This window comes from Schistocerca piceifrons, chromosome 2 (assembly GCF_021461385.2).
Source record: "Schistocerca piceifrons isolate TAMUIC-IGC-003096 chromosome 2, iqSchPice1.1, whole genome shotgun sequence".
NCBI lineage: Eukaryota > Metazoa > Arthropoda > Insecta > Orthoptera > Acrididae > Schistocerca > Schistocerca piceifrons.
In genome coordinates, this window is record NC_060139.1 from 709,431,020 (window position 1) to 709,575,198 (window position 144,179).

Consider the following 144,179-nt stretch of genomic DNA (forward strand, 5'->3'; position numbering starts at 1 on the left):
ACCGTGGTTATAACAGTAGTAACAAAACGTTAAGTACAAACACTTTAAAGAACAGAATGCTATAACGTTTGCAATAATAATAGGTCGGTACATAGGTAAAAATGTACATGCAATAGTTCTGGAAGATATAAATGGGAACAGTATAATGTTAGCCACTGCAAAGTGAGTCTTTTAATAACAAAAGAAAACAAAAGAAGTGGCTAATTCTCACTGTCTGATTTCTTCTGCCCGGCTGACTGCTGCTGCTGGCAGCATTACATGCTGGACAAAGTACAGACGGGAAAATGTTGAGGCACACACAATTATAGAAACTAATGTAGCTCGAAGGATTGGAGGGCTCTAGTTTGCACTTCACTGGCAGACAGAACGATGATGTCGACGAGCGGCGGCGAGGTGTGGGCAGAGTGGTGGCGTGGGCGTGGTGCGCTGGATTGGGATGCCTTCATAGGACAGCGACGCAACCATGTCAGACTTTCTGGAGCAATGATGTCATGGCCTTGGTGCAATAGTCTGGACACATTGATGTCAGAAGTCCATGAACGCTTGAGCGGAATATAACCAGCCCAAATGCCTGAGCACCTGAGGTGGTGATGTCAGAATTCCTGGTATATGAACTAGAACATGTAGTGAAGTATATCTCCCTTATTGCAGAAAAATGATTCGTGCAATGTAAATTATAAGCGGCCTGAAGTTAAGTATAGGTCTTCGGCCAAAAGCGCTCAAGAAAGAGCTAATCACAATGTGGCATGCTCTCAAAGATTCAGAACTACGTGAGTTGCGACTGTGGGTTACCGAGTGTGTATGGTAGGGTATTTGTTCGACATAATATTTCTATCACACAGCTTGCATGTTTGCTGTCCTTTCACACATGTATTTCTGTCGAGTCAGTGATTGCTAAAAGTGTTGACTGGGTATTTTTGCACGCCCCAGCTTGACAGGATGAATATTCTGTCTAACGGAGTGCATGCAAACCAGAAACTGTGCCACAACGCGTTAGCTACCGCTCTACGGCTGTAATTATTTAACGAGGAAATCCAGACACAGTTGTGTCACGTCTCATACTATATAGTGGCTCCATAATTGTGTGTTAAGCTTCTCGACTCAACACTACAGAATTTACCCAACGTAAACAAGGAATGAGATGTTGTACTACACCACTGCAGGCGCATCGAAAATGACGTTGGTATCTCCACATGTTGCCCTTGTCAACTGTGATAAGCCATAGAAAATGGCTTGTAGGCACAAAAATATTGGTACAATTAGCTGCCTTGTGTTAATATTACACGCCACCTTTCTGAGTGATTGCATATCTGCATTTAACACGATTAGAGGAAATGCCTCCACTGTACAGAAAGTAAACATTTTACTGTCCACCATTGAGTCGATGTGTTGTCAATAAGCATTACAGTGCATGACCACCACCTGTCTTTTACACCCTTGTAAAATGAAGCAATACGTATAGCAAAAAGAAGTTTCGTCTAATTGCAGTGAAATTCCCAAGATCAGGTGACACCCACAATACATACAAGGATGCATGTCGTCGACATCAAGACCACCCCACTAGTCAAAATTACTAGCTGAGCTATCAAATGTAGAGGACCCCGACATGGATAAGAAAAATATCTTTTCTTGTCTCAGGATTCTGGAGTAATCCACATCCTACATCCATACATTTGACAGCACCACATTTTAATACATGACTATATATTAACATAGAGCGTGAGACTATCGCACTAAGATGCCAAGTGGATAGTCATCCAGCTCTATACTGGATGTATTTCGCAAGTCACCGCATTCCTCTGCGTGTCTCCCCAACTTGCCAGCTACACTGCATGCTATCAGAGATATCACTAGCCTTGAAGATGCATATCAGAAACCACCTCAGGCCGATACGAATCTTGATGCAGAGATTTCTGTTTCCAATTTAATGATACAGAAGTCATATGAGCTGGCAGAATCAGAACATTTATATGAGAACTAAAATCGATTGCTCGGATTGGAAACCTTTCGATATGCATGCAAAGTGCTGTGCCAAGTGCAATAAGTATTTGAAAATTATTGCTATGAATAACTGCGATTGAAATCCTCCCTTCACATGATAAATAGTACATAAAACCCCTGGGGATCTTTCGGTTATGAAAAGCCTCCAACAAATATTTTAGACTTTTCAACCAGTAAAAATCCAATTGTCTGTGGAATGTCTGGAACACGGCCCATGTTACAGCAAGCATTTTTCCACATGAAAACCGTCAGATCAGCGTGTCAGCCTCCAATAGATGTCAGGATCGGTGATGTACAGAAATTCTAACTACAGGAGAGAAAGAGAGAACTGTGCAGCAACAGACCTCTAATTGGCAGCTTGCGGCAAATAATAAAGAGCAATTAATTTATGTCATTGGTTTGCAAAGCTATTAACGAAGCAGCGGAGAAACTGTTGCATTATGTTCCAATTATAATAACTTTATCACCCTGCTCTGTAAAATTAAGACACTCGACAACTAATACACGCCACACCCTATCTCTGCTCTGGAAGTGTCACACGACATGTCGATGCAGTTGGCCAGTGCTGCACTCAGCACTCAGTTTTTCTATTTGAGATCGACACAGGCACACACACACACACACACACACACACACATACACAAAGTTTGCACCTACAGTCACCAGCGGAGACGTTGGCCGTCGGGAGTTAACCAACCAGCGCCTGCACAATGCACTCGCGATGTATGAAGAGACGACGCGGCAATTTTCTTTTTCTTTTCGCTGTAGTAATTGTTTCTAGGAAAGCAGCCAGCCATCAGATATCATAGATATAACATGGACGTATAGTTTGTAGAAGGGACGAAGCTGCAACATATTTTTCGCGGTATTTCAGCGTCCGTCCACCAACGAACACGTCAAGTCTGCTCCACCTGCCAAGTATGCCATACAGACAGTCAGTAAAATAAAATAGCACACCCACTTCTCATTGCAATGCCAATAGAACACAATATTAACTACTAAAACAAATACTGCGTAGAACCTTATGTGCTCATTTTAGCGTGGGAAAGTGGTAAGGTGTTTCACGTATAGTTGTGAGTGCATAATCACTAATACTTCTAGTAATAATAATAATAATAATAATAATAATAATAATAATGTTACACATGTTCTTGATTCTACAGCAGTGTCGAACCACAGTAACTTAACTGACAAAATCGATTTCCACCCCTTTCGGCAACTAATAAATGATCCATTAAAAATACATTAAACATGTCACATGCTGATTTAGAAATGACGAATAGAGAAAAAACCATGTCAGTTTCGCTGTTTGGCAGTTCGTTGTGTAAGAAGACATCAGTCCTAATTGGCAGGATGATGCTGGTTTCCACCCCATATGAGTCTGTTTTGGCATTTTTGTAACTGGAAGACCAGCTACATTAAATCACTGCACAGTAAAGCAAAAAGTAATCTATTTCCAACATAGTGTCCATGATCCAGAATTAGAGATGTGTAAGCATTAGAGTCTAACATCTATTTTTATGCACACTGCTATTCTATAACACTTAACACCCAATTAGGTGTTTAGCTGCTTGTTTGACCGCTGGAACTTGCATGTCCCTGCACCTACCCTCAGCCAGTAAGGGAACCCCAACTATTTATCAGCACCAATTTCGTCAAAATTTATGGTACATGAGTGGCTTGTTCTAAAGTGAAAGTGTCTGTAGGGGGAGCTCCAGATAAGCAGGGATCAAGCGAGACACTGGCCATTTATGTTAGTGTAGCTTCCACGTGGCGGATGGTTCAGCGCAAAGAGTAGGGAACGGTAATCTGAGTATTGTGTGGTCGAGTTGTGTCACAGGATCTCTGTTTCTATTTTCCGTTCTGACGTTGTTTGCATTAAAAAAAGCCTAAATAATGCAGAATATACTGTATCGGTCGATATTTTCATAAAAGACATGAAAAGCAAAGGAAAAGAATCTTTGTAACAAAAAATTAATTACCAGGACCTGGTTGTAAAACACACACGACAAATCTGTATATAAAGCTGGACATTTTCATTGTCTTACATTTGATGATTTATACACGCAAGGGCGATTTTCTCCGTAAAAACAGGAGAAGCAGTAGTTTCCTCGGCATCTTCATGTTATAAATGCCACATTTTTACAGTGACATAATTGTTTTAAGGTTTCTTTAGAAAAACAATGCTTTTAAATAACATTCTCGAAAAATTCACGTTACTCCGTCGAGAGCTAGAAAACAAATCGTCTGCACAGCCATAGACACCGTTGTCCCCAATGGCCAATTGACCATTTCAAGCCTTTTCCATTAGAGGGTTTAAGGAAATACATTGCATTACAAATCAAAATAAGTTAAGAGTAAAATCAGAGTTCACTTCTTTTCACTGTAGACTTGCTATCAATATTTGTTTGCTAATATCGATCGCAGGATTGTCGCAGTCGTTCGCCTTACTGAACTCAAGCACTATCACCTTTACACAAGGTCCATGATAGCGTATAGTTCAACAAAAGAAAATGCGGAAACCAGCTACTTCAGAGTCTAGTCCTATAATACTGTGGTTGCCAAATTTTCCGCGCTATACAACAGATAGAAAAATTACGTAATGCCAAGCATTGTTTTTAGTTTCTTCTGCCATTTGGGAATTGCGAATTTCTTTTCACGTCTTTCGACCCCACAGTATTCGTGAAGCACGTTATTTTGTAAATATTGTTTAAAATTAAAACAGACTAAGGTTTTACTTTTATAACGAATTTTAAGCTGCTTAGCTCAACTTTGATATAAAAGGAAAGTGAACAAGGAAAAAATGTCATACCTATAGCACAAAGCACAATTTTTTTTTTAATAATGCACCAGGTTTCGATTTCTTAAAAGTTTTGAGTTGTAACAAAAATCTACTCAGTCACAGGAGGCGATGAAAGCTAAATTCGCTAAAATGTATTGTATATTTATTTTATTTTGCTGCAGTTAAATACCCTTAATAAAACCAAATACTTTTTATACCCACTTCATCATAACGTTACCTATCTTTCTTGTATTAAGTTTCCAGCGATAAAAAGTGCCATTTAACTAAGCAGCAGATGGAGCGTTACGTAAGGTAAATGAAGAATGGTAAACAAACTTGAAACAAATGCTTTTAAGGAGGACACCTGGAGAATCCACAAAAAGAACCGATCCTTCGATGATTTGTGTCATAGTCTAATGGCAGCAACCATCGCTTTTAGAAAACAAAAAAAATAAATACCATTTTCAAATGTTTTCTTGAGAGGTAATGCCAATCAGTCTGTTCCAGCAGAGTCAACGTTACATAAAAATTATGTGCATTCATCTTACACTGACGCACTGCACAGAATGCACAGATATTGGAGAACCTTGCGTAGGGATTTCTGTTGCTGACACTACTGACAGTCTTGGCCGGTACACTGCATGTCTGGTTGTTGGCAAGTTGGACCCAGATGCACCATCCATGGCTTACTTGATTTCTTCAAAACAACTCCAAAAGACCAGACAGCACACGACTGCACACTTTGTTATCAATGGTTGCTACATCCAAATGGTACAAATGATAACAAGGTGCTTCTGACCTTCACTGATGCCACCGCCCACATGGTTACAGCATTTCGAGTGGTTCAAGTGTTCTTCTCTTTTATATGCTACATTGTAACATGTGTAGTACATAGCGTCAACCGTATGGCAGAGCAAGTAAGGCTAGAACTCGATAAGTAAATAAATTTATATCCACACGAAAGAAAACTTTTGTTAAGGCACAATCAAGCATCCAGGCATTCAGGGAATAACTTCCAGACGTCGCTTTGTCACCCAAACCAGTTGTTATCTGGTGGGGCTCTTCGTTAGCAGCAGCGTAGTTCTACAGCTAGCATCTTACAACGTTCAAGAAGGTAACTGAGCCTATGTAACTTCAACTCGAAGGTAATGAAAGATCCCTCAATCCAATACGACTTTGCTTGTGTTACAGCCAACTACACATTTATGTCAAGAATCTTTTCTGAATTATAAGCGTCAAGGAGACCTATCTACGAGAACATTTCTTTATTGGAGGGGGTCAGAAGGAAAAGTAATGAAGTGCAAAGTGAAGTGGAAGAAAAACACAGGGAAACATATAAAAAGTTTTACAGAAGTATTCCTGTCTGAACGACTAGTGCACAGCAACATACATACTTAGCAGACAAGCCAACTTCTCTGATTGCAGCATTCCTGTCCCACATGTGCCGAAATCGAAGTATACGGCTGTCGCATCCGATGATGTAGAACGTTGTGAGAATACCCAAAAAGATTTTGGTTATGTGAAGCCAACCATGTTCTGAATTTTTGAAACCAGTAGTTTATCCAGCATTTATTAAATTAAATATGAGACATATTTCAACAAAAAAATGGTTCTGAGCACTATGGGACTTAACAGCTGTGGTCATCAGTCCCCTAGAACATAGAACTACTTAAACCTAACTAACCTAAGGACATCACACACATCCATGCCCGAGGCAGGATTCGAACCTGCGACCGTAGCAGTCGCGCGGTTCCGGACTGAGCATATTTCAACACATAGTTAGATGTGTTTTATTGTGTACTTATATCGTGGGAAAAATAAAGCGGTCTGGGATCAGTTTCAGCACTAAAGCAGTGTAATTCTTGCTGTGTTGTGCAATTTGGCACATTTTCTTTTTCCTTGTTGTTAGCGAATGATGATATGTTCATATACTAACACTATGTATTTTATATTATGTTCCATTATCTGCATAATACATTTTAGGACCTATTTTAGGTTATATATAGCCTAAATGAGGCAGTGAAGCAGACTGTTTTAGGCGTCTAAAATCCACTTTTTACCACCTAAATTTCGATGCTCTATTAATTTCATTTGTTTCTATTTAGTATTACTTTAAATTGCTCATTAGTCTTCTGATTGGTCAAGTGATTTTCACACTTGTATTGTGTACTAATCAATTGTGACTGTATATTATGTGCAATATACCTGAATATAGATCAACTGATTATCTTACATTACATACATACTGGAATTCTAATTTAAACTAGTGCAGTTAGATCATTATTCAGGTGTTTCAAATAGATAATTGTAGTATACCATAAAACTCACTTATTCACTTAACAAATGTAAAAAATATAGAAACATTTATCATCATTGTATGTACTTTTCCAAATCTTTGTTAGTGAAGGTATAATCCTTTAACGTAATTTGATTCAGGGAAAGCCAGTAACTCCCTTTATTTGGTATTCTAACTATCTCAGATGGTCCATAACACAGGAGTCCCACTTCCAATTTTTGGATGTGTCCTTATAAGTGTTTTTTCACCTGTCTGGAATGTTTTCGTTTCGGTCAGCCTTGTATCAATGTAAATCTCTCTCAGATCAGCATTTTCTGTTAGTGAAACCATAGTTTCTGTATGTTTTCTTCCCAGCCCTCATTTCTCGAAATACTAGAAAGTGGATTTATACATTCATTTCTTTCTTTCTCTGTAAACATGATTTGAACTGGTGTATCTGAGGTAGAAAGATGTGGTAGATCAGTTATTGTCTGTTAGAAACGTCCTATGTATTCAACCCACTTAGTGCTATGATCAGGAGCATAGGTGTGAATAAATATGTTAAATTCTCTGGGTGAAATTTTGTGATAAAAATATGTTTAATTTGTTCTTCATTACAGAATGACTTTCTGTTTGCACTAGTGACTTAGATGCACTAACTGAGAACATAGTATTAGGCTTACCAAGACTCAGTAGGTAGTCACTGGCGATTCTCTTGATCACATTGACTGTTGTGACTGTTTCTCTTGTATATAATCTGATACATTTTGAGCAGATGTCATATAATGCTACTAAATACTTCACTCCACCATGGGCTTAAGATATGGAGCCAATGTCGTCTGAGGGGGTCAATGTGTAGTATTCTGATTGGTAGGACTAAGTGACAGAATGTATTTAATGGTTTGGCTTTCTGACAAATTACACAAGTTCTCAAAAGTTGGTTTACATGTCATTGCATCTTTAGAATATACCAAAGGAGACCAAATTTACTTGAATATTTTGTAATACCTAAATGGGGCAATGCAGATTAGTTTGAAAAAGCGAAAGGAATACATACACACCAGGTATCGGATTGTGCGTTATGACTATATAACAAGACCTTTACATGTATTGTAATGCTGTAATAGTTTATCAGAAGGGCTTTGCAACAACAACTGTTTAACATTACGCTGTCTCCAATTATAATCCTGTATGGTTTCCATACTTCTGCAGATACTTAAGTAATAAAGTAAGGTCTTATCAGTAGAACTTAGAAATCTGATGTTTGCTCAGTTAATTCAGATTATTCAGGTAGTCCTTAACGAAGGCAAGATATGGCATCTGCAAGTATGTTGTCTTTTCCATTAATATGAATTATTTCGTAGTTTTATAATGATGGAGAGCAATGTGTGAGGAGTGCATGCACTGATTTTCAACTTAAGAGAGGGCTCAGAGATCGATGGTTGCAGAACATTTTAACATGGTTACCATAGACATAGTAATGAAATTTCTTAAATGCCCATACTACTGTAGAAGCTTCCAGCTTAGTGCCAGAGTACTGCCTTTTGCATTCAGCTAGAGTGTGGTTAGAAAATCCTATTGATTTTCTGCCAGTTTCATCAATTTTGAACAGAGAAAAGCCTAAACCTCTACATGAACTCTCTATTCCAGTGCACAAGTTTTTATACATATCTGGACGATGTAAGATTTTAGAAGTTACTGAAGCATGTTTCATAGTATCAAATGTGGTCTTGGTGGCCGAGCGGTTCTAGGCGCTTCAGTCTGGAACCGCGTGACTGCTACAGTTGCTGGTTCGAATCATGCCTCAGGCATGGATGTGTGTGATGTCCTTAGGTTAGTTAGGTTTAATTAGTTCCAAGTTCTAGGGGCTGATGACCTCAGATGCTAAGTCCCATAGTGCTCAGAGCCATTTGAACCATAGTGTCAAAGTCTACTTGGCAATGAATTCCACAAAACCAAGGAGGGTTCTTCCTCAACAACCTTAAAAGTGCTTTACTGTATAATAACGTACTTGGCACCAATCGCCAAAAAATGAGCCAGAAATGCATGAAGTTGTTCTTTATTGTACTAGATGGATGATAATCCTTTATTGACTCATGTTCTCATGACCTCATAGTATCTTGTCGATGAGATTACAAGACCTATAAATTTAATTCTGTCTTTGTCAAATTTTGATTTCTGGGTAACTGCAGTTACTCTTGCCTCCAGAAATATTTTTCAGTCCTTTCTCTATTAAATTAAGTAGCTCTTCCCATGAAGATATTAATATACGCAATTCATAAACATATAGAGTAACCTTGTGTATTAGTTTGGGTCCTAGGACTGTGCCTAGGACTTTTGTGGAAGCATTTACACTTATATGTAACCCAAATGGAATCAGCCAATAGGAGGCCTTAAAATTAGTGCTAGTTAGAAATTTCACTTCACAGAACAGCTGTTTCTATGCATCTAGGTTTTATGATCTTGTGTGAACAGTAATGATGATTTCATTGCTTGCTCAGGTATTGAGCACAAGATGAACACTGCTGCTGGGCCTGGCTGCTACCAGTAAGAGACTAATATGTGGTGACAATGACAATTCAGTCATGTTCCACAGCACACCTTGGGGTTTATTTTGTGACTGCCCCTCTTTTCGACCACAGGTCAGCGTAAATGGTACAACAATAAGTTAAGTGAGGAAATATCTCCATTGATATACATATACTCTGAATATTACTGGTTTTTCAGCTAATACATCTGTGTACTTTGATAGTAAATCAATTAGTTCTGCTTGATGATTTAAGTTAAGATACAAAGATTGAGAAACCTCCTCTTTGATATGAGCCTCATTAGGTGGCTTATCATTATAATGATTATGATTCATCACTACTGAATGAGATGAAGGAGTGCTAATATCAGCACATACGTTCCAATAGCCATTTCTTTTAACTTTTGACATAACTTACCATGCTTGGCCTCTGTTCTTATCAAATCTAGCTAAAATTCTCCACATTTGCTACAAGAGAAGTCAATTTTAGCGGTCTTTTCATGTAAAAATTCAACGCTGGGAATGCATTTCATCTTTAAGCTTTTTGCTATAAAAATGTGTAACAAAACCTCGATTCGTACATTTACATTAACTTATGCTTGCACCCTGACATTTTCTGACTTGTTATGAATAGCATCTATAATTTGTCAATTTTGAATTACCAAGGTTGGTATTTTGGAAATCTCATTAATTTTTTAAAATAAATCAATGGAAATGGCATTCAAAGTAGCTCCAGTATATAACAGCATTACCTGGAATGTTTCCTACCACAGAATTAACTGCAGCTGGAACTAAGTCTCCATACTGTCCCTTATACATAGTAGGATCAGCATATAACTATTCTCTGCTATCCACACCATCATTATACCACAACAAGTTGATTAGTTCATTTTTGTTCTCCCTTCTCTGGCCTGGAACCAACTATTGAGGGTGAAATGAGATTGCACTTAGTTTGCGATTTCGACATGACTGGTTGACCACACTATCCCGCTTCAACTACTCTACTCCTGGGTTTTGTGCGTACCTATTTCATTTGTTTGTACAATATTATGTTATTAGATTATCATGGTTAACTATAGTCACATATGGTTGTGTGGAATTTCATAAATTAATGTTCGGTTGGTTGTGATGGTACCCAGGATAGTATCTGGTGTTCTGTCGCCTCCGATTATCAAAGTAGGATGAACTGTGGTCGTTTTGTGGACACCTATCAAGGTTTCTACCAGTGGCAGCACACAGCTTACACAGCTTACACAACGGTCATTATTTCTGTTGTGACAGCTACCTGATTGAGCAGGCTGGCTGATATCATTGCCCTTACGTTCGAGTCTTCAAGTATCAATTCAACACAATCTAAATTTCATATAAAAGTTCGAAATTAGTTTCCGTGATATGCACTAGCTTTTTACTAACGTCAAGAGGTAGCTTAGCTTTAAGAATTATTGACACACCTCACTACGAGTTTGGCTCGTCCCAAGACATTTTTTTTGTTTTCTTTGGATATCGTTCAAAATTTTTACACAAACTGCCCATTTTACTAATGTCTATTGAAGGTTTAAAATATCCTTTCGATGACCAGTATTTTGACCAGAAAGCCCTTTCGAATTGTCCGTACGATTTACAACACTCCGCGATGTCGACTGCCCATAGTGCCGCATTTCGTTCTATGTACGCTGCAGTGGATTTTATATTCTGTAAATCAATACATACTTTAGGCAATACTCCCTTGCAGGGCTTTATGGAAACTACAGGCTATGTTGTCTCTGTCTGGCGAAAAAACCTGTAATTGCCTGTGTTTTAATAATGTTTCTTGTAAAAGAACTGACGACAAGGTCAGACCTTCTGCTATCACGTATCAGTACTATAACATAGTTTCAATCATAGTTACTTGGGTACAGGTAAGCCATCCATCCTGTCAAGATTATTATTAACTATGTTCTACTGCATATAGCATTATTGAGCTTCGCTGACTGCAACAAATAAGACACAGAAGTGCTGTATTAAAACAGGAAAACCATTTTTCTCCTTAATCCACCGTTAAAGTAGTATTAGTACCCACAAAAATTGTTACTACAGCGATGCTACGTTTCACAAGTATATAATTTCTTGTCCCACCATCTTGACATGTCCAAAGAAGTCGGAGCTTGTGAAAGTGATTAGTCAGATCATGTTCAGTGACTAAGCGGATATCTGTGTTTGTGTTTCTCAGATTTGGCTGAGAATAGCAAAAGTGCTTAGTGTAGATTTATGCTGCCTAAGCGACAAATATTCTACAAATTCAAAGTATGAACGCAAACAACACAATGTGTCCATCGGTCAACGTCATATATAAACTGCCTGGAGCACTATCATTACTTTACATTATTTTTCAGAATTTATTATTGCCTTACATACACACACAGTAATGTCGAAGTATCATAATTTAATATTAGCCTTCATTTTGCAGAATATGTCTACATATTGCGATGTCACAGTGTCTTACTTTAATGTTAATTACCAGTTTTTAAGTGCGCTGTTAATGGTGTTCTCACCACAACGTACAAACCTCAATGTACAATTGCAAAAATAAAAATTAATTAGTTAATTAGTACTGGCACACTGTAGCAGAGGTCAGTCGGTACTAACTGAGGGCAGGAGCAGGGAGACAAATGTATCAGAGGTCAAGCCTGCGGCGAAGTTGCCCTCTACACCGACGGACATTGTGGTAGATAAGAAGTGTGGATACAAATAAATGCTGGTCACATATGCTTTAAGATCTCTGACTGCAGATCAAGGACATTGAAATTTCTGGAAATAGATTAAGCTTTCCTTACTGGACAATGACGTAATATAGGTGAGGCTTCCAGTTACACAAACACTAAGACAGAATCACATGCGGGCGATTTCAGCACCTTCCAGGGAATAAGGATTGATAATTCTTTATATAAATTTCAAACAGTGATTCAGGCATGGCTGGGTCTTTATTCGTCATTTCTAAACCAGCACGTGATGTATTGAATGTATTTTTACTGGAGCCTTTATTAAAGGTGAGAGAAGGCAGAAATCGTTATACAGGGGTTACTAAATAGGACACTGCTGCAGATTCAAAGACTATGTGTAACAGGTTTATTACTATCATCAATGTTATTTTTGGTGGTAGCGATTACGCACTTGACACTATGCTTAACAAAGACACCACTTGATTATAGTAAAATTAGAGCACACACCGAATTTACACAATAAGTGTGGGATTTGGCAGTTAGTATTGTGTTGGAATTACATTACAACAGGCAGTGGGTGGGCTCTTTTAGTTTATCAGCTGTCTATATGACACACATGGCAAATGCACACCAATGCGACATGTTCTTTGCTGAATGAGATTTTCACTCTGCAGTGGAGTGTACGCTGAACCAGTGCGACATGTTCTTTGCTGAATGAGATTTTCACTCTGCAGTGGAGTGTACGCTGATATGAAACTTGCTGGCAGATTAAAACTGTGTGCCGGACCGAGACTCGAACTCGGGACCTTTGCCTTTCGCGGGCTCTACTTGCACTTGCCCACGAAAAGCACAGGTCCCGAGTTCGAGTCTCGGTCCGACACACAGTTTTAATCTGCTAGCAAGTTTCAGGTTCTTTGCTGTCCAAATGCTGCGAAAAATATGTTGCAGCTGTGTTCCTTCCACAAATTGTATATATACTCTGTATACCCCAATTTAGAGATATACAGGGTGAGTCACCTAACATTACCGCTGGATATATTTCGTAAACCACATCAAATACTGACGAACCGATTCCACAGACCGAACGTGAGGAGAGGGGCTAGTGTAATTGTTTAATACAAACCATACAAAAATGCACGGAAGTATGTTTTTTAACACAAACGTACGTTTTTTTAAATGGAACCACGTTAGTTTTGTTAGCACATCTGAACATATAAACAAATACGTAATCAGTGCCGTTTGTTGCGTTGTAAAATGTTAATTACATCCGGAGATATTGTAACCTAAAGTTGACGCTTGAAACCTCCGACGTTCAGTTGCCTGTTGTAACAAACACGGGCCACGGTCGGCGAGCAGCATCTGCAGGGACATGTTTACGATGACGACCGTGTTCACGAGTGTGGCTGTAGTGCACTGTTGTGGTTTGCTCTAGCTGTCGCAGTGTCCGCATGGAGCGCTTGCTGCTGTTGTTATTCTGCATTCGTCTCCGCACGTAGACTGTAAGTAGGCTGTTTATGTTTTCTTGTAGGCAACGTTACGTAGCGCTCTGTATGAAAATCACTGGCTGTGCTGTGTGCAGTCTGTGGCTAGTTTGCATTGTTGTCTGCCATTGTAGTGTTGGGCAGCGGCAGCTGGATGTGAACAGCGCGTAGCGTTGCGCAGTTGGAGGTGAGCCGCCAGCAGTGGTGGATGTGGGGAGAGAAATGGCGGAGTTTTGATATTTGTAAGAATGGATGTTATGAACTCCTATATATATTATGACTTTTGATGAATATTAAGGTAAATACATTGTTTGTTCTCTATCAAAATCTTTCATTTGCTAACTATGCCTATCAGTAGTTAGTCCATTCCGTAGTTTGAATCTTTTATTTAGCTGGCAGTAGTGGCGCTCGCTGAATTGCAGTAGTTCGAGTAACGATGATTTTTGGTGAGGTAAGTGATTTGTGGAAGGTATAGGTTAATGCTAGTCAGGGCCATTCTTTTGTAGGGATTTTTGAAAGTCAGATTGCGTTGCGCTAAAAATATTGTGTGTCAGGGTTAAGAACAGTCCTGTATAATTTTTCTAAGGGGACGTTTCAAGACCAACTGTAGTACACCGTAATACCAGACGTCTGTGATAGTGTAGTGTTGTAGGAACTGTGACCATGGTGTATTCGAACTCCGAAAAGGCGGAGATGATACTCACCTATGGCGAGTGTCGACGAAATGCAGATGAAGCCTGCAGGGTGTATGCAGAACGGTACCCGGACAGAGAGCATCCAACGTGCCGCACATTGCAAAACATCTACAGCCAACTGTATGCAACAGGTATGGTCGTAGCACGCAAATGGGTCCGTCGCAGGAGAAGCGGGTGCAGTTGGTGTGTTAGCTGCTGTTGCCATGAACCCACACATGAGTACACCGGACATTGCGAGAGCCGGTGGACTGAGTCAAAGTAGTGTCATGCGCATACTGCATCGTCACCGCTTTCACCCGTTTCATGTGTCGCTACATCAACAATTACATGGTGATGACTTTAATCATCGAGGGCAATTCTGTCAATGGGCATTAACAGAGAATGCGTTGCAGTTCTACCTGTTTACCGATGAAGCGGGTTTCACAAATCACGGGGCAGTGAATCTACGGAACATGCATTACTGGTCCGTGGACAATCCTCGCTGGCTCAGACAGGTAGAGCGACAGCGACCGTGAACTGTAAATGTATGGTGCGCAATCATTGGCGACCACCTCATTGGTCCTCACCTCATTGCAGGTGCCCAAACAGCTGCAACATACATCGCGTTTCTACAGAATGATCTGCCAACGTTGCTCGAAAACGTCCCACTGGAAACGCGTCGACGTATGTGGTATCAGCATGATGGTGCACCTGCACATTCCGCAATTAACACTAGGCTGACCATTGACAGGATGTTCGACGGGCGTTTCATAGGACGTGGAGGACACATAAATTGGCCAGCCCGTTCTCCTGATCTTATAACCTCTGGACTTCTTTCTGTGTGGTACGTTAAAGGAGAATGTGTACCGTGATGTGCCTACAACGCCAGAGGATATGAAACAACGCATTGTGGCAGCCTGCGGCGACATTACACCAGATGTACTGCGGCGTGTACGACATTCATTACGCCAGGGATTGCAATTGTGTGCAACAAATGATGGCCACCACATTGAACATCTATTGGCCTGACATGTCGGGACACACTCTATTCCACTCCGTAATTGAAAACGGAAGCCACGAGTGTACGTGTACCTCACCCCTCATGGTAATGTACATGTGCGTCAGTGAAAAAGACCAATAAAAAGATGTTAGCATGTGGACGTAATGTGCCGTTCCAGTCTCTTCTGTACCTAAGGTCCATCACCGTTCCCTTTGGATCCCTACGTAATTCGGTGCTCTCCGATACACACGATCGAACAGCGGAGGAGTGGTACTCAAGCGTCAACTTTAGGTTACAATATCTCCGGATGTAATTAACATTTTACAATGCAACAAACGGCAGTGATTACGTATTTGTTTATATGTTCAGATGTGCGAACAAAACTAATGGGGTTCCATTTAAAAAAACGTAGGTTTGTGCTAAAAAACATACTTCCGTGCATTTTTGTATGGTTTGTATTAACCAGTTATACTAGCCCCTCTCCTCACGCTCGGTCTGTGGAATTGATTCGTCAGTATTTGATGTGGTTTACGAAATATATCCAGCGGTAATGTTAGGTGACTCACCCTGTATAAAAGCACGCCATTTCCATAACATCACATTCTAGTGGTGGTAGCATGAAATCTGATGGTTGTTCTTTCCCAACAACGATAAAAATGTATAGTGACTGAATCAGAATGCTTTTCATACGCTACCAGCAAAATATCTCACAATGGCGGCAAGATACTACAGTTCAACCGGCCCTACACGTGGTTAGTGGTATGTTAAACTCACAGCGAGTCTGTTCCTACAAAAAGCCTCCAATCAATATGTTGGATATTTCATCAGTCAAGAGCCATATGTCTATCGCGTGTCTGAAATATGGTCTGTGTTACAGTAAGCACGTTAGTATATGAACATAATGTGATGTGTGTGTCAGCCCATAAATAGACATTATAGGCAGAATCGTCAGTCTACAGAAATTGTACAGCACCAGAACCTTAACTGCAGCGTCAGACACTTAATACAGTGCAATAAATTGCAATATGTTCCAATAATAATATTACTTTTATAATGAAGGCCTGTGAAATCAAGATATGCAACTGGCCATATACATGATGCCTTCTCTTTGATTCGACCTCTCCACTCAGCACTTTGTCTTCCAGTTTCCAGTTGTCACATAAAAACAGACATGCCACACGCCTCGCGCCTGTGTGGATGCAGGCTGCAGCGAGTCAGCCAGGCGTCTCTTGCGTAATGCTCTTGGAATATATTGCGACACGAAACAGCAAATTTTGTTTCATGGTACTAATAATTAGTACCACTTACTGGGACGCACCACAGCAATTTTTTGTCATGGTACTAATAATTAGTACCATGAAAAAAATTGCTGTCGCTTGTCTCAATACATTACAAGAGCATTACGCTAGAGGCGTCTGGCTGACTCGCTGCAACCTGCATCCACACAGGTGGGAGGTGTGTGCTATATCTGGTAACAAAAAAGTGACTTGCCAGTAGTTTGATAGGATGCCAGATGTGGAAATTGTTAGGAAATTGATACTTTGATGCGACACAACATCTGGAAATTCATGTAACACCAAAAAATAACTAACACAGAGCAAGGGAGTTTCCGAAATACATTTGTCTAGGTAACATATTTCAGTGATTAACATTGCAAGGCCTCAGGTCAATGTAAGTACAAGATTAGACGTTGCAAATGTGAGATGCTGGCACTTTAATAAGAGGAGTAACTGGCAGAATGTTGAATGCAAGCATATAAAAGTGCATGCATGGCGATGTACAGGTGGCTGATGCCAGTCTTTGGGAAGGACTTCGATGCCTGTTCCACTGGGTTGGTCAATACAGGTATGGTTATTGCTGTTTGTGGATGACGCTGGAGTTGACGTCCACTTATGGTCCATACATGTTCGATTGGAGACAGATGTGGTGATTGAGTAGGCCAAGGAAATACATTGACACTCTGTAGAGCATGGGGGAGTTACTAGAGCGGTGTGTGGACGAGCGTTATCCTGTTGGAAAACATCCCCTGGGATTCTGTTCAAGGATGACAGCACGACAGGTCGAATCACAATACTGACATAAAATTTGCAGTCAGGGCGCATGGGATAACCACAAGAGTACTTCCTGCGTCACATGAACTTGCACTACAGATCATAACTCCAGATATAGGTCCAGTGTGTATAGCATGCAGACAGGTTCACTGGCACTGGCACTGAGGCAGAACCAGCTTTCATTGGAAAACACAACAGTTGATTGTGTCACTGTGGTGCCAATTACTGCTCAAGCTGCTGCTGCCTTCGCAGTACTATGTGTGAGAGCCGTAAGTTGAACTTGATGGTCTTCCATCTCACCAGTGTTATTTGTCCGCCTGGAGCCCATTGTACTTGATACTGTACATTCTCGTAACCACTGCTGCCAGCAATCATATACAGTGGCTACATTCCAATTAAGACCTTGTGAGGTGTTGATAATGGCATCTTTTTCACCTTGAAGGCATTCCTGACTAAAATCAACTTAACCTTGTCGATTCGTAGGTAACTAACGCTCAAGACAGTTACAGTGTCTATTTCAAGGAAACCTGATTTGCATTCTCATAGTTGTGATACTAGCACCACTATCATGCGACTGGAGCAAAACTGTAATAGATGATGTACCCTCTTTCAGATGTAGAAACGTGGCTACTAACTTTCGTTTACGTCGCTCGTCTCCTTGTTGGTGTTGCGACTTTCTTTTTGCCGTCAGTGTAGCGTACAAATATATAGTTCTCGCAAACTCCGTCTGGCTATTACTTATTTCCTCTTCTTTGCACGGCCAGCCACGCACATTCACGGCATTCGGTCGTCAGGTGCTCATGCATCCTACATATGACCCACACCGCACCCCCCTCTCAGTACACATTGTTGGCACTCCAAGGCACGATGGGTGTCCATGTTATATAGTGTGCATCATACCGATCGCAGGCCACCGTCCACCTCTCTCATATTGCCTCTACATTCTATAAGCAATTGTGACTTTACCACCACTGCAACTGCGGTGTAACCATAACAACAAAGCTGAAGTTTAAGCATATTAAATAAGGGAATATCAGAACGTTGTTAATTTATGAAAGTAGGTCAGTAAAAATACAATAGCTCTCCCCGACCTGTGTGGAAGCAGTATAACTTTAGATACTGTCCTCAAGCAAATTCACTTTGTTAATAACAAACAAGAGATAAAAAATACACACTGTCAGACTTCTTTGCCCGGTTAACTGCTGCTGTTGCAGGCGGCGTTTCTTGCTGGACGAAGTACACGCATGGTCAAATTATAAAAATTAATATTGCTCGAAAGGGGAGGGGGGGGGGTGGCCGAGCTTCCGCGCCATTGGCAGGCAGGACGATGAAATCGCCTAGCTGTGGCGTGGCTGCACTGGGTGGTAAAGGGAGTGTGAGGGGGTGGGGGGGGGGGTGCAGCGCAAGATGTTGGAGAGGAGAGTGGCGGGGAGAGTGTGGCTCTCACTCACAAGACAGTGACGCTATGATATCGGAGTTTGTATAGCGGTGATGTCATGGCCTTTGTGCAGTTGTCCACACGCTAGTAGGCCGGGACTTCAGCAATGCCTCTGTGAAATATAATAAGCCCAGTTGCCTGAGCACCACTTGCGATGTTGCCAGAACGAAACGTGACTTTTTATTGAGGAATAAACTTCTACAATCATAACGCCAAGCACTTACTTCCTACAAATTTTGCCAGTACTTTCTATACTAAGTTACAAATTGTAAATAACGTAACACACTGTGTTGTAAGTCTTTCAGCGCAAATTACCCCGCACTGTTGGTTAACTTCCATCATTATTCATTTTTTGGAGGTGGATGTTGGAACTGAGAGACATGCATTCCACAAACATAAGTCGACTGCTTCTCAGCGATTATACCTGCAGTACAATAATATTAAGGCATAGCAACTAGTTTAATTACTGCATTTCAAATTATTCCGATGGGAAGAGAGTAGCATGTGACAAGGGAGCTAAGACTAATGGGTATTAACTGATTTTATTTCCGAGTATAGTATCCACAAGTAACTAAGAAAATCATTCGCGCACCATGGGTAAAAACACGGTTGCCGAGTGTAATAGAACCACCAATCTTCTTTAGAAGATGTCGTAATTACGATTGTCTGCAGATGATATTTGGCTAAGATGTGCACAAGTGCTCAAGACCTGGTGCTTCCGCGGCAAATTTCATCCTGGTGTAGACCATTTCCATGTGATCAATCCGCAACTACTTCGTGAAACTAATGGTAAGATAAATTTCACTCGACAAAAAAGGGCGCCAGGTGGGAGAAGGCCTCATTCTGAAATTCGATCTTGAAAGCCTGATGTTTTTGGTCATTGTACTCTTAAAGTGATTACTGTTTTTCCATGTATCCCAAAGAATTTTTTACCTTTTTTGTCCTTCTTGCCTCGTCTACGTTCTCGGGAGAATTTCGTTTCGTACATTTGTATTGTAAAAGTTCATTTTATTACGAACGTATAAACTTTTTCTACATATATAGCTGTAGAGTCTCAAATTGTTTAGCGCAATTTCCAAGTTTCATTAATGTAATACTCTGATGTTCTGGTACACAGATTTAAGAATATAAGGGTAGCTCCCATACATTGATAAATCGTTTCAACGTGAGATTAGTCTGTCAGCAATTGAAAATGCTTCGCGGGAAGCCTTGGGTTGTGCAACCGAGTCGTTAATTATGTTATGAAATGGAATCGACGACTCCAGTGAATATACGAGAGCATACAATCGCCCCGAGAAAAAGTAAGAGATAGCAATAACAACGGGTCTGTTCGACTCACATTGACTCGTCGCTGAAGCGCGAATAATTACTCGTCGTACTTACCTGTATACCGACGTAAATTTACACTGAAGTGCCAAAGAACCTGGTACACATGCCTAATATCATGTAGAGCCTCGCCGCAACATGACGTGGTTAGGACTCGACTGATGTCTGAAGTAGTTCTGGAGGGAATTGACACTATGAATCATGCAGGGCTGTCCATAAATCCCTAAGAGTACCAGGAGATGGAGATCTCTTCTCAACAGCACGTTGCATGGCATCCAGCACGTTGCATGGCATCCCAGATATGCTCTATAAAGTTCATGCGTGGTGAGTTTGGTCGTCAGTGGAATTGTTTACACTCAGAAGAGTGTCCCTGGAGCCACTCTGTAACAATTCTGGACGATTAGTGTGTCGTATTGTCCTGCTGGAATTGCACAAGTCCGCCGGAATGCAAACTGGACATGAATGGATGCAGGTGATCAGACGGGATGCTTACGTACATGGCACCTGTCTCAGTCGTATCTAGACTGATTCCCATATCGTTTCAGCTGTAGAAGCCCCACACCAACACAGAGCCTCCACCAGTTTGAACAAACTTCTGCTGACATTCAGGGTCCTTGATTTCGTAAAGTTGTCTCCATACCGGTACGTCCATCCACTCGATACAATTTGAAACTAGACTCGTCTGCTAGGAAACGTGCTTCCAGTCAACAACTGTCCAATGTCGGTGTTGATGGGCTCAGGCGAGGTGTAAAGCATTGTGTCCTGCAGTCATCAAGGGTACACGAGTGGGCCTTTAGCTCCGAAAGCCCATATCGAATGTTTCGTTGAATGGTTCACAAGCTGACATTTGTTGATAAGCCAGCATGAAAATCTGCAGCAACCTGCAGAAGGGCTGTGTTTCAGTCACATTGAATGATTCTCTTCAGTAGTCGTTGGTTCAGTTGTTGCAGGATCTTTTTCCGGCTGCAGCGATGTTGGAGATTTGATGTTTTGCCGGATTCCTGTTATTCACTGTACACTCGTGAACTGGTCGTAAGGGGGAATCCCACTTTTTTGCTACGTTGGAGATCCTGTATCCCAGCACTCTTGTACCGACCGTAACACAACGTCGAAACTCACTGAAATCTTGATAACCTGCCATTGTAGCAGCAGTAACCCATCTAGGAATTGCGTCAGAGACTAGTGATCTTATATAGGCGCTGCCGACCGCAGCGCCGTATTTTGCCTGTTGTAATTGAATCCGAATGCCTGTACCAGTTTCTTGGGTGCATCGCTGTATTTTTAGTAAGCTCCTTTCCAGCATGTCGAAGCGGGAATACTACTCACCATTGTCTCTCGACCCACGCCTGCTCCCTCGATCCACTATTTTTCCCCATCTATTATGACGACACTGTAGTTGTCATACTAGACTTGCTTCCATTTGAGAGTATCCAGGGTCTAGTCTACTTCCCTTTTGACCATCCGTTTCTGATATACAATGTTTTCCCCAAAATCACTTACGACGAACTAGAGGTTGGTCCCCTGAAGAGGGTAAGGTTCAGTTGCTTATTGTCTATCTTTATCGGATACGTGCTGATATTTTCGTAAGTATTTCCTTTTTGTTAACTAGTGTAGTAATTATCTGTTTCCATAAGATTAAAAAAAAATTTATTTCTAAAACTCTTAAAATCAATATCGTCGCTTAATTACTGAAATTTAAATATTACTTCATAAGCGCTTTAATCTGTTATTTTATTTTATATTTTTAATCCTTAGAAACGTATATTCGGCGATGCACCTCGTCTGCTCACCACACTTGCTATTAACTTTACCTTCTTCACTCCGTGGAAGTTTCCACAGGTGTATAATAATGTGATAACTTACGAACTGGTTGCCACGGCAAGTGAGCGATGTTCTTAAGATATAAAATAAGTTGCCAGGTGCCCAAATGTCGCACAGATTCCCAGAGTCACAGTAAGAGGAGAGCAACACAAGTCCGCTATGCAGCTTATCACAGTACTTGAGTTAACCGGTTTACTCCATCTCTCTCTATGACTGGGTTACCTGTTGGTAAGTCTGTTAACAAGCCTAGCAAGTGTTTCTATTCGTAGCGTAACTTAAATATTTGTCAGCAATAATTGTACAGAAACGGTTCTGATGTCACGGGAAAACATGCAATAGATGAGCTTAGACGTCAGTAGCGACAACTGGCAACGTAGCGATATTTTGTTTGTAGCACTCTTTGTTGAGTCAGCCTCCTACGTTCAAAGCTGTTGGCCCATTTTCCTTAAAACTATCCAGTTTAGATTGTACAGTTCAACCAAAGGTTCAGATGGATGTAGATGATTTATTTTTAGTCAGTAAGGCATAATATGAAAACGTAATACATAGTACTGTCAATGAAAAGAGAAGACGAAATTCAAACACCGAAGTGTTAACGCAAGTAGAATAATAATAACAGTAGTAGTTGTAGTAAAATAAGAATCCCAACTAAACGTAGCCTTACCTCACTGAGTTCGCATTAGTCTGAAAAGTGCCTCGCACTGCCCTTGCGTTCATTACTTGCTAAAGTCAAGCATGTACGTTAATAGTAGCCGGTGGTACAGAGCCTCTATCACCCAGTTTGAGGCTGCATCCTATTATACCGCTATAATAACCTACTTCCCATTATTACTACTATAGTAACTTAAGTGGTTCACCAGTAAATACGTACTTATTTGACGGAAGTCCGTATTACTATCTGCGGTAACTGATGTTACACATAATTCCACAAACAGATTCACAATGTGAGTAGTTTGCGAAATTAGTTCCGCACCTTCTCTTGGGGTTCCATTTCGATAGCTGGTGCTTCCAAATTAACTTCTGTGAGGAAAGTAAATTCGCTGCCATCGGCTTTTGAATAGCGATGACTATGTTCAAGAGATTCCATGCTTACGACCTGGCCTATTTTTACCTTACATCAAATGGTTAACGTTATTCTACTATATTTACTGAGGGCATTTCAACACGATAATAAGTACACAGTATGAACTCATTGAATGAATTTACAACAAGAAGTGCACAGTCTGGACAAACAAACTGACAGCATAGCTCCATATCACACATGTGAAACAGCAATTCAGCCACTTAGTTGTAAGTTATATGATGTACCACTTGACTATTTAACACAATTTAAACGTGAAATCTGAGATATGTCATGCAATATGAACCATCTATCAATATGCATTAAAATTTTGGAAAATGGAAAGATAGGTGCACAAACAATTGTATGCTTACTTTCAGTACTATAACATAGTTTCAATCATAGTAACTTGGTTAGTGCAATATGGTTTCAGTTAACAAAGTATTAAAAAATAACTTCACTGGAATATTCCAGTTTCCCTGACTTGATTTTAGCAGTATATGGTTTGTTAGTTCATTTCCATTTTTTCAATTCACCTTGTCCAGTGGTTTACTTTGATTCCTGAACGCGAGGTACCACAACTTACCCTCACAAAATACAAAATTTTCCACATACATATAACTTAACGATGTTACAAAAAGGATGCGTCCTGGAAACTGGTTTGCATTTGATGTTTTTCCTTCTGAGCTACAAGTTAGTTTCTAATGTCCTTATTAATTTTAAAGCACACAACAAAAGGATTCACTTGAACATTGATGAAACACAAATTCTTTATATTTGGAATTCAATGAGCCTTTTAAATAATTTACTTTCTTAAATGTTCTAATAAGGTGTTTTTAATATTTTAGTTTAAAAAATACAAACCAAAGTTTGATGTTGGTCATCATTGTGCTTGGTAACATGTAACAGCGAAAGGAAGCTAATATTCTCACACACATAAAACATTTTATAGAAAAATATCGAACTTCGTAGTGAAAATGCAAGTTCACACTTAGTAAATGAATAGCTAACGATAAAGTGCTAATGGCCCTTAATCATGGCAACAAACAAATCGCCTTGAACTCATTTAAAATGGTCGAAAAGCACTTCCATTATTGGATTAATATGAGTGGAACAAAAGGTTGCTTAGTTACCGAAATAATAATGGGTTGAGGTTAAATATAACATTATTATTCACAAAAGTGGCAAAGTACATTGAACTTGCAACCACGTTAATCAGTGTCCAGGAGGGGAAGAAGGATAATTAAAAAACAAACTAACAAGGTTTCTCTGTTACAAAGATAATTTTCACTTGGAAGGACAACTGATACAACGTCGCTCTATTATATATACTTTGGATTGATAAAACAGCGTTACACTGTGCGTACTATGTACCACTTGCATTGCACAGTAGCTCACAGACAACGCTTTATAGAGTAATATTGTCCGACAGTGCATCAGTCTTCGTTGTGAGGCGGATTATGACGAAGAAATGCTAAACAGTTTCCATCAGAAGTTCTAGAAAGTTACCTAGGTGGAGTGTAATGTTCACTTGCAGCTGACATCACGCATAAGGGCTTATACCTTACGATAAGACAGGATTTACTGTTTAACATGGATGATATCCAGTTGTATGAAATATAAAATCAAGATACATGTCAAATTGCAAGTCCAAAAGTGAACAATGTTATGAGTAGGCATGTGTTTGAATCTGTCCTCGAACCTACATGTGTTTTAAATGTGAACTGGCGGTGTTTACAATGTATTTACGTATGGTGTCAGTTAATACATAACTTATGGAACAGCTGCTGTATGGGTTTTACCAACACGCTTCATTTGTCTACTGGTGTACAGGTAAGCCATCCATCCTGTCAAGATTATTATTAACTATGTTCTACTGCATATAGCATTATTGAGCTTCGCTGACTGCAACAAATAAGACACATAAGTGCTGTATTAAAGCAGGAAAACCATTGTTCTCCTTAACACACCGTTAAATTAGGATTGGTACCCATAAAAAATGTTACTACAGCGGGAAGCCTTGGGTTGTGCAACCGAGTCGTTAATTATGTTATGAAATGGAATCGACGACTCCAGTGAATATACGAGAGCATACAATCGCCCCGAGAAAAAGTAAGAGATAGCAATAACAATGGGTCTGTTCGACTCACATGCACTCGTTGTTGAAGTGCGGATAGTTACTCCTCGTACTTACCTTTATACCCATGTAAATTTACACTGAAGAGCCAAAGAAACTTGTACAGATGCCTTATATCGTGTAGAGACGTGCCGCAACGCGACGTGGCATGGGCTCGACTAATGTCTGAATTAGTGCTGGAGGGAATTGACACCATGAATCCTGCAGGGCTGTCCATAAATCCCTAAGGGTACGAGGGGATGGAGATCTCTTCTTAACAGCACGTTGCAAGGCATTCCAGATATGCTCAATAATGTTCATGTGTGGGGAGTTTGGTTGTCAGTAGAAGTGTTTAAACTCAGAAGAGTGTTCCTGGAGCGACTCTGTAGCAATTCTGGAAGTGTGGCGTATTGTATTGTCCTGCTGGAATTGTTCAAGTCCGTCTGAATGCAAACTGGACATGAATGGATGCAGGTGATCAGACGGGATGCTTACCTACGTGGCACCTGTCAGAGTCGTATCTAGACGTATGAGGAGTCCCTTATCGTTTCAGCTGCACAAACCTCATATCATTACAGAGCCTCCACCAGCTTGAACAGTCTTCTGCTGACATGCAGGGTCCTTGATTTCGGGATGTTGTCTCCATACCCGTTCGTCCATCCACTCGATACAATCTGAAACGAGACTCGTCCGACTAGGAAACATGTTTCCAATCAAAAACAGTCCAATGTCGTTGTTGACGGGCGCAGGCGAGGCGTAAACCTTAGTGTCATGCAGTCATCAAAGGCACACGAGTGGGCCTTCGGCTCCGAAAGCCCATATCGATGGTGTTTCGTTGAATGGTTCGCACGCTGACACTTGTTGATGACCCAGCATGGAAATCTGCAGCAATCTGCGGAAGGGTTGCACTTCCGTCACGTTGAATGATTCTATTCAGTAGTCGTTGGTTTCGTTGTTGCAGGAGCTTTTTCCGGCCGCATCGATGTCGGAGATTTGGTGTTTTACCGGATTCCCGATATTCAGTGTACACTCGTGAACTGGCCGTACGGGGCAATCCCTCTTCTTCGCTACCTCGGAGATGCTGTATCCCATCACTCTTGCGCCGACGGTAACACCACGTTGAAACTCACTTATATCTTGATAACCTGCCGTTGTAGCAGCAGTAACCCATCTAGCAACTGCGTGATAGACTAGTTGTGTTATATAGGCATTGCCGACCGCAGCGCCGTAATGTGCCTGTTTACGTATCTTTGTAATTGAATCCGAATGGCTATACAAGTTTCTTTGGCGCTTCACTGTGTTTTCAGTAAGCTCCTTTGCAGTATGTCGAAGCGGGTATACTCCTCACCATTGTCTTTCGACCCACGCCTGCTCCCTCGATCCACTATTTTTTCCCTATCTATTATGACGACACGGTAGTTGTCATACTAGATTTGCTTCCATTTGAGAGTATCCAGGGTCTAGTCTACTTCCCTATTGACCATCCATTTCTGGTATACAATGTTTTCCCCAAAGTCACTTACGACGAATTACAGGATGGTTCCCCTGAAGAGGACAAGGTTCAGTTGCTTACAGTCTATTTTTATCGGATATGTACTGATATTTTCGTAAGTATGACGTTCATGTTAACAAGTGCAGTAGTTATCTGTTTCCATTAGTTTCAAAACATTTATTTCTAAAACACGGTTTTATATTTTGTATTTTTTATTTTTTTAATCCTTAGGACGTATATTCGGCTATGCACCTCGTCTGCTCAGCTAAATTTCTATTAACTTCACCTTCTTCATTCCGTGGAAGTTTCCGCAGGTGTATCACAGTGAGATAACTTATCAACTGGCTGCCACAGCAATTGGGCGATGTTCTTAAGATATAAAAAACGTGGACAGGTGCCCAAATGTCGGACGGATTCCCACAGTCACCCTAAGTGGAGAGCAACACCAGTCCGCTATGCAGCTTATCGCAGTACTTGAGTTAACCGGTTTACTCCACCTCTCTCTATCACTGGGTTACCTGTTGGTAAGTCTGTTAACAAGCCTGGCAAGTGCTTCTATTCGTAGCGTAAATTAAATATTTGTCAGCAATAATTGTACAGAAACGGGTCTGATGTCACGGGAAAACGTGCAATAGATGAACTTAGACGTCAGTAGCGACAACTGGCAACATAGCGATGTTTTGTTTGTAGCACTCTTTGTTGAGTCAGCCTCCTACTTTCAAAACTGTTGGCCCATTTTCCTTAAAACTATCCAGTTTAGATTGTACAGTTCAACCAAAGGTTCAGATGGCTGTAGATGATTTATTTTTAGTCAGTAAGGCATAATTTGAAAACGTAATACATAGTACTGTCAATGAAAACGAGGACGAAATTCAAACACCGAAGTATTAATGCAAGTAGAATAACAATAACAGTAGTATTTTTAGTAAAATAAGAATTCTAACTAAACCAAGACTTACGTCACTGAGTCAGCATTAGTCTGAAAAGTGCCTCGCGCTGCCCTTGCGTTCATTACTTGCTGAAGTCAACTATGTACGTTAATAGTAGCCGGTGGTACAGTGCCTGTATCGCCGAGTTTTGAGGCCACATCCTCGTATGCCTTTATAATAACCTACTTCCCATTATTACTGCTATAGCAACTTAAGCGGTTCACGAGTAAATACGTACTTATTTGACGGAAGTCCGTATTATTATCTGTGGTAACTGCTGTTATATTGTCTGTATTCCTTGTAACAGTTTCTGCGGATGCTGTCCTAGTAGCTAACAGGTAATCGGAACTTGCTCACTGCTGCTTTAAGGCCGCAGATGCAGCAGTGCATCTCCACTATGCTGTCGTTGGCGTAGTTGTGTCTTATGAACCTGTAGACACAAAAACACTCCACTGCAGCGATACAGCCCTTAAGGTACTTCATCAACAAGCTCCGTCATCGCATCGAAAGCATAATAGTGTGATAGTACTCCTCTACCTGTCTCTATCCGGTATCAATAATGCGAATATGTACTGAATGAAATACTGTGGACAGGTTAAAGCAACTCAACGATTCCTCTGCAAGAGTAATTGTTTCGATTGAAAGGGCGTCGGCTCAGTCCTACTTGTAGGATTGGACCGAAATATTGTGAACATGGGCCGTATCCTGAGCTGTAAAATTATGAACAATAGGATAGCACAATCCGTGATTGGGCTCGCCTAGCAAAACCATATATGAACAAAGGAATCCTAGTGAAAACTGGTAAACGACTTTCAGTATGCAGTCTGTAACGAGAGGAATGTGTAGAAATCCGTTGATGATGGGAGAAAGCAGAGGACCGACTGCACCAGGGTTTTTCTAGCACAGATAGGCTTGCTCCATACTGTAATGTGGTTTACCGTGGCGAGCTCACTAGCGCACGGATCAACCGTCGCAAGTAAGCAGAGGTTCATCATTCACAGAGACGGTCACTCGACACGTCTATGCAGCTATGTGTGCCCAGAACTCCTCTCTTGTTAAAACTCGAAAACCATTGGCCTTTATTTGGCTGTTGGCTTCAGAGACTCTCCTACACTGGCTCTTCGCGTCTTACACAGCTTACTGGGGGTATTGATAATCCCCGCAAGTTCAAAGAAACTAATTTTTTCAGGAGGTACAAAAAGCACACCACGTGTTAATATTATGTTGAAATTTCGCTTGTCTTCTCATTTTTCGTTAAAATGAACGTAGACTGGAGAATGACAATGCACTCCAGACAATCATGGCACATTTTCGTGAAGCTAACCAAAAATTTATATAGTGAAAGTGTGGGCTTTCTCAATGTTTTGTAACAAATAAGCATAGATGATTGCCTGAGTCATACATTACTGGATCAAAATCAGACAAATTATTCCGATTTTCCATTCTCTTTAGCATGTGTTTCATTCTTTGACATATATTGGTCAATTGTGTAGGTCAGAGTAGAAATTCTGGATGATTACTTTTGTTAGTGGGAATGGTAGACTTCGTCTTAGGTCATTCATTTTCATCTAATTTATAGGCCCATGATCTTGATAAGCCTGTACGTACAGGTCTTGGTGGAATTACGGATGGATCATCCAGTTATAATGTGTGCTTTTCTGCTCCATCAATGAAGGGCCTAACTTTAACAACATTAAGACTTTCATTTCAATAGGAGAACTTCATTAACTGTGTTACATGAAAGTATTCTTTGTTGTTTCTTTGTGTACCTGTTCCTTGAGTTTTAACTATAATGTTGTCATTTTGGCAGAAGTACAGCTATCATTGATAAAAATTTAGCATCTCGTATCATTTTGGTATTTTTACTTCAAAATTCATCTCTTTGCTGAACTCTTATTAATTTTGCATACTCTTTCAGCAAATACATTCTATCCGCTTTCCTAATTTTCCTTGTGTTGAAATCTCTGTTACGTAGAAGCTAGGTATGGTCTCTTAATGGAATGTAATGGATGATGAATTGAAATCTTCCCTGTGCCACAAGCATTAAAAAAAATCTTAACATTGCATAGTTTTTATTGTTGCCTCTACAAGAGCCAGAGAACAAATAAAGGCGTCCAGCTTGTTTTCCAATATTTTCATGTATATAATCAAGAACAAATGAACACATTTCATCAATGCTTTTTCGTGCTATTTCTTCACGATAGAGGTAAAACTAGTTCTTCCATTCTGTAAGTTATGTACATTAAAGGCATTTACTGAAAGCTGAAACAAGTAAAATATGTCTTGCACTGGCATCTGAGACATTTGCAGGTACTGCTTAAAATCAGACAAGAGGCCTCCAATGACATTTTACCACAAATAACAACAGTAATCGATTAAACCAAAATGTAAGAAAAAATATCTATTATTCTCTCCGTTTATAACAGTGTTCACAACTTAAAATTTTGAGAAAAAACGTATGTTTTGTGTATGCAGGGTTTCTCTTCAGTAAATGTGATACAGTGGCTACATAAAAACGCAGAAAACGTCAAAACATAGAGATTTTCACTATATCGCGATCGACTTATATTTTTAACGTTCAAAATCACAGATAACTCAGTTTTTTAACTAAATGGACGTGTGGGGTTTCTCAGTATTCCCATTCAGTTGGTGTTGACTGCATCAGATTTTCGTAGTAACTGTCCGTTTTGAGAATCACACAGACATGCAAACAAGGGCAATATGTCACCAAATGTGAACCATCTTTTTCCTTCGCCACCTACCTCGCTCAATCATCTGACAAATTTAGTATATAGGTAAACATATTATAAAGAGCGAGCGAGCGAGCGAGAGAGAGAGAGAGAGAGAGAGTGAGTGAAAAAGGGTGAAAGGGAGGGGGAGGTCCCAAAAACCGGCCCTCCATTTTGTTTCTAATTTTGAAAAGATAGATAATAATAATAAATTATGTTCTAAAGGGACGTAATATTTGCACTATAACTTAGTGCACCATTCTCATTTTACTCTTATAAACTATTATTAAAAGGTATAAAGCGAAACAAAAATAAAAAACATTATTCACAGTGAGTTTGAGAAATAGTCACCAAAATCGGAGCACTTATAAAAATAATGAAAATAGCACTAAAGATTCGTAAAATTAGAAACAGGTTTCAAAGCAAAGGAAAAATAATATAGTTTCGAAGTACGTATAGGATATCATCTTCCCAAAGGCTACAGAATATCTCGGCGTGTCCTTTGCTACAGATTGTTTCTGAAGCCTTTCTTTCTAACGGTTTGCTCTTGTCACGCTTAAGAAAAATACTAGTCCGCCTTTCCGAGCAGTTCGCCTTTGAAAGTGTGTTCAATTATACTTCCGTTTTTCAAAACTCATTACGAGTAAGCTCAAAGGGAGAACCTTCCATAGTAAGACAATACTAAATCAGCTCTTCTTCAAGATGTTAACCCAAAATATACAAAGTGAAATGATGCAGGACAATTCAAACCATCATGCTGTTGACTGTGTAAGAACAAGCCGCTAAATCCAGAACAACTCTATTCGACTTGTAGAAAAATTGGTCCCAGCATCACTTTAGGTCAGTGAACTTTGTATGAATGTCAGAGAAGCACCGGTAGCCACTATTTCTGGAATCAACAAAATACTAGCTAGGTCTTTGTGTGGAGAACTGTACAGTCCCAGTGGACAAGAGGAAAGATCACATGTCGCCGTCATGCACTGTAACTTATGAAATATGCACAGACGAGCAGCCAGTATTGATTACACGGCGAGCACTGCACAAATTATAACGAACGTTGCGCGTAATTACGACCATCAGTAACTATCCTCCAGTAGCTAGTGAGCATGGGAAGCGCTTTGAAAATTTCGTCTCGCAATGCGTCACCACACAATAAAACTCCGATGGTCTAGCAAAAGTAATGTATGATGACGAGAGCTGAACTTGCCCCTGCGTTAGTGGTAGTTAATTGTGAGTGCAGGGGCGAGCAGAAAACTACCCGTTACGTCGAGCAGCTCCGCACAGGACTGAAGCTGAACATCACAGAGTAGGGAGCAACAGTGTTCAGTGAGTCTTCACATACGTTGCTTGCTGGGGGGACAGTGAATGTTAACAGCTTTGTCTTCCTGTCAACTGGCGTTCCTCCCGTAAGGTAACCTCCCTGTACACAACCCATATTTTCCACAACGTTTTCTCCAGAAAGTTCGTCATTTGCACTGAATAGCACTGTGACCAGACCGGCTTTCCATTCAGGTTTTGTAGAACGTGTCTAGCTTAGTCTACAACACTATAACATTCCGTGACCAGTTCTGAGAACAACTGAAACGAATCAAAGATTCTCCTTCGCATCTACGTATACTTCTGTACTCCGCAAGGCGCCCTATGTTGTGTAGCAGAGGATACCTCGTGTATCACTCTCACTTTCGTCTTTTTCCTGGTCCAGTCGCGGATATTTCGTAGGATGAACTACTGTTGGCAGGTTTCCACGTATGCTAGGATCTCTTATATTTTTCCCTTCACGGTTTTTTCATATTTGTTGGAGCATGCAGCATGTTTGTTGACTCTTCTAGGTACGTACGCCCTTGGAAAGTTAAAGGTTGATGCACAAAGCCTCTCATATAGCATCGGCCGCTGGAGTTGGATGAGCTCCTCTGTGACGCTTTTGGTACTTTCTAAACGAAACCATAATGAAACGTGCTGCTTTTCTTGGGATCTCTTCTATTTCACGTGTCTGTCCTATCTGTTAACGATCCCAGACGGAGAAGCAATACTTTAGTATACAGGGTTACCCAAGATGAATGACCAATATACAAAGATATGACACGAACCATCATTTGAAGCAAAGAGTTCTAAAATGCATACCTCTACAGCTATGAGCTCCCTTCATCTACGGTATCGTAAAAATAATCTCTTCGTCTGCTAGGTCTTTGCTTTCAATGATATGGAATGAGCTAGTAAGGACCAAAACAATTAAGAATAATCTAGTAAACATCGGCCCTAGAATGCATACATAAATCATTGTGAGCAGTTCTTCGGTAGAATATTTATGTTACACAGTAGCAGATATGAACAAGTGCCCAAAAGCTCTTAGGGTGTACAAATTAGAGCTCACGTATACCGAACGCCTTTTTTCTTGTTTTAGCCCACACTGTCATTTCTCAAAATGCAGAAAACAAAAGCTTGCATTAGAAGAGATTTGTTTCACAGCATCGAAGATGAGGTGGTGTTCATAGCACTTAAGGATACAGGGTACTTTTCCGACTCAATATTATGTAAAAATCGACACCTACTTTTTTCAGCCACTGTTTACAGTGTATATGTTTTATAGGTTTCTTGTTGATATCAGGTAACGTAGCACACTTTCTAAACAAATTAGAAGTATTTTGAAAATTTTTTAACCTGCTTAGAGTTATTAAAAAATTACAAACAAATTGATGCACTTTTTTTTTCCAATATGCTTCCTCAAATGAGGTACCATTTAATCCAGTGTTATACTTTTGAAGGAGATCAAATTTTTGCCAGATATGCGTGACATGATGGCTGAGGTTCCATACCTATTTAATTCCACCCATTATGTACATTATAAGGATAAAAAATATCACATATTACATTTTAATTTTTATAATTTTTTTCCTAATAAAAATGTTATTTTTTCTATTATTTAGTTGATTCTGCAATAAAGCTTAGGTCTACTACATAAGAATGGACAATTGCAAATTACATAAAAAATTTGAGCAATGCTTTATAAACTTTAGGAAATATTTGCACCTGAATCCTTAAACATACAACTTGTGGTAAATTGCGAATAAAGATATGAGTCCAATTAAACTGTACCTCAGAACGTTCCTGAAGCATAGTCTTCATCCTGCAGCATTTCTTCATCTTCAAGCTACCTCTTGGCATTCCGTTTAGCACTTCCTGTTTCTTTGGTAACTTGAAGAGCGAATCTTTCAGCTTCATGCACCCATTGTCTATCACATGCAAGCAATTGGTCTTCCATATTCGAACCACATTTTATGCCTAAATTTCTCATGACTTCCAACCTTCCTATCACTCCATCATTGAAACATATCACTGCATCTAGTGCAGCAATGTATTTAGTCCTACAAAAACATTCTTGGGTAATCTTTCCCATATGCAATGGTTCAAAATTTCATTTGTATTCTGAGTGCCCCAATGAAGACATTTACTAAGCTAAACAGGATCACTCAGCTCTCTAAAAATTCGTTTCATTTCATTCATAGCAGGCTTAGGAAGAGAATGCTTATGATGGTATATTTGACCACTTTATTTTGCTTTTTGGTAATCACACCAAGAATCTGCTCCTTTAGGGCACAGTCTGCAAACAGGGTGATCATCTGTGGACAAATTATGAAGGTAGGTGGCCCATACAGTTTTTCTCATTGCTGTAACATCATTCAGAGATGCAGTTCGTCTAATGGTCAGTCAGTAAGAACTCTGAAGATTGTCTGTTTCAGTTTCTGCCTCGGAAAGACAGAGATTTTCCATCAGATAGCAACTTCCCTTTCATTTCTCTTCGTAGCTTCCTCAATCTAGCACCCATCCTCTTTTGCACATGTCCAAAACACTCTAGTTTTGTTACCAAGGCATCACCATAAGCACTGAACTCATTAATTTTATTGAAAACTTTAGAATCCCCATCGCCAAGGTACTTCGTATATCTAACGTCGTAAACGGGCACCGATCTCTGAATTATTTTTAGAGCTCCCTCACACTCAGTATATCTACTGTAACACTGACGTTCAATATGTCCTTGAGTGTTACGATGGCAGGTGTGGCAGTACTTAGATACACACTCAACATCAACTACTTTTCCATTCTCCAGTGAAGTAGCACACCATTCAAGGAACGATGTCCTCGACGTTGCCATGTCCCATCAAGTGCAACAGAAATGTCCCTCGTTCCACTAATATTTACAGTTTCTTCTACTGCACGTTTCATAGATGCTTTAGACAATACCATCAAGGCTCCTAAAAGTATTTTTATGAACTTTCTGAACCTAGTGGTAGGAGGAGGAAGGTCCATCAAACCACAAAACGTTCGAGCAGGCTTTTTTCCTTTTCCTATTGCACGCATTGCATATACTAACTTCAAATTCACATCATACAAATAATGCCCAATGTTTGAAGTCATATTCGAGGTCGATTTATTGCAGGATATACACAGAACGACTAATTTTGACGCTAATCCCTTCCCGCTACTTTGCTGTTCAGTTATTTCCAGGCAGCCTACACCATCACATTGTTTACATTTCGCCACTTTCTTTAGCAAAGAAGATAAGATGCCAACATCAACAACAATAAATCCACTACAAACGGCGTCATTGTTAACACAAAAATTTTAATCACCAGGAGGCATCCCATGTGGGAGATTCTTCCCTCATGAAAATATACATAGGTTACTTTCAACAGTGTGGCTCTCTTTGTTTGTGAACTGGTTACCATGGAATAGTTCGTATTTACTGCACGAAGGCCAGCGCCGAACCCAGTAAGGAACGGCGTAACGTTTGCCACGGTCGCACGCCCTGGCGGGACGGCACAGGCTGCGGAACTTCAGCGCCCTACACACACACGTGAAACAACCGCTGCAACAGCCACACAACAACCACAGGCAACACCTGAAACCCAGCAAGCATCGGTACCAACACCTATGCCCCCAAACAACACGACCCCACTCCCGGAAATCACGCGCTGCGAAGAAACGCATCGTATACAAGAAAACACACCCACACAAGAACCCCCTGAACCCCAAGCCCAGAGGAGGAATAGACGCACACGCAAACACAGGGCGGGGAACACGAAACCACCACAACAGGCCACACAGCAACAACGGAACAGCAACACACAGGAAAACAGTCAACAAGACACCGAGACTGTAACTCACACTACCATCCCCCTCACCACAGAAGTAACACAGGCGCCACAACCTCTGCCACAATGCACAAATGCCGCTCCTAACAACACACCAATACCCGCACAAGCGGCCGCTAACTCCACAACAGCACCTCAGGTTGCCACACCCAACACCAGCACACCACCTGGGGGAATACTGGAAACACTATTCCCCCGACACACGACCGTTCAAATCCTTACCAAGGTGCTAACGGCCGTCACTACACTCATCACCCAGCTCATGAGCGCCGAACCCGGGCAATACTGGGCTGTCATACACACTGCCATCACAACACTCTTTCACACTCTTACATGAATAATACACCACACCCGGCCCATAACGCAGACCCGCATACACTATCACGGATCCTGTTCTGGAATGCAGACTCGATCCACAACAAAAGGGCAGAATTTGCCGCGTTCATGGAGCGCAAGGGAATCCTTGTCGCGCTACTGAGCGAGACTAAACTTAAACCGCACAAACAATTAAACTTTCCTGGCTATTGTGTCTATCGTACCGACCGACCGGGCGACGCCGTGGCAGGTGGAACTGCAATCGTCATACACAAAGACATTGAGCACACAAACATAGAGCTCCCTGAACTGGAAAAAATCGAGGCTACGGCCGTCAGAGTCAAGTTCAACGGAGCCTACACCACGCTGATATCGGTATACAACAGCCCTGTAGGCATCTCAACACGCGATATCAGCACATTACTCAACATTTCACCGCGAGTAATAGTCGCTGGAGATCTGAACGCAAAACACCCAGAATGGAACTCACGCATACGAAATCCCAACGGCAAAAAACTGTACGAACATTCGCTAGGTAGAAACTACATTACACTAGCGCCGGCTGAACCGACGCACATTCCCTATCAGAGGGGACACAGGCCAGACGTGATAGACATGGCCCTCATCAAGGGCATTACAGCGACACTCAACGTTGCCGTTGAAAACGATCTGCCCTCAAACCACCAACCTGTAATACTATACATCGAGGAAACACTGCAGCACACAGAACAACGCAAGATGTTGGACTACGGGCGTGCGAATTGGACATTGTTCAAGCAAACGCTTGATAGCCACATCCCACCTATACACGAAATTAACGAAACAGGACAAATTGACGAGGCAGTGGAAACCCTCACTAACGCCGTCCGGGACGCAATGGCAGGCACCATACCTGATCGCACCTCACAACAACGCAGTGCGGCCCTGCCCCAGGAAATCCTGGGCCTAATCTCAATGAGGAATCGCCTCAGGAGACAATGGCAGCGCACCAGGCGTCCGTACTTCAAACGGCACATTAACAGACTACAGGGCATCATACACGATAAAATACAAACACATAGAACACAACAGTGGAATCAAAAACTCGAAGGGCTGGACACCGCACGACCTGGCGTATGGCAGCTAGCCCGACATTTCACCAAGGAGAAAATATACACCCCAACGCTTCAAGGGCCTGACGGACCTGCATACTCAGCGGAAGAGAAAGCAGAACTAATGGCTCGAACACTCGCAGCGTCATTCACACCGAACCTGGTACCATCAGATCCAGTGTTCACACTTGCTACTGACCAAGAGGTTACACGCATTCTAGCCCAACCACCGCGCGACGACATTCGACATGCTAGCACAGCCGAAGTCTCCTGGGCTATAATGCATTCCGCTGCTAGGAAAGCCCCTGGTCATGATGGCATTCAAAACCGTGTCCTCCAGGAGTTCACGGATAAAGCAACTGAGTACCTAACACACATAACGAATGCCATACTAAAACACCAACACTTCCCCGCCTTTTGGAAGACGGCCAAGGTCCTGATGTTCAGGAAGCCGGGGAAAGACCACAGCCTCCCACAAAATTACCGACCCATCAGCCTTCTGAGTTCGCTCAGTAAGATTGTTGAGAAGGTGATTCTCAAACGCATCACTAGGCACTGCATAACAAATAACATCCTGAGACCGGAGCAATTCGGCTTCAGGAATCACCACTCCACAACACAACAACTCCTACGGGTCGTTGAACATATAACACATGGCTTCAACATAAACAAAGCTACAGGGGCAGTGTTCCTGGACATCGAAAAGGCTTTCGACCGTCTATGGCACAACGGCCTCATCCGCAAACTCAGCGACGCGGGATTCCCTGACGGGCTGCTGCGTCTAATACACTCATACCTCACAGACAGGAGTTTCAACACTGACGTGCAGGGAAAACAATCAACACAACACGGTATACACGCGGGAGTACCCCAGGGAAGCATCCTAGGGCCCCTGCTGTTTAACCTCTACATAAACGATCTTCCAACCACACACAACACAATGATGGCAATCTACGCGGATGACACAGCCATCCTTGCGCAAGATTGGAAACCATCAAACATTACGTCACGCCTACAGACTGCACTCAGAGTGGCCGAGCCTTGGTTGGAGAAATGGCGTGTTAGAGTAAACGTCGACAAGTGCGAAGCCGTTCTGTTCACTAGAAGACCGAAGCAACTGCGCAAACACCGCTACTGCAGACCAATAACTCTACATGCACGCCCAATACGTTTCCGCGAGAAAGTCAAATACCTCGGTGTCTGGCTGGACCGGAAGTTACTCTGGGGGGACCACATACAACACATGACCAACCGAGCTAGCGCGAGGCTCAAACAGCTCTATCCTATGCTCAACAGGCGTAGCACACTGAACAGAAGGGTGTCGAGGTCCATGTACATGACACTTATCCGACCCCTGATGACGTACGCAGCTCCTGTCTGGGGATACGCTGCGCCTACACGTCTGCGCCGTCTGCAGCTCATACAAAACAAAGTACTCAAAATCATAAGCAATGCTCCACGATACACACGCATCGCGGACCTTCACCGGGAATACCGACTTGAGACTCTCACGGAGGTAATCCACAAACTCACCACAAGACTATACAGAAACTCCAGACATTCGCAGAACCCGTTTATTCTGAATCTGGGGAACTACGACCACAACCATAGATGGAAACATAAAAGACCAAAAGACATACTTGTAAGGACATAACATCTATGGCCAAGCATACGCAAACATAACGGCACAGGCGAGCCCCTGTTTATCAGACCCATTACTGGATATCCAGCTGGATTGGAGAACACTGCCGAATAACTGGCACCACACAGGGAAGCCGTACCGTACACTGCATGCAAACAAGCTCCACACATCCCCCACACAGTGAGATGATCTATGGCCGATCTCCCACTACTGTATAACGATCTTGATTGTTCCAGGAATGCAGCAGCAGCAACAACTGGGACACATCGCCATCGCTTGTCATGGTAATGATGCATGATACCTATACTAACAAATCCAACCTTGCATGAACTATCGCAGCTAGTAAGCCACTACTGCTCTTACTACCCATCCCACTGTCGCAGAGGTTTTTTTCCCACGGCACGAGCCATGGCACTTTTTTTCCTCTGCTCTTCAAATCGCTACCCTCACTCGCGTTTCGTCCACTATCTATCACCTGATGGACCGTGTTAATGCGTAGCCTTACCCAGACGCACGGACAACGTCACAGCCCAGCATCCTGTGATCCACATACTAGACAACTAACATGTTTACGGAGGTGACAGTAGAACTTTTGGTTTGGTCACCACGTTGGTGCGGGCGTGGAGGGGCCCCATCTCTATTTAAACACTGCAGGATATCTACTTCCACAAATCTATATAGCACTTCGGTAACAAAAATTCAGTAACACGTGAACAGACTGCTTCAGCGAAATAAAAGAAAATATATAGTAATGATAATCATTTACAGACACTAGAAACCTGCACTGTTACCAACATATACAATGTATTATACATACAGTTGCTGGAAACAGAAAGTTCACAGTTCTTTCCAAAATAATACTGGTTTCTGTATCAGAAATAAGGGGGCGCTTGGCGGCATACATGACTGTAGCTTTAAAATTTGGTATTTGTAGGTCATTTTTCGCTTGAAACCCTATAATGTATATAGCAATCTAATCAGGAATCAGGAAATGGTATAGAATTTAATGAAGTCATAAAAATTCGATTTCTTCATCGTTTATAAGTACCCTGTATCCTTAAGGTACGCTATTGAGAGCCCATGTTTATTGGACTTTCTTGCATCGAATTATCGTTCGTGTCGTATCGCTGGTTTTGACTTTCTTCAATGGGCCAAGACTACTGAATAACGATATAGACTTTGTCTTATGGGACATGACTTTTGAATCACCCTTTGTATACAGATCTCTAAAAGTAGCTAATGCTCTCTCAGTGTGACATGTGAAATTGAGTCTTATCTGCTGACGATTCAAGGTAGTCTTATCTCGACTGACTGTACTATGCATGACACAGTTAGGATTGCTAGAGGTTGCCGATACTGTGATTTGTCAGAGGCATTTGGCTGCGTAAATCACAACATCTAGTTAAGCAAATTAGAATGCTGTGAGTTCACTGGCAGTGCTGAAATATTCCAGTGCCTTGCTAACTAGATACAAATGGTGTCCCTGCCGGGACCAGTAAATTAAGCTATCGCTAATCATCACGCTGGGACATAGTTAGAAGTGGTGTCCCACAAGAACCACGGTTTCTCTTTTTACATTAATGACTTATCATCAGGTAGTAATTCAGGTTTCAGTACTTTACTTTCACATTTATAATCCATTATTTTATCCTTTTTTACAGTTTCAGGTATCCATTCTGATATCTTAAGAGAAGGTATTTTACAGTACTGACTTTCTGTAATTTTTGTACAGGACCCTCTCTTGTTAAACACATAGCATCGCTTTCACAACCCGCGCCCCTCTTAACGTAACTTACTTACTTTGACTACTCTAAATGATTCGCTCCATTCTACAGTTTCAACATTTTATGCCGTTTACATTTTACGTAACTGTTATTCTACATTATTAGTATTTCAACGAGAATTTTTACGTTACTGTATGTTCTATGATTTTAGCTCGACGTCTCTTATTAAAGTCATCACATCCCTATAATCTCCTTCCTGCTTGCTTTGCCCTTCCAAAATCATCCTCACTCCATTTCTCCTTACTCTCTCCACCCACCACCGACGTATACACTAATTTAGCTCGACTTTGTATTAGATCTAAAGATCATCCAGAGTGATCGAAATATGTAATTTAATTAACAATGTTCAACTGAGTCAGAACAATAAACGAGAATTATCTTAATTATCTGAACAATTGCTCGAGCTCACAAGACGATTATGTCGACTATAACGAGAGATTATTTTATTTGCAGATGAGTGCTGCAATTATTAGCAGGTCAAGCATAGTTTTAGATAGGGCTACTACTAACAGTTTCATAGACATTAATAAATGGCTTACAGCCAGCTTATTTTCGTTAAACCTCGGAAAGGACATGTGCTGTTCAGAACATGTAAGAGGTTCCCAACCAGCACAAGCACAAAGAGCGGAGAAGTGGAGATAGAAGAGGCTGACAGTGTTAAATTGGTGTGGTAGAAACATGATACTAAATTCAGTTTGGAGGAACATTCCACAAAACTGCTCAGCTTATTTTCGTTAAACTTCGGAAAGGACATGTGCTGTTCAGAACATGTAAGAGGTTCCCAACCAGCACAAGCATAAAGAGCGGAGAAGTGGAGATAGAAGAGGCTGACAGTGTTAAATTGGTGTGGTAGAAACATGATACTAAATTCAGTTTGGAGGAACATTCCACAAAACTGCTCAGCTTATTTTGGTTAAACCTCGGAAAGGACATGTGCTGTTCAGAACATGTAAGAGGTTCCCAACCAGCACAAGCATAAAGAGCGGAGAAGTGGAGATAGAAGAGGCTGACAGTGTTAAATTGGTGTGGTAGAAACATGATACTAAATTCAGTTTGGAGGAACATTTCAGAAAACTGCTCAGCTTATTTTGGTTAAACCTCGGAAAGGACATGTGCTGTTCAGAACATGTAAGAGGTTCCCAACCAGCACAAGCATAAAGAACGAAGAAGTGGAGATAGATGAGGCTGACAGTGTTAAATTGGTGTGGTAGAAACATTATACTAAATTCAGTTTGGAGGAACATTTCACAAAACTGCTCAGCTTATTTTGGTTAAACCTCGGAAAGGACATGTGCTGTTCAGAACATGTAAGAGGTTCCCAACCAGCACAAGCATAAAGAGCGAAGAAGTGGAGATAGAAGAGGCTGACAGTGTTAAATTGGTGTGGTAGAAACATGATACTAAATTCAGTTTGGAGGAACATTCCACAAAACTGCTCAGCTTATTTTGGTTAAACCTCGGAAAGGACATGTGCTGTTCAGAACATGTAAGAGGTTCCCAACCAGCACAAGCATAAAGAGCGGAGAAGTGGAGATAGAAGAGGCTGAAAGTGTTAAATTGGTGTGGTAGAAACATTATACTAAATTCAGTTTGGAGGAACATTCCACAAAACTGTTCAGCTTATTTTCGTTAAACCTCAGAAAGGACATGTGCTGTTCAGAACATGTAAGAGGTTCCCAACCAGCACAAGCATAAAGTAAGAAGAAGTGGAGATAGAAGAGGCTGACAGTGTTAAATTGGTGTGGTAGAAACGTGATACTAAATTCAGTTTGGAGGAACATTTCACAAAACTGCTCAGCTTATTTTCGTTAAACCTCGGAAAGGACATGTGCTGTTCAGAACATGTAAGAGGTTCCCAACCAGCACAAGCATAAAGTAAGAAGAAGTGGAGATAGAAGAGGCTGACAGTGTTAAATTGGTGTGGTAGAAACATTATACTAAATTCAGTTTGGAGGAACATTTCACAAAACTGCTCAGCTTATTTTCGTTAAACCTCGGAAAGGACATGTGCTGTTCAGAACATGTAAGAGGTTCCCAACCAGCACAAGCATAAAGTAAGAAGAAGTGGAGATAGAAGAGGCTGACAGTGTTAAATTGGTGTGGTAGAAACATGATACTAAATTCAGTTTGGAGGAACATTCCACAAAACTGCTGAGATGTCCAAACAAATCGTTGTTTCCAAGGCGAAAGTTATCAGACATCCCATTATCTCTTCACTTATCGCATTCTGAAATAACTTTTCTCGTAAATCAAAGTTTTCAGTGTTAAAAAGCGTGTAATACACATTATTCATGGTGTGAATTATTGTAGACCATACGTTAGTACCCTTAGGTTCTATTCATTGCCCAGGAAATACATACAGGGGCATCTCAAATACAGATAGCTGCTGTATTGGAGAGAAAAATGCTGCAGTCGACATGATGAGTGGGGTTGCTTCAGAAACTGCTCTGACCATCGTAGTAACAGCAGAGCGTATGATACCAGGACACTTGATGAGGGTCAGATTTTGGGCATTCAATGCGCTGGAGACTCCACCTCCTATGGAGTGCAGCAACTACGATTTTCCCCATATGACCATGACGGTAGGCGCTGGGGGGGAGGGGGGGAGGGGGGAAGTATGGGGGGCATAGTTTCTCTATTGGAGGTAAACTCGTGACCGCCACAGCTACCGTCAGTAACAACGATTTGCTAACAGGGTAACCGTCGGTATCCGCTTATTAGAGAACAAACAGAACACAGCACATAAAATCAGAGTACGACAGGAAACCAAGCGGCAGTACAATTAGCATTTTGCCGTGGGGTATAAAAGTCTACATCACAAGTGAGGAACTCTCTATTTTGTCCAAATGGACATGATGTCATTAATGCTTCTAACTATATCTCGTCTCCCACTGAGTAGTCTCAGTAATAAAGAGCTGAATTTTGGACATGAAAGCATAATGTAACGGCTTGTCGATTTTTCCCACAGCCTCCAGAGTATCTATCATTCCCATCACCATTGAACCACCTATGTACGAATTACTGCATATCAGATGTATAGAAAGGAAATGTTATCATACATCAGGAGGTGGAACAACATAAAAGCATTGATGTTTCCAAGTACTGAAGTGGGTCAATGTTTTGAAGCATTTACTATGAAAGTAGTAGTCATGGCAGACAAACTACAGACCAAGAGAATTGGCGCTAAAGCATTGAACTCGATATTTTCAAATTTCGGTTTAATCATCCAGAGTTAAGTTTCTCGTGATTTACATATACAAATAAAAGTGACCCGGACAAGTGGATACGAGTGGACATTAATGTATACATATAACCATGCCTCGTTGTGTGCGCAGCACGAGTACGCCCATCACATGATCCACACTGGCTCAGAGCATAGTATGGGCAGTGTCAGTGTGAGTGGAACGGTGCAAATGAGGCGATGGTACTCACAATGAATCAGTGATTGTTCGTTGTGGAAAGTTATTTGACATAAAAGTCGTGGGAATGGTGTGGTCAGTTGTTCGCTGAGAAGTTTGACGCTTAGTCCGAAAAGGGCGTCACACTGAATCTGTTTTGAACAAGTCAAAAAAGTGTTCTAAACCAAGGCCGGAAAGTGCCCCAAGAGATGACTGGTAGTCACTTTCAAATTAGTCTGTAGTCAGGTTAGTATTGTATTTCCTTTCCTCTGCTGTGTTTCTCTTTACCCTGGAACTCTGTTCCCCAGACCACTTTTATTTGTCCCAGATTGTATCTCTTAAGGCGAATTGCAGGATGGTTCTTCCCAAAGCCGAAGTTCGCTTTCCTTACCGATCCCTCTCCAACATGAGGTTATGGCCTGTCTCTAATGAAATTGTTGTCGACGAGAATTTAAAATCTAATCTTCCTTTCTTGCGACAGTTAGCGCTGTTTGTGAAGCAGCGTGATGATTTATTAAGCAATGTATGCACTTAAAGTCTAAATAGAATGAGTTAATGTTAATCAGGAGTTCATCATTAGTTTTCTAAAACATATTTTAAAATACATTTATTTCGGAACTGTGGTTCAATTCTTTGTTACTGCATGCAACCTAAAGGCCATCGCATAAACTGAACCATCACATAAGGTGTAATTACACTTATGGAAATCAGCTCTCTGAAACTGGTAACATATTGAGACATACCCTCACAGCCTATTTATAGTGTAGACTATATAGTTACTGTTCCCTCAGGCAATGATGGTTAACAACTGATATTTAATGTATCAGTACATCATACCATTATGAAATGCAGCAGTAAAACTTAGATCGGTTCTAACATCGAGGTCTAAGAGGTCGATACAGTGCATTTATCGAGAATAAAAGTAGCTTATTACAGGAATAAGAAAACCTGCACACGATACATCATGCAATACCTTATTTCATTACCAGTAGCACGTTAGTCATATCAAAATTAATTAACTTGTCACATGGGAATTTAGTGGAATGGGGTTGTGCAGAAGTGGGGCATATTGAATAATATTATTTTATTTAACAAGAAAATTTCAACAGAACATTAAAGCCCTCGTAATAAAACAAATATACATTTTTTAGGCCAAAAGAATTTCAAGTATGGCTAAAATAACTAACAAAACAATTAAATATTCAGCGTTAACACAAAAATCTCAAACGTAAACCAAATTCAGTCTTGCACTCTTGTGAGCAACTGGCCAAAAACACAACAAATTGCAATGACAATTGAAAAGCTTGCAGTGTGAATGGCTACTTTGTATTATTTTGGATCAGTTCGATGACCTCTATACAGACCTAGATCTACTATTGTTACTATCTCCAGACAACTAAGAAACTAAATACCAACAACACTGCCAAGCTACCAATGCTTATGGCTAAATAACTTTTCATACAATTGATACGTGAGAGATGATTCATATAATAACAGAGTAAAATCCTAATACACAGGATTGAACCAATGGTTCAATCAAATTAACTCAATAACACAACTATTACATCCACTTGAGAAAGAACTGATTCATGCTAATAGCGAAAAACGAAACTTGTGGTTCATATATTTATTCCGCCCCTGGTAGATACAAAAATAGTTATGCTTGCCCTGTCTGGCAAAACACACTGCCACACCTCTCATATGCCATAGATACAAACAACTCTATAGTCTAGACTCATAGTCTCCCAAGCTGTGTACAAGTGGCTGCATTCAGTGCACATTTGCATCTAATGTGGTGCAGTGCCTTGTTCATAAACCTAACAGGCTACCACCGTCAGCTGCGAAAGCCCCCAGGTTGTGCTCCTTATGACCAGCAGAGCGCACTCTTCGACTCCTCTTAAAATTCTGTGTGTCAGTACAGGTAAAGGCAGTTACCATTCCGCTTCGTTGGCGCCATCACTGCCTTCTAAACACTACAATGATCGCTGACTATGCACCACAGGTTCTGGCCACAGACAGGGCACTGGCGCTGCCGCAGTTCTCCATACGCCACAGTGACTACTGACAACAGTCCACAGATTTCACGTGTGAACACAGTGACATTATGTTTGCTTCTTTGAGATCTGTGTTTGAAGGGGAACAGGTCAATGCCGTTCTCACTACTTGCGCTGTCCACCATACCTTAAGCCGTCACCATCAGCGCGGCAAACGTGGATCACAGCGCTTTTTGCTGATTTTTTAGTACTAGAGCAACGCTGATGTGTCTGGCTGGGTAGGGTGGGAAATTAGGAATGCTATGAACTATAGATTCATGGCAATACTTGGTTGTTTTGTATGATCCCATGAATCCACAAGTTAAAAATGTCACCTTTTGAGAAAATATTAGGTGTAGCTAAAAATAAAATCCAACTTTGACAATTCTTTTTCATTTTAATTTTTTTACTGTTACCAATACCTATTCTAACAAAACAATCAGTACATAATATTACTAATATTAGAAGTCAAATCAATGTTTACAAAGGATTAATGCTTGTGGTAAAAGGGGATGAAATACGTGGTTTCACATTTTATCAACAATTTTCCAAAGCATATCACTAGTGTTATGAAGAATATTTTAAGTTTGAGAGTGAATTTATGAACCCTGTGTTTTCCAGTTACTTGAACTCCAACGAAAGGTATACGCACAGGGCATATAAAACTTAAAACTCATACGAGATTTACTGAACATCTGTAACAATATTTTTCCTGACAGCTGCAGCTATAATATTCTATAACATTTTAATTATCAGATGCATTCTACATAAAATTCATTTCTTTGACTTCTTCATATACCCCAGAGACATCACTGACTATACTCTAAGGGATTGTGGTATAAAATAGAATGTAATGTTCGCTAGATTAAGACACTATATGAAAAACAGAACTTTGAAGATAAACTTAGAAAGAGACTTTATAGGAAATTTCACTTTTTTTATTTTGTGACACATTAATTTTTATCTTCTGGTCGGCAATGGGTTGTTGGGTAATTGATACATTTGATACATAATCTTGCTTCATTACCTTATTTCTGTGAGAGGTTGATTAATTTTGTGTAACAGGTCTAAATTATGCAGTCCATTTGTCATACCTTAAAGTACTTCTTCCACTTTTCAAATGTTCACAACTCATCTGTTACTTCATTTTTTTAAATTTTCTTTACATTTGTTACAGGCTCAAGAGTATGTAACAGTGGAAATACAAGAGGGCACCCTGAGGGGTCAGATGCCGAAAACATGGACAGACATTCCCATGTTCATGTTTCAAGGTATTCCATATGCTGAACCACCAGTGGGAGATCTTCGCTTCCAGGCAAGTATATATGTTTCTTTTTCCTATGTCGTATGTACAAGTAATGGTACTGAGTACATTCTGGTACTGTCTCCATTGCTGCTAGATTTACAATGGCATCATCCTTCCGAATTGTCAAATTTCTCCCTTCCCATCTGTCAAGCCATCCCCTCTCCACCAATCCATCCCTCACCCCTATGATGTCATAGTGGCCACAGACCAAATGCTCTACGTGGAAACCACAAGAAATTCAAAAACTGATGGGAAATTAAAAACACTGTGTTCTTCTCAACCTTCTAATGTCACAGATCAATTGTCCTAAATATAACATTTCGGGAAGTTCAAAATTCAAAGATGGACAGTTATCCCACAGGTGTAAAATGAAAAAATATCCGATTTGGCGACCCAGCATGGCTGACCTACCGACACAGGTGGAGCCACAATGATTGACAGGTTTTCCGTCAGATCTGTCACATCTAAATATTAGATGATTGACCTGAGGATACTGCCTTGGTCTTATGACATCAGAATCCGTGATGGTGGATCTGAGAAGGCTTGTGCAGCTTGCTTGGTTGTCAGATTTTCCAGCTGAATAGCGCATCCTGCACGCTTGCCAGGCCACATGGACTAAGCTTAGAATCTGGCGTAAGTTTAAAATAGTGTGATATTCAAAAAATCATTGGTTTTCTCTCTCCTCTCATGTCCCAAATTTAAAACTCACTCAACTTTCATGTTTAAACAATTTCGACCCTGATTTTGCAACCCAGGAGCTGACTTGCCCTAACTTTAAGACTAGTTGTACTATGCTCATATTTAATATTGAAACATGTAGAGTAAGATTGGAACAACTAAATCCTTATTTAAAGAAAAAAATGCAAAGGGAGTCACTACAAAGACTCCAGCCACTACACAGCTCTGCATCACACTCTCTAGCAGCCAATCACTTGTGAAGCACTGTGCCATGTCATCCACTGTGAGTCATCAGTCACTGTGACAACCACAGCAGTCTACTGTGTGCAAGCTGACACTTTGGCAGTGCTGCTGCCTCTTCCTACCTCTGCCCAGACCATGTGATGTTAGAATGCCAGCTTCCCATCCCACCCCACTGTATGCAGTTGGTTGGCACCTGGCACTGTCTGACATGCCCCAATGGCTGCGACAGGGCACAACAGCTACGTAGTGGCGTTTAATCCACTGCTTTTTGCCCTGCCGAATTAAGAGTTGTGTGACATACCAAATGCATGAGTCTGTCAGTGTGCTGATGCCTATGAGATCACAGTCATAGTCCAGTCATAATATCCAGAGAATTTGTGATTTTATATGTCTAATGTAAACATTATTTTTCTCATAGACAAATTGAAACCTGTAGCACATTCCAACTAGAAAACGCACTGAGACATGCTACATCTGTTCTACAGTTAGTAACTTGGAGGGATGCCAGCTCTTTATATCTGACCTGTTTTCCAGAACAAGAAAATCCACTTAGTAGGTGCAAACACGTTTTTCTCCTCCAGGTAGAAACCTGTAATTCACTCACCAGTAGTTGTACATAAGAAAGCCCTTAGACATGCTGTTTCAGACTTACAACCTGCAACACTACTTATAGCAGATACACGAAACTTCTCTCATCAGGAATGTGAAGCACTACTGTCAAGTGCACTCCTCACAAACAACGGACGAATTTGGATACAATGAACACAAGACAATTCGAAAAATAATAAATGGAGGTTGGAAACATTCCATTGAGGTAACTAACGAATACTTTGCTTAGAAACTTGTGAAATTCAATGAGTGAATAAAGAAATCTGGAAATAATAATCGTACATTAACAGCTCTCTTCTTAAACCATGGCCCACCTAACAATTCATAAAGATGTGATGCAGCTGACATATTTGTAGTTGTAGATTCATTCTACAGTTTCAAAGAGTAGGAACCACATAGATTTGTGGTAGTAGATTCAATCCAAAGATTTCAACTGTATATCCCCAAAGTTACCTGAAACACATCAGCCACACCAATTTTTTTCTACAAAGTTACCGACATTGTACTGTCAAAATATTACTTTATCAGCTTTCTAGGAGTTCAGGCCAAAGACTAATTTGTTGATACAGTCTCCACAGTAGTCTATTCTACGCAACCTCTACTGCAAACTATGTCCATTTGAACCTGCTTACGTATTCATGCCCAAAACTCCCTCTACAACTGTTCGGCTCCTCATGTCCCTCCATTACTAAACCTATTACTCCGTGATGCCTTAGGATATTTCCTGTCAACTGGTCCCTTCTTTTAGTCAAGTTGACCACAAACAGCATGTCTCCTCAACTCTGTTTAATACGTTCTTATTACTTATTCTATCTACTATTAGCATTCTTGCACATATATAAAATCACATTTTAAAAGCTTGTTTGAAGTTTGAACTGCTTATTGTCCACGTTTCACTTCCACACAAGGGGACAATCCATATAAATACTCTCAGAGAATCCTTCCTAATAATTAAATTTATATTACATGTTAAAAAATTCTTTTTTTCAGAAATGATTTCCTTGCTGTCCCCAATATGTGTTCTGTATCCTTTCTGTTTTGGCCATAATTAATTACTTTGCTGTCCAGTTACCTAAACTCTTCTACTACTTTTAGTGTCTCATCTGCTAATTTAATTTCCTGATCATCGCCTGATTTAATTCCTCTACGTTCCACTAACCTTGTTTTACTTTTATGACTATTCATTGCATTCAACTGCTCTTCCAGTTCCTTTGGTGTCTCTGTCAGAATTACAATGTCATCGGCAAACCACAAAATTTAGATTCCTTCTCCGTCAACGTTAATTCACTTCCTTTTCTTTTACTGCATTATCTGCAAGGATTTCATTTATTTTGTTCAGTGAGCATAATATTATGTCATCAGCAAAGAGAAAATTTTCTTCATGACTGACACTATTTGAAAATTCATTAATGAATGAACCAGAACTCCACCTACAAACTTTCAGAGGCTCTTCAGGTAAGACCCACAGTCTTCGAGGGTTGTTACAGATTTCCGTTCCTTGCCCCAGTTAACTTTGTACGAGCGTCTGCTTCGCACTGAAATCAGTGCACAACAGTGCAAATGTCAACCGTATGCGTTGAGTGTCTCGTTTACATTCGTTCACAGTACCTGCTATTGCCAACAGTGACGCCCTCTTTAACTCGTTGCCCTCAAGTGTGTATTCAGTATTGCTCTGTTCTGTCTAGGACTTTGTTTTTCCGCAATGTTAGTTGTGGTTTGACAGTGATAGAGAGCAGTGCTATGTCTAGGCTTACTGATGAAGAGCTGACAGATATGGGCTTCATTTATGGGCTCATTAAGTACAATTGCAGAGTGGCATAACGGTTGTATGCTGAGCTGTTCCCGAACCGACGGCAACGTTACAGTACTTTTGCATCTCCTGAAGACTGAAGCATTGCATTTTGTTATGTGTTGTCGGTATTGGTGATCGAATATTACAGATCCTTTTAAGATTGTGAAGTTATTTTAACAGAAACAAGCGTGACTGCGGTAGCAAACCAATTAAATAATAATTACATTATTACCCCGCAACGAACTGCCGGAGACCGTAGGTCCGTTATACCTGAATGCTTAGAAGGGTTCCCTGAACAATCTCTGACACTTTGTCGATGGAGTTCCGGTTCAAGCTGTATGCTTACTGTTTGTACCGTATCTGCTGTCCGCCTGCTTAGCTGAGTGGTAACGTGCTTGTCTCCCAAGCACTGGGCCCGGATACGATTCCCGATCGCGTCGGAGATTTTCTCCGCTCGGGGGTTGGGTATTGTGTAGTCCTCATCATCATTTCTTCCTCATCATCGGCCGCAAGTCGCCCAACGTGGCATCTACTGAAATAAGACTTGCACTTGGCGGCCGAAACCGAATGGGACTTCCCGGCCAACAATGCCATTTCATTTACCTAGTCTGCTAATTGTGACTTAAAGTAGTTGTCAGCTACAACTCTGTTGCATAGTGATTCTAGCTTATTAAGTAGAATATTATGGTCAGTACTATAATCATCCTTGGAGGGATCTAAGATTTTATCTGTGACTTACTCAACCTTGTCAAGAGTATCCAGTGTCACTTTTGTCAATTCTACTACGATTGACTCTGCTGCTTCTACCACTTCTGAACCCAAGCTGCGACTCACTTATAGGGTTCTATTTACTCAAGCAATTTGTCAGCCTGTTTATCGGATACATTCTTCCATTTTTCACTACCAAGACAGGAAGAAAATAGGCCCCTAGTTTTCTATGTCTACTCTAAAGCAAACCACACCTTCGAACAGCTTCGTTTAACAACGTTATTATAACACTGAGGTGGTTAAAGTTATGAGATAGCGACACTGACTCTGTCTGTATCGCATGCAAAAGGTATGAAAGGGCGGAGCACTGGCAGAACTGTCGTTTGCACTCAGGTAATTCACGTGAAAAGGTTTCCGACGTGATTATGCCGCACGACGGATATAACAAGACTTTGAACGCGGAATGAAGGTTGAAGCTAGGCGCATAGGACATTCCATTTGGGATATCGTCGGAGAATTCAATTTCCGCGATCCACAGCGTCAAGAGTGTCCCGGGGATACCACATTTCAATTATCACCTCTCACCGCGGACAACACAGTGGCCGATGGCCTTCACTTAATTACGGAGAACAGTGCCGTTTGCGTAGAGTTGTCAGTGCTAACAGACAAGTAATACTGCGTGAAATAACCGTAGAAATCAACGTGGGACCTACAACGAACTTATCTGTTACGATAGTGCGGCGAAATTTGGCGTTAACGGGGTATGATAGCAGGTGACCGATGCGAGCGCTGCCTTTGCTAAAAGCACGACATCAACCTGCAGCGCCTCTCCTGGGCTCGTGAACAAATCGGTTGATCCCAGACGACTGGTAGACAGTGGCCTCGTCAGACAAATCCTGTTACCAGTTGATAAGAGCTGATGGTAGTGTTCGAATGTGACGCAGAGCCCACTTAGCCATGGACCCTAATTGTTAATAAGGGACTCTGCAATCTGGTGGTGGCTCCATAATGCTGTGGGCTATGTGTATATGGAATGGAATGGGTCCTCTTGGATGTTCGACTACTTGGAGACCATTGTGGCCATACATGGGCGTCGTTTCCCAAACAACCAAGGATTTTTTATGGATGACAATGTGCCATTTTATTGGGCCACAGTTGTTCGTGACTGATTTGAAGAACATTTTTGACAGCAAATGGTTTGGCTGCTTAGATTACCCGACTTGAATCTCATCGAATATCTATGGGACATAAATGAGAGATTAGATGGTGCACAAAATCCTGCACCGACAAGACTTTCGCATTTATGAACGACTATCCCATCGAACATTTGTGGGGCATAATCGAGAGGTCAGGTCACACAAAAAAATCCTGCAGCAGTAACACTATCACAGCTATAGATGGCTATAGATGTACAATGGCTCAAGGTTTCCGCAGTGGACTTCCAACGACTAGCTGAGTCCATGCCATGTCGAGTTGCTACACTACGGCGGGCAAGAGGAGATACGACACGATATTAGGAGGTGTCCATGGCTTCTGACACTTCAGTGGATGTTCGTTAATTCACTGTTGTTGTTAGCTATATGTTCGTTATGCTTCTTAAGATTTGCTCTAAGCTCAAACAGATATTTACGTATAATGAAACTTTCGCTTTTCTCTAGCCACCAGTGAGTAAAGCTGCTTGGTCTGGCGTTAGAGATGCACTGGCGGTAGGATCGATGTGTCCTCAACTTGACAACAATGCAGCGTCTGGGGACGAGGACTGCCTCTACCTGAATGTCTTTGGTCCAGAGGTAGGCATTATTAAATAAAAAACGGCTACTGCATAAATTACTAATGTGATGAAAAACCGATTGAGACTTTAAGAGCCGGCCGAAGTGGCCGTGCGGTTAAAGGCGCTGCAGTCTGGAACCGCAAGACCGCTACGGTCGCAGGTTCGAATCCTGCCTCGGGCATGGATGTTTGTGATGTCCTTAGGTTAGTTAGGTTTAACTTGTTCTACGTTCTTGGGGACTAATGACCTCAGCAGTTGAGTCCCATAGTGCTCAGAGCCATTTTGAGACTTTAAGAATAATAACTAAACAAAGTTATGTCAAAGAATTCCTTATAAGGTTTTTGTTTCTCCTCTAACACGACTCACTACGATGATTTTCTACATTTATGCAGACAGCCCTGCAGAAAGAAGAACTTAAACCTGTAATGGTATGGATCCACGGTGGATGTTTCACATCAGGCTTTGGTCAGGGCGCGACACCTAATTACTATGTGGACCAAGACGTCATCCTCGTCAGCATAAACTATCGTCTCGGACTCTTGGGTAACAAATATTTTTATTGACGTTACCTCTTACATGAAGGATAAACATATTACGAAATGATGTTTAGTTACACGTCTAGGTCAATGGACAACAGAGTTCTCCGTTTGTCATTAATGATTTATTTTGTATTTTGTGATAAGCAGTGTTTGTGAAGGTCTTAATTAGTATTTATATACAAAATGTCTTCTGTGTGTGACTTTTTTTTTGTGAAATGCTTGGTTCCACCTTACATCTAAGACTGGTATTATTTACCACACATCATAGAAGTAATACTATTCTGGTACATACACTTATTCTTAGCTGTAGAAAGCACTAATATTGAAATTGCTGCAAAAGTGATCTGAGCTACCTCTTTTAGCAATTTCACTATTCTCATTGTGTTCATTACCTCACTAAATATCGTTATGTTATATATCGCATCCTGTGTTTCTAAATACATCACAGACAAAAGAAGAAAAATTTCGTAGGTTTCCTAAGCACAGGGGACGAAGTCGTCCCAGGAAACATGGGCCTTAAAGACCAGACAGAAGCACTACGCTGGGTACAGAGGAACATAGCAGCGTTTGGTGGTGCCCCACAAAAAGTAACCATTTTCGGCCAAAGCGCTGGAGGAGCATCGATTCATTATCACGTCGTATCTCCGCTGAGCACGGGCAAGTAAAACTTTTCGAATACTCTACTAATTTAATCTCTTAACTGATCGAGGTTTTCAAAAATTATGCCTTTGTGTTAACTACTACGTAGTCATTAAAATTATATTTATTAATCACATCGAATTTTGGGGCCGTAGTTTCCTCTCCGACTAAAAATCGTCCATGTTATCTCGCAAGCATAGCTTTCACGAACGCAGCACGGCAACGTAGTCTAAAACATCAATTAAAACTTCCGAGCAAAGACGCCGTGGTAGATATATAAAAGTATTCCTTGACTTTTCCTCTCCGACTGCGCAAGACATCTCACCGTTTTATCTCCGATGATATCTCCCACAGTCGGAGACGGAAGTCAGGAAATACGTTCGTATATGGACCACGGCCTCTTAGCCCCGAAGTTTTAACTCAAGTGAATACCAACCTAAAAGTCTGTATCGTATGAATAATCTCAAACTATTTAAATTTTCATTAGAAGATGTACTATTAGATCGATTTATTACAGAAATGTGCTGGTTTCCAAGAATAGCTCCTCAAAGCCTTACACGTTAGTCCCATACTGGCTGTAAATTAATCCTGCTACTCTCTGTAACAGTAGTAAAAAACTATTGGGTGACAGTAACAAGTATCAAAGACGATAAAACGTTTCATCAAATTTTAGTATCTATCATTACCGTATAGCGCAGTGACTATAGTTCTTACGTATTCTACTGTAACATACCATGAATACACCTAGAGTCACAACGTAAGTGTATTGTGTCACGTAGCACGTAAAAGCGTCTGACATGGAACTTAAGTAATTAAATTAATATCATTTTAATTATCTTTCATGATAAATTACTGTTGTAATTTACATTAGTGTAGGTACTAAAACAGTAGATTAAGCATCTACAACAAGTTCCTTTTCGGTTAAGGCCAATTCATGTACTGGCTACATCCTGTGCACGAAGTTCTTGGAAGGGATTGCTCTCACTGAAGTACGCTATTGTTTCTGTGCACTAAATTTTCGTTTGGAATATAATTATATTGTACTTTACAGTGGCTTCAGATTTCAATTGCGTCCTAGTTCCAGGCCTTTCGGCTGCATGTAGAAAGGGAAGTTTATCGTCTAAGGTTTCTATTACACGTCGATTATAAGAGGTAGGATGCAACTCGTGACGTGTTGGCTAAGTTGCTTCGGCCAAGTGTTCGTTACGTCTAATGCTAAATCCCTTTCACCCCCCCCCCCCCCACCCGCCGCATGTTTACTCAGTGTGAAAGCCGTCCACAACTACTTTGAACTGAGAACTTCAGTTCCACACAAGATATATGAAAAAGAAGTTAATGACCCTTATGTTACTTAGTTGTGAAGCTGTTGCTCTACGAAAGATACTCCACAAAAACTGATTTTTGCCTGGCACAGCCGGTAAGTCTGCTCAGTCACTGTGTCGTACAGCGATTTTAGCTACTTGAGATATTAATGCAATATTTTCCCGCTGACCACATGTAAAACCGTTTATCGGTATCAGGTCTGGAGAACGGAATTATCCAGCACGTCGCACACTGCAGTGTTTCGAATAAGTTTTGAGTTCTCAGGCGAAAGGTAGTCACGTTTGGTTTTCGAATTTAGCAGGAAGGAATCTACCTTCATTTCCTTTAATGTCCAGTAGATAACTCATAGTTAGTATTAGCCCGGGCTACTAATACTAGTTCATTTATATTATTCGTTTCAAGGCGAATAAGAACTGTATGAACTGCTTAAAATAGAATACAAATTTGAAAGACGAGAACTTATCTTTCTTCGAGAGATTCTGTCAGTATTACACTGCCGGCTGTGACGTCCACGTTCGTAGGGTGTTTTGTCCTGTCACCAAACTCATTTCTCCTTTTGTTGCCAAAGATGTGATCTCGGGGAACATAACCAGTTGATTAGGCACTTACGGGGGTGGGAAGGACTGGGATCTTACGTCCTTGCGACAACGAACTAAATAGTGTTGTCTTAAGAGATCTGGTAGGATATAAAATTGATTGTGTCTTATTCATGAAACCGTCATGTCTTTCTCCTTTTACGATCTGTACCAGCGGAAATAGAAGCTAAACTTTAATCAGTGGTGCTGCTGGTCAAGCCGCTGCATTATCATGTAATCTGCCTCTGATGAATTATCAAACAAGGGACGAATGCCGCAAAGCTGTCTTTGGTGGTGAGGTCAACGATGGTTGTATAAGCGTGTAACATCGAGCAGATGGGTAGGTAGCGACACAGAATATCAATTTTGCTCTTATGGTCTCGTAAGAAATAAGCCTCCAGTCATTGATGGTAGGCAGTGGAAGACATATCATTTATATCACACCGTGGTCGTACTTATAATGACAGGGAGAATGCCCTCTTATCAGACCAACACCCACGCTCATAATTTTCACATTACACAAATCTCTCTCCAAGGTAGCACTCACTGCAAGAACTGACCCCATAGAAAATTGGCGCACATGGTGGTATGGAGCAGGACAAGGTTTTCATTTTCAGCAGGTGCTATTGCTCTCTAGTATTAGCACTTGGTAGGACTGTGGAGCACTATCTATCGGGATCATGTATGATCGTAGGTATGAACTACAGCAGAATCAATTTGTAGCTAGAAGTCGTTGTGCAAGATGCCGAAAGCATTCTGCAAGAAAAATTGGTCTGAGCTGTGTTGTTATCGTACAACGTCTTACGAACCACTACAGTTAGTAAATACCATATAAAGAGGGAACTTTCCTGCTGTAATGCCTAGATCTTGTCCAATTATACTGCTGGGAAAGCCGTCCGGGGTGGCCGAGCGGTTCTAGGCGCTACAGTCTGGAACCGCGCCACCGCTACGGTTGCAGGTTCGAATCCTGCCTCGGGCATGGATGTGTGTGATGTCCTTATGTTAGTTAGGTTTAAGTAGTTGTAAGTTCTAGGGGACTGATGACCTCAGAAGTTAAGTCCCATAGTGCTCAGAGCCATTTGAATTTTGAACTGCTGGGAAAATATGCTAAATAAGACACTAAAACAGCTTCAGTTTTGCTATCTATCAGTTCCACTGCATAGTACTGCATCCCATTTCTTATGTTGAAACTGCAGCAGTGCACGTTACATCTGTGAAACTTGCTGCAGAGGGTTTCGAAACACATACTTCACTGGAAATGGGTGTCTGGTTTTTGTGTTAGCATTGTGTGCGATTACAGCAACTCATTGGAAAATTTTGTCCCTCACCAGGTTTGTTCAAGAACGCAATTTCGATGAGTGGATCATCGTTAAACCCGTGGGCGTTTTCCAGAAATGCAACAGACAGAGCAATTCGATTTGCTCAACATTTGGGATACACAGGGAAAACTTCAAGTGATCTTGTAAACTTTCTGAAAAATGTGGATCCCTCAACGCTAATAATGGATCAAAAGGTGGCTCTTTCGGAAGAGGTATGTATATGACTTGAATTGCACTGTTTCACTCAATAAGATAGCTTCTGATATCATCGTTGATTATTTTAGGCACAGATAAAAGGGGGGAGTGCAGAACAATGAAGAGACCAAATATCTTAACAAACAGTCATACACACTGCATAACATATAATAAATAATTCATTAATAAACTTAACTTGATTGTCATGATTTTCGTTGCTACCGTAGTGAATAAAGAGTAATAAAACTTATAATTGCAAGTTATAGTGGTAATGCAAGGCCTAACCTAGATTTAATTACTGTCATGTTCATGTCAAACAAATCCGTCAGAGTTGCAAAGTGCTTTCATTGCTCGAAGTCTTATATGGATGACGTCACTATACACTTCCACCGTTTCGAGGTCAGCCTCATCATGAAGTGTTTCTGAAATACAAAGTAAGACAATATTTGTAACCTACTCCCTTAAATAATTAAAGTATTTAAGAAACAAAAATTAGAGTCTAAATAATCAGATCAAATGATAAAATTAGCCTACCTAGCAATAGTAGGACGTCATGTCCATGACCAAGCAAAAAGCAGATAAACATTTAGCGTTTGTGAACCGTCGTAACCCGACATAACTGCTTCACTTAGAGGGATGTTGAAGAACTATAAGCAATGTGTCCCTCTCCGGCCAATTTTTAATTCTATAGGACGTCCAGGTCATGAATTGACTAGATACCTTAACACCGTCCTCAGCCATCATTATTATTACTCGCAGCGTCATTTGGTTAGGAATCGGAAAGAAATTATACAGCTCTTGCGAGCAACTAGGGTTGTTCAGGAAGCTACGTTTACTTCTTTCGATGCTGAGAGCATGTATACTAATATCCCCACACATGAGGTTCTGGACTTACAGACAATAATTAAGTAATTAGTAATTAAGACGAAGAATATATTAAAGAGCGTTGGAAGAAACTCACACTGCTGTTGAAATATAACGATTTGAAGTTTGGAAAAGAAGAAGGGCAGCGGAATGTAGGTTTGCCAATGGGCTCTCCGTTAGACACTACATTAGCCAACGTTTAACGTCACACTTAGATGGGAGATATTATTTGATAAACACCCCTCAGTACAAAGACATAATTGTGCAATGTAGGAGGTATATCAATGACGTTATTGTCGTTTTTGATCGATTACAGGGACCAGCCTTTAGATCTGCATAAGGTCCTAAATAATCAAGTACATAACACAGATTTACTATGGAGTTCTCACGAGATGGTACTTTCTTGTATTTCGATTTGTTACTTACTTTCCATAATGAGAGGATTATGTTTAACATTTATTGGAAACCAGCCACCACGGATACGTTGATACATAGCTCCTCCATGCCTGCTAGAGTACATAACGCCGCGGCCTTCGTATCTATGCTTCACAAGTTACATGAAGTCCCACTAAATAAGGATGTCTCTATGGTGGGGCTAAGACCCAGAAACCGAGGTACTGTTAAGACTTAGGTCAGTAAAACAGTATGCCTCGAGATGACTGGGTGTTTATGTTGTCCTCATCATTTCATCATCATTCATGAAAGTGGCGAAATTGGGCTGAGCAAATGTTGGGAAATTTTACGGGCGCTGATAACCGCGCTGTTGAGCGCCCCACAAACCAACCATCATCATCATCATCATCATCATCAGTAAAACAGTAACAGAATTTTACACCTGTGGCGGATTTGTTGACCATGTACATGTTGCTGAACAGTTGTGGATGTCCCACAACCAAAATTTATGCAATTTAATTATTTCGTCTAAAAAACTACTTGGAAAGCTTCCATCTAAGTCATTCACCGTCTCTTAAAGTCTCATTAAGTCATTCATCTCACAAATTTCCATTAAACCTATCTAGCAAATTATAGTCAGTCACCAAATTTACGTAAATTCTATTAAGCATTCCATTTATTTATTTCATTTTGTGGCAAGGCAAGATGCATCAGTTCCTCTCTTACATCAAACATGGTTTCTAAGCATTTTAAATCAGTTCGTTATGACACACACTTTATAAGAAGTCCTACATATGCTAATCTTGAACATGACTGTTAACAGCAACTGTAACTTTCCAATTTATGAATTACACAGCCATTCAGCTTCCAAAATTTATTTTATTTTAGAACTCAGCCACGTTTCGATAGAGCTAAGGATATCTTCATTACACAATTTTTTTGACAGTAAAAATTGATATCTACCTCTCACCTATGAATACAAAGTTTTAAAATAAAAACTGTTTTTTATTCGGATTATTTTTGGTATAACCTTACGTGCATCAACATTACATCCATCACATGTTGAGGAACTCAAGTCAAATACAGACAATGTGAATAAAATATTCGTTAAAACTGAAAGAATTAAGAACTGGTGTAGCTACTGAACAGACAACCGTCGAACTAAGCACATAGCAACTAGCTGCAGCGCTTACTTAGACTGTAATTTTCTATTATTATGAAGTAGTAGAACAATAATGGAAAGAAAACCTAAGATTAAAAGGAATTAAAAGATACCATATAATTTTAAATAGGACTAGCTACCATATTTTTGACAGTATAAAAGCAATTAAAATCTGTGTTAACATGAAGAAGTACGTAGAATGTTATTCAAAAGCAGAGAAAAATTTTTAATCTTGGAAAACGACGTTAAGGAAGTAAATAACAGTATCCTCTGGCGATAAATTAGTTCATCATAGAACTAATGCACACTCATGAAATTGAATAAAAGTATTACGAAAAGTGCCTGAGGTAAATAACTCTTCCGAATAGGAGGTGTCTAAAAACCTTTGTTCCCTCCGATGTATCCGCCACTTTCTTTTTTTTAATGCAAAATCTCATTTTCTTCTACTCTTTTCGGATTATGGCCTGACGTTCAGGAGTGCTCTGTTTCAAAATTAAAATGCACATGACACACTTTCTTTCATTCCAAAAGGATATGACAAGCCTTTTCACTAAGGCTGTCTTTCTTTATGAATAGTTGACATATTCTCTGTATGCCCATCTTTTCAGAAATGGTTGCGGGACCCGGCCGTTCTGCACAGAATGTCAAATCAAACACCTTTCAGTCGTAAAGTTTCCAAACTGTTATTTTACTGGGCTACCAGTTTCGGCGATATATTGTGCCATCCTCAGGCTCCCTGGTCGAAATTCCAAACTCGGTTCCGCTCAAATTAGGGGCCAGCATTTCGGCAGATAATGTTTCAAGTAATAGCTGTATCAAGCAGAAATCTACAGTTATCAGTCTTTGAGTGATGGTCCATAATTGGACCGGAACCCAGATTGGAATCTTCCCACATGTCGGTCAGGGGGCCTGAGAATGGCTTAACATATCGCCGAAATTGGTAGCCATATAAAATAACATTCTCAAAATTTGACGGCTGAAAACTGTTTGATTTGACATCCAGTACACATTCTCTGAGATTATTTGCTGAACCAGTTGTTCGGAAGTGTTAGGGTATTTCACCCACTGTTTAACATTTTAATAAGGTTTTATGTGGTTCGGTAGTAGACCCATTTATTCAAAAGGTCTATTGGAACACCACTTGTCAGAATGACGTCAATTTGCAACGAAATATTATCGGAGAAGAAAAAATTAGTGTGAAAATTGATCAATAGATGGTGCTGTATGTGTCAGAATATATAAATGAAATCGCCTGTCATGCGCACGACCCACTGAAGTTGGTATAAACACGCCGGGTACACGGCTCTTCCTTCGTACGCCATGACTGTATCAATGGAGGATCGCACTCTGTAAAGCTGTGTTAGAAGAATGATGTCTGTGCACACGTCGGTCTGAAGTTCCGGACACTGAAGGATTTGAAAAAAAAGGCTCTGGTCCGATAACTGCCGTGGGTCTGGAGAAAATGAATCGGAAATTCTAAAAGACGGGTTCTTTTGGTGTGCAACTTGGTAGAGGGAGGAAACGAGTTGATTGGACGTCAGTGCAAGCAGTGGCCACAGCAATGCAGCAGGAGACGAGTGGTGGTGCGCAAACGTGTAGTGCACGGAGAATTGCCCAAACATTGGACATATCCGTGAGCACGGTGCGTAAAATCCTATGAAACATCCTTCTTAGCTATCCATTAAAAATTACCCATGTGCACGAGCTGCTTCCTGTTGGCCTGCCAGCGAGAGAGACCTTTGTTTAGAATTTCTTGCTCGCGTGGAAGTGGACAATCATTGGCTGTGGAAGATTTTGTGGACAGACGAAGCCCACTTACATCTGACAGTATATGTCAATAGCCAGAATAGTCGAATATGGGCAACGGAAAATCCACATGCACATCAACCAGTAACACTTCATTCTGAAAAGGTCACTGAGTGGTGCGGGTTTACGGCATCATTTATCATGAGGCCATACTTTTTCGGTCCTGTTACCTGTACTGTCACTAGTAAGCACTATGAGTGCCTTTTGCGAAACCACGACATTCCAGCTCTCCAACAGCGTGGAAGTTTGGATGGGATCACTTTAATGCAAGATAGGTCACGTCCGCACATTGAAAATGTGACGTCACTTGTGCGTGTCCGTACCGTACCCATGATGTCACAAGCCGTATGCATGGTACCAAAATGCCGATTCAGAATATTATGCCAGAGAAAATTGCTAAATATGGCATAAAGGTCATATGTCTCATAGATGCACATTCACCATATTTATATAATGCTTATTTTTATACGAGGAAAGACAGCGATGGAGCAACACTATGGAAAGAAGAGAAAACGTTTCAAAAGCCGACACAGTCTGTGATTCGTCTTTCCAAATGTATACATAGAACAAACAGGAATAGCACAGCAGGCAATTGGTTTTTCTCGCTGAATCGTGTAAGAAACTGTTTAAAACAAGTATACATATGTTGAAACTCTAGAATCCAACGATAGAGAAGTTCTGAAAGAGTTTCTTCCCGACACAAAGACAGAAGTTGGCTCAGCTGTTTGTGGTCCCAATAAAGAAGTTACACTATAGTCTTCCGTTCAAAAACAAAAGTCTAATTCATTTACAATTCTTTCTTCAATGAACCACTCTGCATATGCCGATAAAAAAAAAGAGAAAAAACAGAAATAATTAATATCTATAATGTCAAGAAATCTGGTGTAGACGCTTTCGACATGAAGTGTAGCATGCTCAGCCAACTACTGAAAGAGGAGGTGTCCACTGGCAGTAGTTTACTTTCTAAAATCAGTGAGCTCAGCAAACGCCTACGGTATGTATTTACGTTAAGTGTACAACGTCAACATTTGAGTTCATGAAGAGCATAGGAATGAGCTTAATCAGAAGGCATGAACAGAGCAGGCTATAGGTTCCAAAAGTACCTGTTGGAATTAGGAAAGCAATTTCAAATACTTTGGGGGATCGAAAAACAGAGAAAAATAACAAGCTAGAAAATAGAAAAAACTGTCGTTGCTGTCTCTACACTCAACAGAATGACGGCATACAAGTGCGTGAAACGTGATAAACCCAACTGCTTACAGTGCTACATGAAAATATGTAAAATACGAGCAGAAAGTTTGCAATTTTTTTCTTTTGTATGTATTGTATTGCATGTTAACTGGGGACCTAGAAACGACGGGGAGGCTCCGTCCCAACCGCAGCCGCAGTGGTCCACAACCCCACGACGACTACCGCAGTCCACTTCACCCCTTCGCCGCCCCACACCGAACCCAGGGTTATTGTGCGGTTCGGTCCCCGGTGGACCCCCCAGGGAACGTCTCACACCAGACGAGTGTAAACTCTATGTTTGCGAGGTAGAGTAATGGTGGTGTACGCGTACGTGGAGAACTTGATAGCGCAGCAATCGCCGATATAGTGTAGCTGAGGCGTAATAAGAGGAACCAGCCCGCATTCGCCGAGGCAGATGGAAAACCGCCTAAAAATTATCCGCAGACTGGCCGGCTCACCGGACCTCGACCCAAGTCCGCCGGGCGGCTTCGTACCAGGGACCACAAGCTCCTTCCCACTCCGGAAAGCAGTGGGTTAGACCGCTTGGCTAACCTGGCGGGAAATTTTTTTCTTTACTTCCCTATGTATCAAACTATTTGAGAAAACACGTCAACCTAACAAACTTATTTCAGAGGAAATACTGAAAGTTGTTCAGTTTTACAAAAGTATAATCGAGTTTATAAACTAATTCATGAAGAAAATATTTGCAATTGTTGGATACTGTAGGGCAAACCATGATTTAAACATGATAAAAATACCAGTATCAATATTTCATCAGTCCTTGAAACTGCTATTCACTTTCGATGTTCACTAAAACGGAAATAAATTGCAAAAGTTCGTAATCTTAGTCTCCCAGACTGATGTTACCGTTAGCGCACATTTTTACATGTTACCAACTTAGGGTTAAATCGTAATGTTTTTGATCCACCGTATCCTCAGATTGTCCTCAAATTGACTGGAATTTTGCTCAGCATCTATGGCATGTTATTTTGGAGAAAATGTTCAAAGTTAAGTAGTTGGTAACTGTTAGAGAAGGTGTTTCAGTCATTAATGTCGAACTTCTTTGGAACTGCATCGGAAGAGGGCACAGTATCTGATGCTCCCAGTCTGTCACAAAGTCCTGAACAACCAGTACGTGTTACCTGCAGCTCCGATTGTTCTTGAGAAGTGACATAACGGCGTCCGATATTTATGAGGAAGCAACATAACAGCAACAACATGTAGTCGTGAGCTAGACCTCCTGATTATGTGTGATATGCTCCATTTATTGGGAGGTCACATAAACAACAGGAACCGGGCTATCGCATGTTCAGCGGAATTACTGTTATTTAACTCGTCTAGTAGATTACGAAATGAGACATCGAATGTAATAGATGACAAGGAAAGCGTTTCAGAAGAACTGAAATTTGTTAACATCGCATATAAATTTAAGTGTAGCAAAGTGTTTTCTAATAGTATTCGTCTAGAGTGTAGCCTTGTACGGAAGTGAAACACAGACAATCAATAGTTCAGAATAGAAGCTTTTGAAATACGATGCTACAGAATAATGGTGAAGATTAGGTGGGCGTATCGTGTAACAGATAAGGAGATACTGATCAAACTGAGGAAAAAAGAAATTTATGTCACATCTAGACTGAAAACAAGATCGGTTGGCAACACGCGTTTTAAGGCAACGTGAAAGCATCGGTTTAGTATTAAAGGGAGTTGGGAGGGGAGCAGGGGAGGCGTATAGAGACCAAGGGTTGAAAACAGTAAGCAGGTTCGTATGGATGTATAGGTTGCAGTAGTTCTTCGGAGATGTAGATGGTTGCACAGGATAGCGTAGAATAGATAGCTGCACCAGACCTGTATTTGCACTGAAGGTCACAACAACATTCAAAGTTAATGACTTAACGAAACAGTAATGTGTGGTTTACATGTCGTTATGATTAAAGGTACTCTGTAGCAAATTAAATGGTTAATAACGTACCAAAATTATCTGTGACAGGACAGCAAAACATTGTTCACCTGTGTTTGGGTGCCCAGTGCAGAGCCGGTAAATGATGGGGCTTTTCTCACGGAAGAGCCGTGGACAGCTTTGTCGGAAGGGCGCTACAATCTGGTTCCCTTCATGGCTGGCAACACTGACCTAGAGCGTGTTGGACACACTCAGCGTGAGTAAAATAAACCTCTCTCATAATTTTATTAGATACATAGTTCATTCCAAAAACTGATATTTGTTAACGTGGAGCATAATTTTAACTTTATTATGTCTTTCCCAAAGATATTAATTTCAAATGTAGCCTTGTACAGAAGCAAATGATGGGTGATAAGAAGTTCTCATCAGAGGAAAAAGAGGAGGTTCTGAAACGTTGTTCTACAAAGGAATGCTGAAGATAATTATAATTGAGTGTAGGTGGCCGAGTACGAGTTTCGCAACTGGACGACATGTCGGTGACTTGCATGTTCCTACACAGCCCGTTATTGAGTAGGGGAAATAGTACCTAAAGTTTAACGTGGAATCCGAATCAATTGTCGGTCCTCGCGACACCCCACATCGTGGAGAGGCGAAAGTTAAATTAAATACAAACTGAATACTTCCGTGGTCCGAAAGCGACCTCTCAGTTCTTAGGCACATACATTACCACTAGGCCACCAGACCCAACAATGATGAATATTTGGTGGGTTGATCAAATGACTAATGAAGAGATATTATTATGATACAATTTAAATAAAAAAAGAGATGGTTCATGAGACACATCCTACGGCATCAGCCAACCCTCCACCTCATTATCGTGTGAACTGTATAAGCATTTGGTAGGAGGGGGGCTAAACACTGAAGGAGATCAAGACTGAACTAGAATAAGATCGTTAAATTATATGTTTGTTGCAGCTGAGCTAAAATTTATATTGCATTTTATCTGTTGAAAACTTTATAAAACTTGAAACATCCACTTAGAAAAATTTGTAAAATTACTGTGCTGGTAAACTTCTACGTTATTTGATTTTCAAACAGCTGAGCAAAACTGAAAGTACTCAGACATTTCACTCTTTACTTATTCTGATCCTGACACACAATTTTTTTTAGCACAACGCAATATGACTTTAAATAATCCCTACAAAAGAATGGCCTGACTAACAATAACCTATACCTTTCATGAATCACTTACCTCACAAAAATCTTCGTTACTCAAACTACTGCAATACAGCGTGCGCCAATACTGCCAGCTAAATAAAAGATTCTAACAAATGAAGGCACTAACTACTGATAGGCATATTTAGCAAAGAAAGATTTTGATAGAGAACAAACAATGTATTTACCTTAATAGTGTTCAAAAGTCATAATATATATATATATATATATATATATATATATATATATATATATATATATATATATATATATATATATATATCAGTTCATGGCATCCAGTTTTACAACTTTCGTTTTCTGACGGACACACGTACAGATCGCTCTCAAAACTCTGCCAGCTCTCTCCCCACATCCACCACTGCTAGCGGCTCACCTTCAACTGCGCAACACTACGCGCTGTTCACATCCAACTGCCCAACACTACAATAGAAAATATTCCAACAATGCAGATCAGCCACAGACTGCACACAACACAGTCAGTGATTTTCATACAGAGCGCTACGTGGCGTTACCGACATAAAAACCTGAACAGCCTACTTACAAACTAAGTCAGATTCTATATTTCTATTAGGGAGGTGGTAAAAAGTTAGTATGCACTAATACGTGTCTTGTAATTTAACATAATTTTTGTGTTGGAAGTTTTCGGTACATGAGCTCTATTCAGTTATCCTGTACAGTGGAAAATTCTTACGCCGACATATGATCTGAACATCATTTTAGAAAGAATTATGAATTTCGTTATATTATGGCGATTGCAAAATAACTTCTTAATGTTCGAGGGGGTAGGAAACTTTTCCTAGCCCTTTACATGGCACAATAATTTTTTTTAATCATTTACTCGAAGGTAACTATGCTATTTCACATGCCATTTAAGTCTTTAGATACAATATCGAAGATTCTGTCATCAGCATTATTGTTTCTGACCGAGACACTAAGGTAGCGAAGAGCGATGAACTTATATTCTTCAATATATCTTTTTCATGTTTAATAATTATGGACATCATTATTCTCTCCGAAACTTAGTCGACTGTTGACAACAAATTTCGTGAGCTAGTACATGAAACGTGATGCTGTACTTCGAAAACCTAATATTTATGCATTAGTCTACAATATGATCTGGGTTGTGGGGGGTGGGGGCGTGGCGGGGGTGGGGGGTGGGGGGTGGAATACCAAATATTACTTTTCTTGGTCGCTTTTGTGCTGTAGAAACTTGCTTCCTTAAAGATGAGCTACTTGATAGTGTAATTATACAACACATTAATCAAAAATGAATCTTAACTTACAGATTTCTTTCCTCTATGGGACTTCCAAATAGCGTGAGATGTAAAAATGTCTTAAAAGATTTATTTAGCAAACTATAGATTGAGGAGTTTTATGATTATGTGCACCAGTCATTTTAAACACTCTCCCTTAATATTTACTTTTTGGCTGACAGCGGCGGATTTAAAAATTTTGCGCCCCTAGGCACACCATATTATATGCGCCCCCTTCCCCCCCCCCCCCAAAAAAATACACGTTTTAAATAATAACTATTACCTGATCACTTCACAATTGCCGTTTTGGGTGGGAGCGCTGTGACCTGTTTCCGTACTCTGCTATTCATTGCTCTCAAGGACGCTTCAGCAGTCTAGTCACGATCAGTCAAAATATAATATGGTTCCTGAACTGTACTTGGTATACGGCAGCGGATAAAACTTAAAACTGCATTTTGTAAACACATTATTCTGGCGAAAGACAACAGAAACGAACACAAGGAAAATAACTTTTCCTTTATGGCCTAAAAATTCAGCATAGCGTGTAGGATACAATCGATTTTTGTTATACATTTACTTTTAATATGTTCTTTTACACGAAACCGTTGAAAATGAAAATAAAAAACTTGTGTTACAATCCTAAAGTTGAAGCGAACATTTCATACATTAGAAATTAATACGTACTTTTACAGGGATGCTTTCAAAATTAAAACTAAACTGTCGTTTCACGATCTAATAACTAGAATGTGTAGTAGATAAAAAAAACACGTTCGCTTTTAATACATGAATCTATAGGAAAGCGTAAGAAATGAATAAGAAACAGAGATTTCGGTGCACGAACTAATAGTTAAATACAGACGAACAAACACAGAACTGTATTTGCAATTACATAATTTTACAGACTAGTGTGGAAAAATCAAATTTGTTTTATAATCTAATAGTTAATGTGTAAAGCATTAGGGTCTGTGTAGAAAGATGCTGAATAATAAGTGTACACAATACCTTTAATCCATGTAAGGGCTGAACAGGTTTGTGCTGCAGCTAATGCTCTCACCATAGCTTTTTCTAACGGTATTAGCAGAGGTTTTACTTATTTATCGACAGAAGTGAACTACGTTATTTATTAACACTTTCTCATCTGAGCGTACTCTCCGATAACGTATACTTCCGCCATAACTATACATTTCAGCAGGCGCCAAGAATACGAATCAGTTGTAATATGCTACAGTATCAGTGTGACTTGACTGTACTGTGCAGAGCGGCCTGGGTCATTCGGGTATTGTTTAGTGTTGTCGGGGGCCTTCGGTCACGTCTGCAGTTAAACGAGATAAACAGGTGCTTTAATGAACGTGCTCTACTTTGTAATAAAAATAAATTAGTAATCTTAAATTTTTAAAACTAATATGAATAAACAAACAATCTCACCAGTCATCAAAGTTTGCGTCTGTCTTTGACAACAGAAAACTCGTTGATCATATCTTTTTAGTTCACACCGTTATCAGTTAGGAGGTCGGCTTCGATGTGAAGAATGGACAAGGCGTTCAGTCTCTCCTCAGACAACGTAGAATGTAGGTACGACTTCAGTCTATTAACAGCCGAAAACGAGCGTTCTGCTGAACAATTTGTAAGTGCCATACATAGAAATATTCTAAGAGCAATGTCAACATCTGGAAACACGCCCTGTAACTTCTCTTTTCGTAAAAATTTACTCATTTCGACTGGTATATCACTAAACTCAACCGATTTCAAAAGTTCCGCGAAATATACACATTCACTAGGGAAGGAAGGCTCTAAATCTGAGTCATATGATGCTTGGAGCTTTGCTGTACGTTCAGCAATATCGTCAGGTGAACAGTACTTAAGATAACTGAAAACTGTGAAGGAGTCCAACAGTGTTCTATAGCTTTCCTTCCTCTTCACTAATTCGGCGTACTTATCGAGTACTGGGAGAAATGCTTCGACTCTAAATTTTTCCCTTCGTTGTAGCTTTGTTTTTTACAAAGATATGAACAGCGGTATGACTTTTTTAAACGGCAGCCCGTATTTCTTATTCGGTAATTCATTTCCTCTCCTAAAGACGTATTCAAAAATGTGTCACTGTGTACCCTTCACTGAAACAGAACGTTATTAATTACACAACACAACATTGACTTTGAGCCCCGGATCACAAACTCATCCACTTGCTGGAGTTGTCAGAAAACAAATGTAAACCAAGTCAAAACATAACACAAAATTGACTTTGACTCTCCTGTACCATTGCCCACGAGTAGAACATTCAAAGGTGCTCAATGGTGACCCCGGACACAGATACACTGTTGAACTCATTGAATGAAAGAATTATTTACTGCTTCCAGTGTTGCCTGCTGAAGAGAATTGCAAGCAAGCACCATACGTTCCTGCATGTCCTCTGGAGTTGTTGGAATATCGCGAAAGACAATGTCTTTAATGCATCCTCAAAGAAAAAATTCCAGACTGTTTTAAATCAGGAGACCTAGCAGGCCAAGTAACTGTTCCTCCTCGACCAATTCATCTGGCAGAATACCTTCGGTTCAGAACACGACCTGCACGCAAGGCATTATGTGCTGGACGTCCATCGTACTGACACCACATAAGCATTCTGGTTCTTAGCGGCACTTCATCCAGAAGAGGAGGGAAATTCGTCTGTGGAAGTTGGCATACACTGTTCCATTCAGACTACCATTTATGAAATAAGGGCCAATAATTGTAGTACCAAGCATCCCACACCAGACGTGAACTCTCCACTGAGGCTCATGTTCCACCTGTGTAAGCCATCGTGGGCTGTCGCTGGATCAATAATGCATGTTCCTTGTATTAACCTGTCCTTTGTTTGAGAAGGAACATTCATCGGTAAACAGAACACTGGAGAAGAATTTCTGGTTGGCGAGGATTTGCTGCTGTGCCCACGGACAGAACTGTACACGATTTTGGAAATCATTCACAAGCAATTCTTGATGTAGTTGTACTTGGTAAGGATGGAACCGGTGACGTGTAAGAATTTTATGTACATTGGTTTTAGGAATGCCAGTCTCGTGTCAAAGCTGTCGTGTGCTCACGTGTAGATTCATAGCAACGGAGGCGAGAACAGTAAATTCGGCAGCTTCGTATGTGGGAGTGATACGAAGATTGCGTTGTCGTGGGTTGAAACTTCCCCCTTCCTGAGGCGTCTCAACAAGAGAAGAAAACACCCGTCGGGAAGGTGGGTTCTTGTCCGGGTATCGCTCTCTGTACAGTTCCGCTACCTGTGTAGCATTTCGCCTACCTTCAACAACAACAACAACAATAACAATAAAAGAAACGTTATGTCGATGCAGTTTGTAGGAAGGACAGCCTTCACTGCATGTCTACTCTACACAAAAGTATTTAAAAGGACTAAACTACTATAATAAATGTACCCGTACATAAGAAAACATCATTGCAATTACTGTTATATTAACTTACATTCCCAACAGATAAGTAGCATTTCTACCTTCTCTTCGTTGGTGTACATTCTACTCACAAAACTCTTCAACTGACGATGGTAGACGGAATCACTGGTGTGCATTCTATTTATGTTTATATTTGTCCCCTGTCAACGTCAGCTCATGGATGTGTTCCATTACCCCCAGTACACCTGCATTAGGCGCTGGGAGCGTCAACGCCAATGTTGCGTTAGTAATTCATAACGTTGTGTTTCAGTGAATTGTTCACTGTGATACATTTCTGGATAGGTCTTTAGGAGAGGAAATGTATTACCGAATAAAAATTACCGGGTGTTATTTTAAAAAAGTCATACCGCTGTTCATATCTTAGCAAGAAACAAAGCTACAACGAAGGCAATCATCGGGTAAAGAACATTTGCTTGAAACATTTTGTAATTTGCATCTGGATAAACAGTTATTTAGGGTGCTCAAGATAAATGGGATACCCTGTACACACTTGGAATTTCAGATTTACACTATTAAATCTCTGGAATATATCCTTCCAAACTGTCATCACGAATATCGTTTCTAGTCAGCTGAGTTGATTCAATGAAGCTGAAGCCACATTTCGCACAAGTGGTTTTCAAGCATTTTATTGGCTGTATGTGAGTGCATTGATACTGCCCTCCCAGTTTCCATACAGACTTACACTCACTTTCTCTCTTGCTGAACATCGTGTTTTTGACAAACTTTTTACCGTTTTGCTTCCTCCTTTCATGAAAGAAAGAAGTTTATCCCAGCGCTGTGTATAAGGAGAGAAAAAATTATAAAGGTCTTGCACTGCACTGAAAAATGAACATGCTTCCCGACAAGAGCTTGCAGCACTAGTGCCAACTAAATTCAAAGATTGTGCTGCACAAGGCACATAATGCGCTTTCGGATTTCGTTCTTTAATGCGTGCCTATTAACCAGTGAAGGTTCCTGACATATTGCTTGCGTTGTCATATGACTGGCCTCTACGGCCAGTAATATCAATGAAATTTGTAGACACGACTTTTAGTACGGCCTCAGCTAAGTTTTCGGACCTGTGTCCCGGGTTTGGTAAAAACATTCTCGTTCACATATCTCAATATGAAAGATAATTTGTCAATATATGAAATGTCAGTAGTGGAATATGCTATTATATAGAAACATTTGCCCTGTTTTATTTCACTTATGATAATTCTTGTTATTCGCTCAGAAAGTATCCAGACATCCCCAAAAAAATACGTTTTTCACATTAGGTGCAACGTGCTGCCACCGACTGCCAGGTACAACATATCAGCGACCACAGTATTCATTAAACATCGTTGTTGTTGTGGTCTTCAGTCCTGAGACTGGTTTGATGCAGCTCTCCATGCTACTCTATCCTGTGCAAGCTTTTTCATCTCCCAGTACCTACTGCAACCTACATCCTTCTGAATCTGCTTAGTGTATTCATCTCTTGGTCTCCCTCTACGATTTTTACCCTCCACGCTGCCCTCCAATACTAAATTGGTGATCCCTTCATGCCTCAGAACATGTCCTACCAACCGATCCCTTCTTCTGGTCAAGTTGTGCCCCAAACTTCTCTTCTCCCCAATCCTATTCAATACTTCCTCATTAGTTATGTGATCTACCCATCTAATCTTCAGCATTCTTCTGTAGCACCACATTTCGAAAGCTTCTATTCTCTTCTTGTCCAAACTATTTATCGTCCATGTTTCACTTCCATACATGGCTACACTCCATACGAATACTTTCAGAAATGACTTCCTGACACTTAAATCTATACTCGATGTTAACAAATTTCTCTTCTTCAGAAACGCTTTCCTTGCCATTGCCAGCCTACATTTTATATCCTCTCTACTTCGACCATCATCAGTTATTTTGCTCCCCAAATAGCAAAACTCCTTTACTACTTTAAGTGTCTCATTTCCTAATCTAATTCCCTCAGCATCACCCGACTTAATTAGACTACATTCCATTATCCTTGTTTTGCTTTTGTTGATGTTCATCTTATATCCTCCTTTCAAGACACTGTCCATTCCATTCAACTGCTCTTCCAAGTCCTTTGCTGTCTCTGACAGAATTACAATGTCATCGGCGAACCTCAAAGTTTTTATTTCTTCTCCATGAATTTTAATACCTACTCCGAATTTTTCTTTTGTTTCCTTTACTGCTTGCTCAATATACAGATTGAACAACATCGGGGAGAGGCTACAACCCTGTCTTACTCCCTTCCCAACCACTGCTTCCCTTTCATGCCCCCCGACTCTTATAACTGCCATCTGGTTTCTGTACAAATTGTAAATAGCCTTTCGCTCCCTGTATTTTACCCCTGCCACCTTTAGAATTTGAAAGAGAGTATTCCAGTCAACATTGTCAAAAGCTTTCTCTAAGTCTACAAATGCTAGAAACGTAGGTTTGCCTTTCCTTAATCTTTCTTCTAAGATAAGTCGTAAGGTCAGCATAATGTGGCTCTCCGCGGAACTCACGGGCTTCGACGGTGGTCCGGTGATTGGGTGTCACTTGTGCCATACGTCTATACGCGAGATTTCCACGCTCCTAAACATCTCTAGGTCCACTGTTTCCGATGTGATAGTGAAGTGGAAACGTGAAGGGACATTTACTGCACAAAAGCGTACAGACCGACCTGGTCTGTTCACTGACAAGAGACCGCCGACAGTTGAAGAGGGTCGTAATGTGCAATAGGCAGTCATCTATCCAGACCATCAAACAGGTATACCAAACCGTATCAGGATCCTCTGCAAGTACTATGACAGTTAGGCGGGAGGTGAGAAAAACTCGGATTTCATGGTCGAGCGGCTGCTCATAAGCCACGCATCACGCCGGTAAATGCCAAACGACGCCTCGCTTGGTGAAGCAGCGTAAACATTGGACAACTGAACGGTGGAAAAACGTTGTGTGGAGTGACGAATCACAGTACACAATGTGGCGATCCTAAGGAAACGTGTGGGTATGGCGAATGCTCGGTGAACGTAATCTACCAGCGTGTGTAGTGCCAACAGTAAAATTCGGAGGCGGTACTGTTATAGTGTGGTCGTGTTTTTCATGGAGAGGGTTTGTTTTGCGTAGCACTATCACAGCACAGGCCTACACTGACATTTTAAGCACCTTGTTTCCCACTGTTGAAGAGCAGTTTGGGGATGGCGATTGCTTCTTTCAACACGATTGAGCACCTGTTCATAACGCGCGGACTGTGGCGGAGTGGTTACTCGACAATAACATCCCGGTAATGGACTGGCCTGCATAGTCCTGACCTGAATCCCATAGAACACCTTTGGGATGCTTTGGAACACCGACTTCGTGCCAGGCCTCACCGACCAACATCGATATTTCTCCTCAGTGCAGCACTCCGTGAAGAATGGGCTTCCATTCCCCAAGAAACTTTCCAGCACCTGATTTAACGTATGCCTGCGAGAGTGGGAGTTGTCATAAAGACCGCGACTTTTCTTCGTGAAGCTCGAAATCAGTAACAATTTGCTTCTCTTCATTTTTAACTTTTGTTTCGTCCGCATTTACTTCTTTTACAACAGCTGCAGTGCCAGAAATATCATCCGTATTACTTGAACATGAAGTCGAACCAGCAAGGTTTTTGGAAAAAATTTATCTACTCTGCCAAGCCTTTTTAGAACAATGGCTTGTCGTTCTTGTCTTTCCTTCGATAATTTCCGAAATGCCGTCCAATTTAATTTTGCACGTTTGTTCTTTTCACTGTTATTCATGTTAAGGCATTTACAGGATTGTCAACCAACAGTAAAAAAGAAAAAAAGAAAAAAAATTGTAAAAGGAAAAAAAGAAAGACTGTATCCAGTTCCAATCGTACTACACCGCACATGAGCACAAAGCTTTTTTCTTTAAACACGGCATACGATCACAAATATTGTTCCTTTGAACACGGAGCGATGAACTGACCAACTCGGATTACCCAACGTAACTTTGCTATGAAAGAACGACAATGCACAATAGTTTAATTTCATTGTAGCCTGCCAGCAGGAATTTGTCTCTTAAAGAAAACAGGACAGTCCCTTTTTTGGTTCTGTTTCCCGCGTCGCCGGAATTTTTACTGGGACGCAGATACAGGGTGTTTCAAAAATGACCGGTATATTTGAAACGGCAATAAAAACTAAACGAGCAGCGATAGAAATACACCGTTTGTTGCAATATGCTTGGGACAACAGTACATTTTCAGGCAGACAAACTTTCGAAATTACAGTAGTTACAATTTTCAACAACAGATGGCGCTGCGGTCTGGGAAACACTATAGTACGATATTTTCCACATATCCACCATGCGTAGCAATAATATGGCGTAGTCTCTGAATGAAATTACCCGAAACCTTTGACAACGTGTCTGGCGGAATGGCTTCACATGCAGATGAGATGTACTGCTTCATCTGTTCAATTGTTTCTGGATTCTGGCGGTACACCTGGTCTTTCAAGTGTCCCCACAGAAAGAAGTCACAGGGGTTCATGTCTGGCGAATAGGGAGGCCAATCCACGCCGCCTCCTGTATGTTTCGGATAGCCCAAAGCAATCACACGATCATCGAAGTATTCATTCAGGAAATTAAAGACGTCGGCCGTGCGATGTGGCCGGGCACCATCTTGCATAAACCACGAGGTGTTCGCAGTGTCGTCTAAGGCAGTATGTACCGCCACAAATTCACGAAGAATGTCCAGATAGCGTGATGCAGTAATCGTTTCGGATCTGAAAAATGGGCCAATGATTCCTTTGGAAGAAATGGCGGCCCAGACCAGTATTTTTTGAGGATGCAGGGACGATGGGACTGCAATATGGGGCTTTTCGGTTCCCCATATGCGCCAGTTCTGTTTATTGACGAAGCCGTCCTGGTAAAAATAAGCTTCGTCAGTAAACCAAATGACGACGTACAGAATGGCCACCCACAGACTGCGTTGTCTTCTATATCTTTCACATCACTTGCAGCGCCGTCTGTTGTTGAAAATTGTAACTACTGTAATTTCGAAAGTTTGTCCGCCTGAAAATGTACTGTTGTCCCAAGCATATTGCAACAAACGGTGTATTTCTATCGCTGCTCGTTTAGTTTTTATATCCGTTTCAAATATACCGGTCATTTTTGAAACACCCTGTACGTTCTAAATATTCTGGACATTGTCTTTTTAATTTAAAAAGCAAATAATTTTGGCAATTTCTTGCATTGAGGTGTGCTGAATCGACTCTTATCCCACTTTTTCATATAACATTTTAGCGGTTTCTGTGGGCAGACTACGAAGTTTAAGTAGTCTTGTAGGAAGTTGATGTGGTGTGTTGTCATTTGTGTGAACACTGATGTTATGTTTATACGCAAATGAACCTTTTATTCCAACATAAAATATAAATAACATTTCTTCGAAGAAAAAAAGCTTGGTTAAGGAGTTTAATATGAAATTTGCAATGTCTCGTACTATTTGATTGCACGAAGTGGAAACTTTGATATCATGCAGGCTGCAACATAATAAATGAGACAAACGAAAGTTGATTTCTTATTCTTTTTTCTCCAAAAATAGTAACTAAATAAAAAAATAAATAAAATATCTAAACTGTTGTGGGGCGTATTTCACACATTATTAGATATTCTGCTTGTGTTATTTTCGTATAAACATGTGTTTAAAAATGTAAAACATTCCAAGTATCAACATGTTTTGTTAAACGGGTGTCATTAAATCAGATCTCAGATATTGAAGACCACAGAGCTTTCACATTACAGTAATGGAGGGTTGACTTGATACTTAATCGTAATTTATACAAGAAATTTAAGTACAGTCGGGTTTTACATACTGAGGCCCATTCATGTTACAGTATTTAAGAAACTGCTGATTAGTTTATCACAGCTTTTGAGGGGTCTCGGTATTTTCACATGGAAAATATGGTAGGGTTAAGTAGATGCCGACAACATTCTCGGGACAGTAACGTTTCAAACATTGGATTGTAGATTGCCATCCTGACAGCTTATTTCAAAATATTTTGAACAAACATGAGGATGATACCCGACAGAAACCCAATGCTAAATTTCCGTTCAGTCACCAAGTAAACTATGTATATTTCCAAGCTTGTACTGTCGAATTTCATTCTTAAGGCTTATTTAAACTAGCAAGTCGTTTAACAATGTTAAGAATTTTTGTCCTTTGTAAGTGCAGTTATTTTAAAACGTAAAGGATTAAAATGAGTACAGAGCAAAACAGGCCGCCCCCCTTAAGGGAGGGCCATAGGTCCGTGCCTAGTGGGCCCGTATGCAAATCCGCCACTGTGGCTGAGTAGTAATTTTGTGAGTACTGTTATACCATTTAATACGCGAACCTGTACAACATGTGCCGAAAGTAAAGAACAATACGAAGACTGTTTTGAACAATACAGTGGTTTAGTGGAAACGGTCCTGCTGGAGATGGTATGCCTTGGAACTGACCTCCCGGCCAGTTGGAGGACGCCTTACAGTTTAACGTGGATTCCGAAGTACGGTACAAATCAGCATTTTTCGCATCAACATACATTGCCAGAGATGAAGGGAGTAATAAGCGTCGCATAAGATTGACAGTGGATCGAACCTAAGACCATCGGACTAGAAGTATGGCACTTAGCCATTCAGCACACAATATGTGTTTGCCTTTGCGTAGCTTTCTTTAAGTGAGAATGTGATCACTTAAGAAAGCTAAACAACATTTACTTCAAACAGACTGTTTACAATTTATTTTGTTGCTGTAAATTTACTTGAATTTTTGGAAAATACGTCTCACAAACAAAGATAACTTTTTACTTATTGTGTGTAGGTTCCACAGATACAATTGTCGTTCTTTCTGTTGTTGTGTGTCGATGGATTACATGTTTTAATCGGTATTTTGAGTGATCGTTCTCATTTGTACTTGTCAGCGATTGAAGTTAGTGTTTACCAGTGTATTCAGGCTGTTCAGATCATAAACATTGTCGTGAATTAATCGTTTACTTTACTACTTGGTAAAGAATTTACAATCGTGGTCCCAATGGTCTCTTAATTATGTAAGGGTAATATAAAGGAACAGGAAGCCAAAACACTAAAACTTACAGTAGAAGTAGCGTAACCAAAACTCGATTCTAAGCAGAGGGGAGTTTCTTAAAGAACGATTAGTTGTAATTTCAAGATGATAATTCGCACAAACAAGTGGCTGAAAATACCCAAGATCGGTAAGAACGTGAATGAAATAACAGCGCTCAAATGACTACTACAGTCGACAGATTTGATACATCCACTTATTCCGACATATACAGGAAGAACTGAATTTTTGCTTCTTGAAAACCATGGCAATGAAATGGAACAGTTGCTTTTTCGTGGAGGGGTATAATAACTAATGGGTGATCATGATCAAAGTGATCCATTGACATTAACTGACGGATTTTAGTGTGCTCTATACTCTTCTACACCTTACCGCTTTAGAAAAAAATACTTCTTCTTTCTGCTTGTTTTCTAATGAAACGAACCAATTTCGGTCTTCCTGAGGTCATGCTATCCAGTTCCATTAATCTTTCATTTGCATACTTATATCTCTCCGGACTTCCACTTCATCTTCATTGCGGTCATAATTACGTCTTTCATTCCAGCCTGTTTCCTTATCCCTTTCTATAATTAGTATACATGTCCCTTTTGTCAGCTTAATAGTTCTCATTCTGCAACTGGTATTCATGTTAAAAGACTGTGTCTCAATTTCATGAATGAAAACGTATACTAATCAGCGAGTGAAACTTTTAGATTTCGGATATGTAGGTAGTAGAATTATGAAAACAAAATGGTTAAAATGGCTCTGAGGACTATGGGACTTAACATCTGAGGTCATCAGTCGCCTTGAACTTAGAGTTACTTAAACCTAACTAACCTAAGGACATCACACACATCCATGCCCGAGGCGGGAATCTAACCTGCGATCGTAGCTGTCGCGCGGTTCCAGATTGAAGCACCTAGAACCTCTCGGCCACAACGGCCGGCAATTGCGAAAACAATATTTACTTGTTGTTTACCAAAAGCACTGCAAACCAATTCTATTCTGCTCTTTATATCTCTTATTGTCCTTCCTGGCACTTTTTCGAATGCGCTAAATAAGAAAGCTGAACTGGTAATACCACTACATTGTTCCTTTTCAGTATTTTCTTTAAGATTTGGTTATACCTCATTTTTGCATAATAGTTATTTATTTTCAAACCTCGGCTGGTTTCAGATTTGCTCCATTAAACCCTACTATTCGTTATTCAAGTGTATCTGCTCCAGAGGCAAGCGGTTTAACGTTATCAGCAAAGCGAAGGTGACCATAAACTCAGTAAAAGCACACAAACTGCCTAACTAGCACTAAAGGATCACAAAAGACAGCGAAAAAATCGTTACATATCATGTAACGCTTTCTTATCGGCTACAGAAGATTTTAACAGGTAAGATTAAAAAATGTGCTGCTCTGTACATAAAAACCCTGTGTTTTTTGTTGATAGCTGGTGGTTCATTATCCACGGAGGCCAAAATAGAGAACCTGAACGAGAACTTTGGCGAAATTGTGGGCTGTGATCTACGACTTCCAACAAAGGAAGAGCGTGTGGAAGGGGCAGAGTCCATCAAAAAATTCTACTACAACGGCAGCGACATCACACTCAAGGACAACTACACCACCGCTCTGGTAAGCCACAGCAACTTACATGTGAGTAGGCGCTCGAACATTTTTAACTGTGCCGATCTTCACTACATATTTCTTGAATCGCACTGGACTGGATCTCATTTATGAGTTGAATGTATCGACATCACTAACTTACCGATATTCCTGTCTGTCTCCAGAAGAATTCGCCATTTTCACATGCCCCTTCTGGATGATTTAAATAATTCTATTTGATAAAACAAGTTCTCCACTCTTTGTAGTTACTTTATTTCAAGTGTCCTAGAAACGTGATCAAAACTCTTGGGAACTGAAAAGATGTGATGTATCTGTTACGGGAAGAGGAGAGCAAACCCCATTATGTTAATGACGTTACATATATCTGCTAAAAAATGAAGCAAAATGCGGAAAGGCCTGCTGAAGAAAGGCGCTGGAAACAGATATTGGCAGGTGACATACTACATGAAGAAATGTATCGTATTGCGAATAACTAGACGAGAAGACACGCTATTGTTTGATTACGCGACTGCCGAACAATCGATGAAAACAACTCCAATACCTGGATAAATGTACACGAAAAGACTTAGTAGGAACGACCACATAAAACTAACAGTAGGAAAGGCACATGCCAGACTGAGGTTCATTGGATGCAGTTTCAGGGAATGTAGTTCATAGATGTTCAGCACATCATACAGGGCGTCCCAAGAGGAATGATTAATATTCAGGGACAAGACAGGAACGATCATTCGAAGTAAAGATGGGCTTTAAAATGCATAACTTAAGACCTGTGAGCACTTCTTCATCTTATACAATGAAAGAAATCTCTTCTGCTACAAGCTTTTTGTTTTCCATACTTTGGGAGGAGGTAGTATGGACATAAACAGCAAAATCACGTCAAGTAGACTTCGTCTCTAATGTGCACTTAGTCATCCTCGCTATACTCCGCAAATCACATTCAAGTGCCTGGAAGAGGGTTCATCGAACCACCTTCCCAATAACTAGGCGTTTAGTTGAATTTACACCATTTAGATTAGACTGATTTATCGTGTAACTGAAGTTTAACGAGTTCCTTTTAGCACCCATGTGGATAACCTCACACTTCTCGTTATTTAGGGTCAACTGCCACTTTTCGCACCATTCAGATATCTTTTTTATATCGTTTTGCAGTTTGTTTTGATCTTCTGATGACTTTATTAGTCGATAAACGACAGCGTCATCTGCAAACAACCGAAGACGATTGCTCAGATTGTCTCCAAAATCGCTTATATAGATAAATAACAAAAAAGGGCCTATAACACTATCTTGGGAACGCCATAAATCACTTCTGTTGTACTCGATGACTTTCCGTCAATTACTACGAACTTGACCTCTCTGACAGGAAATCACAAATCCAGTCACATAACTGAGACGATATTCCATAAGCACGCAATTTCACTACGTGCCGCTTGTGTGGTACAGTGTCAAAAGCCTTCCGGAAACCCAGAAATACGGAGTCCATCTGAAATCCCTTGTCAGTAGCACTCAACACTTTATGTGAATAAAGAGCTAGTTGTGTTTCACAGGAACGATGTTTTCTAAACCCATGTTGACTGTGTGTCAATAGACAATTTTCTTCGAGGTAATTCATAATGTTCAAACACAATATATGTTCTAAAATGCTGCTGCATATCGACGTTAACGATATGGATCTGTAGTTTAGTGGATTACTCCTACTACCTTTCTTGAATATTGGTGTGACCTGCGCAACTTTCCAGTCTTTGGGTACAGATCTATCGTCGAGCGAAAGGCTGTATATGATTGTTAAGTATGGAACTAATGCATCAGCATACTCCGAAAGGAACCTAATTGGTACACAGTCTGGATCAGAAGACTTGCTTTCATTATTTGATTTAAGTTGCTTCACTACTCTGAGGGTATTTACTTTACGTTACTCATGTTGGCAGCTGTCCTCGATTCGAATTCTGGAATATTTACTTCGTCTTCTTTTGTGAAGGCATTTTGGAAGGCTGTGTTTAGTAGCTCTGCTTTGGCAGCACTGTCTTCGATAGTATCTCTATTGCTATTGCGCAAAGAGGGCATTGATTGTTTCTTGCCACTAACATACTTCACATACGACCAGGATCTCTTTGGATTTTCTGTCAGGTTTCGAGACAAAGTTTCGTTGTGGAAATAGTTATTGGCATCTCGCATTGAAGTCCGCGGTAAATTTCGAGCTTCTGTAAAAGATAGCCTATTTTGGGGATTTTGCGTCTGTTTAAACTTGGCATGTTTGTTTCGTTGTTTTTGCAACAGTGTTCTAACCCGTTTTGTGTACCAAGGAGAATCAGCTCCGTCGTTTGATAATTGATTTCGTATAAATCTCTCTATTGCTGCCGATACTATTTCCACCAAAATATGGAAGGCAAAGAGCTTCCTGTAGAAGAGATTTGTTACACAGTATCAATGATGATATGCTCATAACTCTTAACGTATGCAGTTTAGAGCCCATGTTTACTAGACATTTTGGCTGCGAATGATCATTCCTGTCATATCTCCCAGTATTGTCCATTCACGTTGGGAAACCCTGTGTACTTGCTGTTGCTTGGTCTCGAACCGTTAACAATTAGAACTGATACAAGAAATGGAGGAGGTCCGAAGAATAGCGGCGTGTTTCTTTATGGGGTCGTTTAGAAAAAACAAATGCGTAACAGAGGTTCAGATCCAGATGCCATAAGAGAGTCTTTGTGCATGAAACTTCAGATTTCCAACAGTGTACATACCTAGAACAGTCAACAAACATATTACTTACTTCAACATACATATTATGAATGAACCATGAAGATAACAGTATAGAGATACGAGATCGCGTGGAATCTTGCCGACAGTCGTTCGAGCTATGCTTCATTCGCGATTGGAAAGGGAAAAGGGCAAAGTGAGACTGATACTCGAAGTATCCTCTGCTACACAACTCAGGGTGACTTGGGGCGTACAGATGTAAATGTGGGTGTAAGGGTGAAAGACAAGGCTTTAGCCTTTCGCCCCTACTCTTCAGTCTGTACATCGAGGAAGCAATGATGGAAATAAAAGAAAGGTTCAGGAGTGTAATTAAAATACAAGGTGAAAGGATATCAATGATACGATTCGCTGATGACATTGCTATCCTGAGTGAAAGTGAAGAAGAATTAAATGATCTGCTGAACGGAATGAACAGTCTAATGAGTACACAGTATGGTTTGAGAGTAAATCGGAGAAATACGAAGGTAATGAGAAGTAGTAGAAATGAGAACAGCGAGAAACTTAACATCAGGCTTGATGGTCACGAAGTCAATGAAGTTAAGGAATTCTGCTACCTAGGCAGTAAAATATCCAATGACGGGCGGAGCAAGGAGGACATCAAAAGCCGACTCGCTATGGCCAAGAGAAGTCTACTAATATCAAATACCGGCCATAATTTGAGGAAGAAATTTCTGAGGATGTACGTCTGGAGTACAGCATTGTATGGTAGTGAAACATGGACTGTGGGAAAACCGGAACAGAAGAGAATCGAAGCATTTGAGATGTGGTGCTATAGACGAATGTTGAAAATTAGGTGGACTGATAAGGTAAGGAATGAGGAGGTTCTACGCAGAATCGGAGAGGAAGGGAATATGTGGAAAACACCGATAAGGAGAAGGGACAGGACGATAGGACATCTGCTAAGACTTGAGGGAATGACTTCCATGGTACTAGAGGGAGCTGTAGAGGGCAAAAACTGTAGAGGAAGACAGAGATTGGAATACGTCAAGCAAATAATTGAGGACGTAGGTTGCAAGTGCTACTCTGAGATGAAGAGGTTAGCACAGGAAAGGAATTCGTGGCGGGCCGCATCAAACCAAAAAAAAAAAAAAAAAAAGGGAGAATCTTTGACTACTTCCATTTATTCTCAGTGTTGATCACGGAATGTTGTGGTGATGTAGACTGGCCTCATCATCTTTTAGACAATCTCAGTGGGAGAGTGATCTGGTCATCGTGCTAATCAGTGTAAATAACGAACGCCCTGGAGATAACCTCGTGGAAAGTGTGGTGTGTGTACAGTGCTTTACCCTGCTGTAGGAACACCAGTTGAATGAACTGGTTAACATTCATGATATACCTTGCAACATTCACTGTTCCCTCAACAAGCATCATATGTGCACAACCGTTGTGCGAAGTGGCTCCCTACTCTCTGATCTTCAGCTTTGGTCCTATCTGGAGCTGTTCGATATCTCCAGTAATGGGTTGTTTTCTGGTCGACGTTGCACTCACAAGTGACTATCGCCAACGCATGGGCAAGTTCAGCCCTCGTCACTAAATATTACTTTACGTCTTTCACTACACCATCGAAGATTTGCTACGCGATGATGCGTTGCGAAAGGCAATTTTCATTGAGGTTCTCATGTTCATAGTACATATGTAAGTGAGTAGTTACTCATCATCGTAACTGGGAGCAAAGTTCGTCGCAATTTGTGCTGCGTTAATCGTTTAATCAATCGGCTGTTCGTATGTGCGACATCCCGCAAGTGATTGCGTATGATGACGAAACGTGCTCTTTCTTTTTGTCCACCTGAACTGTACAGCTGTCCACACTAACGCGTCGCTGTTATTCTGTTGAATCCACCAACTGTGGCTGTCGGCGTTTTTCTTATACTTCTACGAAGTTCGCAAACCCGAACTGATACTAGAACCAGTCTTTCTACAAGTCGAATATAGTTTTTGCGAGCTCATATTTATCAGGAGATCGCTGGTTTGGTTCCTGATAACGACTTTTTTTACGATGGAATGGTATGGAAGAGGCTTCCCCAGCATTGAAAGTGAATCTAACAAGCTCCTAATCAAAACGAGCAGTGATATTGATTCACAAGTCGCCGAAGTTAAATTTCACACTGTGTATTTGGCTTTATACCATTGTGTATTTGTTTAACGCATTACCGAGGTTACGGGTATAGTTCATAAGTGATAATGATAATGATTACATGCCAGAAAATCAAATGGCTCCAACCACTACGCGACTTAACATCTGAGGTCATCAGTCCCCTAGACTTAGAACTACTTAAAGTTAACTAACCTAAGGACATCACACACATCCATGCCCAAGCTGCGACCGTAGCAGCTGCGGGGGTCCGACCTGAAGCGCCTAGAACTCCTCGGTCAAAAAGGCCGGCCGTACATACCTGATATACACTGCAGTTTCGATCTCTGGTTTCCTATTTTAAGTGCCTAAATGCGCAAGCCAAAGATAATCGAATGGGAGTTACTCGATGCAAAAGCCGATGATGGAGAAATGTCAATGCCGTATAAGAGGAGGAGAAGTAACAGCAAACAGCCCTCATTACAAATCCTTCCTTAAGCCCCAAACGATAGCGCAATTTTGAGGCCGATTTATACGACGTGACATTGTAACATAATCAAGGGATATGACCGATTTGATAGTTATCAGTGCGGAAACTGACATCTCGAGTAGCGGCGGTTCTCTTATCAATGAGTACTGAGATGACTGGATTTTACTAACAACTGTCCCAATCTCTCGTTCGGGAGCACTTCATGAATAGCAAATTCTGGTTGAGGGAATAGTCTATACAACAGGGGCCTGACACACAAAATATCCGATCATGCGCTACGGATGTGGCCCTAAATGAGCATCTGACTGCCTGCATACATACAGTTCGTCCAATGATTACAGTTCAATGTAGACGAGTAAAAAACACCAAAGAGTAAAATAATTCTCTCAACTATGTAACATTCATTAAATGACTGGAAAAGCTTCACTGCACTGTGAAATGGTAAATTAATGACCACATAATATCATTTACACGTCCATCCTTCCAAAAAATAAAAGACCTTTCTTGAAACTAAACTTATTGAACATATTCTGAATGAAGATTTACACTCAATGTGGCTTGTGTAGACTGACTGTAATGTATATATTAAGATCATCTCAATGTTCAAAAATCTGACCTGGCACAATAAGGAATCAGAGCAGGTCCAAAAGAAAAAAAATATATGAAAAAATGCATTACAATATAACTAATGTCTTCTTCTTCGCTATCTCTCTCTCTCTCTCTCTCTCTCTCTCTCTATTCTCCGGATTCTCCGGATGCGTACGACCACAGACGTTTCCCCGTCAGGTTGACATTCTACGTGGGGGCCTGTGCTTGCATGAAACATTTTTCAAAAATTGTCATGCCCACTCGCTGCTTTAATTCTGTAACTTAGAAAACGCTTTTGCAACAACGCCTAGCATTATCACCTTGTAGGAGAAAATAGAAAGAGGCATGTACTGCCGATGCGATCGGGTCGTTACACTGTTTTTGACTGACGACGGGAGTAGCGGAGGCGGTATAAAATTCTCGACAACCAGCCTCTGTGCGTATACCAAACCTCTCAGCTGTGAGTTATGGAGTAAAGAGAAGCAACAGTTTTGGATTACAGTACAGCTGTTGGTTTCAATTATCATTATTCAAGGACACCCAAAGGGGTCTTGCTACGAAACCAAATGGCACCGAAAACAATTACTCTGCTGTCGGACCGTATGGCGGTTGACAGTCAAGTTGGTATACCACCGCCCTCTGGAGCGTCTCTACACACGTCTACGCTGGGCTTCGGGGCTCAGTACGAAGTGGCAGATTCGAGGGGCTTGCTGCTGTACAATGGTCAATGGTAGTTGGGGCAATGGGCGCCATGATCCCAGCCCCCTTTCGTCGAGCAGCTTATTAATGGTCCATGTGGTCACTGAAACACCAGTTGCACGTCGGATCGATGATAAGATGAATCCTGGGATCTAGTGCCTCTCTGATTATTGCTCTTCCTAACGTTCTGCTGTCTGTCTTGGTTGACACCGTCTTCGGCTATGTCTCACCCATTGCTGCCAACATCGTCGAACAGTGTCATTGCTTCTGTTCAAACGTCGAGCGATTCACTTATTTATCCAAACGGCCTGTTTGGGCCCAACTACACGTCCTCTCTCAAATGATGACGCCTACGTGTATTGTTCACGCACCTTTCTGCGAGGCATAGTTACTGTCCAACTGAGTACACGGAATGAAATTCAGAACGACTTTATGGCCTTAGCATAGAATCGTCCCCTCTTTAGTGTTTGCTATCATTTCCAGCTGTGCGGGTGGAATTGCACTACAAAGTCACACTATCACGCATCGTGCACCAAAGCTTCTTTTTTAAAAAGAAAAAAAAAAGATGTGGGGCATGTATTGCACGTAAATTCACTTGGTTCCCTAGTCAATTTCGTTCTACAGTTTCCATGAAACTCGAAGTTTATGAAGTAGTATCTTCTGTACCTATCGTACTCTGAAATAATTTTGCCGGTAAATTCAGTGATATATGCAGATACTGTTTGCGAAATCAGTTGCGAAGAGAGTTAGTAACACAGAGTTAATAAATGATAACCAGATTTTTTCATACGTCTCAGTGCTTATGACCCCATATTTTATGAACTATATTTCGTACATTAATATACCTTGGCAGGTACAGGCAGTGGTGTATGTGAGTAGTGCGTGAAAAATGTATAGCGAGTGGTGTTAGAAGTAACGAAGTAATAAATTAAAATGTCAGGCCTGGTGCGGCAGTTTTAGTGCATGAACAGCGAATGTGTAAAAAACGATAAACTTTTTTCCTTTCACCAATTTGTGGGGGCTTTCAGCGAGAAGAAATCTCGCAAAGACTTGGAATTATGTGAAAAGTTGGTTTCAACTCACGAAGTGCTCCCATTCTCAAATGGGGGGTTGAGTAAAGTCTGGTTATCTGACCATCTGAGCTACACTCAGTTTTTACCCCCACATTCATTCCGTTGAGAGGTACGTGGATCTTACACGCACACTGATTGTTCCCAAATAGTGAATTACTTTGAAATCGATCCAGTGTTTCAGGAAGAGATGTGCAACATGCAGACATATATCCATTTTTATAATACGTATGAATTAATGTTAACAGTGGCTTTTAATCGTTTTCGGTGATCACTGAAAAGACGTTTATTTATTTTTACTGTGCTAAATTCTTGAAATATCGACACTAAATTTATCTTTCAATTATGTCCATTTTCTCTACATCTTCCGAGTAATTATAATCGAATAAGAAGACTGCATGTGTATTTATTGGCTTCTGACTACACTACAATATTTATGATGCTTTAATTACATTTTGCAGTTCGACTCGCACCTTTTCTTCGTGGAGGGACTGGAGGCCGCCATCAGGAGCATGTCCCAGTTAACCTCGCAGCCTGTCTACTACTACCAGTTTTCGTTCGTCGGTCCTCTCAGCGCGTATCCTGGCGGCCCAGGTATTCAAATAAAATAATTAGAAATTTCTCTCACTTATTATCATATTTAGTAATGTAAGGTGATTCATCACAAGAAAGTAACTGCCATTCTGATAATTTTCCTAATACGTTCTGAGAATAATACCATGGAAAAGACAAAAAACACAAAAGTATTTTTCTTTTCGTATCGACTAATCTTCACTGACAACAATGCAGTTCTCGCAAGTTTAGACAGTTGCTTGAAATTTTCGGCGAAAGCTTCTTTTCCCAAAACGAATCCCTGTGGTTACATGTTTGAAATGCCCCTCAAAATGTGATGCAGACAACAGTGATCTGAAGTTTTGTTAGCGACTTCATAGAAGTGGTAGTAACTACAAAAAAAAATGGTTCAAATGGCTCTGAGCACTATGGGACTTAACATCTATGGATCTATGGTCATCAGTCCTATAGAACTTAGAACTATTTAAATCTAACATAAGGACATCACAGAACACCCAGTCGTCACGGGTAGTAACTACTTGGTAATTTATAGAAAAAGAAGGATCACAGGTGAAATTCCCATCAACCAATCTATTAATAGATATTTACGGATAATGCGGTTAAAAATGACGTTTCTGATACTCGATTCCTTCAACATCACTATTAACCGTAGGACGCCTAAGGGGGGGGGGGGGGTTCGTTGAACCCACAATTTTTTTAAGTCCCCTGAATTTGCCAATTACATTTTGCAGTTCGACTCGCACCTTTTCTTCGTGGAGGGACTGGACGCCGCCATAAGGAGCATGTCCCGGTTAACCTCACAGCCTGTCTACTACTACCAGTTTTCGTTCGTCGGTCCTCTCAGCGCGTATCCTGGCGTATACTACATATTCCCTTTGAGTTATTGTTTGTCGGCTATTTTATGAAATGTTAGTATCAATATACTTTATAGAAAATTCCTGCTTTGAAAGAAAAAATAAATAAACTTATTATGGGTCGAACAAAGACCCCCGCCCCCCCTCCCCCTTGGGCTTCCATGCTATAGAAAATTTCCCTTAGTAGGATTTCGTATTTCTCATCTCTACAACAATGCAAGTTAGTTCCTTGTTGGTTGGTATTCTTCATATTCACAACAATTTGTTTACTTTCAGAGGAAGTGATTTTTGATGTCAGTCAGCTGTTATTTAGCTTGTAAACTTGCAGTGAGTTAGTGCAGTTCGCTACCGTTCACACCCAGACTTAGAAATGACTAAAAGAATACGTGACTCGTCTTTAGAGAGAGTTCTGAATGAAATTTTAGATGAAGATTCTGACTCGGGGAGTGAAAGTGAATATGAGGATGGTGTTTTGGAGTATGATTCAGATCGGGAAAGTGATGTGGATGTTAAAGAAGATGAAGATAGCGCAGCTTCAGGCAGTGACCATCAGGATGTTATTGTGGCCAAGTCTGGAAGAAGGTAAGTAACTACACAGCCTAGAATTCCTCGGAGGTCTGTTGCTAATATAGTAAGCGAGCAGGCAGGAGTAACTCCAGCTCGTGTTTGCCATTCACCTGGAGAAGCCTTGAAGTTACTTCTTACGCCTGACATCATGGATGTTATAGTAAAACATTCAAATGAAGAGGCAGTTAGGCGAAATGTTACTTTGACTAATGAGAAAGAATTGTATGCCTTTATAGGAATCCTGATACTTATGGGGGCAAATAAGGACAATTCTGTCAGTGTACACGATCTTTGGTCAGACCTGATGGGTCGGCCAGTTTACAAGGGAATTACGGCAAGAGAACGTTTCAAGCAACTTAATTGCACTCATAAGGTTTGATGACAAGAGTACTCGCCAGCTAGGAAGGGAAGCAGACAGGTTCACAACAAACCGTGATGTTTTCAACAAAGTGAATGATAGGTTTCCACTATTGTATAAACCAGGGGTCCACCTCACCATTGATGAGATGCTCAGCTTGTTTAGAGGGCGCTGCCCCTTCAAAGTATTTATGAAGGATAAACCGGGCAAGTATGGAATCCTTATACGCATGATGTCCGATGCAGTTGACCGATACGTCTTGAACATGGAACCCTATGCAGGCAATGTTCAGAATTTGCCGAAAGAAGAACGGGGTTCAGCAGCAGTCGTCAAACGTCTGGTAGCACATGTGAAAAATACTGGTCGAAATATTATTACAGACCGATACTACACATCGGTGGATTTGGCGGAAGAGTTATACCAAGATTACAACGTTACTACAGCAGGAACTCTCCAGTCAAACAGGAAGCATATTCCAGACATAATGAAGGAAACGTCAAATCGAGAGCTATATTCATCAATGTTCTTGTTCACAGACCCATCAACAGGTAGGCCTCCAGTAACTTTGGTGTCCTACATAGCAAAAACGAAACCAAGAAAAAGCTTACTGATGTTGTCTACAATGCACCAAGATAAAGGCACTGTTGGAGGAGAGAAAAATAAAACCGAAATAAATGCATATTATAATTCCACTAAAGGTGGAATTGATACCATTGATCAAATGGCGCGTATGTACACCTGCAAGAGGGGAACAAAGAGATGGCCTCTATCTGTATTTTACTCTCTCATCGACATTTGCGCTATCAATGCAACCACCATATTCATCCAGCAACATCCAAGATGGAATGAAAAGAAACACAACAAACGGAAACTTTATGTTCTGCAAGCTGGGATGGAACTAGTGAAATTGCAGGTAAAAGAGAGAAGTGCCAATGCAAGAGGGTTATCTAACCAAATTGTTCAATCAATGGAGACTATTCTACAAAATAAAATCAAAGAAGTGACAACAGAAGCACGTCAGCCTCCTGCAGGGAAAGGTTGGTGCCATATTTGTGTAAGAGAAGCTAAAACAAAGAAGCAGAAGTACAACAATCTAAGTAAACCAAAACAGTATTGTGGACAGTGTCATAAACATGTGTGTAACACACATTCAGAAAAAATTGTGAAGTATGTCCCTTGCCTTGAAGTTGAGGACTCAGAGTAGTCTATTGTATATGAACACATCTGTATTTTGCATTGTAGTATGTCAATTTTTTATTCACTCAATCCAATATTTATAACAATTAACAACATTTATAAACCGATCCCTTAGTTAAAATACATAAACCATTTTGAAAGTTGTAATTTTTCGTCAGTAAACTTATTTAATACCTGTGGGCTCGCCGAACCATCCCCTTAGGCATCCAAGTTAGCAAAAACGCTTGGGCGTCCTGGGGTGAAAGGACTTTTTTCCATCAACTGTAACGCTTGGTCGACGTTAATCTGTCATTATGTTTGTTGGCGTTTGATTCAAACGAGGCTCATCAGCAACAATATTCAGACCATTCTGAGGTGTTTGAGCCAGCCACAGAAATATTTTTTCCTCAGGAATATGTTTCGCATGCTTCATCATCACTTCCTTCGTCTTCGCGACAGTTTTCCCATTCTGGAAAGATACATGGTGTTCATCAATTTTCCCAGTGAACTAAAAAACCACGCTTCACACTCATTGCAAGTACTCGCACATTCGACTGCCAGCAGCAAGCAACTCCAGCCCGGTATATTCAACGCTATCGGGTTTTCCGGATACATTTTTTGCATATTGTGGTAAAAATTTTGTAGCTCCACTATGGGAAGCTATTTTATGTGGTGATTTTTCGTGAGACAGCTTTAGGAATTTCATTTGTGTACCAACGTTGATCGATATGTTACGTTACCCAGCTAAAGGAGCTGTTTCATATTTACTACATTTCTCATGTACAAATAGAGTACTTAAAGACAGCAAATTGTAGCCAGACTGATAAAAGTAAATCGTTTCAGCGCAAAACTTTCACTCAATAAATTAATTTTGTTTACTGCAATCGCTGCAGGATTTTATTTAATAAACACCAAAACAACACTTAGTTGATACAAACTGTGTATTCTAACCATTGATGAATTTATGATAGTTCACAAAATCGGAGTTGTTCAAACCAAAACAACTAGTATCTTCCTATAAAAACAAAAATTTGTAAACAATATAATGTCGATTCCATTAAAGGTGGTAAAGGGTCATATCCCCGGGTGTTACTTATCATGACTTTGGGACAAAATGAACATGGCTTTCATGCAGTATCCGGCAGACCGTAGTATGTACAGGTGTATGTGGAATACCTGTAGCCATACCAAACAGGACCAGATATCTAACACCAATTATTCTCATTATCATCATTTATGGTGACTACCATCATCCACAACGGTCATTCAGTTCAAGCTAAAACATCACACGTCAGGTGCAGCGGAAAAATGATCAACAGCAGGAGTGCATAAAATTCTTGCATTCTGCAGAAATTTGTCCTTTGTATGCATTTGCATTAGATGTCTATATCAAGTTTAGAGTCCTGCAAATCGTAAAATGTGCTAGCAATTTTCATTGGACTTGAGCAAAGCACTCTTAACCCTCGTGAAAAAGTGCACACGTTTAGAAAAATGTTCCTTCTGGAAGTACTCCAGTGTATAGCTTGTTTTTCCATTTCACTCCCAAGATCTGCCAGTTCCGTATCTCTTTTGAACCTGGTGCTTGTAGCCCTTAGAGCAGTGGTTCCCAACCTGGGGTAATTACCCCCTGAGGAGTAAAATGAAATTTTCTGAGGAGTAAAAACTAAACGATTCGATACGGATTCAGTCACGAAACTAAGTTATTTTCAAAATATCATTACCATTATCACAATTTTATAAGACTCTAATTTTGATTTTATGAATCATCAGTAATTACTGTCTCTTAATTAGTAGCATTAATCAGTCAAGGTCACAGGTTCTTCACACTGCACATCCGCTAATACATATGTTCGGCTTTGTCACATACATTACTGACGATAAAAGTGGGGCAGAGCGGTTCTAGGTGCAACAGTCTGGAACCGCGCGACCGCTACGGTCGCAGGTTCGAATCCTACCTCGGGCATGGATGTGTGTGATGTCCTTAGGTTAGTTAGGTTTAAGTAATTGTAAGTTCTATGGGACTGATGACCTCAGAAGTTAAGTCCCATAATGGTCAGAGCCATTTTGATTTGATAAAAGTAGTTTGATGAACCCTCTGCCAGGCACTCAAGCGTAAATTGCAGAATAGTCATGTAGGTGTAGATTTAACAGATGAATAAGAAATTTAATTTTTCGGTAATTGCTTTTGAGTGGAGCTTCATTACAAATTTTAGTTTCCTATTTAGATGTGCCTAAAGAGAAGAGCATGAAGGCAAGTAAGAATGGATCTCACAGAAAAATATTGCACCAGATGTTCCACTAAAGCTATTCTAATGGTGCTGACATTTCTTTAACCTTGTCGAAAATTCAGCGACCATTGTGCATAGCGAACCGGACGGAGATCTCTCACTAGAGCAGTGGTTCCCAACCTTTCTTAGACCATTACCCCTGAGTGCATTCACACGTTTAGCTGTACCCCTGGCTACCCCCTGCCATCTGTTACCCTCCTCCCCCACATTATCACCAGCTTTAGCACCTGACTAAACTGTAGAACGAAACACTTTTCTTGGAACACTTTTATTTTTAAAATGATACCGTTCCACTCTCGTATAGTGCACGGGAAAAATGAACACAAATCTTTCCATGAGAGTTTTGATTTCTTTTATTTTACACTACTGCCTATTAAAATTCCTACACCACGAAGATGACGTGCTACAGACGCGAAATTTAACCAACAGGAAGAAGATGCTGTGATAAGCAAATGATTAGCTTTGCAGAGCATTCACACAAGGTTCGCGCCGATGGTGACACCTACAACGTGCTGACATGAGGAAAGTTTCCATCCGATTTCCCATACACAAACAGCAGTTGACCGGCGTCGGATGGTGAAACGTTGTTGTGATGCCTCGTGTAAGGAGGAGAAATGCGTACCATCACGTTTCCGACTTTGATAAAGGTCGGATTGTAGCCTATCGCGATTGCGGTTTATCGTATCGCGACATTGATGCTCGCGTTGGTTGAGATCCAATGACTGTTAGCAGAATATGGAATCGGTGGGTTCAAGAGGGTAATACGAAAAACCGTGCTGGATCCCAACGGCCTTGTATCACTAGCAGTCGAGATGACAGGCATCTTATCCGCATGGCTGTAACGGATCGTGTAGCCACGTCTCGATCCCTGAGTCAACAGATGGGGACGTTTGCAAAGCAGTAACCATCTGCACGAACAGTTCGACGACGTTTGCAGCAGCATAGACTATCAGCTCGGTGACCATGGCTACGGTTGGCCTTGATGCTCCATCACAGACAGGAGCACCTGCGATGGTATACTCAACGACGAACCTGGGTGCACGAATGGCAAAACGTCATTTCTTTGACGAATCCAGGTTGTGTTTAAAACATCATGATGGTCGCATCCGTGTTTGGCGACATCGCGGTGAACGCACATTGGAAGCGTGTATTCGTCACCACCATACTGGCGTATCACCCAGCGTGATGGGATGGGTTGCCATTGGTTACACATCTCGGTCACCTCTTGTTCGCATTGACGGCACATTGAACAGTGTACGTTACATTTCAGATGTGTTACGACCCGTGGCTCTACCCTTCATTTGATCCCTGCGAAACCCTACTTTTCAGCAGGATAGTGCACGACCGCATGTTGTAGGACCTGTACGGGCCTTTCTGGATACAGAAAATGTTCGACTGCTGCCGTGGCCAGCACATTCTCCAGATCTCTCACCAATTGAAAACATTTGGTCAATAGCCGGCCGGAGTGGCCGTGCGGTTCTGGGCGCTACAGTCTGGAACCGAGCGACCGCTGCGGTCGCAGGTTCGAATCCTGTCTCGGGCATGGATGTGTGTGATGTCCTTAGATTAGTTAGGTTTAATTAGTTCTAAGTTCTAGGCGACTGATGACCTCAGAAGTTGAGTCGCATAGTGCTCAGAGCCATTTGAGCCCATCTGGTCAATAGTGGCCGAGCAACTGGCTCGTCACAATACGCCAGTCACTACTCTTGATGAACTGTGGTATCGTGTTGAAGCTGCATGGGCAGCTGTACCTGTACACGCCATCCAAGTTCTGACTCAATGCCCAGGCGTATGAAGGCCGTCATTACGGCCAGAGGTGGTTGTTCTGGGTACTGATTTCTCAGGATCTATGCACCCAAACTGCGTGAAAATGTAATCACATGTCAGTTCTAGTATAATATATTTGTCCAATGAATACCGGTTTATCATCTGCATTTCTTCTTGGTGTAGCAACTTTAATGGCTAGTAGTGTATTAAGGTGGTCATTTCTCCAAATATATGTGGGTGTCAATAAAATACTGTAGCACTCGGAGGAAAAAGTTGGTGATTGGAGCTTGGTAAGTAGATCTCGCCTCAACGCAAAACGTCTTTATTTTAATGATTGCCACCCAGCGCGCGTGTCTTATCCGAGACACATTCTCCACTGTTTCTCCGTCAATCCTATCTGGTAAGGACCTCATTATCACATCAGTACTGTACCAGAGGAGGGACAAGGGTAGTGAGGACGGACTCTTTAGTTGATCTCTTGCGTCTTTTAAGGGTTTTAGCAATAAAACGCAGTCTTTGGTTCCCTTTTCGCAATACATCTTCTATGTGATCGTTCCAATTAAAGTTGTCGTAATTGTTATCCTTAGGTATTTAGTTATATTGACAGCCTTTAGATGTGTGGCATTTCTCGTGAAGCCGAAATTTAGCGGATTGCTTTTATTACTCATGGGGAAAACTTCATCATTTAGACAGATATCTTGTCTAATTCATTTTGCAATTTTTTCTGATAATCTGATGACTTTACAAGTTGACAAATGACAGCATCATCCGCCTACAATCTATGTGAGCTGCTCAGATTGGCTTCTAAACCGTTTATGTAGAGCAGGAACAGCTGAGGGCCTGTAACATTTCTTATGGGAACGCCAGATATTACTTCAGTTTTACTCGAAGATTTTCCGTCAGTTACCACGAACTGTGACCTTTTTGATGGGAATGTACGAATCTAGTCGCACAACAGAGACGGTATTCCACAGGCAACCAGTTCGATTAGAAGCTGCTTGTGAGGAACGGAACCGAAAGCCTTTTGGAAATCTAATGCTGAAATTTATCAGCTACCAGAATACTGTATTCTATATTGAGAACGAAAACAGCGATTCTTCAAGTAAAATAGTTTCCTTCATAGTATCGGGCATGCGTTCCGATAGAACTGTCTATCTTAAACCACGGGCGTAATTTTTACTTCCACCTTCTCAAGATTAAGAATCAGTATCATCAAGTGTGCTCCATTCCATCTCAGTTAGGCAAGTTTTTCGGCTCACATCAACTATTGCTAACTAAAGTAAATACGTTATTGTGGTATACTTACCCACTCCGATGGCTGAGATCGTGAAAGTATGGACTCTTTTGTAATTCGATCACCCTGACTATGAAATACAAATTGTCATTGTAACTGGGAAAACGAAGTAATCAGCTGTGAAAGCAACAGACAGTGTGCGAGTGCCTCATGCTAAATCCTTGATCTACTATAAAAGACGGATAATTATGCTGTTGTGGCACATTTTATAATGTTAACTGAATCTTCCGTCAGTTCTTGGTAGAACAATATTAGTGCTTTTCATTTGTTATAAACGCTTGATATCTTCATAATGTAGTACTGAACTAAACCTTCACATACTGTTGACAACAACTTGGCTATTGATGCGAGTCCTTGTGGTACATACCGACAATGTGCAGAGAGCGTGGTGTGTCCAGTTCATCATTCTGCCAGCAAGAACACGATCATAGCAGTATGGCGAGCAAGTACTAACCACGTTTTCCTAAGTAGTAGAAATTCTCAAATGACAATTTGGAACAATGAAACAAATTGAAGTTGATCTTGCGCAGCATAGATGTTGGGGATTGCTTCATTGTCCTCTACCAAACTTCAAAATATAGCCCAGCCAAGTGGTGCTCAAAACAGCCGTTTTCGTAACAGAATTGCGGAAGTTTTTAAGTTTTTCTTTATGATGTTTGGGGTGCTGAATCCAAAATCCATGTTTGCTGTTTTCTGGAGGTCGGACACATAAGTAAAAACGCGAAAACTTCAAAAGGATCGCAAATTTTTCATTTTTTCGCTTATGTCATCGGAAACTATGTGTTTCTCGAAGATGATCACTCTCAACAAAATTAAAGTAGGCAGAATTCACTACAAAAGTAACTACTCAGGTTTGATTTACTGAGGAGCGGATCGGTGCTAGAGCAACTGCAGACCGTTTTTCTTTTTTTTTTTTTTTGTCTTTCTGGGAAAACGTGGAAAACACCCGCTCCCAACCCTTAAAACTCGAAAAATGTACACGTTATTAACATAAACACTCAACAGCGCGAATGAAAATTAGAGAAACTACAAGAGACGTCTGCAACATTCAATTTTTGCAGGAGGAGGAACGGAACAAAGCGAAAATTACGAAAAGTACCTTCTGCACCCTACAAAGGGACGGTGCCTTCCACTGTCCATCTTTCATCGGCGGTGTACTTTCTGTGTAAGTAAAAAAAAAAAAAAAAAAAATTTGAGGCGAGCGCTAGGAAGAAATGCAGGAAAAAGAATAAGGTTTTACGTTCCGTCGATAACAAGGTCAAGACGAAGCACAAACTCGGATTCTTTTTATTTATTTATTTTTAAAGAATGAGTACGTTTGGCCGTATCGTTTCAAAGGAGCCATCCCGGAATTTGCCTTGGGGGATTTACGGAAATGTTGAAGCACTGGATGGCCGGACGCGGATTTGAACCATCTACCTTGCTAGCCCCTGCGCCACCTCGCTCGGTTATGGACAAAACTAAGTAGAAGAAGCGACATATCGATAGGACAGGTATTAAGACTAGCGGACATTACTGGGATGGTACTAGAGGGAGCCGCTGAGGTCACAAACTGTGGGGGAAGACAAAGATTACGACATATACAGCAAAAAAAGAAGAACGTCGGATACTTTACTCTGAAATGGAGAGTTTGGGGCTGAAGAGGAAATCGTGGTGGGCAGCATTAAAGTTATTAGACACGGCCCTCCACTCTCCTGATGCGAGCGAGACTACACAAAACGTAGCGCTAGTAAGTCAGCCACGGTTTAGTTCCATACCGGTAAATATTTGTACCGTGTGACTCGTGTCTTCTACAGCAACCAAGTTGCGTACCTATGAAATATTGTCCCAGTTGTGCTACTGGATTCGTGATTTCCTGTCAGAGAGGTCACGGTTCGTAATAACTGACGGAAAGTCATCGAGTAAAACAGAAGTCATATCTGGCGATCCGCAAGGAAGCGTTACGGGACCACTGCTGTTCTAACCTATACAAATGATTTAGAACACAATCTGAGCGGCCCTGTAAGATTAACTGCAAAAGATGGTGTCACTTACCGTCTAGCGAAGCCGTCAGAAGTTCAAAACCTGTTGAAAAATCATTGAGATAACATGTCCGTACGGTTTGAAAAGTGGGAATTGACCCTAAATAATGAAAAGTGTAAGGTCATTCTCACGAGTATTAAAACGAATCTGTAAATTTCGATTACACGACAAATCCCACAAATCTAAGTACTGTTACTTTAACTAAATGCCTATACATAAAAATTGGGAACAATTTAAACTGGAACGATTGCATTGAAAATGTTGTGGATAAGGTGAACCAAAGACTGGGTTTCATTGGCAGCATCCTTAGAAGATGCACAAATACACTAATGAGACTGCCCTCACTACGCCAGTCCGTTGTCTGCCAGGGTATCGCTGTGCAACATGGCGGCCTCTGCAGGTTGGATTGACGAAGGACATCGAAAAATTTCAAAGAAGTGCAACTCGTTTTGTATTATCGCTAAATAAAGGAGAGAGGGTCAGGAATTTGATACTCGAATTAGGGCGGCAATACTTAAAACAAAAGCGTTTTCGTTCTCACAGATTATTTCGTGATACTTTGATCGCCAAATTTCTCCTCAGAATTGATTACTTGACACCCACTTCTAGAGGGACAAATGATCATCGTAATGAAATAAGAGAAATCGGAGCTCGCACGAAATGATTTATGTGTTATTTTTCCCGCGCACTTACCGAGTTTGGAACGGCAGAGGGTGTGCGTGATACAAAGGTATGAACTACAGAGTGATTATGCGCACGGTGTAGGACTCCTCCCACGTCTATCTCTGAAGCGACTAGCATGTTGGCATTAATAAATCCAAATGCTGAGTCGTGGAACGAGTCAAGAGTTCGTTCGCTCATTTGATGTGTTAGCGGAGGAAAGTGAGAAGCTGTACTCCTTTGTAAACTTGGTAATAATGTTGTTCGCTCTATAGATTTAGAGCTAAAACACATAGGATCATGAACTATGAAATTATATGTAAATAATTGCAAATATTCACTAACAAAAAATGAGAAAGCGTACTGATTGCTTCCTTATTGAACAAAAATATGACGTGAGCCCCCAACAGATGATGAGGATCTTTGTAAGAGACTCTAATTTCCAGCGTAGCGATGAAAACAAGAAAGTTACTTGGAACTAGTGTCAAGCTGCTTTTGGGATGTAATGTCAACAAGGAAAAATTAGTCATCGGACTAATAAGCACTGTTTATATATCTTACGACTACCAACGCGCTTTAAAAACCCATGTAAAAAGGCAGGAATGCTATTGTGCTAATAGATTGCACTAGCATACCAATTAAAAACCAAAATATATATGGTGACGAATAAGTCTACGGTAAAGGAAATGCTAGCTTGAACGATCGAGCTTCTTAGAAACCAAGAGCGTGGCACTACCGTCAGTATAAATATCACGACTCAGTTAATAATTCAAGAATATTGGGAAATTTTGATAAATACAGTATTACAGCCGGTACCACTGCAAATGCACTGTTTATTTAATCAGCGGATTATAGAATAAGGAAAATGATTGCAAGCTATAACAGTCCTTAAACATCATAACAGTCACCCAGCAGTGCAAACAGAAATAAGGTGAATAGCAGAGAGAGTAATTTCGGTCATTTTTCCGTGTATTTGTCTGTACAATGTGCTAAACACGTTCTCGACGAAAACTTCAATATTCCGAAAGCGGGGGGCATGGTGGCGTCGAGGATTAGCAGCAGATGAATCCCGTGAACATAACGTGTGAACAGAGGCCCAGGTGAGAGTGTTCTCAATTACATGAAATTTACGAGAATTTCATTATTAAACATGTTCATTGCTTCATACTCAAATAACCACTATAATTATTTTAAGTAAATCTTAATTACATAATTAATGACAATGTACATATTTATACTGTTTCACAGTATTATTGTTGATCTAAGCAAGATATACTGTATCTAATGACAAGGTGACCCAAGAATACCAACAATGGACAAAAACTACTATGACCTCACTGGATTAGATCCAATGGCCTATGGGGTAACTGCGGTGGCACTTATCACCAGATGATATACAGACATAATTACATTGCTTTCGTCGTCCCAAACCATTAGCTTACTTCGAAAATTTCCTCACGGAATTTATCAGTATAAGCCATCGATAATTGTCATTTTTAAGAAAGGAAATTTGTTTTATAGAAGTAGATCTCAAAAATTAAAATACTTTTCACTACGTGCTTAATTAGTCATACAACTCGAGCAAAATATATCTACCTGGATATTTTCATTCTTTTTCTTTCCTTTAGGAGCAGCACATGCTGATGATGTGCACTACATGTTCACATCGCCCATGGCTCTGGATCCTGATACGGATGGAGGTATTATCAGAGCTCAGATGATAGAAATGTGGGCTAATTTTGCCAAATATGAGTAAGTAATTTTCTTTTAATTTTCAATTATTATTTCGTTCTGAAAGTACCTCTAAGTTCATGTGTCGAGATCCAAATCACTATTTCTTAGATAGTTTCATTGTGTGTAATGTTTAAAAGATTCATGGAGTGTTGGTGATAAACTACGAGTGGCCTTTAATTCTGAGCACCCACAAAGAATGTTGTCAAATCTGTGCGTTTAGTCAGTCTCGCGATAACACATTCCAAACGTGTAGTAAAGAGAACTGCAGATTGCAAGGTTCGTTAGTAATAAGGAGCCATTAGCTGAATTGGTCGTTATCAAGTTCATAGCCGTCAGGTGGAATCAACAACAGTCTCAAGAGTCCGAAATTCTGTCCTTACCATAAATGTCAACCGTGAAACAATTGGTATTCAGTATGAGGGGGCACATGGAAAGTGAGAGTACAAATCACAGAAAATACTGATTAATTACGGTACTGCACTGGCAGAAAAAGCGCAATAATCTGAAGTACAATATCACTTTACTGACAAGTGAGATGACAGCTATTTTATATTGTAGGAGTATATGACAACAAATTCAGACGAAATGAAACACACGTGACACACTAAAGACTGCCAAACAATCGCATCAGTATCCAGTGTACCACTCTGTGGTTGTAACGCAGGACGGTATTCACGCATTCAAACGCTCGTAAAGATGTCGAACGGCATCCTGCGATAGATTGTCCCATGCTTCTTGGCCTGTTGTTGCAATTCGGTAATGGTTCGTAAGTTCCCGTTACATCATGTCCCATTCGTGTTCAACTGGCTAGAGACCTGGTGATCTTGCTGCCCAGGGCAGTTGCTGCACTTCACGAAGCGCGTGACAGCGGCCACGTATGGACGTGGATTGTCCTCCTGGAAAATCACACCACCTTCCTGCCGAATAAATGGCAGCTTCATGTGGATAGCAGCCTATACGGTGTATTGTGCTCTAGATACGTTACTCTGCACATACATCAAGTATCACTACGAGCTATAACTGTTGGGCCGCCCACACCATGATGCGTGGTATGGGTTTGTGCGTTGTGGGCGAATACACTCTGGAATAGATAGCTCAACAGACCTACACTATACACTCGCATACGGACAGAACCTGTTCTCATCACTGAAGAGAACAAAGTGCCATTCCATTCTCCAGCCAACTCTTTCACGACACTTGATGATGTCGCGCTATCAGTGGACGTCTGGCCAGAGTCACACGTGATCCTAATCCTGGTGCTAGCAGATGCTTCACGATGGTCCCTGATGACACAGTAGGTGCTACATATGCCCAGATTTCGTCGCTGGATGATGTTCGGTCGGCCACCGCATGCTGGGTGCAATGCGTCGATCTTTACGTGAGTCTGTACAACTCGAAAGTCTAGAACATGATTTGCAGGTGTGGGGAGTTTCTAGAAACCACTGTTGAAAGCAGCGATGCATCACCGATATGTTGGGCCCAACATGTGCAAAAATCCGGCGATACGTCCATCCAGCTTCCAGTGAGCCCACAACGCTACCCAGCTCAGACGATTGAAGCTGTTCCACAGAAGCACGTCCTCGCCAGTGGGGCATGGTTGTACCCTACTGTTGTACTGTTCACTTCTAAACTCAGCACAGCTGCTGCCTGCAAAGTAAAAACAGAGGGTCAGGGGACAGCTCACTTGATCGCCGATGACCGAGACAAAAGAATCACTGAACTAAAACCCCTCACTATGCACATATTATACCCGGGTGCAGCTTAGCGCAGTCCTTGGAGGCTACCTGCGTCCCAGAGTTCACTACTATCGATTCGCCTTCACTATCCATATCAACTAACACTCAACATATAATCTGTCGCTAATCACTTCGACATAGAATGGACGCTCAGCTATAAAATCATTTAACAGTCTGCTGTCAAGTGTGCTCTGGTTTCAAACCTTGTAGGACATTAAAACTGACGGACGAGGACTCGAAGCTGCGACGTCTGCCTTTCGCGAGCGAGTGTGTGTATTACTGACTAAGCTACACAAGTAAGACTCGAGTCGTGACTCGTGAGACATGCTTCGATGGTCCAGTCAGTATTGCACTTGCTACCGAAAGGCAAAGGTCACAGATTGAAATTTCGGTTCAACACACAGAAACTTTCACATCATTTAAATGTGTGTCACACGGACAGGTAGTACGAAAATTTAAACTCTTTTTTATGGAGTAACAACCATAATCATCCTTGCCATTACTTAGTTTGAATATTAACTTTGCCAATTTTTACTGGAAAAGAAAACAAAAATGACTGTGTTTGTAGCCTACAGTTTCTGTACGCTGGGCTTCGCGTGTCTATAAACCGCTTTTGTAAACGTCTCTACGGCAACGCCTGTTCATAACTTTAAACACGGCTATTGTTTTCGCATAAAGCCGTCTGTGCTTCTCAGTTCAAAGCTGTCAAAAGAGTTGCCACGTGTCAGGAATTTCCTTAAGTTTAGTCGACTGTAGGAGCATGTTAGGCGCAAAGAATAAACATATTAAATTTCATGCATGAGGCGGAATTTTTTCACGGATCTCACTGTTTATGTCACCGCATCTCTTCAGTTATATGTATTTGGTAGGTACAGTCAGCAGCTTGCGTGGATATTGTGTGAGAAATATGTTAAAAGTCATGAGGCAGCGTTAAACACAACTCATCGTTTATCACCCGAACTATGATAGGTAGATGGTCTTACCCCCACAGCAATTGTTGCCTAACATTAAGAGACATCTGTACAAGTTTGGTTCAGATGGCTCCAGTGGATTAGGAGGAGAGGTGGAACGTACATACACGCATGCGAAACTCGTACATACGCCCAATTTTAAAATATGTATGATTGTCAATGCTTGCAGCCTTATACCCTCAGCAGCTGCTGCGTGAATTATGCTTTATAGTTTTTCATATAGATAGGAAAAATTTCATCTTTGACAACGGAAGACTCAACCACATATTTGTAAATGAGTATATAATTTAAATGAGCTGCCAAGAATTACTGCTGATGTCCTAATAAGATAAGTATAATTAAAAAATTTTCTTTATATTACAGACCACTGATAATGCCTACCACAAAGAGGCGAAACATATTTGGTAGAAACAGATACAACACTCAGCTGCAAAAAAGCAAGTTTCCTTTTCTATACGATAAACGATAATATGTGCATGTAGTTCCTACTTCAAGGGAGTGATAAAACAATTGATTACTAAATTGCGCTGCAATGTCAGTATGAATCTCTGTTGGTATCAACTGCGATATCCTCAAGAATAAGATAACTTCATTACTCTGTACACAACAAATATTATTCAGGTCATTTCGTACCACATCCTGCCACGTCGACTTACAAAGCTAAACAAACAGCCTAGTGCTAATATGTCCAAAAATAAAGTCAACAACTACTTCGAATGCTGTCGTCAACAAGATGCCGAGGACGGCAAACTAAGAACCGTATTCGTTGACTTTGAAACTCTCCCTTGGCTGTCTTTTTTGTTTCTGTTTTTGTTTACAGTTATTTAAATTTCTCACGCAGGGTAGGACACGGAGCGGACAAAAACCGCTCTTCAACTAAACGTTACATGTACTTACGAGATGGTTGAAACACATAAAAAAGATGACAAGAATAGATGATTTTTGTAAGAAAACACGTTAGTGAACAATTTTTAAGACTGAAACTTCCTAGCAGATTAAAACTATGTGCCGTGCCGAGACTCGAACTCGGGACTTTGCCTTTCGCGGAAAGTGCTCTACCAACTGCAAGAAGTAAAGCTGTGAGGGCGGGGCGTGAGTCGTGCTTGTGTAGCTTTGTTGGTAGAGCACTTGCCGACGAAAGGGAAAGGTCCCGAGTTCGACTCTCGGTCCGCGACACAGTTTTAATCTGCCAGAAAGTTTCATATCAGCGTACACTCCACTGCAGAGTGAAAATCTCGTTCTGGAATGTTTAAGACTTTAGCGTGGAAACGGATGATAATCGAAGTTGTTGTTGTTGTTGTGGTTTTCAGTCCTGAGACTGGATTGATGCAACTCTCCATGCTACTGTATCCTGTGAAAGCTTCTTCATCTCCCAGTACCTACTGCAACCTACGTCCTTGTGAACCTGCTTAGTGTATTCATCTCCTGCTCTCCCTCTACGATTTTTACCCTCCACGCTGCCCTCTAATACTAAATTGGTGATCCATTGATGCCTTAGAACATGTCCTACCAATCCCAGTTCTTCTTCTAGTCAAGTTGTGCCACAAACTCCTCTTCTCCCCAATTCTGTTCAATACCTCCTCATTAGTTATGTGATCTACCTATCTAATCTTCAGCAATCTTCTGTAGCACCACATTTCGAAAACTCCTATTCTCTTCTTGTCCAAACTATTTATCGTCCATGTTTCACTTCCATACATGGCTACACTCCATACAAATACTTTCAGAAAAGACTTCCTGACACTTAAATCTATACTCGGTGTTGACAAATTTCTCTTCTTCAGAAACGCTTTCCTTGCCATTGCCAGTCTACATTTTATATCCTCTCTACTTCCACCATCATCAGTTATTTTGCTCCTCAAATAGCAAACCTCCTTTACTACTTTAAGTGTCTCATATCCTAATCTAATTCCCTCAGCATCACCCGACTTAATTCGACTACATTCCATTATCCTCGTTTTGCTTTTGTTGTTGTTCATCTTATATCCTCCTTTCAAGACACTGTACATTCCGTTCAACTGCTCTTCGAAGTTCTTTGCTGTCTCTGACAGAATTACAATGCCATAGGCGAACGTCAAAGTTTTTATTTCTTCTCCATGGATTTTAATACGTACTCCGAACATTTCTTTTGTTTCCTTTAGTGCTTGCTCAATATACAGATTGAATAACATCGTGGAGAGGCTACAAGCCTGTCTCACTCCCTTCCCAACCATTGCTTCCCTTTCATGTCCCTCGACTCTTATATCTGCCATCTGATTTCTGTATAAATTGTAAATAGCCTTTCGCTCGCTGTATTTTACCCCTGCCACCTTTAGAATTTGGAAGAGAGTATTCCAGTCAACATTGTCAAAGGCTTTCTCTAAATCTACAAATGCTAGAGACGTAGTATTTGTAGAAAACACATATCTGGAAAATATGGATAGTTCTGTTAACTTGTTTGACGATTTTATGTCACTTAAAATAGAGTCACTGATGAATGTGGATGATTCAGTGGTGTAATGGTGATGCTGCTGATGCATGAAAACAACTATCATGATGAAGGTGCAATGATGAGTATGATTATGCGGCCCTGTAAAACTGCAGGTGGTGACTAAAAGTCATCCAATTTGAGGAAGAGGCAAGGGTAAAGTGGAAGGATGGTGTGAGGGTAGACGCTGTGATAAGAAATGATAGGAGAGATATATCACGGGACGGATTTCATTGTCGAGGAGGGGGAATTGGTTGAAATTCCGGCAGTAGAAGATGGATAAGGCATGGAAGTGCATGAAAGTTGAAATAAGGATGAAGTGGTGTAGCAGGCCATCAGGTTTAGTGATTGGCTTGTACGCAGAGACGTTATTTAAAGGCAGCGGTCTGGCAGTGACTGACTTGAGGAATCCTGCAGGCGATTTCAGTCTTGTCACCACTGTGCGTCCTGCGGCTGCCGGATCTTGTGGCGTCTGTAATGCGTACCGCATTTGAACGCGAGCGGGGCGCGACACTGAATACACGGGTAACCTACAGTACATACTACTTTATGCAAATATGATGTCATTTTGACGTCACACGTGCTTATCGAAGACCACAAGAAATGCTACCGACTTTCTTTAAAATTCGTTGTTCAGTGCTTGGGATATTAGGTTTCGTAATTTCGTATCACAACTTGCGTGCTCTGGAAGTATGGTATTTCAAGGCAATGTCACACTGAAGATCTATTGAAAGACGTCAGTCTTGGTACGAACTGTTACACTCACATGTCACAAAATGACGTACCTATGAATGTAAGTCATGGTTTCCCGCACCATGAACCACGATTAAACAGTTAACACAACGCTATACCATTCATCAGCAGTATTTGATTCCTGGCCACAACACCATTCCCATCACAACCGTTTTTTTTTTTTTTTTTTTTGTGGTGTTGACGACAGTTTATGCTTGGAACGTTAATCTCCTAGTCCAGATGCTGTTAGTCTGCGACGAATGGTGCGAGGTGAGACAGAATATTGCAGGGAGTCAATGATTTGTTCTCGGATTTAAAGTACACTGGGGAAGGGGTTAGAATGAGCTTGGTGCTCAATATGGTGATCCTCTCTTTTCATGGTGAGACTTGGAGACCGATAACTTGACCATCAGTATGCCTGCCTTCACATTCGCAAGCAGTCGAACATCAGGGCACTGTCACATCCGAATGCACGACAAATATGGGTATTGGAGAAGTGACCCGCCGATCAAATGGAGACCCACAGTAAGGTTTCTTTCAAAGTCTGCCAGCTGCTGATAATGCTGTGTCCTTGTCAGTGATCACTCAGCATCTAACGTCTTTCACGCCCCTTCTGCCGTATCCCACTTCTTTTCGTCTTAGCGTTTCTAAAAGCTTCTGGGACTTCTTTTTTAAGCTAATAGAAGTGTTCTCCTCCTGTAATATATGATGTGTACAAAGTGCGATTTCTCTCTCTCTCACTCAGTTCTGAGCTCCCACTCTCAATAATTTACAGATTCAACATGAGACACGCCACTGAGCATAAATACTCGCTTGTTGATCATCTGGTAAAGCAAACTACCAAAAGAAAACAGAATTAAAAGAAAACCATGTCTCAGACATCTATAAACTGTATAAAACACAGTTTACGAGCTAGTTCTTTTAGGACGCGTGCCGCGCAGGATTAGCTGAGCGGTCTCAGGCGCTAATGTCATGGACTGTGCCGCTGGTCCCGGCGGAGGTTCGAGTCCTCCCTGGGGCATGGGTATGTGTGTGTTTGGCCTTAGGATAATTTAGGTTAAGTAGTGTGTAAGCTTAGGGACTGATGACCTTAGCAGTTAAGTCCCATAAGATTTCACACACATTTGAACATTTTAGAACACGTGTTTTCCAAAGAAACGTCTTCAGGTAAAGTACAACAAATTATTCCATTGGCGACATCTTCTCGGTAAATCTTAATGTTTCGGTGTTTCTAAAGTGCATTTATTCATGGTACGTAAGATAAATGAACTTTTGCTTTAATTTGTCTGCTAGAAAGGCTACCCACTCTTTCTAATTACAGGCCAAGTCATAAAACTCGTTTTCAGACTTTTTTTGTTGAGACGCGTTAATGAACAGTTTTGAAGATACACAACACACTTTACTGGATTGAATGCTGACTGGCTTCATCATTTTTTTAAAGTCGTCTCACTTTCGGGGTTGATGAATGGGTTTTAGGAAAAATACTTAGTACAACTTTTTCAGTAAGCTTCGGAATTAAATTTTGTCATCACATTAATCTCTCACTCATGCACAGCCCAGTTCACAAGAAAGGAAAGCTTTACACATTTAAACACGATGTATTAGCCGACCACAATATTATTGGATTTGGAAGTGAGTGCACTTCGGACTGCTTATCGCGAGTTTTAATCGTGATATTTCACGAGGACATGCTGAACAACTGGAAAATTGTCCTGAAATCATTCACAATGCGGGGTATTTTCCTTTGTCACGACTGTACTTGTGCACTGTAATGTCACCACGTGTTTCCAGTAACGGCCACGAGAGGTCAATGCAATAATAGCGCGGTCACTTAGCAACTATGAGATGAACGCACCCTGCAGTAAAGAATAAAAGGTAACCTCCTCCAGTTGAAGTGAATGTTATTGTTTTGGACGTCACGTTCGCCTCGCGGGTTCTGAACCAAACGATCGCGAAAATCAACAGACAGCTCTTTACGTTTTCGATACAGCGTGTAACGTCAGAATAACATCACGTTTACACGAAGCCTTGTGAACGTTAGGTTACTCTTGCCTCGATCTCCACACCGGCGTTATTGTCGGGCGTATAGGCTATAGTGTAGTGACATCCTCATAATAAAGAAACTTCATGTAAATTTTGCCAGCCGCCTTCGTTATCTTAAATTCAAGTAATGCGAAGAGTATTTGCTGTTAGCACATCACTAAATTAACAATCGTAACGTAATGCTGTAATTAATGTCGTTTCAGCAATCCAACGCCGGAACAGACTTCGCTGCTGACGGAGACGTGGAAGGAGTACGACGAATCTACCCCATACTACCTGGAGATAACGAGACCTCTTCGCCTTAAAACAAGCTTGTTTGAGCCGTACATGAACTTCTGGCTGAACCTGCTACCGTCGTAAACACACATCAGATTTAAGCGTTGTGTGAATGTAACAATTCAGTACGAGTTGTTGGTACGTTCAGTGTCATTCTTTTAACTGGAGTTATAAAATTTAACACAACTGTGACATTAAAAAATTTATACCACGTAACAAACGCACCATTTTGATTGTAAGACTGGATATTGTCTTTCTCTCTAAGCAAACTTGACAATAAATAATTAATGATAATTTGTGACACTCTTTTCGCTTCTTCTTTCTATAAGTACGTCACAGAAATCAAGTAGCAGGGATCTCAAACGCTTCCTGCTAGTGATACATGCAAGCTCATTTTAACAAATATTTTTGGATGTTGAGGATTTCACTTGGACATTTATCTGTATGTACGTAAGTTTCCAAGTTTTCCAACGAACATACCGATTTGAAGCACGAAATTTACATAGAAATCGGCATTGACATTTTAGAGAAACAAAACGAATAAAAAACACATGACATTCAGAAACTACCGGTTATTCGGCATTTCCTCTTATGAACATCTAGGAGCTGTAGTGGGTAGAGAGTATAAAATATTTTCAACAGGAACCCACAGTAGAATACTGGGGAGTGCAAATCAGTCTACAAAGGTGATTGCTTACAAATCACTAGAGCGACCTGTTCTAGAATATTGCTCAAGTGTGTGGGACACATACTAAATAGGACTAACAGATTGAAACTTTCTGGCAGATTAAAATTGTGTGCCGCACTGAGACTCAAACTTGGGACCTTTGCTTCTCGTTGGCAATTGCTCTACCATCTGAGCTACCCAAGCCCAACTCAAGACACATCCTCACTGCTTTAATTCTTCCAGTACCTCGTCTCCTACCTTCCAAACTTCACAGAAGCCCTCCTGAAGACATTGCAGGCTAGCACTCCAGGAAGAAAGGCTACTGCCGAGACATGGTTTATCCACGGCCTGAGGAATGTTTCCACAATGAAATTTTCACTGTGCAGCGGAATGTGCGCTGATATGAAACTTCCTATCGGATTAAAACTGTGAAGACATGTCCTGACTCGTGCTTGTGTAGTTCAGATTGTAAAGCACTTTCCGGCATAAAGCAAAGGTTCTGAGTTGGAGTCTCGGTACGGGACACAGTTGTAATCTGCCATTTATATGGTTTTGGCTAATCCTTTCTTCCCTACCTCGTCGATTTTCATCACGCAAGCCACAAGAAGTCCATGGCCTGGGTGTGAAATAACCGGGTCATAAACTCGCTTTGGGTTTGACTTTCATGCCATGTCAACACTATTGGACTCTTGATCTCTCTGCGTGACGACAACATGAAGAAATCGCCTTGGCACCTCGCTAGCAGTACTCACCTTGAAAATTTCTCGGGTAGTCAGCCGGGCAGCGTCGTCCAACGCCTGAAGATGGCAAGAAGTCGGCTTACCGAAAAAATATCGCGCTTTTGGACGATGCTACCCGGCTGAATACCCGAAACATTTTCAAGATTTCTGCACGCCGGTAAAACCTCAGATCACATATCAACTACTCACCTTGTCAGTAGACGCTTTTGGCGAAACTTCGCTCAGTCATCTAACTTGATCTGTTTTTCTGTCGGAGGGAGATATCTCAGTTTTCTCTATCTGGGCCAAGTGGATCATGTTACAGTACAATACATGTACACCGATCAACCAGAACATTATGGCCACCGACCTTCTATTGATGTAAACCCGTCCAGGCGGCAGCAGCGTCACCTAACGAGGAATGACTGCTAGTCAGACACACGCGCGGTGCATGTAGTATCAGTGAGTGTGCTGTCCGTGTGTAGAGTGGAAAAGGCGCGCGATCTACATGAGCTTGACGGATGGCAGATTGTGATGGCCCAGAGGTTTGGCACGAGCATTTCGGAAACTGACCGACTTTTCGGATGTTCAAAGACTAGTGTGATGAGTGTTTTAAATACGTAACGGAACCATGGTGAAACCATGTCCAGTGTCGTGGGGTTGGTGGCCACCCCTCATTACAGATGTCGGATGTCGTAGGCTGCGCAGACTGCTAAAGCAGAACGGGCGGCTAACTGCGCAGCAACTAACATCAGACTGTAATACTGGCCAGAATATAAGTGTTTCTGAGCACACAGTGCACTTAATATTTCTAACGATGGGCCTATGCAGCCGACGACCCATGCATGTGCCAATGTTAACACCACTACAACGGTAGTAATGAGTGAAAAGGGCACATGACCACTGGTACTAGACGTTGGCGCAGTGCCAGAGTGTTGCATGATCTAATGAATCCCGATACGTTCATCATGCCAATGGGACGGCGCGAATCTGTCGCGTTCTAGGGAAAGAGCTCCTTGATACCTTTACTATGCGACTGAGACAAGCTGGCGGAGGCTCCATCATGCTCTGCGGGACATTCACATTCCAGTGGAGCTCGTGCAACACACCAAGACAGCCAAGGAGTATCGTCCACTGGTTGTAGGTCACGTGCACCCCTTCATGACGATCGTGTTTCCCGATGGCAGTGGCATTTTTAGCAAGATGATGAGGCATGGCACAAGGCCAGGAGTGTGAAGTAGTGTTTCTAAGAACACAGTGGCGAGTTTAAATTGATGTGCTGCCCCCCAGTTCTCCAGACCTGAAACTGATCAAACGCACCTTTGGTGTGATTGAATGTTATGTCGGAGTTCGCGCCCCCGTCCCGGAAATTACCGGAATTAGGCGACTTGTGTGTGCAGATGTGGTGCCGGTTCTCTCCATCACCCTACCAAAGCCTCATTTCTTCCACGCTACGACCCGCCAAAGGTAAATACCCGTTATTAAAAAGGTGGTCGTATTATTCTGGCTGATCAGTGTAGCCCTAAGGATGCTACTTACTAACTTACAACTCTTTCGAATTGTATTTGAAATTTCATCAACACCATATTCTTTTTTGTTACAACTTTTATAATTCTATGAAACTTCAGTGAAGGTTGTGATTCTATTTTTGGAGGCTTAATCTTTAGTAGACTGAAATTTTTAATACACTGTCTTACTGCTTCGCTGAACCTTGTAATTCTATTCCCACTGTTATACTATAAAACGATTACTAAAAATACTCGCGCATTCTGTTTTATCAGTCACAGTATTTTCACATAGCTTAATTATGATTTTCCTGAAACATTACAGTGTTTTTGGAGTAAGCACGTCACACCAGTTCATAGCTTGTTCTGGCCTTTGTGTGAATACCTCTTTTCCTCTTAATCCCTTTAGCTTACTTGTTTTTGAAAGACCTCCTGGACGAAAGTTACTTAGAAATATAGACAATAATTACTATGCAATATACTACCTACCGAAAGGTGAAGCAAGCGGAGGAGGAAACGAAATGAATCTTCACAGTTTGAGAGGCCATGTGATGACAGAGATCGGTTTAACAAGTTTGGAATGCTTCAAGGATGGGAAAGGCAATCGAATGTGCCCTGAAAAAGGAGCCGGCCGCTGCAGTCCGGAACCGCGAGACCGCTACGGTCGCAGGTTCGAATCCTGCCTCGGGCATGGATGTGTGTGATGTCCTTAGTTAGGTTTAACTAGTTCTAAGTTCTAGGGGACTAATGAGCTCAGCAGTTGAGTCCCATAGTGCTCAGAGCCATTTGAACCTGTAAAAGGAACCGTCCTGAAATTTGCGTCGAGCAATTTTGGGAGATCACGTAAGGCCCCAATTATGGTGGTCAGGCGCAGATGTGAACCACGGTCATCCCGAATGTGAGCACTGTATGTTGACTACCGTGCCACCTATCTCAGTTTGATGTCCAAGCTCGCATCACATATGTTCTACTAGTATCTGAACAGATCCGCGTATCATACCGGTGGCTGTTCCACCTGTGTCAAGCAACTGGAACCCTAATCACTACAGTGGTCGATAGCCTGCAAATAGTCCATAGAGATATCTCTCTTGCCATGTAAACCTCGTGCCTTTTAACTACTGTTGGGCCTGATCTAGTACTTCAGTTGCCTCACCGCTACATTTGCCCCAATTAAACGACCATTCACAGTCCTGAGATTTTTCTTCCAGACTGGCTAACTAATGACATACGCATTCAGCACTCATCACAGGGCACTACTTCAACTTCAACCGAAAATTATGAATGCACACTTGAACTGCTACAAAATTAGAACTAGTGAATACCTATTCCCAATGAATTACAGAGCTAACTTTCGCACTACAGGAGGATACGTTAACACGAGAATGTACACAACACACCGTTATTCACATAAGGATAGTTTTACGTGATGCAAGGAAAAATATGGTTGAAAACCAGACACCACATGTTTTACATGCTATATTAAAAAGACACCATCAGGAAATTATGAGAAGCATTGTAATGGACCCAAAACAACCTGTAGCATCCTGCGTGGCAGGTGCCTATGACAGAGCGCCTAGAATGAGATCGCTGACTATGGTTGCAAACTTCTTCTTTGTCCTGCGACATGCAGCGCTGACAGAGGTAGGGAAATTGTACAGTTTCTCACAAGGTGATTTTAATTTTGGCAGACAGAAATTATAATCTGTTGTATTTCACATATAGATTAAAAAAGATTTACCCTACGCCTGTCCGAGGGTTCACTGGAGTGTCATGTGAAAATCTGAAGTAACCCATAAATAAGCTCGTAAATGAGAAGAGGGTTGGCAGTGTCACTCCATTTCACCGAAATTATTTTTTGCAGCATTCAAGGAAGTCTTCAGATCATTAAAGTGGAATGAAGAAGGTAAATGCATTAACAGATCTTATGCAAACAATCTACTATTTGCAGACGTGACTTTTGTTTTCTTCTGATCGAAAAAACTCCTCCATACGAAGAAGGTGTCGAAAACAGGAAGTATAAGAGAACGCTTGAATATTAATTACAACAGATGAAAATAATGTTCGAAAAGTATACCGATAGGAAGATAGTAAAAGTAAACAATGAAGTTGTAGAGAGAGTAGAAGAAGTTGTATGCCTAGGATGAGTAGAAACAGCAACCCGATGGACACCTAAATTCCCAACGTACCATAAATGGTTCGATTGCAACCAATTTATACAGCCATTACTTCCTTAGGAAAGATAAACAAAGACGCCAAATTCGCAAATAGTCCATAAATTCAAGATTGCAAAACTAACAACATGAAGATACATGCAGAGCATAACAAGAAGGAACATAAAGGTGAACACTCGAATAACGTTAAGGCCTTAAGTTGGGTACGGGATTGAGATGGTTACGGAGTACAAATGGAGATGCTGGATACTTGGCGAAAAGAAATAATAGGAGATGTACGAAGAGATTCTGTGTTGCAGCTCGAGTGACAAGGAAAGTCCTAGAGAACGACGACATAGAGAAATAAGCAGGACTACTTGGATAGGAAAACCTCCAAGTGTTTATGAGTGGACAAGTCTGGAAGATAGCTGTCTCCAGCACTGGATGATGACGTTTGCTGATAATCCTCTACGACTTCGATCAACGAGCAGTCATTCCTGCAACTGTTCCCAGTACTCTCTGCACTAATATTTAGATGGCAAATAACACGACCCGACACGATTTTAGGACTTCCAGAGTAACTCATTCACAATGCTACTAACTCCCATAATTTTTAATTTTATGGAAGAAGATGTCCATATTGAGAAACATATATTTCAATTTCCTGTACCTATATTGAGTATTTTTCAGTAATTACATGTGCAGAATGATTTATTATGCCACAAAAATAACGGAGTTGCTGCATTTCAGATATTAAGATAGAAAGAGGGCATAGTGTCACAAAAGAACTAAGGCCGAGAGGTAAAATGTGATTTTTATTTTCGACTACTGGATCCACAACGCAGTTGGGAAAATCAGTCACACATTTTGAGAAAAACCGCTATTGACGAGTGTAGTGGAAACTTCCGAAATTTGTTAGGGGACGTCATGATTACGACTGACTGAAGACGATATTTCACTAAGAAGTACACAAGCGCTGGAAACCTGATGTTGCCGCAGTAGATTTCATCCTGGTGTGGGCCATCTGGTCCAATCGCAGCCCCACCGTGGTTGCATCATTTCGGCAAATGATACTGTGAGTGTGGGAAAGTCTTATTCTGCAATACGGTCTTGAATATCTGAAGCGATTTGTCCGTATTCCTAAAGAATTTTACCTCTTTGGCTTGTTTTTCTTTTCCAGTCTATACTCTCCGCGAAATTACTTGTTCGTAATTTTTCTAATATAAATGTTTAGTTTATCATGAACAAATAACTAATGTCAATATATACGGTTTCAGGGTCTTACCTTGTGTAATACATTTTTGATCTTTCATTGTGTTTATATAACGATGTAAGAAGATATGGGCAACTAACTTCACAAACCATTACATCAATCAAGTCAATCTGTCGGCTACATGAAATTATTAGATGGCAGTCGTAGGATATTTATGAAATGCAAGATGGAAGTGATGGAAAATTTTAAAATGGTTCAAATGGCTCTGAGCACTATGGGACTTAACTTCTAAGGTCATCGGTCCCCTAGAACTTAGAACTGCTTAAACCTAACTAACCTAAGGACATCACACATCCATGCCCGTGGCAGGATTCGAACCTGCGACCGTAGCGGTCGCGCGGTTCCAGACTGTAGCGCCTTTAGCCGCTTGGCCACCCCGGCCGGCGGAAAATTTAAAAACATGCAAAACGACAGTAGTGAGAAATTTAAAAACATTGAAGACAGCGGTGGTGTGAAATTAAAAAAAAAAGCGGCAAAGTGTTCGGAAATAGCTCAGCTGTGCTAAGTGTATAATGGTATGATTTTCTTTAATGTTAAAGAGGCCAGAACTAGCCCATAGCTGCGTTATAAGGTTGAAATACCAGCCTTGCTCATGGAGTTTCAACGAAGCTCACAATTTGCACCATTATTCCCAGAACTGATCGTGGCCTTTTGGTTCAGAGTCGCGTATAAGAACTGAAACAGAGACTTGCAAGGTTCTGTGATAAGCTAGTCTGCGACTTCCTGGAGTTGCGTCTTAGATTTGGGAACTGTAGGGTCTCCCTAAATCGGTCAGGTGTGCACTACACATCAGAGAACGCAATTAAGGTAGCTGACTGTGTGTGGGGTGCACACAAGGCGACTCTCCATCAAATCCACATAACGATAGCTGTAGAGAACCCAGAAGTATCAGTGTAATATCGAAAGCAATTAATCCCGCAGGTGAGATTACTAACAGCATAATGGTAAACTGCCAAAGCATTCGCCACCAATCGACGGAGTTTGAAGCGCTCATGAAAAGCAATGAAGCTCACATAATACTAGGTTCAGAAAGCTGGCTGAAATCTGAACTTGATAGAAGTGAGATTTTGGCGGGAAATTTTAGTGTATAAGAATAGGCAAGTAAGAAATGGAGGTGGTGTATTTGTCGCAGTAGACAAGAATCTCAGATCCACCGAAGTAGAAATAGAAGTTGCATGTCAGACTGCTTGCTCAAGACTCAGTATTAGGGGTAGGCATAAAATGATAATTGGATACTTCTATCGCCCACCAGGCTCATCTCCTGGTGTAAGCGAAAATTTTAGAGAAAACCACAGTGCACTTCTACGTTCCCCAGTCATACTGTAATAGTCGGTGGAGTTAATAGGAAAAATTACAGTTTTGTTAGTGGTGGGCGTTATCAGACATCCTGTGAAGCCTTACGAATTGCCAAATGCCTGAAAACTGTCTAGAGCAGATACTTAAAAACCCTACTCATGATGGAAATATATTGGGTCCAATGTCAACAAATAGACCTAAGCTCTTTCATGATGTACACATCGAAACTGGAATCATGACCATGACGCGTTTGTGGCAAAAATTATTAACAGCGTACAAAGGACAGCTAAAACAAGCAGAAAGACATATAGCTTCAGGAAACTAGAAAAAAAAAATCAGTAGTGTCGTATCTCAATGAAGAACTTCAAATTTTCAGCACAGGGCAGGAGCATGCGGAGGAACTCTGGTTCAAATTTAAAGGAATAGTTGACCATGGACTGGATAGATATGTATCCAGTAGAACAGTTCGTAATGGGAGGAAACCTCACTGGTATACAGTCACTGTAAAAAACCCTTTAAAGTAACAGTGATTACTGCAATAATAGGTGTAAAACAAAACGTAGAGCTATAGATAAAGAGATGTTGAATGAAATGCGTTTGGCTGTCAAGAGCGCAATGCGTCATGTCTTCAATGACTACCGTAGAAAAACATTATCAAGTGATCTTTCACAGAACCCAGAGAAATCCTGGTAGTATGTAAAGGCTGTTAATGACACCAAAGTGTTCAGTCCCTAGTGAATGAGACAGGAACTGAAATTACTGTAGCAAAGAAGAGGCTGACATACTTGACCCCAGTGTCAAACATTCCTTTATAAAGAAAAACCCACGAGAACTGCCCTAATTTAATCCTCGTACCACTGAAAAGATGAGTGAAACAAGTATTAGTGTCAGTAGTACTGAAAAATAGCTGAAATCGTTAAAATCGAACAAAGATCCAGGGCTTGATGGAGTCCCTGTCACATTCTGTAGCGAATTTGCGGCTGAGTTAGCCCCTCTTCTAACTATAATATATTGTAGATCCATCGAACAAAAACACATGCCCAGTTGTTGGATAAAGGCACAGGTCACACCTGCCTACAAGAAGGGCAGTAGAAGTGATTGACGAAACTACCGTCTAATATCACTGACATACATTTGTTGTAGATTCTTGGACCATAGTCTGAGCTCAAACATAACCAGTTAATTTAACAGAATGACATCCTAATTGCCAACCAGCATGGATTTCGAAAATATCGGACATGTGAAACCCAACTCGGACTTTTCTCACATGACATACTGAAAGTTTTCGATCAAGGCAATAAAGTAAATGCTGTATTTCTTGATTTCCGAAAAGCATTCGACTCAGTACCACACCTACGTTTATTGTTAAAAATACTCTCATATGAGATATCAAGGGAAATTTGTGAGTGGATTGAAGACTTTTTGGTAGGGAGGACGCAGCACTGTTATCTTGGATGGAGAGTCATCGTCAGATGTAGAAGTTACTCCAGGTGTGCCCCAAGGAAGTGTGTTGGGACCCTTTTTGTTCCTGTTGTATATTAATGACCTTGCAGACAATATTAATAGTAGAATCTGGCGTTTTGCAGATGATGCAGTTACATGTAATGAAGTACTACCTGAAAGAAGCTGCATAAATACACAATCAGATCTTGATTAGATTTCAAAATGGTGGAGAGATTGGCAACTTTCTTTAGATGTTCATAAATGTAAAATTTTGCACTTCACAAAACGAAGAACAATAGTATCCTATGACTATAATATCAATGCGTCACTGTTGGAATCGACCAAGTCATACAAATACGTGTGTGTAACACTTGTAGGAATATGAAATGGAATGATCACACAAGTTCAGTCGTGGTCGAAGCAGGTGTAGACTGCGGTTTATTGGTAGAATACTGGGGAAGTGCAATCAGTCTAAAAAGGAGATTGCTTACAAATCATTCGTGTGAGCTGTTCGAGAATACTACTCAAGTGTGTGGCACCTTCACCAGGTAGGACTAAAAAGCAATATTGAACGTATACAGAGAGGACCAGCAAAAACGGTCACAGGTTTATTTAATTCGTGGGATAATGGCACACAAATAATGAAGGATCTGAAAAGACTCTTGAAGACAGATGTAAACTATCCCGAGAAAGTCTATTAACAAAGTCTAATGGCTCTGAGCACTATGGGACTTAACTTCTCAGGTCATCAGTCCCCTAGAACTTAGAACTACTTAAACCTAACTAACCTAAGGACATCACACACATCCACGCCCGAGGAAGGATTCGAACCTGCGACCGTAGCGGTCGCGAGGTTCCAGACTGAAGCGCCTAGAACCGCTAGGCCACCATCGGCCGGCAACAAAGTCTCAATGAATCTTAATTCATACTACAACCTCCTACGTATCGCACACATAGGGATCATGACGATAAGATTAGAATAATTATTGCAATCACAGAGGCATTCAAACAATCATTCTTCCCGCCCTCCATATGTGAACGGAACAGGGAGAAACCCTAATAACCAGTACAATGCGTTGTACCCTCTGCCATGCACCTTATGGTGGTTTGGAGAGTATAGATACAGATGTAGATAGATTATATATGAAAAATATGTAAGGATGTACGCACACACACTCACATGAACGCACACACACACACACACACACACACACACATGCATGCACATATTTACATATACAACCACATATATGCATTTATATGCACAAAGACATGAACATTTGGTGCTCTCCCAGTGGTGGCGCAGTATTTAACCAGTCATTAAAACGAAATACCCCATGACAGTGCAGAATTGTACCAGTCATTAAAATGAAGAGCCTATCATTAAGCACGTGCCATATTCAAAATTATATGTGTGATCTGAACTGCGTAAGCTGACGTCATGTTCGAAAGTAACTGAACGATATGAAATTCTCACCATGTTCCATTATTGCAACGATCTGAATTTAGCGCCATGTTCAAAGGTAGCTGAATTATCTGAGTTATTTGTCAAAAATATGTGAGGTTATCGACAATACAGTACTTACATATCTATAATTTGTGAGCAAACACACACACAATCGTGAAATGTATTATGCACACACCTCCAGACCTCAGTACCTCAGGTGGCTGGATGAATGAGAAAGACAGTCTTTTCTTGTTCACCATTAAATGTTGAAGAGGGATTATGTGAGAGAACACACAGGAGCTGCCGCCTGCAAATGAGCAAAGAAGCCAGCAGCCTACTGTTGAAACTGCATTATATCACTTTCATTAAGATGTAGTAGCTATATTCCCTAAAGCGTAATTTAATTTTCTGCATGCATGCGAGTCCTTAAACAGACACTCTCAGAAAGATATTATGTGATGTAATCTACGCAATGCAAGAAGAAAATGGAATATTCTGTCTCTTATGGACGTTCAGACACACATGACAGTTACAGATCAAAAGAAGAGACATTTGTATGTCAATATGTTACGGAACACCGGTTGCTTACCATCACATTTTCATGTAACATATAGAACATATAAATTACAACTTCAGTTTCACAATACGCTCCACATTTTATCGAAATGATGCTATACTATGACATATGGCAAAATATGAAACGGCAATTGGTCGGTGTCATGTGGTCAACAGGGTCAGATCGTGGAGTCTGTTTTTCGCTTTGTCTTTGCCCTATTCGAGAAATCCCTCTGTCTATAACGATATTTTCGTCGCTAGAGCGTTAAGCCTAAATACTCATTCCTTTCCTCCTTTTCCGCTATTTTTGTGATAATGCTACCGAAGGAAATCTGTCGGAAAGTCTCTGCGTGATTTTACTGTTATAGTCGCGTAGTGAAATATATTTATAGGGGATTTATAATCTATGACATCAGTTATTAATGGACAGTGATATGGGATGTGACCATGTTCTGCTTTTAGACAGCACTAACTCTGCGGGGGAGACTTTCTGTGGGTGTCTGAATGTCTGTGAAGAAGTGGCAGGTGTTCTTCCCCTAGAGCCGAAACCAGAGAAGCCAGTGATGTTGGGAGCTGGAAAGCGAAGTCGACGTACTGACTCATCCCAAAGGTGTTCCACGTGCTTCAGGTTGGAACTCTGGGTAGGCCTGTCAGTAGTATTGCTATGGGGAACTTGGTACACTTTCTTTACGTTCTAATGTTACTTTTGCAGGTCAGTACCGTACCCACGATGTCACAAACCACGCCACATTCTATGACGTCATCATTTATGCACGGAAGCGAGATGCTAAGCCATCAGCAACCTGATACATGGTTTCGTTAGCTAGCACGCTGGGTATCAATAAGTTCCACCTATCTCCTTGTCGCATATACACATTTAGATCCCCAATCGCAACCCAGTAATTTAACGGCCACTAAAACAAAACAGCCACTCAGTCCCAAGGATCTCCATATTCAAAAGTATCTGAACTACTTTTGACGCCATTCTCAAAAAATATTATAACGACCAACATCATTCATCATAATGCAAAGACGTTGGCCATAATGGTTTAAAGTACTGTTATTCCATATCCGAAGTGTTTGTATTATTAATCAATAATTGGTATATACAGAGAAGGATTATAGAAGACAAATGTGTAATGCACCATGTAAACTTATTTTTACATTAAGTGCACGTTTCAGATGTCAAGTGTGAGTTTTATCGCACTCTTTCAGTAACTGCCACAATACTGTAGCTAACTAGTGTTTATAGAGCAATAACTGTGACATTTTTTGATGTGCTACTAACACTGACTGGTAACATTGACATAACAGGTGTAACGCCTGTCTACTTCTACGCCATATTCCCTAAGCTACCAGACGGTGTGTGGAGGAGGGTACCTCTTGTACCAGTACGTGACCCCCCTTCCCTGTTCCACTCGCGAATGGCACGTGGGAAGAATGACTGTCAGTAAACTTCTGTATTAGCTCTTATTTCTCGAATTTTCTTGTCGTGGGCATTTCCCGAGATGTATGTTGGGGTATAAATATGGATATATGTTGGAGGATCCCCCTCACATGGGGTGGCTTTTGTGCTTCAGCGATATAGTACTGTAGGTGCAACCATATAGAAATGGTATCTGTTGAGAGGTGTAAAGAAATTATATAAAAAAAATTTTTATGAATATATAGACACCAGTTCAACTACCAGAGATTAATGCGTAAAGCATTTGCTGAACAAAAGAAGCTTAACGGAGTACAACATTTAACTACTGTCGACCTCCGTAGTTCGTACTGACAAATTCGCCTGTCACCCGAAAGTAGGAAATGCTCAGCATTCATATTTGCAGGGAGGTCTCACCAGTATTGCGTTTTGCCCTTCGGGTTAAACGTGAGCGCTTGTTGTTTTCATCACTGCACTCGACACCGTGTTAAGGCCTGACCTCTCAGACAAACTCACAGTGTATATACACGACATCTTAAGAGAAACACCTACTTGGGATGAACATGTAGAACTTTTAGACAGGATGTTACAGACGTTTCCAGGAGCTGGTGTTACAGCGAACCTTAAGAAATCTAAATTTGTACGAAAAGACATCAAATTTCTCGGTCACATAATTTCGCCCGCTGAAATAACGCCTTACCCTGAGAAACTGTTAATAATAAAAAAACTTCCCAGCCCCTTGCACAAAGCGACAGCTAAAGGCATTCGTAGGTTTGTGTTCATTTTTGCGCCGGTTCGTTCCGAACCAATTACTCAATAGCCCTGCATTAATAGACCTATTACAGAAGGACAAACAGTGGAGCTGGCCGCAACAGTATCAAGCTGATTTTGATAGTATAAAACATGCTTTGGTAAACCCCAATATTTTAGGACATCCTGACATGAGCTAAGATTTTTGTATAGCGGCAAATACTTCATTTTCGGGATTAGGAGCCTGTCTGTTTCAGCTGGACGAAGGTGGGGGCACAGACAATTATAAAGTAATTGGTTTTGCTAGCCGCACACTATCAGAATGTGAACGCAGATATTCCACCACAGAGTTGGAAGCCCTTTCTATTGTGTGGGCATTCAAGAAATTCAATTATTATCTATTTGGCAAACATATACCGGTCTACAGTGACCACCAGGCATTAAGCTTTTTACTCACATGTAAGTTATTACATAATCGCCTTGCGCGGTGGACTTTGTTTCTGCAGTCTTATGATTTTGAAATTATATATGTGAAGGGCAAAGACAACGTAATCGCCGATGCACTGTCATGGTTACCCCAAGGATTACCCGAGTTTGAAGAGTTGATAGAACAATACACAGAACTTTAGGTTATGCTCATAAAAGACACTAAATTTAGAAAATATTTTTTGGATATGTGCAACAACATGGGATGGGGAAATTGCAGGTAGAAGATGAGCGGTATGACAGCATTACAAGTTGTATAAAGATGTGTTATTCTATAGGAGAAACATAAGCAGCGATGTGTGGTGCGTTTGTGTACCCGAAGCGTGTGAGAAAAGTTTAATTTGGCATACTCATTTCACTTGGGGACACTACGGTGCCCGCAAGTGCTGTAAAAAGTTGAATGTGTACTGCTATTTTCCCAATATGCTTCGACGCACACAACAAGAAAAGAAAAGCTTTCACGTATAATATTGGTCTCTAAGATTAATAAGCTGCAAGTGAAGCTAAGCTTTCACACATAATGTTGATCTTTTTTGCGCGTGTTACACTTTAAGATACATCACACAAATGTTCCAGTAAAATTTTTAACGACATAAATGTCTGATCTTCTGTGATCGAAAATATTCTAAATGGTTGTCCTCAAAGATTTAATTTTTGAATGAGAGTCAAACGCTTTGTGATTTAAGAAATTCATCGGACAGTCACGGACAGAGATCATCATGTGTAAAAGGAAATTTAATTTACTTGAAAATCGCTTTTCAAACAACCATTCGGAATATTTTCCCGCGACCTGTTAGAAACAGATTCGTTTCAGCAGTTGCACCAGATGACAGGCGTCACCGCGTTTGCGCAGCTACGATGACGCAGGAAGCCCGTACGTTCGTACGTGTAAAACATTAAAAGATCTTACATTATGTCATAAAAGAAACAAGACATACTCCAAGATCATGGGAATTTCGTGAACTATACTAAAATGCATAATTCGGGTTAAATTGCACATTCGTATGTCCAGATTCAAACGAAAATTTTCTCGGAGTACCAGTACAGTATTATCTCATGTTTGGTTCTTTATTATGGCATAATACCATGCGTGCAAGAAGATGAAAACGTGAACTTGAAATGTAGCGAACAGTTGAAACTGGCCTATTGTGTGGAATTAAACACTTCGTTTGAAATAAATTGGCCTCAACAGAAAAGATTAATAAAAGTCATTTTCTTTAACAAACCGATAAAAATAACTTCATTGTTCTGCAAGGCGATTAACGCTTGACTGTCAGAAAGGTGGAAACAAAATAAAATCTGAAACTAATAATATATTTAAGCCTTCCATAATTATGTGAATGTATTTTAATTCACTTGATAGCTCCCGGTCACAGAAATCCGTTTTGTTTTCATCTGACATGAGAGCAATAAACGAAGAGGAAACAACAAAACCATTTAACGTAATCATGGGTCACGTGAAGACTACCACCTCCCCACTACAACTCAGACTGCTCTGTGCATCAGGTCCGGATCTACGATATTTCCGAACCGGGACAATATTAGATAGTGGCGCTCCCCCTCCCTCGAGCGTTTGAGGTAGGACGCCAAAAATTTAAAAAATTAACTTTTCAGAAATATCTTCATTTTGTAGCGCACGTCTTTCTGAAGAGTCTGATACATAAAACATATAATTATGTTCGAGGTAACGTAAGATTTTATTTGGTCATAAAGTGTGCCGAAGTGCAGTGCCAAACCTCTTCACACAGCATTCTTCCATCGCATGTCTCTGTGTTTCGCTCCGTGGAACTCAAACGTGTAATAGTTTGTAATTGTTGCCACCAAACTATATTCCAACAAGTGGAAGTTAAAATGTCCTGTGGTGCCTCTCCTGCTACCAGTCGACTGGTTTGACATCCTGCCCCTCTTAAAAAACAATTAATACTGGATGGGATTATTTGCAGCCGGCAGAACAAGAAATCTTCATAAAATTTGCAGCCTGCCTATTAGCTAATAACTTGCTGTTTTGTGTATCATAAAATTCAATATAGGATACATAAAACGAGTAAAGAAAAGAGTCAAGCAAGACAGTACCTATTTCTTCAGTCCTTAAGTCCTAGCTTTTTTCCTCTCTCTGATCTTGCCACAGCTTTTTATGGCGTACTTTTTTTTCTGGGAAAGAATCTATTACCTCATCAAGGTACCTCAACATTTTGCTATTTGAAAAAAACGAAATGTCGTTGTCTAATACTAGAAAAGCTGTTAATACAAATAGTACCCAAGACTGGCGTGGTTTCTCGATCTGATTACGTGTATTTTGTAACTGTCTGCTAGAGAAAACGAAATAGGCCAGACTAATAATGCAGCAATTGTTACACACACCAAATAAACGGGATTGTTTTGGTACAAATGGCTATTTTTATAACACGACAGAATATAATTCACGTAGTACCAATATCAAATGCCTATTACGCCTGCTACAAGCAAAAAGTTTTATTTTAGGAAATAGTTTCACATTTCATTCATACCCTCTAGCTTCTGAGGCATGAGATCGAAAAGTGGTAGTACGAAATTTTTATATGAATTTGGAATCGTCATATTCTTTCGCAATTTGTGTGAGTCCCCGTTTCTTCTCCTTCCTCGTTCTAGCAAACAATCTTGTTATTACTAATTCTGTAACTATTCCTGCCAGTGTCAACATTTAATCTCTGGTTAACTTCACTAACCCTGCCAAAATCACCGGTTTAGTTATCCCGCCATTTACTCTCCGGTTAGGCGTTATTACCTGTTCGTACAATGCGTTTTCCGCCCTACTCCCAGAATAGAACTTTAGCGGCTGGTAGCCGGGGATTGTATAACTGGCCCTTAGTAATGTAGCGGTCTGGCCAAAAATTTTCTGTCAAAATTTCATTTTCTTGGATACACGGAGAAGACAATACATAATCTTTGTTGTCTGTTATTCCTGTTAGTCGTTTATTTCCACTCTGATAGTCTGAATCTATGGAATTCTGAGTAATTATAACAACGCTGATCATTTTCGAACCCAGTCAACTACATAAACAGCGATTGTCATTCACCCTTTCGGCCTTATTCGCTCAGCTCGTATAGACCCGTCCCCTTTTGTCTGCAGGAAACTTTATTTCTAGAAGCGACGGAGTTCCTCTGGCAGAGACATCACGTACACTATCCACACATTCAAAAATCAACTTAGAATTTGATCAAAAATGTTCAAAAACCAACAGGCATGCGTTCAAAATCATATGAATAATCGCTAGACCAACGTGCGCTGCATGCTAGGCGCTTTGTGAAACAAAGTCTTTTTGTCTTTTTCCTCAGTAATATGAATTTGCAACCCCCCCCCCCCTCCCCCTGAAATTGCTGCCCAGGGCAAGACGAATGGAATATTCCAGAATTTGAAACACGAACAGCTGCTAGCTTGAGTTTCTTAGAAGTAGATACCTTAGGGGTTGCGAAGCAACTCAAATCGCTTGATACGGGCAAGTCTTCAGGTCCAGATTGCATACCGATTAGGTTCCTTTCAGATTACGCTGATACAATAGCTCCCTACTTAGCAATCATATACAACCGCTCGCTCACCGATAGATCTATACCTACAGATTGGAAAATTGCGCAGGTCGCACCAGTGTTTAAGAAGGGTAGTAGGAGTAATCCATCGAACTACAGACCTATATCATTGACGTCGGTTTGCGGTAGGGTTTTGGAGCATATACTGTATTCAAACATAATGAATCACCTCGAGGGGAACGATCTATTGATACGTAATCAGCATGGTTTCAGGAAACATCGTCCTTGTGCAACGCAGCTAGCTCTTTATTCGCACGAAGTAATGGCCGCTATCGACAGGGGATCTCAAGTTGATTCCGTATTTCTAGATTTCCGGAAAGCTTTTGACACCGTTCCTCACAAGCTACTTCTAACCAAGCTGCGGGCCTATGCGGTATCGTCTCAGTTGTGCGACTGGATTCGTCATTTTCTTTCAGGGAGGTCGCAGTTCGTAGTAATAGACGGCAAATCATCGAGTGAAACTGAAGTGATTTCAGGTGTTTCCCAGGGAAGCGTCCTGGGACCTCTGCTGTTCCTGATCTATATAAATGACCTGGGTGACAATCTGAGCAGTTCTCTTAGGTTGTTCGCAGATGATGCTGTAATTTACCGTCTAGTAGGGTCATCCGAAGACCAGTATCAGTTGCAAAGCGATTTAGAAAAGATTGCTGTATGGTGTGGCAGGTGGCAGTTGACGCTAAATAACGAAAAGTGTGAGGTGATCCACATGAGTTCCAAAAGAAATCCGTTGGAATTCGATTACTCGATAAACAGTACAATTCTCAAGGCAGTCAATTCAACTAAGTACCTGGGTGTAAAAATTACGAACAACTTCAGTTGGAAATACCACATAGATAATATTGTGGGGAAGGCGAGCCAAAGGTTGCGTTTCATTGGCAGGACACTTAGAAGATGCAACAAGTCCACTAAATAGACGGCTTACACTACACTCGTTCGTCCTCTGTTAGAATATTGCTGCGCGGTGTGGGATCCTTACCAGGTGGGATTGACTGAGGACATCGAAAGGGCGCAAAAAAGGGCAACTCGTTTTGTATTACCGCGTAATAGGGGAGAGAGTGTGGCAGATATGATACGCGAGTTGGGATGGAAGTTATTAAAGCAAAGACGTTTTTCGTCGCGGCGAGATCTATTTACGAAATTTCAGTCACCAACTTTCTTTTCCGAATGCGAAAATATTTTGTTGAGCCCAACCTACATAGGTAGGAATGATCATCAAAATAAAATAAGAGAAATCAGAGCTCGAACAGAAAGGTTTAGGCGTTCGTTTTTCCCGCGCGCTGTTCGGGAGTGGAATGGTAGGGAGATAGTATGATTGTGGTTAGATGAACCCTCTGCCAAGCACTTAAATGTGAATTGCAGAGTAATCATGTAGATGTAGATGTAGATGTAGATACCCCGGTTTGCCCCCGCCCCCTTGTTCCAGGCCTGTTGCGCATGCGCAAATCTGGCAACTGAGGAGCACCAGTAAAATTTTTCCGGGTAACATCTGGCTGCTTGCTACTGTTGCTTATACAGCTAACTGTCACACTTCTGTGACCAGAAGCGGAAGAAGGTACTACTACTCATCTCCATATGCGCATAACCTCGCTCCCAACCGCTCCAACGAATTTAGTGTAAACAGTTGTGACGTCACTCTCATCGGAGGCAATTTATTGTTATGAAACATTGCATAGTCTTCCGAAAGCCTTTGATGCATTTTGCTGTTGGCAGAGGCTTGTATGAGCACTGTGTTTTGTTCTTGTATATGGTGCATTTTCTTTGCAACTTAAGCTTTATTTTCGTTTCTTTTTCCTCTCGTCAGTTTTTTTTTATTGCTGCAGTGTTATTCTGCAGTAGCGAGACACAGTAATATTCTTTGTTAGAGTATTGGTTTTTACCAGTCAAAGTTACAAAAATTTAACCAAAAACTAAAAATGAAAACTTCCCGGAATTCTAAAAAATTTACTGGTTTTTCCCGGTTTTCTCCCGGATGAAAAAATTCCCGGGTTTTTCCCGGATCTCCATGATGTCCCGGGTCGTATACACACTGGAAAAAAAATTAGTGTGATCTTACTGAAATACCAATAATTTTTCAACTTTACAGACGTTTGAGTGCAAGTACACTGCTCAGGTACGATTTGTAAACATGATATGAGGCATACTTAATACCGTCTCTTCTAGAATAAGGTAAAAGAAATATGTACGAGGTAATTTACAGGAAACTGACGGGCAGAGAAATTGGACAATGCCGAAACAACCTGAATTCTAAAGGCGGCGTTTATCGAGATGCTACGATACTTCAATCGGCGAAGAGAAGCAACTATATTACTCTTACGTCACTACGACATACGATCTACGTTACAGAATAGTACCAAGATCACTTAGAAGTACTCTACTTGACACTCAGTAACACCAAAAAGTTTTAATAATTGGTCTTACCTTCGGCATGAGGGTACCAAGAATCTATGCTGACTTTAGAGCAATGTATGCAATGATTTTCTCTTATGTTTACAATATTTTGTCCAGTCCGAGTTGGAAACGTTTTGTGAACAGAGTGTGTACGTGGACAAGGAAAAAAAATTCCTGGATTTCCCGGTTGAAAATACACTTTCTCCCCGGTGAAAATACACTTTTTCTGTGTTAAATGATAGTATATCTTTCCTCGGCACTGTAAAACTTATCAATCCTTAGAATGTTTATGGTTTTCTACACAGACGTAGACTTTGCCGACACTTTAGAAAACAAAACCCAGGGGAAAAAACACCTTTTGGAAAGATCTTTGATGTGCATCAACATGTACGCTGCATTTCTTCTTTTTACGGAGGTATAAATTCGAATTCCACCAAACACTGTATGTTACTTTCAGAAGCAATGAAATCGAGATTGCGACGCGCTTTTGTAAGCCAGTCATAGCTCATGTCACGTGATCTCGGCAGCTGATGACAGCACAGGACACGTAGTGTAGTCAACCAATAGCAAGATAACTCTTAAGTAGCGCGAACACACAAAAAGAAAAGTTAATGGTCTAAATTAATATTCATAGTTTTGCTAGAAGAAAAATGAAGCTTTCACAAATAATATTGGTCTCGAAGATTAATAAGCTGCAAGAGAAGCTAAGCTTCCACATATAATGCTGATCATCTTGCGCGTGTTGCACTTTAAGATACATCACACAAATGTGCCAGTAAAATTTTTAATAACGACGTAAATGTCTGATCTCCTGGGCTGGAAATTCTTCTAGATGGTCGTCCTCAAAGAGCTGATTTTTAAATGTTTTTAAATGAGAATCAAACGCTCTGTGATTTAAGAAATTCACCGTACATTCTCGCACATAGTTCATCTTGCGTAAAAGTAAATTTACTTTGAAAGTAACACTTTTCAAACCACCATTCGCAATATTTTTCCGTGACCTGTTAGAAATTGGTTCGTTTCAGCAGTTGCCAGATATCGCCAGATAACAGGCGTCACTGCGCCTGCGCAACTACGATGACGCAGGAAGCCAGCATGTTAGTACGTGTAAAATATTAAAAGATCTTGCATTATGTCATAAAAGAAACAAGACATCAGAGGATATTTCAGGAGCATTGGAATTTCGTGAACTATACTAAAATGCATAATTTGGCTTAAAGTGCACAATCGTATGTCCAGATTCGGATGTAAATTTTCTAGAGTACCAGTACTGTATTATCTCATGTTTGGTTCTTTATTATGGAATAATGCCATACGAGCTAGTAGATGGAAAACGTGCACTTGAAATGCAGCGAACAGTTGAAACTAGCCAACAGTGTGAGTTTAAACACTTCGTTTAAAATAAATTGACTTCCTCAGCGCAAAATATTAAGAAAAGCCAAATCTCTTTAGCTAATCGACAAAAATAACTTCATTGTTCTGCAAGGTGATTAATGCTTGACTGTCAGAAAGGTGGAAATAAAACCTAAAACTAACACAATATTTTAGCCTTCTGTAATTATGCGAACGTATTTTAATTCATGTAGTAGCTCCCGGCCACAGAAAACCGTTTTGTATTCATTTAATGTGAGAGCAATAAACGAAGAGGAAACAGCAAAATCACTAAACGTAAACACAGGTCACGTGGAGACTACCCACCTCCCCACTACAACTCAGACTGCTCTGTGCATCAGACCTGGATCTACGATATTTCCGAAGCGGAGCAATTTAGATAGTGGCGCCCCACCACACTTCTGTAGAAGGTACTACTCATAGGCGACTCAACTGTGCATGCGCAAGAGCCCGCCCGCAACTGCTCAAATGAATCAAATGTAAGCAGCTGTCATGTCACGCTCATCGGAGGCAATTTGCTGTTAGGAAGCACTGCGTATTCTTCCTAAAGTCTTTGACACACTTTGGTTGGCAGACGCTTGTATGAGCACTGTGTTTTGTTGTTTTGTATATGGCGCTTTTCCTTTGCAACTTAAGTCTTACTTTAGTTTTTTTTCTCTCGTTCCTGTTTTTTTTTTTTTTTTTTTTTTTTTTTTTTTTGCTGCAGCATTATTCTGCAGAAGCGGGACCCAGTAATATCCATCGTTAGAGTATTAGTTCTTACTAGCCAAAATCACAAAAATTTAACTGGTAACTAAAACAAGGAAAAGTTCCCGGAATTCTAAAAAATTCCCAGGTTTTTCCCGGTTTACTCCCGGACGAAACAATTCTCGGGTTTTTCCCGGATCTCCCGGGTCGTATACACCCTGGTGAAGAATTAGAGTAAGAAAGGACTTAGGTCACGTTCGATAAAAAAAAAAAACACATGCCAGTGATACAATGATGCACACAAGAAAACATGATCAAACACAGACACAGACTCGGAAAGCAGTATAGCTTATAGCGGCCAAGTTTCATTATCAATCTGTTGTTCATACTGGCTAACATTTTAATTTTTCTACTTATTTATGAATTTTAGTATAGTTATTTATTTATTTATATGTTTTTTTTATTTCTTTCTACTTGTTCTTGATGTGTACCATGCTTTGTTACAATCTTGGGTGACGTTAAGATCAAATTCTTCCCCCACAGTAACTCGCTGGTAGTAAATGAACAGATTTTGCCTCATTTGGAGACACTTCCTGTAAGCACTTTTTGTGCTTTCATTTTTTGTAGTGTCATTTCAATGTGTAATTGCGTCTATAGCACGATCCTAAGTTAGGGAAGTGCTGTTGTTCACGAAAACGTGTTCTCTCATGCCCTGTGAGATGTCAGATAGTATCGCGATAGCGAACTGTGTTACTAGAGGTATGTATGTTCTGTGAACACTTTCACCTACAAACTTCTATAATGAAATATTTTGAGCAATATGTACCCCCGATGAAGTTTTGAAAGAGAATACAGGAGCAAATAACGAACGTGGGCATAAACTACTAAAAACCAGCCAGTGGTCTCATGAACTATATATATATATATTTTTTTTTTTGGCACAGAAAGAAAATCAACGGGACGGTGTATAGTTACCCAACGACAGTGAGTTTCTCAGTGTCAGTGACATGTGAGATGTACGCATAGGAACCAGTGAGAATACTATTATACCACAAGCTTTTTCCTTCGAAATAAAGAAGACTTGGTTAATCGAGAAAGCCTGTCACGGCACGAGTGTTTGTGCAAAGTATACGACAGTATGTGAAGCTAAATAATAAAGTACAGTACTTACCTTCGTGCAGTGATCGTAGGAGGTCCCCTGTGGTCATTTATCACAGCCCAGGTATACGACGAGTGGAAGCAGATGCAGTAGTTTCGTAAACGCTACGAACGCTGCAAAAAACACTTCACGGAAATGTATTAATCGACACGCGCAACATCGCTATCCGGCGGTGTTTGCACGACTACTGGACTCCAAATGGCGCGTAGCTTACCTCCAGACTCATTGCTGCACTTGCGGCTGCTTAACTGACACATTATTGACTGACAGCGTGAAGCTGGAGGGAAATTGAATAGGAAGCAAAAATCTACGTTCAAATGGACGCTCACCGTAGCCCAAAGAGGCGTAGAGACTCGATTTACTGACCTACTAAATAAAGTCTTACCACTATAGGTCATGATTTACGAACCACATTACAAAACAAAATATAAAGAACGACACCCATGTTCATTGAACAGTACCCATGTTTGTGTATATGTTAGTGTTAAGCTATAATAAGTACTAATCTCTGTGAATTTCATTTGTTACATTTTTATCTTGCCCATGATGAGACAATTATGAAACCCAGAATGGACATTATCCAACAGATCCTGGTATAAAAGAGGGAGGAAGTGGAGAGCATAAGCAACTATAAGGAAGAATTTCTCCCACTTACTACTCCAGATACCCTTGCAGCCATACAGCCTGGATCGACACAGTAAAAAAGCGACGTTCTTGTAAAACTTTCTTGTTTACACAAAAATGTAACTGCAGTATCATAGAAAAGACTTGTGAAATGTATTGTTATTGTCAACGTGCGATTGAAGATGTTTTTTGTACGTAGGAACAATGACACTGTGAATCGTCGTACTGAACTGAACTATAAATTTGATCTAAAAGACGATGTAATGTAATATCCATGTATTTGATCTAAAAGACGATGTAATGTAATGTCCATGTATTTGATGTAAAAGATGATGTAACGTAATATCCACGTACTTAATGTAAAGGACGATGTGGTAATTTTTGTATCTAGTATGTGAGCATTTTGTGTGCCCTAGGGTGTACGTTTCGTTTTCCTTGCTAAGAACCAGTGCCAGCACCAGAACTATATAAACAAAGGGATGAAGAGAACTCCATTAAAGAAATGAACAATGCCATTTAAGTACGTGTGTAGAGGAGTCAAGAACTACCAGTGTGTAAAGTGGTTGGGCTCATGGCCCGGAATTTGACATTTCTTCGGACAATTCGCCCAAGGTGGCAATGTAAAGGAAAAATATAAATTTTTTAGAATATATAGACATTAGTTCAGCTACTAGAGATTAATGCGTAAAGCACTTGCTGAACAAAAGAAGCTTTTCACTCTTCGTTTATTAGTTTTAGAAGTTACCTTTCGCTGTCATCCTGCCTTAGTGTTAAGACGTGTTATGCCATTTCTTAGTGATAAAGTTGGGTTAAAAAATGAAAGTGATTTTGAAGCAGAGCGAAATCGTCTTTTGTGATACCATGGGTCCCAGCTCCTGATACTCTGGAAAATTATTAGTATTATTTTAATTTTATGCAGAGAATTTAGATGGAGGCGACGATCTTCACGGCGACGAGGCTCAACAATAGAGGAACATGAATGTGTTCACCTTTTTCCTTTCGTGGCCGCTACCGTCAATTTCAATACATCTGCCGCGACATTCAGAACATGCACTCTTTCTTTTCATTTAATTTCGAAGTCCACGCATTTACGTTCTAAGATGAATAAACGCATTTAACTGTAATTCTTTTTATCCAGGCCAAGAGGGATGATTGCACTCAAAATGTACGTGCTCTGTCCCGTTCGTATGTCCGCATACACTTCTGTGTGTACAAGTGTAAAGATATTTAAGACCCATTTCCTACGCAGTATTAACGTTTATTTATTTATTTACTTATTTTGACCACTCATTCGCGAATTTACGTGCCCTCTTATTTGAAGTAGTCAGTCGGTCGTATTCTTTAATAACATTATTTGTAATATTCAGTGGCTTAGTTTCCACAATTGATCTTTTCCCGTTTCGCAACACCGCTTCACGCAAAATACACTCCTGGAAATGGAAAAAAGAACACATTGACACCGGTGTGTCAGACCCACCATACTTGCTCCGGACACTGCGAGAGGGCTGTACAAGCAATGATCACACGCACGGCACAGCGGACACACCAGGAACCGCGGTGTTGGCCGTCGAATGGCGCTAGCTGCGCAGCATTTGTGCACCGCCGCCGTCAGTGTCAGCCAGTTTGCCGTGGCATACGGAGCTCCATCGCAGTCTTTAACACTGGTAGCATGCCGCGACAGCGTGGACGTGAACCGTATGTGCAGTTGACGGACTTTGAGCGAGGGCGTATAGTGAGCATGCGGGAGGCCGGGTGGACGTACCGCCGAATTGCTCAACACGTGGGGCGTGAGGTCTCCACAGTACATCGATGTTGTCGCCAGTGGTCGGCGGAAGGTGCACGTGCCCGTCGACCTGGGACCGGACCGCAGCGACGCACGGATGCACGCCAAGACCGTAGGATCCTACGCAGTGCCGTAGGGGACTGCACCGCCAATTCCCAGCAAATCAGGGACACTGTTGCTCCTGGGGTATCGCCGAGGACCATTCGCAACCGTCTCCATGAAGCTGGGCTACGGTCCCGCACACCGTTAGGCCGTCTTCCGCTCACGCCCCAACATCGTGCAGCCCGCCTCCAGTGGTGTCGCGACAGGCGTGAATGGAGGGACGAATGGAGACGTGTCTTCTTCAGCGATGAGAGTCGCTTCTGCCTTGGTGCCAATGATGGTCGTATGCGTGTTTGGCGCCATGCAGGTGAGCGCCACAATCAGGACTGCATACGACCGAGGCACACAGGGCCAACACCCGGCATCATGGTGTGGGGAGCGATCTCCTACACTGGCCGTACACCACTGGTGATCGTCGAGGGGACACTGAATAGTGCACGGTACATCCAAACCGTCATCGAACCCATCGTTCTACCATTCCTAGACCGGCAAGGGAACTTGCTGTTCCAACAGGACAATGCACGTCCGCATGTATCCCGTGCCACCCAACGTGCTCTAGAAGGTGTAAGTCAACTACCCTGGCCGGCAAGATCTCCGGATCTGTCCCCCATTGAGCATGTTTGGGACTGGATGAAGCGTCGTCTCACGCGGTCTGCACGTCCAGCACGAACGCTGGTCCAACTGAGGCGCCAGGTGGAAATGGCATGGCAAGCCATTCCACAGGACTTCATCCAGCATATCTACGATCGTCTCCATGGGAGAATAGCAGCCTGCATTGCTGCGAAAGGTGGATATACACTGTACTAGTGCCGACATTGTGCATGCTCTGTTGCCTGTGTCTATGTGCCTGTGGTTCTGTCAGTGTGATCATGTGATGTATCTGACCCCAGTAATGTGTCAATAAAGTTTCCCCTTCCTGGGACAAAGAATTCACGGTGTTCTTATTTCAATTTCCAGGAGTGTATTTGTTACGCGACATCCACAATAACTTTTACTTTATATTTTCGACGACCGACTGAATAAATATATTTCTAACAATAACAATAGCAAAATATAATAATATAAGAGAACACGTTACAGAGGCCAGACAAACGTATGGTTTCTGAAGAGGGCAACAGCCGCCTTTTGCCGGCCGCGGTGGCCGAGCGGTTCTAGGTGCTTCAGTCTCAGACCGCGCGACTGCTATGGTCGCAGGTACGAATCCTGCCTCGGGCATGGATGTGTGTGATGTCCTTAGGTTTGTTAGGTTTAAGCAGTACTAAGTTCTAGGGGACTGATGACCTCAGATGTTAAGTCCCATAGTGCTCAGAGCCTTTTGAACCACTTTTTGAACAGCAGCCTTTTCAGTACTTGCAGGGCCAGCAATCTGGATGATCGACTAAACTGTCCCCTTAATATCAACCAAATCGGCATTGCTGTTCTGGTACTTCGGATGGTTGGAAGCTAGGGGGAACTAAAGACGTAAGTTTCCCCAATGGCATGAAGCTCTACTGTACAGTTAAATGATGAGGCATCCTCTTGGGCAAAATATTCCGGAGGGAAAATAGACCCCAGTTCGCATCTATGGGACTACTGACGAACTGACGTTCGACGTATTGGAGAGAAAAATGTCAGATCCCTTAATCGGGCAGCTAGGTTAGGAAACTTAAAAGGGAAATGAATAGGATACAGTTACATATAGTAGAATTACTGAAGTTTGGTGGCAGCAGGACTTGGACTTCTGGTTAGGTGAATTCAGGACTATAAATAGAAAAATCAAATAGAGGTAATACAGGTGTTGGTTTAATAAGGAATAAGAAAACAGGAATGCGGGTAAGCTACTATGAACAGCGTAGAGAACGCATTATCGTAACCAAAATGGACATGAAGCCCGCACCTACCACAGCAGCACATGTTTATGTGCCAACTAGTTCTGCAGACGTTGAAGATAATGAAGAAATGTATGATCATACAAAAGAAATGATTCACAGACTTAAGGGAGACAAAAATTTAATTGTGATGGGGAACAGGAAACACATAATGGGAAAAGGAAGAGAAGAAAAAAATTTAGGTGAATATTGACAGGCGGAAAGGAATAAAAGAGGAAGCTGCCTGATGAATTTTGCACAGAGAATAATTTAATCATCGCTAACACGTGATTCAAAACCATGAAAGAAAATTGCATACGTGGAGGAGACCTGAAGGCACCGGAAGTTTTCACATTTATTGTATAATAGCAAGACACAGATTTCAGTACCATATTTTAAACAGTAACACATTTCCAGGGGCTATATGGACCCTGACCAAAATTTACTGTTTGTGAACCGTAGGTTAAAACTGAAGAAATTAAGGGGATGGGGCCTGGATAAGTTGAAGAAGTCAGAGGTTGTTGAGAGCTTCAGAGGAAGCAGTGGGCAACGACTGACTAGAGCAAGGAAAGGAATACATTAGAAGACGAATACTGGCTTTAAGAGATGAAATAGTAAAGGTGGCAGAGGATCAATAGGTAAAAAGACTAAGCCAATTATAAATCCTTACACAGCATAGAAGACACTGAATTAAAGTAATGAAAGTAAAAAAAATCTAAATGCATCAAATAAAACAATTGAAAAGGATTACAAACGTCTAAAAATGGTAATGACAGGAAGTGCAAAATGGCTAAGCAGAAATGGCTAAGCAGGAATGTAAGGATTTAGAAGCATATATCACCAGAGGAAAGATAGATACTGCCTACAGAAAAATTAAAGAGACCTTTGGAAAAAACAAAAACAACTGTATGAATATACAGGGCACAGAAGGTAAACCAGTCCTAAACAAAGATGGGAAAGCTGAAAGGTGGAAGGAGTATATAGAGGGTATATACAAGGGAGATTAAATTCTAGACAATATCATAGAAATGGAAGAGGACATAGATGAGGAAATGATGGAAAGTACGATACTGATAGACTAATTAGAAAGAGCACTGAAAGATCTGAGTCGAAACGAGGCCCCGAAAGTCGGCGACATTCCGTCAGGCCAACTGCTAGCCTTCAGAGCGCCAGCCACGGTGGAACTATTCCATATGGTGTACAACATACATGAGACAGGCGAAATAATCCCAGACCTCAAGAAGAATGGAGTAATTCCAATTCCAAATAAAACAGGTGCCGACAGCTGTGGACATTATCGAACTATCTGTTTATAAGTCATAGTCGCAAAATATTAACACGAAATTTATTACAGAAGAATGGAAAAACTGGTAGCAGTCGACCTCGGGGAAGATCAGCTTGGATACTGGAGTATTGTGAGCACTTGTGAGGCAATACTGACGCAACGACTTATCATAGAAGACAGTTAAGGAAAGGCAGACCTACGTTTATAACACTTGTACAGTTAGAGAAAGCTTTTGACAATACTGACTTTGACTGCTCTCACTGAAATTCCTAAGGTAGCAGGGGTAAAGCAGAGAGAGCAAAAGACTGTTTACAACTTGTACAGACGGCAGCTACAAGAATTGAAGGGCATAAAAGAGAAGCAGTGATTGAGAAGGGAGTGAGGCATGGTTATAGACCCGCTGATGTTATTCAGTCTGTAAATTGAGAAAGCGGTAAGGAAAACCAAAGAAAATTTTTGAGAAGGAATTAATGTTCAGGGAGCAAAACTAAAAATGTCTGAAGTTTGTCGATAACAGTGTAATTTTGTCAGAGTGAGCAAATGACTTGAAAGAGCAGTTGAACGAAATAGGCAGTGTCTTTGAAGGTGGGTATAAGATGAACATCAACAAAAGGAAAACAAGGACAATGGAAAGTGGTGGAAGAGTGCTGAGGGAATTAGATTAGGAAAAGAGACACTTCAAGAAGTAAATGAATTTTGATATTAGAGGCAGTAAAATAACAGATGACGATTGAAGCAAAGAGGTTATGAAATGTGGTCTGGCAATGGCAAGAAAAGCGTTTCTGAAGAAATTTGTTAACATGGAATATAGGTTAAAGTGTTAGGAAGCCTTTGCTTAAAGTGCTTGTATGGAATGTAGCCGTGTATGGAAGTGAAACATGGACGATAAACATTTTAGACAAGAAGAGAATAAAAGCTTTTTAAATGTCGTACTACAGAAGAATGATATAGATTAGATGTGTAGATCACGTAACTAATGAGAGGGTACTGAATAGAATTGGAGAGAAAGCGATTTTGTAGCACAACCAGACTAGAAGGATCAATTTATATGACTCATTCTGAGACATAAAGGGATCACCAATTTAGTACTGAAGGACTAAAGACCACAAAAGCATGTTGGAGGTAGTAATATTTTGTCTGTATCTTGCTGGAAAATGCACCCTCGAAATTTCAGTAGCTAATCTGTCAGTGATGTACAACGCCTTACTTGTAGTGTCTGCCACTGGAATTTATTGAGCATTTCTATAACGCTCTCGCTCCGACTAAACGATCCTGTAGAGGAACGCTCCTCTCTTCGTTGGATCTTCCCTACCTCTTGTATCAGACGCACCTGGTAGGTATCCTAGATTGATGAATAGTACTCGAGAATCAGTCGAACAAGGCCTATTATGCCACTTCCTTCGTGGATGTGTTACATTTCCTTAAGCTTCTTCAAGCCTGGCATCTGTTTTTTGTACTACTTGTTTTATGTGGCTATTCTACATTAGGACGCTATGGAAAATTAGTCCTTTTTACGATGGATACTGTTTCCAGTGGTATGTCGTCAATAGTGTATTCGTATAATAGTGGATTTCTTTTCCCATGTATGCCCCCAGTGTTTTACGTTTATTTACGTTCAGTGTCAACTGTCAAAGCCTGCACCATTCGTTAATCCTGGTTTAAATGGTTCAAATGGCTCTGAGCACTATGGGACTTAACTTCTGAGGTCATCAGTCCCCTAGAACTTAGAACTACTTAAACCTAACTAACCTAAGGACATCACACACATCCATGCCCGAGGCAGGATTCGAACCTGTGACAGTAGCGGTCGCGCCGTTCCAGACTGTAGCGACTAGAACCGCTCGGCCACTTCGGCCGGCCGTTAATCCTGTGCGGGTCGTTCTGCAAATCGGTACTGTCTTCTGGGGTAGCTTCTTTATTTATAGACAACCGTACCATCTGCGAACAGTCTTCAAGGATCTTTCGAGCTTTTTACTAGATCATTTACATATATCGTTAACAGTAACGGTTCTACGACACCTCCTTGGGGAGTCCGGTAATTACGTTTGCACCTGCCGCTTTTGTAAGGAAGTCTTGAATCCAGTCACAAATCTGGTCCGAAGCTCACTAAGCTCCTTCTTTTTTCACTAAACAGCTGCGCGAGGTGGGGTCAAATGCCTTCCTGAAGTCAAAAGTCACGACATCAAACCTGAGCCCTGTTGCCTACGGCGCTGTGGATCTCATGGAGAAACAGAAAGAGCTGAGTTACGCAAGATTTCTGTGTGCCGAACCCATGTTTATTTTTATTCCCCAAAACGGTCATACTTCCTGAATTTAGAACATGTCCCATAATTGGGTTGGGTTGTTTGGGGAAGGAGACCAGACAGCGAGGTCATCGATCTCATCGGATTAGGGAAGGACGGCGAAGGAAGTCGGCCGTGCCCTTTGAAAGGAACCATCCCGGCATTTGCCTGGAGCGATTTAGGGCAATCACGGAAAACCTAAACCGGGATGGCCAGACGCGGGATTGAACCGTCGTCCTCCCGAATGCGAGTTCAGTGTGTCCCATAATTCTTTAACAGGCTGAAGTCAACGACATAGGTCTATAATCATGTGCATCTGTTATACGCCTCTAAGTCCTTTCTTGAAAATGGGAACGACCTGAGCTTTTTTTTCAGTCGCTAGGTACCCTTCGTTGCTCCAGCTATCTACGATAAATTACTGGTAGATGAGGAGCAAATTCTTTGGCATAATCTTTGTAGAATCTTGTAGGTACCTCATCTGGTTCTAAGCGATTGTGACTGCTTTTCTATTCGGGCACCGGTTATCTCAGTACCTGCTATTACGACGTTCATACGAAGACTTTCAGGAGGGGCCGTGGTAAGTTCTTCCACATTGAATCGATTTCGGAAGAACGATTTCAGTATTTCGGCTTTCTCTCTGTTAGCTTTAGGATTGTCACTGAGTGAATGAATACAGGATTTGGAACCGCTTACTAATTTTATGTAAGACTAAAACTTCTTGGGGTTTTTACTCAGATTAGTTGACAAAATTACTTTGAAAGTCACTGAACGCTTCTCTCATCTCTGTCCTTATGCTCATTTTCGTTTCGTTCAGCTCTCTAGAGGACAGAATCGCGAATAGCCCGCTGTACCTCTTGAGGCAGACAACGAGAAGTACACTTAAAGAGGACCCTAAGCACTTAGCGAAATTTAGGTATCGTTTCAGACTGAAACTGGCATGCTACCTCCTTCGTGGTTGAATTATTTATTTCTGACATTCTCAGAATGAAGATTAAACAAAATTTCACATTTAAATTTACAGAACAAAAGCCATAAATATATCTGACAGATTGAATTTTAGTAATAATGTGAACCACTAATCGTATTTGCTAAGGTACTTATACTAGTAATGTAGTCTGTAATTTCTTTCTGTTCAAGACTAACAGTTGCAACAACGGGTACAATGTGTGCATGGTGTGTGCATATGCAGGACGAGCTGGTCGTAGTTCGCGAAGAGCTGAATGAGCTGTTGGCTAAGGTCAGCCACCTTCAGTCTGCTTCCTCAGGGTGTAGCATTGGCGAAGAAGGGATCTCATGTGATGCTTCGGAAACCAGTGTACTTCTCCACGCGAATTAGTAGATGATAACTGTCTGGTAGAAGCTTATTTCAAGAATCCCGAAACTTTATAGATTTTGCAGTAACATACTAACAGTGGAGAAATGATTTTTAGGTCATCGACAGCCAGGTGCTTTGAGATGAGTGATTTATTTGAACAATATGTTCTTCCAGTATAGTTTAGGTCTGCTGTTTAGTAGTCTTAGCAACCAAACAAAATTTTTATTTTTGTTTTTTGAATACAGAAGAAGAATGTCAGTTACACACATACTGACATAGAAAGTATAAAAAATTCCATGTATGAAACACATTCAGCATAGTTTTCGATGATTACTTGCTTAGTAGTTAGCAGACACTTATCCTTTTTTCATAACTACCACTTTCAGACCTCCCTGTATAATACCTGTCTATTTCCAATAGTGAAATATGTGTTTCTTAACATTTATTTCTAGACATATACTGTCATTGTCGTCGATTTATTCCTGAAATTTCAAGCACTTTATCAGCACTGGAGCCCCCTTCAGTGTTTACAGATGTACACACTGAAATCCCCCTTATCTGGCCAAGACACTTGCTGTTAACTGTGTGTCTTTTTTTACTCCTGGCTAGTTTCCTCAGCTACATGATAATGAAATGAGATAACTTATCAACTGCCTGCCTAGGTACTTAATTTGCCTGGTGTCAATATTTCGAACAGATCCCTGCAGCGACAGTAGAAGGAGAGCAACAGCAGCCCAATATGGAGTTTACGATAGTATTTCAGTTAACCGTTTTACTTTACCTGTCTTTATCACCGATATGCCTGTTGGTAAGTCTATTAATACGCCTAGCAAGTGTACGCTATCTGTAAAATTGCTTATATGTATATTCAATACAAACTGCCTGATAAGAAAATTAAATCACCCAGTAGACGTGGTCAGTGTAGCTTTGTACACATACATATTATCTGGAGGATGTACCTAATTAGAAATGTAATGCACTTCGACAGGTACAGAGGACACCAGCGTACATTACTGTTGTTCCTGTTCAGTGTTGTTTCCAGGCTTGGTGGCCTATACATGGCGTTTGAACAGCGTCAGGTGTTGAACGATCACTGTGAAAGACGAGATGCAATGTGCTCTAATGAGCGTTATCAGCTCCTGACAGAGTCTGAAATGCGTCTCACTATAGGCTACTACACTACTGGCCATTGAAATTGCTACACCACGAAGATGACGTGCTACAGACGCGAAATTTAACCAACAGGAAGAAGATGCTGTGATATGCAAATGATTAGCTTTTCAGAGAATTCACACAAGGTTGGCGTCGGTGGTGACACCTACAACGTGCTGTCATGAGGAAAGTTTCCAACCGATTTCTCGTACACAAACAGCAGTTGACCGGCGTTGCCTGGTGAAACGTTATTGTGATGCCTCGCGTAAGGGGGAGAAATGCCTACCATCACGTTTCCGACTTTCATAAAGGTCGGATTGTAGCCTATCGCGATTGCCGTTTATCGTATCGCGACATTGCTGCTCGCGTTGGTCGAGAACCAACGACTGTTAGCAGAATATGGAATCGGTGGGTTCAGGAGGGTAATACGGAACGCCGTGCTGGATCCCAACGGCCTCGTATCACTAGCAGTCGAGATGACAGGCATCTTATCCGCATGGCTGTAACGGATCGTGCAGCCACGTCTCGATCCCTGAGTCAACAGATGGGGACGTTTGCAAGACAAGAACCACCTGCATGAACAGTTCGACGACGTTTGCAGCAGCATGGACCATCAGCTCGGAGACCACGGCTGCGGTTACCCTTCACGCTGCATCACAGACAGGAGCGCCTACAATGGTGTACTCAAGACGAACCTGGGTGAACGAATCGCAAAACGTCTTTTTTTCGGATGAATCCAGGTTGTGTTTACAGCATCATGATGGTCGCATTCGTGTTTGGCGACATCGCGGTGAACGCATATTGGAAGCGTGTATTCGGCATCGCCATACTGGCGTTATCACCCGGCGTGATGGTATGGTTTGCCATTCGTTACACGTTTCGGTCACCTCTTGTTCGCATTGACGGCACTTTGAACAGTGGACGCTACATATCAGATGTGTTACGACTCGTGATTCTACCCTTCATTTGATCCCTGCGAAACCCTACATTTCAGCAGGATAATGCACGAGCGCATGTTGCAGGTCCTGTACGGGTCCTTCTGGATACATAAAATGTTCGACTGCTGCCCTGGCCAACACATTCTCCAGATCTCTCACCAATTGAAAACGTCTGGTCAATGGTGGCCGAGCAACTGGCTCGTCACAATACGCCAGTCACTACTCTTGATGAACTGTGGTATCCTGTTGAAGCTGCATGGGCAGCTGTACCTGTACACGCCATCCAAGCTCTGTTTGACTCAATGCCCAGGCGTATCTAGGCTGTTATTACGGCCAGAGGTGGTTGTTCTGGGTACTGATTTCTCAGGATCTATGCACCCAAATTGCGTGAAAATATAATCACATGTCAGTTCTGGCATCTGCAATTCTTCTTGGTGTAGCAATTTTAGTGGCCAGTAGTGTATTTGACCGGCTGGTCGAAATGTGCAATATCAAGAGTTCTGAGGTGTTCGGGTGTGACAGTGTCCAGATGTCTAACACCACGGAAACGTGGAGGCAGCCATACTCGTCGTCAGGTTTCTCATCGCTACGTCCCGTGATCACAAATAAGGATCACTTTACTGTGTTCCAAGTACACCATAACCTCTTCGCACCTTCACTTGATATCCAAGGGCAAATAATGGATTCCCTGCAACATTCTCTGACATACAACTCTATCGGTCGGAGATCCGTAGCAACTGGACTGGGGGATTACCGTCCCACTCGGAAGCTGCCGTAAACACCACAGAACAAACGGCTGGGTTTGGGATCCATGGATTGCTGATGAATGGCGTTTCACTGTGTTCAATAACGTATCTCAGTTCTGTGCTGTCACACATGTCCGACATTGATGCCTATGATGGCGACGTGGGGAGCTGTTCCATTATTATAATATTTTGGAGAGACAGAGCGGTGTTACTCCGGAAGTTATAGTGAGGGTAGCCATCGGGTATAGGCTCAGGTCAGGACTGGCAGTATTTGACGGAATTCTGAGGGCACAAGATCACATCACGAACAAGCTATTTCCTCATGTGACAATCTCGTGGTGCCGGTTTTCAATGAGACAGTACTTCATCCACACGTGGCACTTTTCTCTATGAATTGTCTGCGAGTTGTCTGGGTATTCCTGTGGTCAGGAAGATCCATCGATATGTCCGGGGTAGAACATTTGTGTGACCATCTCGAACGTCACTCCATTCCAGTGCCAGCGTCTAGGATATCAGGGACCAAATACAACAACTACTGACCGCCTTGCCTCAGAGGG

General features: G+C 41.0%; 1 protein-coding gene across 1 annotated transcript; it reads left to right on the plus strand.

The window, feature by feature from the left end:
* Window positions 1-372: 372 nt before the first annotated feature.
* On the plus strand, window positions 373-108,728 carry LOC124775775 (carboxylesterase 5A-like). Its single transcript, XM_047250605.1, has 8 exons — window positions 373-465; window positions 46,992-47,129; window positions 52,809-52,940; window positions 53,314-53,464; window positions 79,279-79,460; window positions 87,588-87,720; window positions 88,955-89,135; window positions 108,572-108,728. Exons 1-8 carry the CDS (start codon window positions 373-375, stop codon window positions 108,726-108,728), a joined length of 1,167 nt encoding a protein of 388 aa, XP_047106561.1.
* Window positions 108,729-144,179: the final 35,451 nt, after the last annotated feature.

Excerpts from the sequence above, each read along its gene's own strand:
- LOC124775775 (XM_047250605.1), top strand. The coding sequence starts at position 373 with ATGTCGACGAGCGGCGGCGAGGTGTGGGCAGAGTGGTGGCGTGGGCGT. Across the intron at positions 47,130-52,808 it reads TGGGAGATCTTCGCTTCCAG|CCACCAGTGAGTAAAGCTGC; the intron begins GCAAGTATATAT and ends GCTTTTCTCTAG. Across the intron at positions 79,461-87,587 it reads ACAACTACACCACCGCTCTG|TTCGACTCGCACCTTTTCTT; the intron begins GTAAGCCACAGC and ends TACATTTTGCAG.